At 40.9% G+C, this 121869-nt stretch overlaps 2 protein-coding genes across 2 annotated transcripts; one reads left to right on the forward strand and one right to left on the reverse strand.

The window, feature by feature from the left end:
* Positions 1-792: 792 nt before the first annotated feature.
* On the forward strand, positions 793-59857 carry Pfdn1 (prefoldin subunit 1). The gene is made up of 4 exons (XM_074076891.1): positions 793-943; positions 3353-3519; positions 27512-27596; positions 59434-59857. Exons 1-4 carry the CDS (start codon positions 911-913, stop codon positions 59515-59517), a joined length of 369 nt encoding a protein of 122 aa, XP_073932992.1. The 5' UTR covers positions 793-910; the 3' UTR covers positions 59518-59857.
* A 1116-nt stretch (positions 59858-60973) lies between these two features.
* On the reverse strand, positions 60974-121372 carry Cystm1 (cysteine rich transmembrane module containing 1). The gene is made up of 5 exons (XM_074077868.1): positions 121357-121372; positions 119854-120032; positions 119256-119811; positions 103028-103231; positions 60974-61450 (listed from the first exon to the last, which is right to left on the reverse strand). Exons 1-5 carry the CDS (start codon positions 121370-121372, stop codon positions 61344-61346), a joined length of 1062 nt encoding a protein of 353 aa, XP_073933969.1. The 3' UTR covers positions 60974-61343.
* Between the last annotated feature and the right edge of the window lie 497 nt (positions 121373-121869).

Raw genomic sequence — 121869 nt, forward strand, 5'->3', positions numbered from 1 at the left:
AAGCCTTCAATCCAGATTTGGTTCCAAATTCTCTGTTCTCTCAACTTAACAGTTTTAGAATAGGTAAATTTGTTCCATTTCCAAAATCCAACTATTATCCATCCTTTTGGTTCAAATACCAGGTCTTTTTACAGAAAGTCTCAAAATGTGCTCCACAATTTGCATCTTCAGTCACTGGAGTGGGTGGTGGTGGTGGTGGTGGTGGTGGTGGCAAACTTGCACATTTCCAGGCCCTATTCTCAAAGACTCAAAGTAATTTTGTTTTTGGCCATCTTGGGGATTGAATCCAGGGACTAATACATACTAAGCATGCCCTATATCACTGAGCTACATCCCTAGCACAGAATCTTTTTTTAAACAAACTTATTCAGTCTGTCTTTCTCTCTCTCCCTTTTTTTTTTGGTTGGTACTGGGGTTTGAAGTCAGGGCCTCACAGCGGTGTCTCTTGAGAACCAGTGTCTAGAAGATCTTAGAGGAGCCTTCAGTATAAATAAGTTTTTAGGAAGAACACGCCTTCGGATACTGTTTTCCATACTGTAATGCCTGAAGCTCAGAGCTTTACTCATCCTGACAGCACAGGGATTAGTTGAAGTACTGAACGATTGATGAGACGTTGAGGTGATTTACATACAAATTTTAATTTAGCAGCACAAACTATTTGTAAAATTGCGTAAAGCCACACTCGAAATCTGCGTTGTGTCTGGAGGATGCGGAGAAGCAAGCTAGACCTGACCGGTTACATGAGGAAAACGAATTGAACTCGAATCCTGAATATTTCTAGCGTCACGCATCCCAGAAAGTCTGGTACGCAGGCGCAGAAGGAAGGGGGACTATCGACTCTCAAAGCGCGCCCTTCCCCCACCCACTTTCCGGTCCTTTCCCAACGCGCAGGCGCGGGGAGTGCACCAAGATGGCGGCCCCCGTGGATCTGGAGTTGAAGAAGGTAAAGCGGGGTTTTCAACAGGCTGCTCCTTCTCCTTGGAGGACGAGGGGCCTGTGGACAGGAATATCGAGGGAGGCCCGAGCCTTGAAGAAGGAAAGGGGCTCCTGGAGAATTGGGGATGTTTTCCTAGAGTCCTGAGGCGGGACCCGGTCTCCTTAAGCTCGGCCGGGGCGGGAGGCTCTTCCTGGGCAGGGGCTGGTTAGGCTGGGTCGGGTGAGTCCGTTGGCCTGTGGTGGGCTTTCTCCTGCCTTTGCTCACGTCCTGAGCTCCAGAGACATTTCATTGCATTTTGAGCCTTCGGGTACTCAGCTTCATAGTAAGAACCAAAAAGAGCTTTTCAAATTGATGCCTCTGCGGGCCGCTTGTCCGAACTGAGGCGTCAGTAATCCGCCGCCTCATTTGCTTTGAAAAACTCCCAAACTCAACCTTTGTTTCTAGGCCACTGACTTGATACCACACTTTGAAAGGTCGCAATGTCTAATTCCTAGAAAGTCAGGCACTGTTATTGCAATTTTCATTTCAGGGACGAAGTGTTCCTCCCTGTCCTCTCTTTTTTGTCAAATTAAAAAAATATATATTCAGTAATATTTTGCAACTCAGATCGGTATCGGAGGGAATTGAATTTCCCTCCTTGTTCAGTCAGTTCTTTTTGAGTTACTCAGAAACGTTTTTGCTACCAAAGTCAGGATTCTGATACCGCCACTGACCCCAAACTGCTTCCATGGCAAGCTGGAATTGGAAAGGACCCTAGAATTCATCTAGTTTAAATCTACTTTTCTAGAAGTTTCAAAGATTGGAACTGGAATCCCGTGTTCTCTGTCTTAACTATTTTTTGATTGTTAGTTTAGGTTCTTCAGGTGAGCAACATCTGAAGTGACTGCCTGTAGTTAACCTTTGCCTAAGAAATAGGACAGTGAATCAGGGGTGGTAGCACATTCCTGTAATCCCAACACTGGAAAGCTGAGGCAAGAGGATCTCAAATTTGAGGCCAGCCTGAGATACATAGTGAGCGAAAAGGACAGCTGATATAGCTGTTGCTTTTAATAAATGAAACTGCTTTTATTGCTCTGAGGCTATGTTAGGTATTTGTGTCTTGTTTTTTGTCATCCTTGTCTTAAAGCTTGCAAATTTAATTGTTGGTGATACTTGGTTTTGAATTCAGGGTGTCTTGCTTGCTAAGTATGTGCTCTATCACTTGAGCCATGTCCCAGCTCAAGATTTACCTTTTTTTCTGTGAAAAGTTAAAATTTAAGTCATGGCTTAGTTAGAACTAACAGGAGTACAACAGGTAGTGAGTGGCCCTATCTCCCAGTACTGTTTGAATTTTGTTGCTAAGAAACATGAACAATGAATGCAAACAGAAAATAATTACAGATTTAAGTGGAATAGTTTTGACAACCAATTAAATTTAAAAAAAAAACTTGTTTAAAGGTTCTGTCTTCTAATGTCTTTGCAAGGTCTTTTTTTGGCGAAGACTAGTAAGAAATTTTAAGCATCTCTCCTCCCTTAAAGTAAATCTTTTGAGGCTTTATGAGTAGGTGAGAACAAAGTCAATAAAAATTTAGTAGCTTTGTCATTCTATTGCAGTCACCAAATGCTATTAAGGCATAAATTTAACAGCAAGTAAAAGTCATTCCAAGCACTTTAACAAGAGTATCCAAGAACTGTTTATCTTCCAGTTAAGTTAGCATAAACAAGAGTCAGATTTGGCATGTTATGTGTAGAAAATGATGATGCAATTCTACTGCTTACCATTTTCTCTCTCTTTTGTTTTGTCTTTTCTCTTACAAATATTTGTGTTTTGAGCATTATTGTAGACAGTCGAGTGGAAAGATTCCTGAACTAAGGGTGAGAAGAAGTGGGTTTAAGGACCTGCCTTTCCTCCTAATTGTTCAACCCTCTGCAAGCCACCTTTATTGCTTAACTCATTTAGTTACTTAATTTGTACCTTGAAGATGATGAAACTGCCACCCCATACTCAGTATTTTTTTAGAGGAGTAAATGATACGTATTATTAGATCCCATGTTAATATTTTGAACTAATGTAGGCAAGTGCTTTGAAATTTAGTTGTGTAATACAGATGTAGTGAATTGTTACTTTTATGATTATTGTTTTGAATCTCTGGGCTTCTTCCTTTATTGCATTTATTGCTTTTTTTTTTTGGTCTGCATTTATTGCTTTTATTACTCTTATGGTTATTAATGTGCATTTATTTTGCTTCAAATTGATTGCATCTCATGAAATAAGGGTAAATTCAATATTTAGCATACCATTACGATTATATTGACTCATTAATATTTGGTTTGGTATATTTCAGTTTTGTCTCTGGTTAGCATGTTCTGTTTTAATAAGCTAAATGTTTTCTTTAAAATATTTTACTTACTGAATCAAGGATTTGTTTTTATTAGGCCTTCACAGAACTTCAAGCCAAAGTTATTGACACTCAACAGAAGGTGAAGCTTGCAGACATACAGATTGAACAGCTAAACAGAACAAAAAAGCATGCGCATCTTACAGATACAGAGATTATGACTTTGGTAGATGAAACTAACATGTATGAAGGTGTAGGAAGAATGTAAGTAAATTATATTCTTAATGGTTTTACCTTGGCGCTTTTGTCTGAATTAGGTCATAGAAATTGTTCATTTTAAACCTTGTTTTAAAGTGTCATAGAGATGACTTGCAAAATCATCTAGTCAGCTGGGAGCTGGTAGCTCATGTCTTTAATCCTAGCTACTTAAGCAACAGAGATCAGGAAGATCCAGGTTTAAAGCCATCCTCAGGCAAATGGTTTGTGAGACCCTATCTTGAAAATACCCAATGTAAAAAAAGGCTGGTAAAGTGACTCAAGTGTTAGAGTGCCTGCCTAGCAAGCACAAGGCCCTGAGATCAAACCTTAGTCCCACCAAAAAAAAAAAAAAATCGTCTAAACACCTTTTAAAACAAAATGAGGATTGAATGCCAGATATTAAGTAGTTTAAATTTATACTTTGAAGTACATTTGGTAAATTCTCTTCTCTAGATGAGTGGGTAACTACACTGATAAAAGTATGATTTGTTATGGGAACATATTTATGATAATTTTGTATGTGAAGATTTACTTTGGTTGGTGTAATTGTAATCTCCTCCCTATAGCATTTATTAGGAATCATACAAAAATCATAGATCTTTTAGATGTCTGACCAGAGTTGCAAAATAAAAATAAAGATTTGTTTGCTATGTAAGTACCCTCATTCTAAGTGTCATGCACTATTCTAATAGGAGGACAACTCCCATGTAAGAAATCTAGTAAACAAATTTACTCTTTGTCTAATTATTATATAATTAACCACTTATATTTCAATTTTGTTTTTCATGTCAAAAAATCATATCCTTATGAGAGAAATTAGGTTTTATTTCATTACAGGTCACATTCATTATAGTGAGCTAAAAGGAGATGACTGATTTTCTGGGTGAGATAGGAGAAGATGGTTTTTCTGGAATTTTGTCTTTGAATATTATGTAGTACGTGAACCATTACTTTAAGTGTGGAAGTCTTTTAGTTACGGTGGAATTTGACCTTAGTCTTGGAATGACTTGTTTTGTGATTGATTTGAAGGAAGTATAATGTGTAAAATTTAGTAATGGCTTTAGAATGACATCATGAGAAGTAGACCCTGGTCATGACTAAATGAATCTTTTTCTGGATAAGAGATAGATTATGGTAAATTGCTTATCTCATTTGCATTTTGAAAATATGTATCACATACAAATTTTATCTGAGTTCATATTTTTCATTTTGGCATATTTTAGGAGAATGAGATCCCATTTTGTAAGTTTGTTAATGGTATGAAAGAATTAGGATGAGAACAAAGTAGAATCCTTGATTATGTGTCTGTATCATATGAAGTGTGCTGTTGACATTCACTCCAGGGTAATTTTATTCTTAATGTGAATATCGTTAGGTCTTAAAACAGTAATGCTAGCTTTTCTAGCATGCCTATTAACGTGTCGTGCTTGGATTTCACATCATTACACCAGCCTTTGTTTTTAACAGCTAAAGAATCCCTTTTTCAAAATAGAAAGATCCTTTCACTATTTTTGGTCTTTTGAGCTACAGTGATGTTTTTCTTTTTAATTAGAATAATTTCCTTTATTAAACATTCTGCAGAAGTAATAAGAGAGTTGCTTTTTTAACATACTGTCTAAAGCAGTACAGATAGGTTGTATTCCATGTAAAGAATTTTAGAACTTAAAGGCTCAGATAGAATGGCATTATTTCTAGGAGATTTCTTTCATATAAATTATGTTTCTTTCTTTCTTTTTTTTTTTTTTTTTTTAATGGTACTGGGGCTTGAACCCAGGGCCTTCACCTTGAGCCACTCCACCAGCCCTATTTTTGTGAAGAGATTTTTGAAAAGGGTCTTGCAGAACTATTTGCCTGGGCTGGCTTTTAACCTCGGTCCTCCCCATCTCTGCCTCCTGAGTAGCTAGGATTACAGGTGTGAGCCACCGATGCCCTGCTAAATTATGTTTCTTAAAAGAAATACGTGGTTTTAACTGTTTGGGTATGTTTTGGTTGACTTTTGTGGTTTCTACATCTCACTGGGAGTATGAGTTTGACCCTGCATTGTAAGGGCATGTAAGGTGAATAACATTTGTTATTTGGCTAGAGTATTAGTGCTCTGCAAAGAAGAAAAGACTTGCTGAGTATTAGTCTGGTCATGAGGCTGTTCTCTCTTTCTTGATGCTAAACCTGAAATATCTATTTCTGAATTTATGGTCTTGATTAATCTTGGGTATCATTGTGATTCAGTTCTTTAATTCTAGTCTTTACCTTAAATTGTCTTCCTTTTTGAGTATTCTTTGGGAATTCTGATTACAATATTAATTTTTTCCAAATTTTTGTTTTGAAACCATAGATTATAAAATCTAAATCTAAATTTTTGTTTTAGAACTTGGAATAGATTCCCATTGCTAAAATTTAGGCCTTATTTCTTGTTTAACTATTGCAATAGCATTTTAATTGTTCTTTTTACCTTCTGTCTGTCCATACCCATTCTTCACACATGCCAGAATTCGTCATGTCAATATTCTTCATAAAACTTTTTTTATTTGTTTATTTATTTATTTATTTATTTCTACACTGGGGTTTGAACTTAGAGCCTTGTGCTTGCCTAGTCACTCGAGCCACGCCTGCAGCCCCTTTTGTCTTTTAGGTAATTTTTAAGTAGAATCTTAGGTTTTTGCTCTAGCCAGCTCAGACCAGGGTCCATCTCCCTCGGCCTCCCAGGTAGATAGGACCACAGACACCCATTACAACATCTGGCTTATTTGTTGAGATGGGGTCAAAGTAATCTTTTGCCCAGGCTGGCTTTGAACTGAGATGCTCATGATCTCCCATCTTCTGAGAAATTGGGATTATATAGAGCTACCACACTCTTCATTTTCTGTTGATTACAGGGTAAAATTGAAACTTGTTAGCCTAACGTTTGTGGTCATTCATAATTTGTTCTTAATTTACCTACCTAGCCTCAGGTCCTACCACTTTCTATTCCCAGGCTTAGATAGCAACATGCAGTTCATCTCATGGATTTACTTTCTTCTAGTTTTATTGTACCTGTTGAAAAGGATTTTGAGGCTTTATGTGGGTTTGAAACACTGCACTCTAATTAATTTGTGATGTCTGTAATGGGATTAGGGTAAAAGTATTAGCACATGTACCGCAAATTGTTATCCCTACACTTGCCACATGGTTTTTCTCAAACATGCCATGTTCTTGTGCTTTTTTGCTTTTGCTTATTCTGTCCTTGGCCTACAATATTCCTCTTTCCAATGAAAAATTCTCATCTTTAGGATATAGCTCAAATCTTAAAATGCCTCTGAAGATTTGTCTAGCTTCTAGTCTCTGGGGCAGCCTCTTTCTTTGGTGATTTCAGGACTTTTGTCCTATAGCCAGTAGAGTACATTGAATGTCTCCAGATCAACTCTCTGAGACCATTTGCATATATTGTCTTTGTTTCATCTTTTCTCAGTATAATGTCTGACATAAAAGAGATGTTAAATAAATATGTATCAATTTGAATTGAATCTGATTCTTTCTCAGCTAAAATAACTCGTTTGACTCTTTAGAAAAAAGAAATGTTTAGAAAGTATCAGACTTAAAAATTAGAATTTATCATTCTATTTTAATATATGACTTAATCAAAATGCAATTATTTCCACTAAGATCAAAGGAATTGTTTCTGACCAAAATTGTCCTTTGATCTGATAGGATTAATCTGACAGGGTTAGTTCTTTATTAGATCTGTTGAGAAGGTTGATTAATACTAAATGCCTGCCAGTTGCAGAGATAGTCAAAATTGATAATGTAGAAATACCCAACCTCTGGAGATATGACAAAGGTAGTATAATTTTGGCGAGTAAAATCTATTCTATGCAGAATCATTTCAATTATTTTATCTATTTTACTTTTCCTCAACTTTACATAGGATGGAAGTCAGATTTTTCTTTTTAGGGTATATATTTAGCTTAATATCATTGCAAGCTCACATGCCCTACATTGTGTAAGTAGGGAGAAATTTGGTAGTGTTAAATACCTCTTATACATGGCTATTTTTGGTTTAAAATAAAGTCAAGCCACAGGGTCAGACAAGATGAATCGTTATATACTGTAAACTCTTAGTATTCATTGCTCAAAGCTATAGTCCATGCAGTCTTTTGGCAAGTTGCCAGCACATTTTAGTTCTCTTACTTCATATTCTTTGGAGAGGCTGTTATGTAGCCTGATACTACTACCACCAATTTCTAGTTTTGCTACTTAAGCTGTTTATGAGCTGACCTCACCATACTGCTTTGAGAACTATGATGAAAGTTACAACTGTGGGATGATCTGTCTGAATATTTGGAAGTGTTTGTCTTTGCATCTTTTTTCTAGCATGTAAGAAGGGAATACAGACTCAAATGTAATATGAATATTTTTTGTATCTTTTCATGAATAAGAATCAATTTGTAATTGCTCATGTTGTTTCTTCCTTTTTAATTTGTACAGTGCAGGATAAGTTTTTAAAAATTATTGTATTTTTGCAAGAATTACATTAGAAAGTGCACATAAATGATACTTAACTCTGCTAGTACTTCAAAGGACCATCAGAATAAATGTCAAACTTATTTTTATTAACAGTAAGCGTGATCCTGATTCCTGATTTGATGTGAGGACTGTTATTCTAATATCCTTTTTGAGCATTACATAAATTTCCACAAGAGACAAATTAGCCTTTTATTTTTTTTTAATATAGAAGGAACTTGAGTAGTTTAGCCTTTGAGAAGAACGAGTGCCTTTTTAAAAGTTGAACCTAACTAAAAATAACTTTGTGCTATATTTAAACTAATTTAGAGGTATGCTACCATTCTGTGGGTATTTTTTACAGTTAAGGAACTAAGAATGAACAGTGGTATAAATCTACCAACTAGATAAGTGTCTAGCAATGCAGAAATTGCTGTTTGGGAACAGTGTTGCTATTTCTACATGTTGAAGTAATTTAATGGTTGATTTCAGATGGTTGAAAGATCCAGAAGTATAAACTTAAGATAAATGCTGCACAGGTAGAAAATAAAACAGTAGGTGTATTTCTGATAGGTAAGAAATTTAAAATCTCAACAGTTGGCAAAACAAATTAGGATATAAAAATTGGAAGTTTTCGTGATAGTGAGGTGGAACTGCCCTTTGTTTAAAATTTTATGTTGGTTTTGTGGTGATTTTGTTAATTTGAGTTATGACATTCAGTAAAAGGCAAGGTGAATACTTTGTGTGTTTTTTTTTTAAGTTTAGTTATGTTAAATACTAATAGAGATATGGCCATGCTACCTTAGGTTTTGCAGTCCTTTTATAATTTCATGTAGCTATAGAGTAGGTCTTCTAGTCAATTTGAGATAATTTTCTTTTTTTTTCTGTACTGTAGTTTTGATTCAAGACCTTGTGCTTGCTAGGCAGGCACTTTACCACTTGAGCCATGTCTCCAACCCAATTTGAGATAATCTTCAAGTTGAGGAAGTAGTCATATTTTATGCCTAAGAGACTAGGAAATAAAACTTAAAAATCCTGGTGTAGTAAATATTGTTGCTACTGTTGATAGTGTATTAAAAATTGTTATATTGTTGCTGTCACCAGAATAGAGTTTAGATATTTTATTTAGTGCTTACTATAGAAGGAAAATAAATGTGTAGATTGCTTTTGGTGTGAGTTGCATTCCAAATGCAAATTTAAAATTTCTTTTATACTTTCTTTAAAGATGTTAATCTGTATTTTAGAGTAGAGAAAGCAAAAATAAATTAATTTTCAAAGATAATTAGATTTTTTTAGTTTTTACATTTTAAAAGAAGTTTTTGGTGTTCAGCTGCTTTTACTAATAGAACATGACTCGCCCTTTTTATGTCATGGCTTTCATTGCTCAGAGTTCTAAGGGGAAAAAAACTTTTCCTGTTGTGCAGAGAAAAATGACTTCAGTTTGTTGACATTGAATATGTATATAGCCCCAGATGGGCAACTGTCCTCTTCCACAGATGTAGTACTTTGAGGAGAGGAGATTTTTGAGTAATATTCTTAATTTCATTAAGTTGTCAGTGATTTAAAACTTGATGTTCATTACACCCCTGTTCTGCTGTCTGCAATGACATCACTGTTTTTAGGCCATGAGAGAAGCTAGCAAACGTTTGTGTAAAACTTACAGTCATGTTTCTTTTGCAGAAGAGTACTTTAATAATTCTTTCCTTCTTCCCCTCCCATGGCCCCTGGAATCTAAACATTCTCACCAAAACGCAGGAAATTAATTTTGCAGATGTGCTGATTGGAGCCTATTTTTAATGAAAAAGAGGTCTGTTACCTTAAAGAGTACAAGCGTATAAAAGTAACTTTTTAAATTTAATGTGTCCTTGTTACGGGATTGCTTATTTTGGAAAGCATAAATGTTATCCATTCATTCAGTTACCTGGAAGACTTTACTTCTGTATTCCTGTTATCAAAAGACCTGTTTTGTGTTTGTTTGTTGTTGTTTTAAACAGTAGAATTAACAAAATCTGCCTTTTTTGCATGAAAGTAGCAGTTATTCAACAACACAGATTACTACAGTGTGTCCCAGTTGGTGATAAATAAGAATCAATGTAGTTAACTGAGAGGAGAGTGAAAGTTCCATTTACTTGCTGTTCCTATGTAAACAACAATAAAGGTATCATCAGTCTTGAACTGTATTACTTTGTCACTGAGGAATTATGTATTAAAACTGACTTAATTCTAGCTAAATATCTCTGAAAAGAAAGCAGTCAATTTTAAGCTGTACCAAGAATTTTCTGATTTTAGCTGCTACTTATAGTGGCAAATTTAGGAACACTTTGCTATTTAATGTGAGTAAGTTGACTGAAATTTCATGTCAAGGGCCATAATCTGTTTAATGAGGTATCTAGAAAGGACCTTAGAAAAATAGTGATTTAGATGGTGAGAGGCAGTCCCTATATAAAACACATCATTGGTAAATTAGTTGTTAGTATTCTTTTCTTACTACTTGTATCAAGAATTGTTAGGTCTTCATGGTGGGGTACTTCCATAATCCCAGCACTTGGGGGGATGGGAGCTAAGGCAGGAGGATAGAGAGTTTGAGGCCAGCATGGGCCATATAGAGAGAGACTCTGTCTCAGGACAAAGAATGAAAGAAACAAAATCCCAGCATGTGAGAGGCTAAGACAGGAAGAACATGATTTTGAGATTAGCCTGGGCTACATAGTTGAGATCTTGCCTCAAAAAAACCAACCAGCAAACCAGCCAAACAAATAAAATACACCCCAAATAATTGCTGGGAACTGCAAGTAATCTTTACCCTGATGGAATCCTTAGAGTTATAGTTTGTTGCACATACCAGTCATGCCTGTCCTTTGTGAAGCATGTATGCTCATTTTATTTTTAGAACTCAAGTTTGAATGGGCCTAATCTGGGAGAATATCTCCTTGTCCTGGCCAGGAACTTTTACCAGCTCTGAGGAAGATCAGTTACCTTAAAATGGACCAGATTATTTGGAAGACAAATAATCTGGAAGAGGATCTAAAATGTTCTGATATCAAGATTTGCACAACAGGAGTTCTAGTATTAAAATTTTATTTTTAAATAGGTAAGAATATGACTAGCCAGGCACCAGTGGCTCACGCTTGTAATCCTAGCTACTCAGGAGGTAGAGATCAGGAGGATCACTGTTCGAAGCCAGCCCAGGAAAATAGTTCTTGAGACCCTATCTCAAAAATACCTAACACAAAAAAAGAGCTGGTGGAGTGGCTCAAGGTGTGGGCCCTGAGTTCAAGTACCAGTACCACAAACAAAACAAAACAAAAAACATGACCACCTTAAGCTCAGCCTTTTATATTGGCTGAGAGTAAAAGGATTTGGGCCAGAATATGCATCCTGTAAAAATATTTAGCACAAATACGCATTTGTGCTAACGTATATTTGTATTTCTCTGTGAGTTTCTGCTTTTCTATTAGGACTTGTCTGTTCTGTATGTGTCCTTCAGTACTCATTGGATAGTAGTTTTTTACTATTCAGTGATTATATTTTATCCAGTGTTATATTGTAACCTACTAATAAAGTAAAGATCACCTCCTGAAAAAAAGTTGTAGAATCTTGCAGGGCTTAGTGTAGAAATATTTGGGGTTCGTTGAGGCCAAAATAAAAGTGGTAAACATCAGAGGTGATTGTTTTCCAAATACTTAGAATACCAAATAGTAGCCCAAAATAGATGTTTAAAATAGATTAAGATACTACTGCTTCTATTTCAGGAATAATAGTTTTGATTTAAAAATACTCGACAGTGATTTTTAATCAGTACAGGTTGAACCTAGCAGTATATGACACTTTTGGAGCAGTTTTAGATTTACAGAAAAATTGAACAGAAAAAGCAGAGCATTCACGTACCTCTTTTTTTTTTATCCCCCAGTCCCTTCCCACTGTCCCTCTGTCATTAATATTAGTGTGGTACATTTGTTAAAACTGGAATATTGATAAATTATTGTTGACTAAGATTGTTAGATTGCATTAAGAATCATTCTTGTTTTCAGTCCTGTGTTTTGGTTAATGTATAGTGCTTTATATTAATCATTACACTGTCATATAGAATAGACTTACTGTCCCCAAATCCCCTGTGCTCCATCTTTTCATTCTTCTCTTCCCCTTCTCCATCTTTCCTTCTTGCTTCTCCTCCTCCCTGGTGACCACTGATCTTTCTGTTGTTTCTGTAGTTTTGCCTTTTCTAGAATGTAAAGTAGTCAGAATCATATAGTGTGTAGCTTTTTCATACTGGCTTCTTTTACTTAGCAATATGTGTTTTAAGATTTCCTCCATGTCTTTTGTGGCTTGAGAGCTCATTTCTTTTTATTGTTGAATAATAATCCACTGTATGGATATACAACAGTTTACTTATCCATTCACCTACTGAAGGATTGCTGCTTTTTTTTCTTTTTTTGGTGGTACTGGGTTTTGAACTCAGGGCCTTCATCTTGAGTCACTCCGCCACACTTTTGTTTGTTTGTTTGTTTGTTTTGTTTTGTTTTTTAATTTTATTATTCATATGTGCATATAAGGCTTGGGTCATTTCTCCCCCCTGCCCCCACCCCCTCCCTTACCACCCCCTCAATACCCAGCAGAAACTGTTTTGCCCTTATCTCTAATTTTGTTGAAGAGAGAGTATAGGCAATAATAGGAAGGAACAAGTGTTCCTGGTTGAGATAAGGATAGCTATACAGGGAGTTGACTCACATTAATTTCCTGTGTGTGTGTGTTACTTCTAGATTAATTCTTTTTGATCTAACCTTTTCTCTAGTTCTGGTTCCCTTTTCCTATTGGCCTCAGTTGCTTTTAAGGTATCTGCTTTAGTTTCTCTGCATTAAGGGCAACAAATGCTATCTAATTTTTTAGGTGTCTTACCTATCCTCACCCCTCCCTTGTGTGCTCTCACTTTTATCATGTGCTCAAAGTCCAATCCCCTTGTTGTGTTTGCCCTTGATCTAATGTCCACAATATGAGAGAGAACATACGATTTTTGGTCTTTTGGGCCAGGCTAACCTCACTTAAAATGATGTTCTCCAATTCCATCCATTTACCAGCGAATGATAACATTTCATTCTTCTTCATGGCTGCATAAAATTCCATTGTGTATAGAATCACGTTTTTTAATCCACTCAACAGTGGTGGGGCATCTTGGCTGTTTCCATAACTTGGCTATTGTGAATAGTGCTGCAATAAACATGGGTGTGCAGGTGCCTCTGAGAGGGAGAATCCTGTGTCACAGTCTTTTGGGTATATCCCCAAGAGTGGTATTGCTGGATCAAATGGTAGATCAATGTTTAGTGTTTTGAGTAGCCTCCAAATTTTTTTCCAGAGTGGATGTACTAGTTTACATTCCCACCAACAGTGTATGAGGGTTCCTTTTTCCCTGCATCCTCGCGAACACCTGTTGGTGGTGGTGTTGCTAATGATGGCTATTCTAACAGGGGTGAGGTGGAATCTTAGTGTGGTTTTAATTTGCATTTCCTTTATTGCTAGAGATGGTGAGCATTTTTTCATGTGTTTTTTGGCCATTTGAATTTCTTCTTTTGAGAAAGTTCTGTTTAGTTCACTTGCCCATTTCTTTTTTTTTTTTTCAATTTTTCTTTTATTATTCATATGTGCATACAAGGCTTGGTTCATTTCTCCCCCCTGCCCCCACCCCCTCCCTTACCATCCACTCCTCCCCCTCCCTCTCCCCACTTGCCCATTTCTTTATTGGTTCATTAGTTTTGGGAGAATTTAGTTTTTTAAGTTCCCTATATATTCTGGTTATCAGTCCTTTGTCTGATGTGTAGCTGGCAAATATTTTCTCCCACTCTGTGGGTGTTCTCTTCAGTGTAGAGACCACTTCTTTTGATGAACAGAAGCTTTTTAGTTTTATGAGGTCCCATTTATCTATGCTATCTCTTAGTTGCTGTGCTGCTGGGGTTTCGTTGAGAAAGTTCTTGCCTATATCTACTAACTCCAGAGTATTTCCTACTCTTTCCTGTATCAACTTTAGAGTTTGGGGTCTGATACTAAGATCCTTGATCCATTTTGAGTTAATACTGGTATAGGGTGATACACATGGATCTAGTTTCAGTTTTTTGCAGACTGCTAACCAGTTTTCCCAGCAGTTTTTGTTGATGAGGCTGTCTTTTCTCTATCGTATATTTTTAGCTCCTTTGTCAAAGACAAGTTGGTTATAGTTGTGTGGCTTCATATCTGGGTCCTGTATTCTGTTCCACTGGTCTTCATGTCTGTTTTTGTGCTAGTACCATGCTGTTTTTATTGTTACTGCTTTGTAATATAGTTTGAAGTCAGGTATTGTGATACCTCCTGCATTGTTCTTTTGACTGAGTATTGCCTTGGCTATTTGTGGCCTCTTGTGTTTCCATATAAATTTCACCGTAGATTTTTCGATCTCTTTAATGAATGTCATTGGAATTTTAATGGGAATTGCATTAAACATGTAGATTACTTTTGGAAGTATAGACATTTTTACTATGTTGATTCTACCAATCCATGAGCATGGGAGATCTCTCCACTTTCTATAGTCTTCCTCAATCTCTTTCTTCAGAAGTTTATAGTTTTCCTTGTAGAGGTCATTCACATCTTTTGTTAGGTTTACACCTAGGTATTTGATTTTTTTTGAGGCTATTGTAAATGGAATTGTTTTCATACATTCTTTTTCAGTTTGCTCAATGTTAGTGTATAGAAATGCTAATGATTTTTCTATGTTGATTTTATATCCTGCTACCGTGCTGTAGCTATTGATGATGTCTAGACGCTTCTGAGTAGAGTTTTTTGGGTCTTTAAGGTATAGGATCATGTCGTCTGCAAATAGGGATATTTTGACAGTTTCTTTACCTATTTGTATACCTTTTATTCCTTCTTCATGCCTAATTGCTCTGGCTAGGAATTCCAGTACTATGTTGAATAGGAGTGGAGATAGTGGGCATCCTTGTCTGGTTCCTGATCTTAGAGGGAATGGTTTTAGTTTTTCTCCATTGAGTATAATGCTGGCTGTAGGTTTGTCATATATAGCTTTTATAATGTTGAGGTACTTTCCTTCTATTCCTAGTTTTCTTAGAGCTTTTATCATGAAATGGTGTTGGATCTTATCAAAGGCTTTTTCTGTATCTATTGAGATGATCAAGTGGTTTTTGTCTTTACTTCTGTTAATGTAGTTTATTACGTTTATTGATTTTCGTATGTTGAACCACCCATGCATCCCTGGGATAAAGCCTACTTGGTCATGGTGAATAATCTTTTTGATGTGTTGTTGAATTCGGTTTGCCATTATTTTGTTGAGGATTTTTGCATCAATGTTCATTAAGAAGATTGGCCTATAGTTCTCCTTTTTGGAGGTGTCTTTGCCTGGTTTTGGGATAAGTGTAATACTGGCTTCATAAAATGTGTTTGGCAATTTTCCTTCCCTTTCTATTTTGTGGAACAGTTTAAAGAGGGTTGGTATCAGTTCTTTAAAGGTCTGATAGAATTCAGCAGAGAATCCATCAGGTCCTGGACTTTTCTTTTTGGGGAGACTCTTGATTGCTGCTTCAATTTCATTTTGTGTTATAGATCTATTCAGGTGATTAATTTCCTCTTGGTTCAGTTTTGGATGCTCATATGTATCTAGAAATCTGTCCATTTCTTTAAGATTTTCAAATTTATTTGAATATAGGTTCTCAAAGTAGTCTCTGATGATTTCCTGGACTTCCATGGTGTTTGTTATTATCTCCCCTTTTGCATTTCTGATTCTACCAATTTGGGTTTTTTCTCTCCTCATTTTAGTCAGGTTTGCCAGCGGTCTGTCGATCTTGTTTATTTTTTCAAAGAACCAACTTTGTGTTTCATTAATTCTTTGTATGGTTTTTTTGGTTTCTATTTAGTTGATTTCAACTCTTATTTTTATTATTTCTCTCCTTCTATTTGTTTTGGGATTTGCTTGTTCTTGTTTTTCTAGGAGCTTGAGATGTATCATTAAGTCATTGATTTGGGATCTCTCAGTCTTTTTAATATATGTATTCATGGTTATAAACTTTCCTCTCAGGACTGCCTTTGCTGTGTCCCATAGGTTCTGGTAGGTTGTGTTTTCATTTTCATTGACTTCCAGGAACTTTTTAATTTCCTCTTTTATTTCATCGATGATCCATTGTTCATTAAGTAATGAGTTATTTAGTTTCCAGCTGTTTGCATGTTTTTTGTCTTGACTTTTGTTGTTGAGTTCTCCTTTTACTGAATTGTGATCAGATAGTATGCATGGTATAATTTCTATTTTCTTATATTTGCTGAAGCTTGCATTGTGCCCTAGGATATGATCTTTTTGGAGAAGGTTCCATGGGCTGCTGAGAAGAATGTATATTGTGTAGAAGTTGGATGAAATGTTCAGTAGATATCAAGTAGGTCCATTTGATCTATTGTATATTTTAGATCTAGGATTTCTTTATTGATTTTTTGTTTGGATCACCTATCTATTGATGATAATGGGGGTGTTAAAGTCTCCCACAACCACTGTGTTGGCGTTAATATATGCTTTTAGGTCTTTCAGGGTATGTTTGATGAAATTGGGTGCGTTGACATTGGGTGCATACAGATTGATGATTATTATTTCCTTTTGGTCTATTTTCCCTTTTATTAGTATGGAATGTCCTTCTTTATCTCGATTGATCAATGTAGTTTTGAAGTCTACTTTGTCAGAGATAAGTATTGCTACTCCTGTCTGTTTTTGGGGGCCATTGGCTTGGTAAATCTTCTTCCAGTCTTTCATCCTAAGCCTATGCTTATTTCTTTCGGTGAGATGGGTCTCCTGTAAGCAACAAATTGTTGGATCTTCCTTTTTAATCCATTTCGTGAAACAGTGCCTTTTGATGGGTGAATTAAATCCGTTAACATTAAGTGTTAGTACTGATAGGTATGTGGTGATTCCTGTCATTTAGTTGTCTTAGTTGTTAGAAGGTTTGATTGTGTGTACCTAAATTGAGGTTACTCTCTACTTTCTTGCTTTTTCTTTTCCTGTGGTTTGGTGCTGCCTGTCTTTTCATGGTCAAGTTGGGTTTCACTTTCTGTGTGCAGAATCCCTTGAAGAATCCGCCACCCTTTTTTGGTGAAGGTTTTTTTCCGAGATAGGGTCTTGAGAACTAATTGCCTGGGCTGGCTTCAAACCAAGATCCTCCTGATCTCTTATCTCCTGAGAAGCTAGGATTACAAGTGTGAGCCACTGACTCCCGGCTGCTTTTGCTTTAGATCAGGGATTGGCAAGCAGTTTTTTAAAAAAATAGACCAGATAATAGTTATTTTTGGCTTTGCTGGTCATATGATCTCTGTCAAACTGTCTTAATTCTGCCTTTTGTAGTAAGAAAGTGGCTCAGTGGCATCACATATACAAGTGAGCATGACTGGATTGGTCTGTGAACCATAGTCTGCCAACCATTTTGTTTTTTTAAAGGAACTAAGGAAGTAGTTTATTCTGAGCCAAATATGAGTGATAGTGACCCAGAAACATGGATTTAAATTACCCCAATGACATGTTCCCACCATTTTTTAATGATATTTTTTATTATCATTGTGGGACAAGTATATCAGTTATATTCATCTTTATACTATTTCCACTGTTTTTCATTTCTTTGTAAGTTGCCATATGTTATACCCTATTTAAAAAATGTAAATAAAAATTTTAACACATTATTAATTGTACATATTAATTGGGTTCTGTGTGGTATTTTCATACATGTATATATTGTGTACTGGCGAAGTCTAATCACTTTTTTCCTAACATCCCTCCTCTACACACTTTCATTCTCTAGTGATCACATACTTTCAGATTGATGTTTTTTTAGCGTCCACATGTGAGAAAGAATATGTTGTACTTGTTTTTCTGTGTTTGGGCTTATTTCACTTAATGACCCCTAGATCCATCTATTTTGCTATAAATGATAGTATTTAATTCTCCTTTGTGGCTTATACTCCATTGTATATATGTATTACATTTTCTTTATCCATGCATCTGTTGATGGGTGTAGAGGCTGATTTCATATCTTAGCTATTATGACCAGTGCCACATTAATAACAATAACAGGTATGCAGATAATATATCCTTTGGATATATACCAGGAAGTGGGATAGCTGAATGACATGATCTATTTATATTCTTTTTATTTTTTTGGTGATGTTAGGAATTGAACTCAGGGCCTCATGCTTGCTAGGCAAGTGCTCTACCACTTGAGGTACGCCCCAGTCCTTTTTTTTTTGTGGGGGCTGAGGTTTGAACTCAGGGCTTCACATTGGCAAAGCAGGTACTCTACTGCTTGAGCCACCCTTGCAGTCCATTTTGCTCTGGTTATTTTAGAAATGGTGTCTGTCGAATTACTTCCCTGGGCTGGCCTCAACTGTGATTCTCCTGATCTCAGCCTACCAAATAGCTAGGATTACAGGTGTGAGCCGCTGGTGCCCGGCTGACCCTAGTCCTTTTGCTCTTTAATTTTTTGGGGTTTCATGCTTTTGCCCAGGCTGATCTCAGACTACAGTCCTCCTACTTACACCTCCCAAGTTGCTGGGCTTACTGCATGTGCCACCTCACCCAGCTATTTTCTCTTTCTCTCTCTCTTTCTCTCTCTATTTCTTGAGACAAGGTCTGCCATGTATCCCAGGCTGACTTTGAACTTGAGATTTCCCCTGCCTCAGACTCACAAATGCTGGTACTACAGGCATGTACCACTGTGGCTAGCTTATTTTTAATGTTTTGGATACCTCCATAATTGCTGTACTAATTTACATTCCTACTTACAGTGAATAAGAGCTCTTTTTTTCCCTCCACATCCTCACTGGTATTTATTATTTTTTGTTTTTGTGATAATAGCCATTCTGTGTCGTGATGAGATGATTTGCATTTCTGTGATGGCTAATTACATTAAGCATGTTTTTCATGTATTTATTGGCTATTTGTACTTCTTCTTTTGAAAAGTGTCAATTCAGGTCACTAGTCCTTTTTTTTTTCTTTTTATTTAGTAGTATATTGTAATACTTTCTTTTTTTTTTTTTGACAGTACTAGGGTTTGAACTCAGAACTTCACACTTAATAGGCAGGCATTCTTAACGCTTGAGCCATGCCTCCCCAGGTCTTTCTGCTTTTAGTTTTTTTGGGGGATAGGGTTTCTATTTCCAGTGTAGCTGGAATCATAGATATGAGCAAACATGCCCAGCTATTTGGCCAGATGGGATCTCAAGAACTTTTTGCATGGTCTGGACTCCAACTGTGATCTTCTTCTGAGTAGCTAGGATTATAGGCATGAGCCACCATGCCCGACAAATTTGTTCATTTTTTTTTCAATTTTTTTTTTTATCGTTTTTACATTTACTTACATGTGTATACATTGTTTGGGACACTTCTCTCTCCCACATTTGTTCACTTTTAAATTGTGTTTCTTGCTTTTTTTCTTGTTGAAGCTTTTTGAGTTCCTTATATACTATCAGGAACTGTCAGATGAGTTAGCAGTTATTTTCTCCATTCTGTAGTATGTCTCTTTACTTTGTTGATTGTTTCCTTTGCTATAGAAATGCTTTTAATTTTATGTAATCCCATTTGTCAATTTTTGCTTTTGTTTTCTCTGCTTTTGGGGTCCTATCCAGAAAGTCATCTTCTGTAACAATGTCTTGTAGATCTTTGATCCACTTTGAGTTGATTTTTGTAGCAGGTGAGAGATAAGGGTCAGGTTTCAGTATTCAGCATGTGGATATTCAGTTTTTCCAGACCCATTTATTGAAGAGGCTATCCTTTCTCTAATGTATGTTTTTAGCGCCTTAGCTAATTATAGATAGATGAGTTTATTTCTGGAATCTGTATTCTGTTCCATTGTTCTATAAGTCTTTTTTTATGCCAATACCATGCTGTCCTGATACAGTGGTTTGTTGTGAAATCAGGAATTGCCTCCAGTTTTGTTCTTTCTGTTCAAGATCACGTTAGCTATTTGCGATGTTTTTTGCATCTGTATGAATTTTAGGGTTTTTTTTTTCTAGTTCTGTGAAGACTTACTGGCATTTTGATGGGGGTTGCATTAAACCTATGTATTGCTTTGTGTAATATGAACATTTTAACAATATTAATTCTTCCAATTCATGAATATGGGAGAGCTTTTCATTTTTTATATTTCTTCAACTTCTTGCATCAGTGTTTTGTAATTTTCATTGTAGAGAGCTTTCACTTCCTTGATTAAGTTTATTCCTAAACATTTTATTTTTGTAGCTATTGTGAGTAGGTTTACTTTCATGATTTCTTTCTCATCAAATTTGTTTTCGGTATATAAAAAAAGCTATTTTTTTTTTTTATGTGGTGGTGAATATCGAATCCAGGATCTTACTCAGGTCAAGCAAGCACTCACCACTGAGCTACAGACCCCAGTCCAAAAGCTACTGATTTTTGTATATTGATTTTGTATCCTGCTACTTTACTAAATTATCAGTTCTAGTAGCCTTTTGGTAGAGTCTTTAGGTTTTTCTATGCATAGAATCATGTAATCTACAAACAGGAATAGTTTGACTTCCTTCCTTTTAACAATTTTATTTACTTATTTATTTAGGTGGAGTGTTGCTGTGTTGCTCAGGCTAATCGCAAACTCCTCGACTCAAGTGATTTCTCTTGCCTCATCCTACTAACTAGTGGGACTGTGGCATGAGCCACCATTGTAGGCTTGACTTCCTTCCTTTCTATTTTTGTGCCTTTTATTTCTTTCTCTTGTCTGATTGCTCTAGTGAAAACTTCCAGTGTTATACTGAATGACAGTGGTGAGAGTGGATATCCTTGTGTTTTTCTTGATCTTAGAGGAAATACCTTCAGCTTTTCCCCATTTAGTATGATGCTGGCTGTGGGTTTGTCATAGATAGCCTTTTATGTTAAGGTACAACTGACCCCTCTGCATCTAATTTGTTCAGGGGTTTTATCATGAAAGAATGTTGGATTTATTGAATGCTTTTTGGTGGCACTGGGGTTTGAACTCAGGGCTTCATCCTTGCTAGGCAGTCACTCTTACCACTGGAGCCACTCTACCAGCTATTGAATACTTTAATTGCATCTGTTGAGATGACTTTGATGTGTTCATATGATTTCTAGCTTTCATTCTGTTGATGTGGTATATTACATTATTGATTTGTGTGTTATACTCCTTGATGGAAGTACTACCTTAAACATTCCTTATGGTGTATTTTTACCAAAATAAACTCAACTTTTATTTGCTTGAATTTCTTATTTATTTATTTATTTACTGACTTATTTGGTTTTTTGAGACAGAGTCTCACTATGTAGTGCAGGCTATCCTTGAACTCAAAATCCTCCTGCTTCAACCTCCAAATTTCTAGTTCAGTTAATTTTTATTAACTCATCTTCCAGTTTGTCTAAATTAATTTTTATTAACTCACCTTCCAGTTTGTCTAAATTTTGCCACCCATCTAACTAGTAACACTGTAAATTAAAATTTGAGCTTAAGATTTTCTGGACCATATAGTTGGTTGAATTTGGACTACAACCCTAAGAGACAGCTTCTGGTTATTCATTCCTTTTTTTTTTTTGAAGTACTGGGGTTTGAACTTAGTGTCTGTACCTTGAGCTGCTCCACCAGCCCTTTTTTGTGACTTTTTTCTTTTTTTCTTTCTTTCTTTTTTTTTTTTTGAGATAGGGCCTCTTGAACTATTTGCCCAGGCTGGCTTCGAACTGTGATCCTCCTGATCTCTGCCTCCTGAGTAGGTAGGAGTACAGGCGTGAGCCACCAGCATCTGGCTATTTGTACTTTTTTTAGGCAATTTCTCCCTATGTAGCCCACGGCTGGCCTCTAACTCTCAATCCTCCTACCTCAGACTTCTGAATGCTGGGATTCAGAAGGTGTGTGACATGTCTGACTTGGTTATTTATTCTCATTCTTAGGGGACATACTCCTAAGATATAAAGTTTTATTGTGCCCTTCTCAGAGGTAAATTTATTTCTTTATCACTTACAAGCTGAAGGTAGAATCCTTTGGGAGCCTTCCTTTAATAGATTTTCCTTAAAGCATCTTCACTTTATTTATTTATTTATTTATTTATTTATTTATTTTTTTGCTGGCACTGGGGTTTGAACTCAGGGCCTCACACTTGCTAGGCAGGTGCTCTACTACTTGAGCCATTCCACCAGTCCCACATCCTCACTTTTGGATGCCTCTTGGTTTTATTTCCTGTTTCTGTGCCAGTGCAGATGCTCAAGGTCTCCAGTCTTTCAGAAGAAATGTTCAGGGTAAAAGCCCATTTTATCCTTTCTTAATTCCTGCATTCCTTTTTTTTTTTTTCATTTTTCTTTTATTATTCATATGTGCATACAAGGCTTGGTTTATTTCTCCCCCCTGCCCCTACCCCCTCCCTTACCACCCACTCCACCCCCTCCCGCTCCCCCCCTCAATACCCAGCAGAAACTATTTTGCCCTTATCTCTAATTTTGTTGTAGAGAGAGTATAAGCAATAATAGGAAGGAACAAGGGGTTTTGCTGGTTGAGATAAGGATAGCTATACAGGGCATTGACTCACATTGATTTCCTGTGCGTGGGTGTTACCTTCTAGGTTAATTCTTTTTAATCTAACCTTTTCTCTAGTTCCTGGTCCCCTTTTCCTATTGGCCTCAGTTGCTTTAAGGTATCTGCTTTAGTTTCTCTGCATTAAGGGCAACAAATGCTAGCTAGTTTTTTAGGTGTCTTACCTATCCTCACCCCTCCCTTGTGTGCTCTTGCTTTTATCATGTGCTCATAGTCCAATCCCCTTGTTGTGTTTGCCCTTGATCTAATGTCCACATATGAGGGAGAACATACGATTTTTGGTCTTTTGAGCCAGGCTAACCTCACTCAGAATGATGTTCTCCAATTCCATCCATTTACCAGCGAATGATAACATTTCGTTCTTCTTCATGGCTGCATAAAATTCCATTGTGTATAGATACCACATTTTCTTAATCCATTCGTCAGTGCTGGGGCATCTTGGCTGTTTCCATAACTTGGCTATTGTGAATAGTGCCGCAATAAACATGGATGTGCAGGTGTCTCTGGAGTAACAGTCTTTTGGGTATATCCCCAAGAGTGGTATTGCTGGATCAAATGGTAGATCGATGTCCAGCTTTTTAAGTAGCCTCCAAATTTTTTTCCAGAGTGGTTGTACTAGTCTACATTCCCACCAACAGTGTAAGAGGGTTCCTTTTTCCCCGCATCCTCGCCAACACCTGTTGTTGGTGGTGTTGCTGATGATGGCTATTCTAACAGGGGTGAGGTGGAATCTTAGTGTGGTTTTAATTTGCATTTCCTTTATTGCTAGAGATGGTGAGCATTTTTTCATGTGTTTTCTGGCCATTTGAATTTCTTCTTTTGAGAAAGTTCTGTTTAGTTCACGTGCCCATTTCTTTATTGGTTCATTAGTTTTGGGAGAATTTAGTTTTTTAAGTTCCCTGTATATTCTGGTTATCAGTCCTTTGTCTGATGTATAGTTGGCAAATATTTTCTCCCACTCTGTGGGTGTTCTCTTCAGTTTAGAGACCATTTCTTTTGATGAACAGAAGCTTTTTAGTTTTATGAGGTCCCATTTATCTATGCTATCTCTTGTTGCTGTGCTGCTGGGGTTTCATTGAGAAAGTTCTTACCTATACCTACTAACTCCAGAGTATTTCCTACTCTTTCTTGTATCAACTTAAGAGTTTGTGGTCTGATATTAAGATCCTTGATCCATTTTGAGTTAATCTTGGTATAGGGTGATATACATGGATCTAGTTTCAGTTTTTTGCAGACTGCTAACCAGTTTTCCCAGCAGTTTTTGTTGAAGAGGCTGCTATTTCTCCATCGTATATTTTTAGCTCCTTTGTCAAAGATAAGTTGCTTATAGTTGTGTGGCTTCATATCTGGATCCTCTATTCTGTTCCACTGGTCTTCATGTCTGTTTTTGTGCCAGTACCATGCTGTTTTTATTATTATTGCTTTGTAATATAGTTTGAAGTCAGGTATTGTGATACCTCCTGCATTGTTCTTTTGACTGAGTATTGCCTTGGCTATTTGTGGCCTCTTGTGTTTCCATATAAATTTAACAGTAGATTTTTCAATCTCTTTGATGAATGTCATTGGAATTTTGATGGGAATTGCATTAAACATGTAGATTACTTTTGGGAGTATAGACATTTTTACTATGTTGATTCTACCAATCCATGAGCATGGGAGATCTCTCCACTTTCTATAGTCTTCCTCAATCTCTTTCTTCAGAAGTGTATAGTTTTCCTTGTAGAGGTCTTTCACATCTTTTGTTAGGTTTACACCTAGGTATTTGATTTTTTTTGAGGCTATTGTAAATGGAATTGTTTTCATACATTCTTTTTCTGTTTGCTCATTGTTAGTGTATAGAAATGCTAATGATTTTTCTATGTTGATTTTATATCCTGCTACCTTGCTATTCCTGCATTCCTTATTTCAGTGGAATTCTTCCTTTGTGTTAGCTCAGCAAAATGTTTTTTTTTTTTAATTTTTATTATTTTTTTTTTATATCCTTTCCTTTGCTTTTAATCATGAAGACTATTGGGGGTATCTGTTAAAGTTTCCCATTCAAACAAAGTATAGTCACAAGCATTTTGTTGTTTCTGAATAACATATGTCCAGGTGACAAACGTTTGGAAGTGTACCCAAAGACAACATTGCCACTAGTCCTGGATTGTGTTTTGAGCAGATGAACAACACTTTTGACTCATACTGAGTTATAAGAAAGTGGAAGTCATGTATCAGCCTGCAGGATGATATAGAACACAGTCTTCTATAAGCAAAAACAGAGAAGTATGATTTTCAGGTGGCATCATTACAAATAAATGAGGAAATAATATAGCTGAGCACAAGTCCCTGAGAGTTGACAGTATAGGGCCACAGGTCATTGATTTCCAGGTGAAAATAGAGGCTTTTTGCAAAGCACGGACTCTAATCCAGTTTATTTAATCCTGGGTATTCTAAGCACATTATAGGCCTATCATTTGTTATATGAGGATGTGTTTCCTCTTCATAGTTTATTTTTCCTTTGTGGCACATTTAGAACTCCAGAATCCTTTTTCTTCCATTTGACTTTTCCATAAACAATCAGGTAGGATCTCTGTGAGATTATCTATTTTGAGAAACTTTGTACATAATATTTTTTTATAAGACTCATATTATCATGGTCTTTTCTTTCCATATAGCATGCTTTTCAAAACAACAGATAAGGTTTGTTTGTTTTTTTTTTTTGATACTGGGGATTGAACTCAGGACCTTGCACTTGTTAGGCTAGTGCTCTACTACTTGAGCCGTGCCCCCAGCCCTATGTTAGGCTTATAGTAGTAGGTTGGCCAGCCTCTGACCTTTGAAGTTGGCACAGTCCAGTATAACTGCCTCAGGGATATGTGGTCATGGAAAAACATGTTTTTGTTGTTGAGTGTTCTTGCTTTCTAGTAATTTTATTTTTGCTCAGGGTATTTAGTATCTGTTCAGATACTTTCTTTTTAAAGGCCATGTAAGTAATGACTTGACCTCTAATCTTAGCTTTGAAATTTTCCCAGACACTAATAAAGATGATGTCTGATGATCTATTATGTGAGATTACTACTCATTGGCCAGCAATCAATGCTATTTAAAAAATGTATATATTACTTTGAAAATTACTTGAATGACTACAAGACTTTTGTTTTTGGTGGTAGTGGGGTTTGAACTCAGGGCCTCACACTTGTAAGGCAGTTACTCTAATGCTTAAGCAACTTCACGAGCTAAAAGACTTTCTTAGTAAAACTTTGCATATAATGACATAATTGGCAACTCTTGGACCAGTAGTGTCGCAAACAACTTTTCTCAAATACTAGCATGACTTAATTCTGAGATAGATATTCTGTGTATCATAGTCTTATTCAAAATAGCACCTGTCTCTTGAACCCAGTAAGAATATTTTAGATATGAAATGTTCTATAGGAAAAGACCTAAAATCAATCATTTTACATGAATGTGGGGAATTGTTCTAGTACATAATATGTATAAAGTTTTTACGAAAGTTCAAGTGACTTACTGGTGACTAAGCTCATCAGTTCAGTTATCTGGGCTGGCTACCTCAGGAGTGTGGCTTACTAGTTAGTGGAGTGAAAAGAGAAGTTCATCAGATTGTGTTAACATGTGTGACAAGGTGTATTCATAAAGAAGGAAAAAGGTTTCCTCCCGGGACTTAGCCAGTTGTCCTTTTGGTCTCTCTTTCTTTCTTTTTTAGTACTGGGGTTTGAACTAAGAGCTTTGCATTTGCAAAGCAGGTGCTTAACTGCCTGAGCCACACCTCCACTTCATTTTGCTCTGGTTATTTTGGAGGTAGAGTCTCTTGAACTCTTTGCCTGGGCTGGCCTCAAACCTTGATCCTCCCAGTCTCAAGCAGCTAAGACTATAGGTGTGAAACACTGGCACCAGGCCCTTTTGGGTTTCTTTTTACTTGTCTTGCTTATATCTATGATTGACAGACCCTCTTGTTGAGGCTACCTGGGCACAGTGTTGTTTTCTGGTGTTGGCAGAGAGAATTGCATATTGCTGCCTTGGCTTGTTGGCTTTCATGTTAAGAGGTGATATTTAGCTCTCTGTTGCTGAATTTTAAGAGTAAAGAGAAGTAATTTTCTTCTTAATTAGCTATAATCTTTAATTGAAATCTATTTTGGCCTAGTTAGCCAATCCTGAAAGAGGCCTGAATAATTAGGGTTTCCCCTTGCCGCTAGTGGAAGGCAGATACTTCAGTTCACTTACTTGCAGCAATAAAACTGTTCTTCCTTTCCCTGCAGCAAGAGTTATGAACACAAAGCAGATTCAGTGTTAAGTTTTAAAGCTTCCCCTTATTTCCACCCTAATCATTGGTAAATAATGTGCTTGATTATAAAATGGAAAACGTTGAAATTTTCCACTTGTGTATTTTGGGCTTTTCAGAGGTATTATACAATCTGGAAATAATAATAAAAGAAAACCTAGGGCTTATACAGTGCTTTTTGTGTGAGGAACTCATGTAAACACTAATGCATTGATCTTAACATAGTACTTGATTGTGGCTTTAAAAGGTCATGAGTTAACTGCTGTTACCAAAAGAGGAAAGAAAAAAAAAAAGAGGGAAGCTCCAATTTACAAATATTATTTAAAAAAATCTAGATAAAGTTAAATTAGGTAATTGAAAAAATGTTTTGAGAGATTTTTATTGTTTATATATTGACTTTTCTCTTAGTCTATGATAGATTTTTTTTTTTTAATGGCCTTGTTTCTACCTGTGAATCTACTTGAAACCTGATTCTCTGTAAGAAAGAAGAAAGTACTCATTTATTCCTTCAGCCAAGAAGACTTAAAACATGTGGTGGTCTCCTAAGTTTATCAAATTAATATAACAGTGTATTTTATTTGTCCTGAATTGAGAGATAATCTTGTTAGTTTTCTTAGTATACAATTTGTGATACTTGATTTTGGTGAATACAGAGCTCATGTAGCTTAATTTTCAACTTTCTTATGTTTTATAGGTTTATTCTTCAATCCAAGGAGGTAATTCACAGTCAGTTGTTAGAGAAACAGAAAATAGCAGAAGAAAAAATTAAAGAACTAGAGGTAAGTTTGAGTAATATTGACAATAGCAATCAACTTTTAGGAAAAAGTAATATTGACAATAGCAATCAACTTTTAGGAAAAAGTAGTAACCCTTCTGTGTCTTATTAAGTGAAAATATGTGCCTTAACAGGGTTCATGTCATCTTTTTGTTTTGTCTAATTTGTCTAATTATGTTAGAGCCATGAAGCAGTCAATATTCATGGCAATGTATAAAACAAAACAAAAACAGAAAGTCTCCTTTTTGTAATGGTGGGTAATTTTAAAAATCGGATGCTGTTAATCTGAATATATTTTCATCATTGCCTTTGAATAGTCAAGTCTGTTTCTTAAAAAATCATAAGCAAAAGAGCAATGCATATTTAAACATCACAGTAGTCATGCAGTGGTCAACTTTGTTATGTTTGGTAGGTTTATTCTTCAGTCCAAGAATTGGATTGTTAGTAGATTGTGGTGGATCAGCAGGAAAGTAAGTGATGATAATGGTTGTTAAAAGGATCTTGGTATAGGGTCTTTTTTACACGTTCTATTTCCTTTAACCTAGATTGAGTTCTAGACAAGCTGCTATAACTGTAACTGTAACTGTTTGATGGTTGGTCCTCCAATAAGGAAAAACACTTTTTTTTGGTGAGATTGGGGTTTGAACTCAGGGCTTGGTGCTTATGAAGTAGGTGCTCACAAAGTCAGGAGCTCCACTGTTGAGCCACACTCCATTTCATTTTGCTCTGGTTATTTTTGGAGATGGGGGGGGGTCTCATGAACTATTTGCCCAGGCTGGCCTTGAACCTCAATTCTCCTGATCTCAGCCTCCCAAGTAGCTAGGATTATAGACATGAGCCAGTAGCACCCAGCTCACATTTTTAAAATCTAGAGTAAAAGATGATAAGTAAAAATAAGTAGGTAGGGCTGGTGCAGTGGCTGAAGTGGTAGAGTGCCTGCCTAGCAAGTGCGAGGCCCGAAGTTCAAACTACAGTACTGCCAAAAAAATATTAATTAGTAAATCTTTAGGAAATTGGAGTTTATTATTATATTTTCCTTACACATTAAGAATCTGATAGGGTATTCTTTTTGTTTTTTGGTGAAAGGTCCGTCCTGTATATAGTAGAAGTTTGATTGGACAAAGAATTGGTTATTATTTCTTAGGGACTAAGATTTCTTAAGATGGGGGTGGATACACTATGACTTCATAGGTCACTTTATCTCATTTCTGTTAGTACTATTTGAAGCAGTGCTTTAGAGTCTGACTCAGTCCTCTATTGCATTGCATAGACACCCTTTTTAGTCTCTGGGGAGTTTTCAGGGGCACTGACTTGACATAGCCTAGAAGCATTGTAGTGTCTTGGGTTTCTTAGGCTTATTTTTGTTTGACTACTGATAACTTAAACAATCTTGATGATAGATTTGTAGCTTAGAAATATGCATTGTAAAACAAAATCTAAAAAAGTAAACAAACAAAAAACCTAGTAAGGGCAAACCTGTTATCCTGTAGTAACCAGTTGGTGGTTGTATCCTATTTTTATCCTGCCCAGCTGTTTTAGAGTAAATTTTATATTCTGTTTTGTTTTCATTCATAAGTAACAAAAGTATCTTGAAAAACCCAAATAAAACTGAAATTCTATGTAGGTAAAAAAAAAAAATGGGTTTTTACAACTAGGTAAATATATTTTAAAATTGTACTGATGAATAAGTAGCAAGGTGCAAAGTCATTTTATATAGTTCTGTTTTTATGGACACAAAAAAACAAAACCAAAGTCTGTATGGATATTAAAAATGATATGTAAGGCTATATATTAAATTGTTAATACCGATGACTAAGGAAATTAGATGGGGCATGGGGATACAGTGATTTTTTTAATAATCTCTGTGTTGATTAAATTCAACAAGTGTACGTCAACTTTTATAATTAACAAATTATCAAGGTAAAATTACTGCAGTTCATAATTTTAGCATACTACTCACTTCTGGTGAATATTAGGAAATTTATTTTCCAAAAGTTTCCTTTCATGGAATCTCTCAAATACTGCTGGAGTATTCTGATAGCTTTCATGTAATAGAAACAAATTAGTTGTCTATTGGTACTTGTTTTGAAATGCTAATTAATGCTACAAAAAACAAGTAGGGTTAAACTCTTGCCTCTATTTTAGGGAGTTATTTTGTTTATTTTCTTTTTAATTTTTAATTTTACATGTTATTTTTATTATAAAAACAAATGCTCTAAAAAAAGAAAAAGTCAAACAAAAAGTAAACAATGAAAATAGGACCTTTTCTCTGTGTACTTTCACATGTCAGCTATACAGTTTGGTGTGTATCATTCCAAACTTTCTTCATATTAAGTACTTTCATGTTTACATATATACAGCTCTTTTAAGTAAAGAGAAATGATGCCATATATACTTTTTTTTTTTAAACATTTGACAGTTATCTTTTGGGTTTAGTGATAGAAATCTAGTTTATATTGGATTTCTTTCTTTTTTTTTTCTGTGGAACTGAAGTTTGAACTCAGGGCTTCACTCTTGCAAAGTAGTCTCTATATTGCTTTGTGTGTTCTTAAAGCCACACCTCCAGTCCATTTTGCTCTGGTTATTTTGGAAATGGGATTTCATAACTGTTTGGGCTGGTCTTGAATGTTGATCCTCCTGACCTCAGCCTCCCAAGTGGTTAGAATTACAGGCATGAGCCACTCCACTGGCACTTGGCTCATACTGGATTTCTTGTTTTCCATTTCTCCCACCATCGTGGCTCCTCCTACCTCAGCATTCAGTTATTACATGACCCATATCTCTGCATTTAGAATACAAGGGTGCTGTGGAGATAATGCAGATTTGGATCATAATAGAGTGAATGTCTTGAAAAGGATAAAAAATTTTTTTTGGTTTCTAAGTGTGCATGAAAGCTGTGCTTACACTGTTAAGTGTGCAGTAAGTAACATTGTACTTTTAAAATTTATATACCTTAATTTAAAAATACTTTATTGCTAGAATATGCTAATGTAATCTTTTTTTCTGATGGAGGTGGGTCTTAGTATCGATGGCTGATTATTGGTCAGCCTCGTGATTTCTTAAGGTTGAGGTGGCTGTGGCAGTTTGTTAATAAAGTTTGCTGCATCAATTGACTCTTCCTTTTATGAAAGATTTCTCTGTAGCATGTGATGCTGTTTGATAACATTTTATCCACAGAAGAACTTCTTTGAGAATTAGATTCAATCTTCTCAAACCCTGCCACTTTATCGAGTAAATTTTTATATATTATCCTAAGTTATCCTTTGTTGTCGGTGTAACAGTTTCCACAGGATCTTTACTAGAAATAGATTTCATCTCACGGAGCAACTTTGCTTAGCCATAAGAAGCAAGTCATTTGTTAAAGTGTTGTCTGTAGATTGCAGCAGTTCAGTCACATCTTCAAGCTCCACTTCTAATTCTGGTTCTCTTGATATTTCCTCCATGTCTGCAGTTACTTCCACTGCTGAATCTTGAATCCTAAAAAGTCATCCAAGAGGGTTGGAATCAACTCCTTCCAAACTTCTGATAATGTTAATGTTTGACCTCCTCTTACAACTTATGAGTGGTTTTTGTTGTTGTCTGTATGTGTTTTGGTGGTGCTGGGGTTTTATTGACTGTGAAAGCAGGAAAGTATACTTCTCAAGGAAAGTGGGGAGGCGCAGGCTCTGACCAACGTGGCTTAAGAGCAGTACCTATACCTATACATCAAGAGCCAGAACCGTGACTATTGCTTTTTATTTTTGGCAATGGTGGAGTTTAAACTTAGGGTCTCTTGTTTTCTAGGCTGATGCTCTACCACTCGAGCCACTTTGCCAGCCATGAATGTTTTTTTTTTTTAGCTGAGTGCATGTTTTTATTTCTTTTTTTTTTTTTATTATTCATATGTGCATACAAGGCTTGGGTCATTTCTCCCCCCTGCCCCCACCCCCTCCCTTACCACCCACTCTGCCCCCTTCCTCTCCCCCTTACCCCCTCAACCATGAATGTTCTTAATGGCACCTAGAATGGTAAATCTTTTCCACGTTTTCAGTTTACTTTGCCATACTATCTGACAGCTGTAGCATTATGAATGTATTTATTTAATTTAATATTAATTTTATTTATTTTTACAAAGATTTGTTTTGTTTTGTTTTGTAGTGCTGAGACTTGAATTCAGTGCCTTCACCTTGAGCCACTCCACCAGCCCTATTTTTGTGAAGAGTTTTTTGAGATAGGGTCTTGTAGAACTATTTGCCTGGGCGGGCTTTTAACCTCAGTCCTCCCAATGTCTGTCTCCTGAGTAGCTAGGATTACAGGTGTAAGCCACAGCGCCCAGCTTGACAGAGATTCTTGATGTAACCCAGGGTAGCATCGAACTCATGATCCTCCTGCTTTTACCTCACCAGTGTTAGGATTACAGTTGTGTGCCACCACTTGAAATGTATTTCTTAAACAAGACTTTAAAATCAGAATTTCTCTTTGATCCATGGACTACAGAATAGATACTGTTAGCAGACATGAAAACAAAATTAAATTTGTACATCTTCATCAGAGTTCTTGGGTACCAGATGTCGTCAGTAAGCAGTACTATTTTGAAAGGAACCTTCTTTTCCTGAGCCCCTGGTCTCAGTAGTGGACTTAACTTCTTCAGTGAAGCATGTTGTAAACAGATGTGCTGCCATCAGGCTTTCTTGCCCCATAGAGCAGGGACAGAGTAGGTCTAGTATGATTCTCAAGGGTCCAAGTCAGTAGCAGCATTAGCCTCTCATAAGACAGTCAGCCTGTTCTTTGAAGCTTTGAAGTTAAACATTGACTTCTGTAACTGTGGATGTCCTAAATGGCATCTTTTTCCAGTGTAAGGTTATTTTGTCTACACTGAAAATCTGTTGTTTAGTGTAGCCATCTTCATCAGTTATCTCAGCTAGATCTTCTGGATAACCTGTTGCAGTTTCTACATCAGCATCCACTGCTTCACCTTGCACTTTTATATAATGGAGATGGCTTCATTCCTTAAACCTTATGAACTAAACTCTGGCCAGATTGAAACTTCTGCAACTTTTTCACCTCTTCTAGTCTTCATAAAATTGAAGAGAGTTATGGGCTTGCTGCTCTGGATTATGCTTTGGTTTAAGTCTGGTTCAGTCTTCTGTCTAGACCACTAAAGTGTCCTCCACATTAGTATTTAATACTGCTTTGGTTTCTATTATTCATGTACCCATGAGTAGTATTTTTCATTTCCTTTAAAAACTTTTCTTTGGCAGGGGGAGAGAAAGAAAGAAGAAAGAAAAAAAAAAACTGCATTCACGTGGTTTGATGCAAGAGGCCTAGCATTTGACCTTTTTCAGCTTTCACTGTCCATCTTTACTAAGCTGAATGATGTGTAGCTGTTTGTCTGTCTCTGTATCTATGAAGTACTGGAGTTTGAACTCAGGGCCTTGTGCTGCTTGAGGCACTCCACCAGCCTATGTCTAGCTTTTGATGTAACGTGGGAGATGTTGTGCTCTTCCTTTCACTTGAACACTAGAGACCACCATGGAGCCAATTACAGTATTGTGTCTTACTGTGGAGTAAGGAGGCTTGAGGAGAAGGAGAGAAATGGGAGAGTGGTCAGTTCAGTGGAACAGTCTCAAAACACATGTGTGTATCCATCAAATTTGCCATCTTGATTTTGTGGTGCCCAAAACAATTGTAATAGTAGCATCTAAGATCACTGATGGTAGATGATTATCACAGCTACAATAATAATAAAAAAGTTTGAAATATTGTGAAATATTTCTATGTGACACAGACATGGAGTAAGCACAAGTTTTTGGAAAAATGGTGCCAGTATACTTGCTTGACACTGGGTTGTGACAAGTCTTCAATTTACAGAAAATGCAGTATCTGCAAAGCATAATGAAATGAAGTATGTCTATACTTTCTAATACTGCTGTAACCTGTATTCTCAACACTGTCAGCTACCACATACCCCTTTCTCTTCCGTGAAACAATTCTTTTTCCACTACTACACTACTGCTTCAGCCTGAAACCCACTGTGCACTCATACTTGTACACACATATTAATTGTGTTCATAGTTTCTGTTTATAACTGATTTTTCTTTCGCTTATTCAGTTAGTTGATGAGAAATGTTGTATAGCTCATCTAAAAGGACTAGAAGGGGCCTGTATTTGTATTTATAAATTCCTCCTTTGTCAGTTTAGTGGGAAATGGTATTTAGAGACTACTGTCTGGAATATAAATGTTCATTAATACTGTATACACAGCTCAGAGTGTATGTTTTAATTTTCTTTGAAAGATGGCATTCCACTGACCTGGCTTCCATTGTTGCTGTGAGAAGTCATCTGTTAATCTAATTGTCGTTAATTTGTTTTTTCTCTTTTGCTGCTTTTAATATTTTCTCTTGTTCATGCTTTGTGGTTTCTCTGGAATGTGTTAAGGCATGGATTTATTCTTTTTTTTTTTTTCTTGTTTCTGTAGTACTGTAGGGTTCAAACCTAGGCCTCATATATGCTAGGCAAGTACTCTGTCATTGAGCTACACCCAGCCCTTCATTTTTTCTTAATCCTCTTGGAATTTGTTTGGTTTCTTAAATCCATTGATATTGTATTTCATCAGTTCTGGAAAATTCTTACTATTTCTGAATATTACTTCCTTGTTTTATTAGTGGTATTTCCTTCTCAAATATTTTCCCACCTTTAAACTGGCTGCCATCACCATCTACAGGATCATTTTAACTGGTTTTGTTATCTCCAGCCTTTCCCCATCTAATCCTTGTATTTTACATTATAAATATAATAAAATTATGTTTTCTAATATAATTGTAAAATAATAATTATTATTACTAAATAATTACTATTGTTTTTGGCAGTACTGGAGTTTGAACTCTGGGCCTCATGCTCGCTAGGCAGGTGCTGTACCACTTGAGCCATTCTGCCAGCCCTTTTTTGCTTGAGTTATTTTTCAGATAAGTTCTTAATGCTTTTTGCCTAACGATGGTTCTCAGATCACTGTCCAGTCTATGGCTTCCTAAGTAGCTAGGATCACAGGCATGGGCCGCCACATGCAACTTAGTAATTGAGATGGGGTCTTGCTAAGTTTTAGCCCAGGCTGGCCTCAAACCATGATCCTCCCAATCTTTGTCTTTTGAGTAGCTGGCATTATTGGTATGAGCCACTGCACCCAGCCTCTTCTAATCCTTTTAGCACATTTAAATTAGAATAACCTTTCTAAAATGTTAAATATGGTCATGTAATTCCTTTATATAAATCCATCTTTTTTTCCTCCATCATTGTTAGGATAAAGTTCAATTTTTTAGCATATTTTCAAGCTATTTATGAAATGACTCCTGTTCATTTCTCTTTCATTTCTTCTGCCTTCTCTTCTACTGTATGTTTCAGCCACGTGGAAATACTTTGAGTTGTTTTTGAACTTGTGCTTTGTTTCTATTAGATCTTTGAAAAGTATTTTCCTCCACTTGGGAACTTTTAACCAGCTCCATCTATTAATCCGTTAGCTCTTCCTGAGAAGCATTTTCTGATTTCTTAGTTAAATTATTTGCTGCTTTTGTGCTTCCTGAATACTCTATTAGGTCCTTAGCACAATGAGGGAATTAAACTACCATTAGTTGAAGTAAATCACACTTAAGGTTTTCTATTACTTGGGAAGCTTGGTACAGATTCAGAACTCTATCTGGGTTTCCTAAGACCTCTCAGATCCTCAGTCTCTTTTAGACATGCATATTTCTTGCCATTCCAGCTTCTATGATTATCATCTTCATCAGTTTCTATCTTCATATTTACAATTAAATGGGAGAAAGAGGCACAACTTATACAAAATTCTGTAGACAAAAGATAGGCCATTTCCTTTTTGCATGTTTTCATCTCTGAAAAAGTAAGTTTCTTCAGGGTTGTAGGCCTATTTTTGTATTAAAGCTGTTAACTTGCTTTTCTAATTTGACCTACCTTGTATGCCTCCTCACCCCCTACCAACTGTCTATGTGGGTCCCACTGTGGACAGACCTTCTCTGTGACACAGGTGCTAGTCTGACTCAGGTTCTCTGACCTGAGACTTCATCTTTATTGCATTTCTTATATTCCCTTTTACTTAGCCCTGTTGTTACTGTTTCTTCATGTTTGTTCTCTCCAGGTTTTTTCCCCTGCTCTTGATGAGTACATAGCTTACTAGAATTGTTTAGCTTTTGGTAGGTCCATCATATCTTGCCTACATTGTTAGTCAATCTAGTGGCCTTGGTTCCTGTCCCTATTCTCTTATAGGGAGGGGGTGCAGTTGCTCTAGAAGGGTAAAAAAGTAGTATCTCAACAGTAGGGGTTTAGAATTACTGTCCTTTTCTTCTTAAAACTCTGTATTTGCATTTTATTTACTTATTTGTGGTGCTAGGGATCAAACCTAGGGTCTTACATATGCTAGACGAGTACTCTATTACTGAGCTACATCTTAAGTCCTTTGTATTTATATTTTAATAAATGAAAATGGGCTATATTTCATACTACAATCATTTTAATGTCATTAATTGGGAAGTATTTTCACAACAGGCTCACAATATGATAATGTTTCATAGATTTTTATCTTTCTTTTATATAAAGATGATACATCAAGTTCTGGGAAGGAATACCACCATTTTATCCAAATGGTTGTTAGTACACCAATGATGCTGGTCTTGTTCATGAGGACATATGAAACAGTGGCTTTGGGATGAATGAGTAACCGTGTTATTTGTGTCATTATTTGAGGAAATTCTCTTATTTTTAAAAATACTGATAGTAACTTTTTTTTCCCCCATTGGTATATGGGTTTGAACACATTTGGTAGGTTTGAGCCCTTTTTACTTTTGTTAGTTTTGGGGATAAGGTCTTACATTTATGCCTGGGCCAGCCTGGGCTACGAACCTCCTACTTATGGCCTCCCACCACACCCTGTTCTTACTAGTGAAGAGAGCTCAATAATCCATCCTCCCTTCTTCCCTCTTTCCCCCTCCTCTCTTTCTTCTGCACTGGGGTTTGAATTCAGGGCTTTGTGCTTGCTAGGCAGGTGCACTACCACTTAAGCCACTCCACCAGCCTAGAGCCCAATTCTTGACTTTACAAATTTCAACTGTGGGAGATAGTTGAATGTTTTCAGTGATATGTTTAAACACATTTTGGCCATCATTCCCTATGTTTCTTTGTTTCGGGTGGGGCCAAACAATTATTGCTTCAGGCTCATCTGCCTGAAGCAACCTAAAGTCTCTATTATATGTTAGGCACATACATATACTGATTAACCACCTTCCTTTCCTTCTGTCTTCTGTAGTTATCATGAGCCACTCCACCAGCCCTATTTTTGTGAAGGGCTGGCTTCAAAATGCAGTCCTTCTGATCTTTGTCTTTTAAGTAGCTAGGATTACAGGTATGAGCCACCGGTACCCATCTGAGTACTACTTTTGATGGTTAGTGTTTCAATATCAGGGTTGTTGAAATTGCTCTCCCAACCCAGGCTTTAAGTAAAATCTAAAGAATTGTGTAAAGTCCTGACTCTCAATGTCCTAACTCTTCCACAAAATGAAGAGTTTTGCTTAGACAAAACTAAAATAAATAGGAAGAAAATTATTTTTGCTTCCTAAAATAAATAGGAAGAAAATGAGAGAACTGGATGGGAGGTGCCTGTGACACAGTAGTTGGCTTGGTTCTGAAACCCTATGAGAACACATTTTGGAGGAATTCCTATGATTGAGGAAATTTTACCCTACGTTTATTGAGGGTGATTTTTTCCATAGCATGGGTGGCAGTTGGATAGATGTTTAATTTTGCCCTTAGTAATTCATTTTTGAGCTGGTGCTGTTATATATGGGGACCCTTTGGAGGTGACTGTGTCAGGTGGACTCTGCTATATGATAGATACTGATTCTTACCTGTGTTTTTATTTTTGTTGGTTTGTTTTTGGTGGGACTGGAATTTGAACTCAGGGCTTCACACTTGCAAAGCAGGCACAGTACCACCTGAGTCACACCTCCAGTCCATTTTGCTCTTGTTATTCTGCAGATGGGGGTCTCATGAACCATTTGCCTGGGTTGGCCTGTTACCAAAATCCTCCCTGTCTCAGTCTCTCAAGTAGCTAGGATTATAAGCGAGAGCCACTGGCACCCAACTTTATCTGTGTATTCAGTGAAGAGATGAGGGCAGGTGAGAGCAGAGCCAGTGATACAATGTTTTGGTTTTTGTTTGTTTGATTTGTTTTGAGACAGGATGTCACTGTGTAGCCCAGTCTGGTATTTCTGCCTCAACCTCTTGAGTGCTGGGATTATAGGCATACATCACTAGAATGTTTTTTTTTATTTTTATTTTTATTTATTTTTTTCACAGATGTTTGCAGTTTATTTTATTTATTTTATTTTAATTTTATTTATATGTGTAGAATGTTTTTAAAATATTTGACAAAAGAGGTATGCCCAGTGGTTCAACTGCTTGCATAGTTTCAGTTTAGAATACATGAAAATTTTAGTTAATTAATTATTTTGTAGTGAGATATCATTTGTAGAAATGTGTATTAAATAATATCTATAATTATATAATTATATATAAATAATTATGTATGTATATATAATATATACATATATTAGGATTTCAGATGTAAATAGTTATCTCTTTATAGAGTTTATTTGCATTTTCAACATTTGTAAGGATCAATGTTTGTTTTAAAATAGTTTTCAGTTATTTAAAACTTCAGTCTGAAAGAGCTTGGTGGTTGGAAATCCCAGAGTTTATAGTGAACTATATATAATTTCTATGTCCTAATGTCTTAGGGCTTAATGTAACTACAGAAGCCTCCTTTGTGGCTTCCATGGTGGAATAGCCATAGGTCTCTAAGAGCCTATTTATGCTCCTTTTCTGATTGAGTATTCCTTATTGTCAGTATCATCAGTGCCTTGGTTAGTTGTACATCTGTTATGATTTGAGTGCTAACATTTTCTGTATTTCATTTCTCAGTAAATCTGAGAAGAACCTAGAGGTAAACAGTTCAAATAGAGCAGTCTTTTTAATCTTAAATAAATAAGAAAAGCTTATTTATCTGTAAGATACATATTACTTATATTTTACATGTACACATACACACACCTTTGATTTGATCTGTTCCTTGATCTTTATTTGATGATTAAAGTAACAGACTTGAGGTAATTGGGTTTGCTTTCCAATTAGCTCAAAGTTCAGCTTTTTGCATTTTTTTTGTTTTTCTGGTGGCACTGGGGCTTGAACTCATGGCCTCAGGCTTGCTAGGCAAGTTCTCTACCACTTGAACCATTCCATCAGCCCTAGCTTTTTGTATCTTAATTCTGTTATACTTTTCTTCTTAGATACATTCCTAAAGTTTCTGTATCCCTCCTTGGAATACTTATCCATGCCCACACCAGATTATCCCTTTAAATGCTTCAGAGTTATTGACCTTAATCTTTACTGTTATATGCTTTACATAGCGTATACTTTTTTCTCTGTCAGCCATAAATATGTGTCATTAGCCTTCTCCTTTCCATGCCTGAGAGTTTTGTCAAGGCTTTCTAGCAAATAATTTCTGTTGATGAGTTAGACTTTGAATTTTCTTTCATGTTAATGAATACCTCCCTGCTTTTGATAAGGAGAAATTAATTAGTGTACGTTTACCTACCTAGGACTTTTACTCTGATCAGATGCTGTTTTCATATTACAGGTGTAATAGTTACTGGCCAGAAAAAGCAAGGATGTTTAATACTAAATGTGGGAAAGGCCACACTGGTATTAATGAGTATGGTAAGCATTTCATTTCAGAAGAACAAATGGAGATCTCCACATTTATTAAATTCACAGCAGAACATTTATTCCTTCAATTTTTAATTTAAAAATCTTACTTTGATTTATGAGTTCTAGATTCTAATTCTTGCTGTACTCTTAAGTCTTAGCTCCCTCATCTGTAAAATTAGAGAATTGGATTAAAAGCTCTTGAGGTCACTCCAGGTCACTTCTGTTATTCTTGTAACCTTGGTCTTTTTTCTGAATTGCCTCTTTGGGACCAAAAATGCCCCTTAAAATGAAAAGATGGAAAGAAGCAAAATAATAAGTATTCTCCCATGTCTAGATCATTACCTTACTTTATAAAATTAATTGAAACCCTATTTTTTTAAACTAAAGTAAAGCTAGTTACGTACCTACAGTTTTGCCATCCAAAATGTGATACAAGATGATAGCATCTCCTTTGATGTATTTGTAGTAGTCACTTAAGTCACAGATACGTGTATATGATGGCTTTTATGTTAGGTGTCATCTGTTTTTGAGATGATTACTTTTAGATAGAGCTGTGTTGGTAGTATTTAACTCCACATATATAAATTAATATACCCCAAAAGACATCATTTTATTAATTGGTAGTGTTTTATCCTGTACTGTCTTATGAAACAATTGATACTTAGAATATTGGCATGCATGTTCCCCATGTTCAGAAAATGTTGATAAATGGTTAGATTCCTTGTATGTACCTTTTATAAATTGTATCTTGTATAAAATGTGTTTTTGTAAGTTTCAGTTAATTTTCTTATGAGGGGACATTGCTTCTTAGAGCTTTACCAGTTCTATTTTATTTTTATTCATTTTTCAAAGAATTTTTGCTATATTTCATTTATACATAGAGTATCTAGGGATGATGCTGTGTTGCTAACTCATTAATTAGAAGAGGCTCTCCAGTCTCACTTTGTCTTTCAAACAAATTTCTCACCTGCAATTAGCATAATAAAAATAGTGGAATTCCATCACCATTCATGAAGCCATTCTTTAGGGTATGTAATAACCTTGAGGGAATTTTTTGAGAATGGGCACAGATGCATTGTACTCCTAAGTTTTGTGTAAAACAGTTTAGCTCATTTGCTTCTGCTTTTGTTTTTAAGAAAACACATGTAAGGGTGGAACAATACTCCAGAGCAGGAAACCTTATCAGTTTCTACTGGTGTTTTATATGCACTGTTTGTATGTGACTCTAAAGACTCAAACTGTGTGATGCTGTAAAGACATGGAAAATGATTCTTTCTTAGGGCTGGAGGAAGTAATGACTAGTGGTTTTTTTTTTTTTTTTGCTGATAGTATCTGATAATCCCCCCTCCCTTTAGCTATTCTAGGCATGTTTAGTTGTCAGGCGTTGTCGGGCTAAATTGCTAAAAATAACAAATAAGGGGGAGGCTGTTCTAAGGCCAGCTTTTGCCACTGTCTGTAATCTGTTTAATTTAGTTCCTAGGAAGAAAGGGCAAAAGGAACATGGTGCCATTCTCAATTGAATGGATTTTTTTGTTTATAGTGCTGACAAGAACATTGTTTGAGCTCTTCCTTTCCCCAAACCCCATAGGGCGCTCATACCCACATCCACTTATTGTGGGGAGCCAGGGCCTGGGTACTCAAAGAGCATGCTCTGATTCCGTGGTTGTACTAGAGATTAACTAGGCAATTGTGGTCTTGGCAATTTGCTTGTCTAATGTGGCTTTTGGCAATGGGAATGTGCATTTAACTTGTAAGAAAGAGAGAGGGTGGGTGGTGGTTAGAATTGAGGGAGTTAGTGTGTTTTTATTTAGTATTCTTCCCTAACTCGGTACTTTGAATCAGGTTGTTTGATAAAATTGACCACACATATGACTCAACTCCAATACACCTGCATTTGATTTTAACTCTTACTACTAGCATAAAAGCTCTGCTTTGATTTGACTCTGAACCCTCTTTGTCCTTAACATCTCTTCTAAAAATAGAAATAACTCTCTATAGAGATAGCAATCTAGTACTTGTTTGTGAAGCTGTAGAAGATCACTGCTTTAAATGCCTTTCCTATCCCTTGCTGTGTGTATTAGGTAGATCATGTGAAAACCAGGTGTATTTCTGGTGTTGTATATTCATTGTTGACTCCCTGGAGGGCTTTATTTTTTGGTGTTATGAGGGTTTGAACTCAGCGCTTTGCACTTGCTAGGCAAGCACTCTACTTCTTGAGCCACACCTCCAGCCCTTTTGGCTCAGGTTATTTTGGAGATAGAGTCTCACTTTTTGCTCAGGCTGGCCTGGACCACGATACTATTTTGTTTTTCCCCTGGAGCTGGGTTGACATGCATGTACTACCATGTACAGCTTTTTTATGTTGAGATTGGGTCTCACAAACTTTTTTCCTCCCAGTTTGACCTGGAAAGGTGATTCTCCTGATCTCAACCTCCCAAGTAGTTAGGTTTACAGGTGCGTGGCACCCGTGTTTGGCATGGGCTTATTGATTTTTATATTCTTAAGTTACTTACTGATTTTAATATACTGAAGTCTCATCTGAAATCCTTTTCTTTGTGCAGTTTTTTTTTTTGAGGGAAGGTGTGTGTCTGTGTCCGAACTTGGCCCCTTTAACACTAAAGGGGGAAAAAATGGATTGTTTTAATTAGAGATTCCTAGAAGGGGAGGGCATGGAAATGTCTTGGATCCTGGTATTCTAAAGCTTTGGAATCTGAGCATTTAGACCCTATAGGCTTTGAGAATGCTTACTTTTAGATGTTTCTTAAGTCACCAACCTGTCTTACTCCCTAGTTTCATGAAAGGCTGGTGCATTATCCAGGTGAGAGATACTGGTAGCTTTGACTAGACTGGTGGCAGTGGAGGTGGTTGGACTCTGGACAGAGAGACAAGATGATTGGGCGTAGGGGTGAAAGAGAAAAGTCAATAAAGACTGAAGTTTTGGGCCTGTGATTAAGAAATTATAATCACTTCCTCCTGCATATAACATTCACTTTCCTATTGGAGAGTTCTGGGATGGTTCACCAAAAAGGGGACATTTCACTAGGGCTTTGAAGGTCTGTTGGAATTTTGCTGGTTGGGGCTGAGAGGCATTGGAAAGAGCATTTCAAATCAAAGAGAGTGTGGTCAAAAGTATGTAATAGAATGGTGGTTGGTGTGCAGAATTGGAGTGAGAAATGAGGCTGGAAATGTCTAAGGAAAAGGAGTGTAAGCTAAAATGAATGAAACAGCATTGTTTCTACTCACTTTATTGAAGTACTACTTATTCTGGGCAATTAGCTGTTCCCAGTGACAATGTGATTCACTTGTGGCTTGTACACAGCATTCCATGGGTACTGGGCTCCACAGAGATTATCCTCCTGCAGACATTCCAGAAGTTTATAGGAACAGATGTGCTATTGAGAATTCATAAATCAGTGTTTCCTAGTCAATTTTTAAGTTTCAAAATTAATTTTAAAAGTAAATTGAGGCAGGAGGATTGGAATTTGAGGCTAGGTTGGTGTACATAGTGAGACTGTCTCAAAAAAAAAAAAAAGCAAATTGAACGTTGGTTTGGGCTATGTTATATCTGAAATACTATTAGACACCCAAGGAAAAATATTGACTAGACAATTGGATGTATGGATCTAGAACTCTAGGTTACTGAAATAAAGTTAAGCATTGTCTCAAGGGGCTAAGGGTATAGTTCACTTAGCATGTGCGGAGCAAGCCCCATTGCACAAATATGTACCAAAACAAAACAACAACAAAGGGATTGCTTGTAAATTGTCAATTTATAGATAGTATTTAAAGGCTTAGGGGTGGGGGCAGGGGGGAGAAATGAACCAAGCCTTGTATGCACATATGAATAATAAAAGAAAAATGAAAAAAAAAATAAAATAAAATTACTCTAGATTACTTACAATGCAAAAAAAAAAAATAAATAAAGGCTTAGACTAGAATAGATTGGTTAACTAAGAGAAAAGGATAGCTATACAAGTCAGTGTTCATGCGCCAAGCCCTGAAAAGTGCTTTACAGAGGTGTGTGCAGTATGAGTGCAGAGAACTCAGTAACTACCATGTGGGCAAACCTCTGCTAAGAAGGGTCCAGGATGGAGGGTTGGGACCAGCTCTCTTTGTGGTTAGGGGCTGCTTTTCCCTAAGTTGTGCAGCGCCATGACTGGTGGCAGCAGGAGCTATTAGTTCTATTTGTCCTGAGTGGCTAGTGCTTTGTGGCCTTCCTCTGCAGCACTGACCCTGGAGCTGGACAGGCCTAGCTGGCTCAGGGAAGCATTTGTTCCCCTTGGGAAGGAATGCAGAAGGTAGAAATTGACATCAGATTTGGCTCAGAGCTGAGTGCTGTGTCTCTGGGACCACACTGCAGGGAGAAAGTGGCTGAATACCTTATCAAATCCTTTAAGAACCTTTTAACCTGCAAAACTAGTTCAGGGGCTGGGGGCGTGGCTCAGGTGGTAGCTCAAGACCCTAGGTTTAGTTCCCAGTACTTTTTTTTGTTTTTTTAAGCTAGTTGAAAACTAACAGGCATATTTGCTTTTGCCCATGGATATGCCCATCTCCCTCACATTTTTACAGAAGATACCATAGAAATATGACAGGTTTTTGTTTTGAGGAAGGGTTTATATAGCCCAAGCTGATCTCAAACTTGGGATCCTTCCTACTTAAGCCTCCTGAAGTGCTAGGATTAGCGGCAGGCCCCACCGTGCCCAGTTTGGCAGAATTTCCTGTACTTTAAACAAACTAATGTGTACCTTTACTATTCTCTGTGCCCACTCACACATATGCACAACACACTTTGCTACCATCTTTGAGATCCAAATATGTACTAAGAAAAACTTCAGCCTTTGAATAACTTTGTAGTTCATCCTGAGGATTCTTAGCAAGTAATAGATACTCCTTTTCTTTGCTCTGATATACAGCTCTGATATACAGAGCATAATGCTTTGGCATAATAAGTGAGAATATGAACTCTAGAAACAGGTGAATAGAAATTTGAACTCTAACTCTTGTCACTTACTATCATCTTGGGTAAATTATTTAGTATTTCTAAGCCTAAATAAACTCTGTAAGATGACAGCAGCAATGATGTTGAAATGGAGGGACAATTAATTTTCTACACAAGAATGGAGCCAATAAAAAGGCAAGTGGATATAAAAATTTCATTTTTTTCATATGTATTTTGCCTCTGTTACTGACAAAGATTAAGTTAAAAGATATGATTTAGTGTGCAGCAATAATGGGTTTCTGATACTGACTCAGAGTTAAATGGAAGGAATGGTGGGACAACCACAGGTTTCTCTGCAGAGGTAGGCAGGGTCTGTCTGTCAGACTCACAAGGGAATTCTGTTCCTTTAAAAGCAAGCAACTCCTGGTGGAGCAGAAGAGGCTGAGCCATAGTCAGCAAAGATGCTAAAATGGGAAAGAGTTAAGCATGTCTCCCTCATAGAAAAGACCCTGTCTTGTAACTTCCTACATAAACCACAGCACTATGCCTGGCACACAGAAAGTACTCACTAAGTGCAGGATTTTGTTATTTCCATATGGTGTCTGCTCAGTATCTATATACTAATTGTGCGTATTGCTACCAAGTGCTTTTAAGATAAAAGATTTTTTATATGAATAAAAAAATACACAAATGTACAAAAGTGAAATTAATAAACACCCAAGCACTTACTGTCCAGAATTAACAAATGTTGTGCCCCTCCCCCACAACCTTGTGCTGAGGATCTAACACAGGGCCTCACACATACTAGGCAAGTGTGCTGCCACTAAGCTACACCCCCCAGCCCTAGCATTTTGTAATAATTTACTTTGTTTTTGTTTTTTACAAAAACAATACTGATGAAATTGAATTTTTGTAACATCCCTCTACTACCCCCACCCCCCAGTCTCATTGACATTAACCAGAAGTAACTACTATCAAGAGTTTGGTCAGTATCTTTCCATCCCATATTATATATGCATCTTAAATTTGGCAGATGACATCATCATCAATTGCTTTTTTCATCCAAGAGCAGGTTTTTGAACTCTTTATACTCAAAAACACAGCTCATTCATTTTAAACTGCTGTAGGGTATTCCATAAGAACAATCTATATTTTATTTGAAGAATCCACTGTTGATAGCTTCAGTATACATCATGTTAGTGTGGCCAAAGGATATAAGTGCCCGCAGGTCAGTGATACCTGCTGCTCTTATTTCCAAGTCATGGACTCTGTGGTGAACCCATCTCATAAACCTGGTGATCTCTATCCATGCTTTGGAAATAGAGATCACATGTCCTTCTCAGAATCAAAGAAAGAGGGAGATTAGAAGGAGCTCAGGATTCCAGGTTCTACACTCCAGCCACTACTTGGACTCTGAAAGAAATGTGGATTCTTATGTGATGGATGGATACTCTGTGAGTAGCTGGACCTTCTAATATTACAGTCCTTTTTAAAAAAAATAAAATTGTATTTCCCCCTCCCCCCGCAGATAGCAACTCTTTGAGTAAAGAAATTACGAGTGGTTTCTAAGTGACCTGGCATCTGGAAGTTGAAAGGGCAAAGTGAAAACCACCCCTTTGAATCATGTTTGCAAAGAGAATTGTGCCAAGGAGTTTATTACTCCAGTGTTATTACAGATTTAATTGGTATTATGTCAGCTATTTAGATCAGAGCTAATAGCATATGAAACTCCGTTCTGTTTATACCAGTTCCATAGTAACTTGGTGGGTGTGGAGTTGGGGACAAGTGACAGCTGTGACGTTTGGTCTGTCCAGTGCTTTCATCATGGTCTGAGTATCACCCTGGATAGAGAAGTGCGTGATGTGGACCTGACCTTAGTGCTCCTTAGGACATTCATCTGTGAATAAAGATGTTGGATTCCTTGTTTAACCTAGAATTTCAGCTTAGAGTCAGGGATACTTGGTACTGATAGGTATAACTGTGAGCATTCCTTTTCTCTTTCTTAATTAAAAAGAGATCCAAGGTTTTTGGAAAGCTTTATAAATAGCCCTTTGATATTAGAGCACATTTGTAGTTCTCCAATTCTGCCCTTTGGTGACCCACACGAATCAGCCTAGGCGGAGCCTATGACTCATGCATCTGTGCTTGCTGTGGCTTTGAGCTCTTGCTTGTTTTTACTGTCTCCAGGTCCTTTTATGGGTTTCCGGTTACCATATCTCTATTTTTTTAGTTACGTAAATGTTACTCGATTGGAAAGTGGTAATGAAACATAGAAGTTTCTCTGCCCTTGTTTGTCCGTTGGCTCTCCCAGATTACTTTACTAACTCATTAATCTAAATGCATAGTGCTTCTGCTTACAACATTAATTTTCAGAAATTAATATGTCAGTTTGTTTTACCCTGTCCAGTTTGTATATGTATTACTGTTAAGTCTTTGGGTGGAGTACAGACTAATTTGCTGGTGAGAATAATTTGTGAGAAACTTGCTTTGCAATCTTGTTTTCATACACAGAGCCTTACTGACTTGTCTTTGCCCCTTGTAGTGCAACATTTTGACAGTTCTTTAAAAAAAAAAAAAAGGATAAAATTCATTGTGTTGCATAACTGTCACCCACTGATTCCAGAACATTTTTATTACCCCAAAAAGAACCCCATTATGTTTACCCAGTAAGCAGTTACTTCCCGTTCCACCTTCGCCCAACATATGCCTACTGTTAATCTATTTTCTGTCTCTGTAGATTGTCTGTTGTTGATGCTTATATACTATGTAGCCTTTTGTGTCTGGCTTCTTTCACTTAGCTTAATTGTTTTCAGGGTTCTTCCATGTTGTAGCATGTATCTGTGCTTTATTCCTTCTCTTGTCTGATTAATATCTCATGGTATGAACACACCACAGTTTCTTCATCTGTTCATCAGTTGATAGACATCTGCATTGCTTCTACTTAATATGAATAAGGTTGCAGTGAACATTCACAAGTTTTTGTTTGAATACCTGTTTTCATTTCTCTTGGGTGTACACCTCAGAGTGGAGTTGCTTGCTGGGTCATATCATAATTTTATATTTTAACTTTTTGATTAACTGCCAAACTTTCCCATGGCAGCTGTACCATTTTACATTCCCATTAGCAGTATCCTTGCCAATGCTTGCTGTTTTCTGTTTTTGATTATAGCCCTCCTTTTGGATATACGGTAATAGTATCTTGTGGATTTTATTTGCATCTTCTGCAGTAAGTAATGGCGTTGAACATCTTTTCATGTGCTTATTGGCCATGGATATATCTTCTTTGGAGAAATGTCTAAGTACTTTGCTTATTTTCTGATTGGGTTGTTTGTCCTTTGTTGTTGTATTTTAAGAAAACAGTAGTTCTGCATTTGCTTGGAATAGAGAGCAAGGGAGAGACTGGTTCCAGGTTTCTGCCACACATACCTGTTTGGTAGTCCTGCCCTCAATTCAGTTGAGTCAGTCCCACCTTCACTTCTAAGAATGCCAGGTGTTGCCCTTACTTCCTTTCCAGCAGCAGCCACTCCCTAACTCCCTTCCCCTTTACTATGCCCACGGGCCAAACTTTACTGGGAACACCATGGATTTCATTCATCTTGCTTTTCTTTTAAGAATAAGACAGACTAATGACAAGCTGAAATTGTGTGGCTTTTTATATTATTATTTGTTCACTTAGTGAAGTTTTTAGTATTCCTTCTAGTCCTTATTGATGAATACTTGACTTTTCTATCCTGGAAAAACAACAAAAATAATGGCTATTAAGAAACTTCTTGATTTTGTAAAATTTATTTTAATTTTTCTTTATCATGTACTGGGTACATTAGTTTTTCTCATGATGGTTCTTAACAGCCTGTTCTGTGTAAGTTGCAATGTATTTAGTTAGGGAAAGAAGCCAAAGATCAATATCAGGGTTGGGTTTTGGGTAGTGATATTAGTAGTGCTCTCTGTGTTTCTCTTTATCTTTTTGTTTACTTCCTGAGACACAAATGTGTGTCATGTTTAGTATACATTTAGTATATTTGTACTGCTCAAAATTCTCAATTGTGGCATTGTGCTGTCTTCAAAGGATGTTCTCATGGCTGCTTTATTTTCTGAACAAAGCATGCCAGCCCTTCTCAGCATTTCCTTGGCATAATTATACTGATGCTTGTACAACCATTGTGTTGGGCCTGCACAAAGGCGGCCCAGTGTCTCATTGGAGATAGGAAGCAAAGTTATTTGTCCTGAAACTGCATTGCAGTGCATGACTCTTGAGGCTCATTTGTGACAGTTAAAATATCAGCTAATTTTTCTTCATGGAACTTTAGGGCAGGTCTTAAGTTGGAAGATATCTGAGAGGCCACTTCATGTAGCACTCTCCTCTCCAGTCCCCAGCCATCTTTCTCTCTTTCTCTTTTTTTCTTTTTCCTTTCCTTTTTTGAGACAGGGTCTTACTATATAGCTCAAGGTGGTCTAGAATTCTCTATGCTCCTGCCTTGGTCTCTGGAGCGCTGGGATTACAGGTGTGTGTTACCACATCTGGTTCTCCCCCCCCCCCCAGGCATTTCTGATATGTTGTTACTGTTCCAGTTTGAACACATCTAGTGATTTCTGGTGATCTCATCGTCTTTTCTTGGTTTTTATGACACACAGTTTCCCTCTTAGTTTATTTGTTGGTTCCTCATCTTCCTGCCAGTGTTAAATGTTGAATTTCCTTAAGGCTGTCTTCTTACTCTCTGTTCTTTCTAGGAATTTCATCCATTCTTATATCTTCAGGTCACACTCATACACAAAATTATATCCCTAATGCAGCTTGATTCCATAAACTTCAGACCCAGTCTAGTTTTCTTTTCAGGTCTCTCTTAGATGCCTTAAACTTAGTATGTCCAAAACTGGTTTTTATTCTGTATTTATCTCATTGAAACCCAACACCATCCAGCCAGTGCGCAAACCCAGGCTAGGCATATTGGGAAGTCATTTTTGATCCCAACTCCACTTCTGATCCCTAATGAAAGTTATGGTGAAGAACTTGTTGAAGTCCTGTTGTTGATTTTCTTCCTGATTATTTCTTAAATCTCTGCTTTCTCCATCTCCATTATCACTACTAATATGTTATCATCTATCATCTGTTTCCAAGACTATTGCAATGACCTCCTAATAGGTTTGATAGGTTTCCAACACTTGATTCTCTAATCCTGTACTTCTCGATCTGATTTTTGTCACATTACCCAGAAAATTGTATTTACATGATTCACTGAGGTAACTGGACAAGGGTGCTTAGAGTTGGTGGCATCTGCTCAGCGGGCTTTGACTGCCCTGGACTTGCCCTGCCCAGCCACTCTAGGGGCCATAGGGATCAGTATCTTGGGTACATCTGTTACCTGTTCATGACTCATAAGGCATTCTGTGGGAAACTGTTTTCTAATTCATTCTCTACACGTCAGCCAGACTGTTTTCAATGGAGATCTGGCTTTTTTGTCACTCCTGTTTAAAATCTAGTGGCTTTATATTACCTTCAAGGTAAAAACAAAAACTTTAAACATTTAGGAACCTGCATAATTTCAGTCTCCCTAGTGCCATCTTTCTGTATTCTCCCTTCCTCTCTTCTCCCTCCACCTCCCTCTCAAATTTTACTGGCAGTCACTCAGTTCCCCAAACACAGTGTGCTGTTTGACCTTTGCACATGCTGCTCCATTAATTTGCCTTGGAAATGTTCTCTCACCTACTTGAATCTGCCACTTAGTTAATGCCTGCTCATCCTTCAGACCTAAGTTCAGAAGTGCCTGCTTTCTTTGATTACATCAGGTGTTTGCTCCATTAGACTGTTTTCCTTCAGAACCCTTATTACAATAGTAACTCAATGTCTGTATGCACTGTGATAGTGAGTAAATGTGTGACTTGTTCACTGTTCTAATCCTAGTCCTCTTTGGGCCTAAAATATACTGGGTGCTCAATAAATGTTGGCTAAATGAGTTGTGTGCCAGTTCTTGGTATTAGGGTAAAGCATTCATCAGATCAGACAAGTTCCCTGCTCTCGGGAACCTTACTCTGAGATGCAGACAATAAAGAAATTATTGTATAGAAAGCTGATATTTTAGAGTTTCTGAAGACCACCTTTAGTTGAGTGCTTAGGAAGGCCACTCTGTAAAGGTGAAATTGCACCAAGATCTGGAAAAAAGAAAAAAAAAAGAAATAGCTAGCCTCTTATAAGTATCAAAGAAGAAGAATACTACAGGTAGAAGGCACACATAGTCAACTCTCTTAAGATAGAAGTAATTTTGGTGGCATGTATACAAGCATGGCGGGGGGGGCAAGTGGCAATGGGTTGGCAGGGGCATCATGTCGGATCACCTTGTCCAGGTTTAGGAGTTTGGATTTTATTCTATGATAGGACCAGCAGAGAGTTGTGAGCAGAGAATAAGCCAGGAGAGAGTTGGATTTTTTTTCCCCTCTGTAGCAAAGGGTTTTTGAACAGAGATTTATGTGTTAGGGTCTCCTTTATAGACTTCCAGACAAAAGATGTCTTGGACTAGGATGGTAAAGTGGAGCTAGACAGAAGGAAGAGTTTGGTTTAAGAATGTATTTGGAAGTAAGTTAGTAATATTTGCTGATGGAGGAGGTGGTCTTTGAGGAAAATAAAAGAGTCAGATAGCTCCTGTATTTTTTGTTTTGTTTTTGTATCTTTTTGATGAGTGCCATTCCTGAGATTGGGATGACTGGGAGGGGTGATAGTATAGATCAGTTGCATTTATTTTAAACATGTTAACTGAGTTTAACATCCAAGAGGATATGTTTTGTAAAGAACTGCATATGTAAGTCTGGAATTAAAGGGAGGTCAGGGTCGAATATACAGATTTAAACATACATAGTATGTTTAAAGGTCTGAGACAGCTGTGAGTATCTTAAGAGATGGCGCCCATGAGAAGGAGAAGAGGAGTTCAGGACAGCTTCATGGAGATTGCCAGGTCAGCCAGAACTGAAAGTGAACAGACAAGGGCCATCAGCAAGGGGGACTGAAAAAGAGTAGCTGGTGATGTTGGAGGAAGGGAGGGTGTGGTGCCATAAAAGCTAGGAGAGGAAGGTATTTTAAGAATTGTGCTGAATGCTGCTGAGAGATTGAGTAAGAAGATAATAGAGAACCAGTGCTTTGGAGAATGTAGCTCATCAGTGACCTGAATCACAGTTACTTAGAGCAGATGGAAAGGTGATTGTAGAGGGCTGAGAGGGTGATTGGAGCTACTAAAAACAATTAGTTCAAGAAATTTTGCGAAGAAGAGGAGGTGAAGGAAGGGGATGGTATCTATAGGAGCCTGTAGCTCAAGCAAGGGTTGTTCCCCGCCCCCCCCCCCCTTCAATGATTTGCCTCACCCAAGAAGGATCTTAGAAGATTACGAAGAAGAAGGATAATTGTGGAAGTGAAGTTTCTGAGAAGGCACAGGGAATGCTGTTCTTTTCAACAATAGGAAAAGAAGAGGTTGGTTAGTAGATTTGGTAATGGAAAGAGGAGTGACCATCAGATTGCTTTTATTTTCTCAGTGAGCTGAGGAGGAGAGAAAGGAGGGGACAGAGTATGAAGTTGGTTTGGAGAGCAGGCAAATAAACATATTAAGGAAAATTTCCATATAATGTTGAGTGCCCATTTGAGCTTCATGGCCCTGAATTTCAAGTGAGAATATTCAGTACAGTTAAGGGTTTTTCCTCCAGCAACATTCAGCTGTTGGGTACAGAAATGTAGTAGGTAGATAGTTTGATTTAGCTTGGGTTGGCATTTTGCCAGGTAAGTGCAGCAGAGGGACAGGGCAGAAGAGAAGAGTGTGTACATAGGGAATACATGTGAGTGGTGAGCTGTGGCAGCTAAGATGAATCAGGGGGAGAGGGCAGTGCAAGAATAGTGGACAGTGAAAGTGATAAGGTTGAAGAGTATCAGACATGACCTGGAAGAATATGAGGCAATAGTGTGAAATTGAAAATTTGAAGGTATTGAGAAGATCTAGGATAGGACACATGGGCAGGGTGGCTGGTGTGGGGTAAAGTAAAAATTGTGAGGGAAGTAGGAGGTCATGGTTTGAGATGGATTACCCTCATTGTAGTGGAAGTCACCTTGCATGGTATAGCAGTGATGTGAAGGAACACAGTGCCACCAGTGAATAAGGGCTTGTATCCAGGCTGTTGGAGGGGAAATTGGCTGGGAAAGCATGGTGCTGTAGATTTTAAGAACCAGGGTTGTTGAAGGAAAAAGTAGAAATGGTTCAGCAGTGAGCCAAATGAATGAATGGAAACATACTTTTATTAAACAACTTTCATTAAAAGTTAAAAATCTCTGAAATCTCTGCCCTTTAAACTTCATCTTTTTTAAGGAAAGAGACTGGCAAACTAGACTTCTGGCCAGATCCAGCCTGCTAGTTACACCACATCTCTGCTTCCCAGATTGTCTATAGCTGTTTGTGCTACAGCGGCAGAGCTGAGTAGTTGTAACAGAGGCAGCCCATAAAGCCTAAAATACTTATTATCTGGCTCTTTATAGACAAAGTTTACTGATTCCCGATTTAGAACAGTGGGTCTCACACTTCAGTATGCCTCAGAATCACCCGGAGGACTGTAAAAACACAGATTGCTGTACTCCACCCCAGAGTTTCTGATTCAGCAGGTCTGGTTGGGGCCCAAGAATGTACATTCTGATAAATTTCTGGTTAATGCTTCTGGGGTAAGAGTCACACTTAAAAAGCCGTTGCTTTAGATATTTTGGGTAGTGATAAGGATCCTTTTCCCGTGTAGTATTTGTTGAACCAAATGTCCCAACCTACTTTAGCACCTGTTGACATGATTTACCAGCTTGTCATCACTGCTTTTAAGCTTAGCGTGCCCAAATGGGAAAGATTTTTTGCATGAAACCTGGTCACTGCCATTTTCTTTGGACCAGTTGCCCCTCCTGGCTCTGCACTTAGCTCTGAGCTTTCTTTCTTCTTGTCTTTCCCAGGATATTTGATAGCCTGGACTTTCCCTGGGGCTTAAATGGAGCTGATGTGTTAGGAGGATAGCAAAAGGTAGAGGCCACCTAACAGCCCATCTCCCCCCAGTGTATCTCTGCTATAAGGTGCTTGAGTAGTGTAGAGGCTTGTCATGGCAGATTGAGTTGGGGTGGTGACCAGCAGGTGGTCAGGAGGGTTTTGGAAGGCTGACCCCCATGGCAACAATGTCAGTCCCTCAGCAGGTAAACCACACCTGGGAGAAAAGCAAAGTCTGTGCCTAGCCGACTCAAATCATTTGTCTCCTTCAGCAGAAAGATGTCCAAAGGCTGTTTCTAAGTTTCTTCAGTAATCCCTTCAGAGTCTTATCTTTAGTTTCCTGCTTTATGTCTAATGTTGCTTTCTCTTTCTTTGACCTTGTCTACCAGCACTGAAGGTCAGCAGGTACTATAGAGCCTAGTGTGTCTTCATTACTCACCCAGGTGAGTTCATGAGTGGTCATGTACTTAGGTGGCCACTACTCTTAACTCTTAGCTTTAAATCCCTGGTCAGGTTTTTCCTATCTTTCCTGTCACTTCTGAGCCTTCTTACCTGTTCACGTCAAGGAGCCTTGCTCTCTCAGAGCTCCCGCAACTCCTGCTGGCCACAGCCCCCTCTGTCTCATTTCCGTTTCTCACTTCCCTGCCTGTGCCCTCTCACTGCCTTTTTTTTTCTTCTTTCATTCCCACGCCTTCCACTCTTTGCTTCCTGTCTGCCAGCATAGCCTCCTTAGCCTTCAGTGAATTTTTGACCTCTTGTTAAACTTCCCCATGGTGGGTAGGCAGTACCCTCTGACTTGCTGTAGTTCTGTAGACTGAGAGAAAATGAGAATCAGTGAGGCTCTTGGGCTGTTAATTTGGACACCATTAAAGAGACAGTGTGAAGGTAGCTTTTGTCTTCAGCTTAAAGTTGGCAGGAGTCTACAGAAGCTGGAAGTGTAGGTCCAACACAAGGGAGAAATATAGGGTCAGACACAGAGCAGAGGGTCTCTTGAGGACACAAATCTCATAGAACATTAGGAATAGAAGAAAGCCTAAGATGGCCTTGTCTGTTGCCTCCACAGTCTGGATTGGAGGTAGGTCCAGCCAGAAGGGCTGCTTGATCCATCATGTCTTTCCTCTCCCTTGAGCTCCACTTTATCTCTTATTTGTTAGAGGAGAGTTCAGTTGAAGAAGGGATTCTGTGGCTAAAGAAGAATTTAGAGGTGTAGTGGGAAGACACACTGGTATTGTTCAAATCCTCATTTTACAAATGGAAAATTAGAAGATCAGAGAGGGGAAAACTCTTCTAATAACTGAGCATGGTGGCACACATTTGTAATCCCATCTCTGGAGGCTGAGGCAGGAGGCTTGTGAATTCAAGGCCAGGCTGAGCTGCATATCAAGACTCATATTTCAAAACAACTGATTAACAACAAAAACCCTCTTTTCTGTACCCCAAGATGTGACAAACAGGAAGAAGAAGAAAAAAGAACTTAATTTAGAGAAGGAGACTTGGAGTCAGAGTTCCTAAGGAAAAAAAAAGTCTGTAGGGGTAGTGTCACAAGATGAATTACCTCAGGAGTCTATTTGAGAGGTTGTGTCCTGTCAAGAAAGTTTTAGGCACTTGAGTGTCTTCCCTTCAGTGTGAATGGAAGGCCAGCCCCTCAGTCTACCTCCCAGAAAAAGAACCTTGAGCTGATGAGCAATGACTATGGCAATGTCACTTCCCTGGCCACACTAAGACCCACAGGAAGTACCAGAATTTCTCTGAACAGGGCCTCATAAGAATGTTGCTGCACCCAGAGCTTTGTGGTTTCATGCCAGTAGAGAATTTCCTAGAGAAAGGGTTCTGGGAGAAATTGCACTGCAAGACACAAAGAGGCTTCAGTGAGGACAGCACATGGCTTCTCAGGAGTGCTGGTGGAAGGTGGAAGGTGTGGGTTCCATGAGCCCCTGGAGCTTACAGGGCAGTCACTGAGTTGTGCAATTAACAGAAGCCTTGAGGTTGACTTCAGATGGAACAGTTTCTTAAGGAGTTCAGAGTCCAGGGCTCTTTTGTTTGAACTCAGGGCTTCACACTAGGCTTGGGAAATTGAGATGGTTTATTTTGTAGTCGTACAAGTTAACCTGCTGACCCTTTGGACCTGTTTGGGTTGTGGGAACCAAGCTTTAATGTCCCCATCAGATCTGGGAGGTCTGAGTTTTAAATCGATGTCTAGCCAGGGGCAAGAGATTAAAGAGCATTGCCCATACTGGAAACTACTGTGAAGAATGGTCACTTTCTGCCTTTGCTTTCCTTGGTGCATGTCCTCATTTATTCAAGTTAGGAGGAAAACTAAAAAGGAGCAGTATATACACAAGTAAATCCATATGGTATCATTCCCATAACGTACTGTATTTAACAAGGATGAGTTCCTGTTTGTGTACTGGCTAGTCTAGACACTAGGACTGTATCCTGGGACAGAACAAAGTCCTGCCTTTGTGGACACTTCCTTCTCATAAGGAAGCCAGGTAGAGAGTTACAGTTTTGGGAGGTGATGAGTGCTGCTAAGAGAAATCTGAGTGAAGAGAACAGGGAGTGTGGGGGTAAAAAGGCCTTTCAGATAAGGTGACACTTGAGAAAGGCTTGAAGGAGCAAGGCTTGGAAGATGACTAGGTCACGGGGGTGGAGCCCTTTGAGTGGGATTAGTGTCCTTGTAAGAGACCAAGGGCTTATTTGCCCTTCTACCATGTGGGGAGTCAGTGAGAAGACACTATCTGTAAACCAGATAGCACCTCACCAGATATTGATCTGCTTTGATCTTGGACTTTCCAGCCTCCAGAACTGTGAGCAATAAATACCTGCTTTTAAAAGTCACACAGTCTATAGGTTTTTTTTTTTTTTTTTTAATTAATTGGTTTTGCTGGGACCTAGGCTTTGAACTTTGAAATTTGTGCTTGCAAAGCAGTTGTTCCATCACTTGAGCCATTTTGTTCTAGTTAGTTTTTGAGATGGGCTCTGGTGAACTGTTTGTCCTGGCTGGTCTCAAACCACAAGCCTCCCAAGTAGCTAGGATTACAGGTGTGAGCCACTGGCAGCTGGCTGATACTTTGTTTCAGTAGCTGAAAGACAAATAGGCTTTTCTGCCTTTTACTCAGGGCGAGATGGAAAGCCACCAGAGGGCTTTAAGTATAAAAGATGACTCTGGCCACTGTGGGGAAAAGGAACTGAAGGGTCAGAGCAGAAGAAAGGAGACTTTCCAGGAGGCTCTTCATTAAGTCAGATTCTGAATACATTTTGAGACAGAACTAACAGGGTTTATTGCTTGTTTAGATTTGAGTATGAAAGAAAGAAGGTTCAAGAACAGTATAAAATGTTTTTGTCTAAAGTGGTTATAAGAATGGAGCTGTCAATTACAGCAATAGGGGAAGATGGGGATCCACAGAATTTCTGACTTTACTGATAGTTTTAGGAACAAGCTATGGAGATTCAAGGGAGGAAAGTGTAACTTAATCATTGGTTGCCTATTTGTCTTCCTCTCTGACAGCCTCACTTGTATTTGAGTCAGTTCTACCACAATTATTTTCGGGATAAGTGTGATCCCAGCATTTAAATTTTTAGGAACATTTATCTAGTCCTCTGCAATTCATTGTGGTCAGAGATGTGACAGGATAGGGTCCTTTGGGTCCAGAAGGGACACTCCTTATTTCAAGAACTATGCTGGTTTCCTGGCTGCATAACAAGTTATTACAGACTGGTGTTTTAAAACATTACAGAAATGTCGTCTTTCAGAGTTCTGGAAACTAGGACTTCAAAAACCAGGGTGTTACCAGGCCATGTTCTGTCTGAAGGGCCTAAGAATACTTCCTTGCCTCTTCCAGCTTATACCCTCCAATTTCTGCTTCCATCGTCATACAGCATCCCCTCTCTCCGTGTGTCTGTCTTCCTATGGTGTTCTTGTAAGGACATCAAACATTAGATTTACCACCCTCAGTCTGGTATGACCTCATCCTAACAGGGTTACATCTTTCCAAATAAGGTCATGTTCACAGGTAACAGAGATTCAAACTTTAGCATGTGTTTTTGTGACAGAAGTTCATTTCATGGCAGGTCCCTTGGTCTGGATTTGATGGTGAGGGTCGTCTGGGCTTAGATGTGCTTGGGGATGAGACAGGACCAAGTTTGAAACTTGGTCCCACTATGGTATGGATGTCTCATCTTTTAGAATCAGTTAATTAATTTTGGCAGTACTGGAATTTGAACTCAAAGGTAAGTCATTTACACTGTTTTTCTGAAACTTGAAGACTTTAGGATATACAAGTAGCACAATTCATTAAACATAGGAAGAAGAAGATTATAGGGAAAAAGAATTTGGCCATAGGCCTGCCTGGGCAGTATGGCAGAGAGGCCTGTGCTGATGTTCTAGGCTTATGGTTTCACCAGCTATGACAACAAGTTGGCAGAAATTTAATACAAAAGACCTGGTTCCCTGGGCACTGGCTGTAGCAGGGGAGAACCCTGCTTCCTCTACCAGCTGAGCACTTTGTTTCTTTCCCATGGGGCTGGGCCCAAAGATACCTAATGGTGCGTGGCACTCTGTGACTGTTGTTCCCTCTGTGCATGTACATTCCTCAGTGGTGTGTCAGGAGTTATTAGTATGTGCCTCTTTTTAACTCACAAGTAAACTCTAAGGGTTGTTTATCAAAGGAAGTTCAAGTTCCCACTCTGCTATCACAATGATAACCCTGTACCAGGGTTAGCAGTGGTGTAATTAAACAAAATTCCTTAGCAACAGTATACATTTGTGACCACTGAATTGTTACCATGGTCATGGTAAGTTTTAAGGAGCTCCTGTTGTGTTGTAAGGAAGTTGGCAGGTGGGTGATGAGTAAAAACTGAGCTCTCTCTAGCCAAAAGGGAAGTTGAAGTGAGAAAGGACAGACAGGAATCAGAGGTTTCTACCAGAACTCATAAAGATTTGTGTCTTGCCTGTAGAAGCATTTGGCTCCTGCAGAGAAGAGCCTCAGAATCAGTTAATATCTGACCAGAGAGAAGGTAAAGGCAGACATGCATGGGGTGGTAGAGAGGCTTGGTGCAAGTGAATGCCCTCAAATGTCATGTCCACTTTTCCATCTCAGCAACTGCCTGAAGCCTGTCAAGCAGGTGTGGTGCCACTTGAACATAATGTGAACTGTAATGTGTGGCCCACCAGCCCTCTCCCTTTGCTTCCCTGGGTCATGTGGGTATTTGGGTGAAGAGGGGAGGGCTGAGAAAAGGACCCTGGTGGCTCCTGGGCTGTCTGGACCAGGCTTCATGTTATCGGCTCCAGCCTGACTCCCAGACACATGCACCCTGGGAGGGGATGATTCTGAATATTCCTTTAGGACGTGTGTACTGTCCCTCCAAAAGGCAGCCTGCATTTTATGTCTGACTATTGGGTGGAAAGACAGTCACGATACATCCTCAGGGCAGGGACCTGTGGTTAAATCCACCATATTTGAGGGGTGAGCACAGGGCAAATAATGTACAGACATAATTTCCTTTGACTAATCTTTTATAATCCTGGTCCAGATGTACTTTCTGAAAGCAGTTAAATTTCTTTGTCTAAGTTGAGATTTTAATTTAGGATCCAGATGAGGCAGGAGGTAAGCTTCCAGAAGGTCTCCTTTACTTGGTGTGTCACTGTCCTGGATTCCTGGCAGCAGCAATTTCATTAGGAAAGCAGATTCCACCCTGACTCATCTGCCTTAGTGAGATGTGTGGTCTGCGCGCAGCAGCAGTGCCACACAGCACTCAGGGCCGCCATCAGGCTCACTGGACAAAGCAGTGCACTCTCTATAGCACTGTGGGCACCTGGCCTGGGCCATGGGAACCTTGAGACGGTCTGGTCTGTTATGAGGCAGGAGTACTGTCCTGGAATTTCCTGCCCTTTGGTCTGACTTCATGTACCCAGACACCTGTTTTTTAGCTGTCTTCTGGGAAAGTGTTACTGCCTGCCTTCCACAGAGCACTTCTGCTTCCCAGCATTTCCCAGGCCACTTCCTCTGCACCTCCACCCCTGTGGCAGATGGGGAGCACTGTGGGCTGGCATGCTCCTAGAACTGCTCATCAGAGATGCTATAGAGCTGCTGTAACCTTTGGCCACAAAAGCTGCATCTGGTAACCTGACCTGTTCACCCTGGTCCTAACCCTTCTTTCTTATATTGCAGCAGAAAAAGTCCTACCTGGAGCGGAGCGTTAAGGAAGCTGAGGACAACATCCGGGAGATGCTGATGGCACGAAGGGCACAATAGGAGCTTCTAGGTGAAGCTCTTCTTTCCTCCTGACTTCTCTCATCCTTGCAAAAGCTGAGGGGCCTGCGCAGGGTAACAGCCCCTCAGCCAAGCCAGATGGACGTTTTACCTGGATGGTCTCACAACCCCACATTCTGTATGTTGCCCTGAGCCCCTTTCAGGCCCCAACCTTGTGTATTTTTCCCTGCCTCTTTCTGTCAGCTGTGCTCCAGGACACTCTGTGCTTGGGGAGAGCTAGGAACTCCAGGGAGAAGGAGGACTGGGCCAGGGCAGATAGGAAGTTTTGCCTGAGCTTGCTGCTAGGCAAGCTGTCAAACCAATAAAAGGCTACGTCCTACTCTCCAAGTCTGCTTTTCTTGAGCCAAGGGATGAGAAGAGAGAGGAAGAGAGGCAGTGGCATCTCTCAGTTCCTGCTCCCTCCTTTCTTTTCTGGTGCTTGACCTCTGACTTCTGGGCCTTTTTGTAGTACAGAGGACGATGACTTAAATTCATAGCTGAAGTGAACAGAGTGGTAGTCGGCCTCAAGATTCTTTTCACTGCTTCCTCCCAAACATTGCAAAATAAAGTTCAATAGCAGATAGCACCTCCAGGGCAGTCTCCCTTTGGCCAGTGTCAAAGATGGATGCTACAGGCCTGAGGCCTCCAAGGGGCTCAGGGGCAACAGTGTGCTGGTGCTGGCTTGCCCCTGCTCAGGAGAGCCAGTTATTCACTTTTTAGGAATTTTGTTGCAAGTCAGCTGTTTAGCAGAGCTATTATTAGCAACTAAATTGTGTAAACTTAGAAGTTAATATTAATGACAGGGAAAATAAATAAAAATTCAAAAACTCATCCCTTTCTGCTTATTTTCCTGTACTTGACCATTGTGTGGGTTCTTAAGGTGCCCGCTGTAGGTGGGAGCACTACTCAGTGGTACACTCGGCTCCACACCACAGACATGAGATGGTATAAAATCATGGCCTTTAAAAAAGCAAAACTGGTATTTAACTGTGTAACAGCACAGCGCTACTCCACAGGGCAAAAACAGGCAGGCAGAGGTAGGGAGTTGTGATCTTCATTGCCATGGGACCAGGAGAATCTGACTTGCTCTTTGGCAGCTCAGCACCACCCCGTGGCCAAAGGTGGGATGAGTAGCTTGGCTTTCTGTGGGGAGCAAGCAGGAAAAAGGAAGTCTTGGGTCTGTCTTGGTGTGACTGCGGGCTCCTGGGCTTCCAGAGAGGAGATGCAGAGCAATCTAGTCTCCAAGAAGCCCCTTTCTTAGGCCATGGGCCAAAATGAGTCTAAACTGTGATGGTAAACACTCCTCCCAAGCCCATCTTGAAGGGTCTACAGGCTGAAGGACACTCAGCCTTGGGCACCCACACCTTACAAACCTTAGCGGAAAGGTCAGGAAAGGTAACGGAATCCAGGAGACAGAAGCACAGACTCAAGGTGGCTTACCTGGAATAATTCAGACAACTGGGTTTTGGACAAATTTATTCAAACATACAGGGTGTCAGCAGAGAAATCATTCAGTGGTGTGTTACATCGTGCCACTGCCTTGAATGTATAATTTAAAAATGATAAATATATATTTCGTAACTAAGCCTTTGGCCAAAAAAATGAAAGTCGTTTAGCACATTTGTTAAAGATCAATAAGAAATGGATTTTTGAACATTAAAAAGATCAAGTCACTGAATTAAACAGCAGCAGCCCTCACTAATCTAAAATCCCATATTGAAGGTGGTATCCGCACAGAGCTAGTCACTTATTACAGCAATCAGAAGAGATGGGGCAGGCACACTATTGGAGGTGGCTGCAGAGCTGGCCGGGAAGGAGGGCTGGGTTGCTCAGGTGAGCATGTCCCAGAGACAGCAACAACAGAGAGCAGTCCAGCAGGCTGTGAGGCAGGTGGATGGGCCCAGGTCATCTCTTCTTTGGTCTTCCACCACATACACTGGAGAGAGAAAATGAAAGGACATGAGCCCATGGCCTAAGAAAGGGGCTTCTTGGAGACTAGATTGCTCTGCATCTCCTCTCTGGAAGCCCAGGAACCCGCAGTCACACCAAGACAGACCCAAGACTTCCTTTTTCCTGCTTGCTCCCCACAGAAAGCCAAGCTACTCATCACGGGGTGGTGCTGAGCTGCCACAGAGCAAGTCAGGTGCAAACCTCAGGCAAAGTTAGCCTTCCAGGACAAGGGAAGGCCAGCCTTTTTGCTCCTGCCATTGTTAAAGATGAATGGAGGAAAGGCAGCTTGGCTCATCAACTGCTTCCCCTCCTCTCGCCACTCCAGACGAAGGACGTGCTCCTCCTCTCAGGAGTGAATACTTGGCAAATTACAGAGGGCTCTGCCAAGGCAGCCAGAGTTGGTGAACACTAGTTGGTTGATAAATAGGGGGCCTTCTGTCCACCATCCTTCAGAGGGGCTGGGGCAGCATTCCTTTGGATACAGGTAAGCCATCACCTAAGAACAAGAATTAAAGTCTGCATAAAAGGGGGCTCTAAATCGTAAAGGCATAACCAGAAACCCGGGTTTTTTTATACCTGGGTGATACATAATTGTAGAACGTACTCCCAAACTCTGCATTGTGACTCAGAGGATTAAAGCAGACAGGGACAAATGGCTAGAGCTTACATGGTGTCTGACCTCTGATCTTCCTCAGAATAGAGTTGGAAATCTGAGCAATAAACAGATTCGTAAGACAAGAAGGACCCTACCATGCTCCAATTACAGGCTAACTTGTAAGGCCTGGTGGTCAACCTGTAGCCACTTTTTTAAAAACCTCGGAACTACCAACCACCATCATCAAACTTGTAAGCAATAAGGACTTCAAACTTTTGCAAAGCTGACAAGTGTATGAATCTTACAAATAAGACCAGTCCTTTGGCAGTTGTCTTTCAGTTCTGTTTTGGTGTTTTGTATCTATTTCTATGCTTCCTTCTCTTGGCAATTCCTCCCTGAAGTTGGTATTCTAGCTAGAATGTGCTGGTTTACTAAGGAGTTTTTCCAAGTCCTCCCTTGTATCACAGTGGCCCTTGCTCTGGACCCTTCCCCTCCTCTGTGGCAGAGGTTTAATCTCAGCCCACTTTTATTTAGCCCCACTCAGCAATATAAGCAAAGGGTTCTAGGTCTGGGAGATGACCCACCACCATGGAAGCTGGGTCAGAGGGAAGAGACCAGCCCTTTTTATTCTGAGACTTAGAAAGGTATGTGCCCCAGTGGAGTTCCCACAAGGAAGAACCCTGAGATGGTCAACACTGGCAGTCATTTTGCAGGAACTTGAGGCCTAGAGGTTATATCTCCTATGGCCAGTGCACAGGGCCAGGCAGGGTAGGGTTAGGCCTATATATCGCCTACCTAAAGTCTGGTATGCCAGGGCTGCTCAGGCCCAAATGAGCTAGAAAAGGGACCAGAAAGAACACAGAACGGAGGTCACAGCTTACCCCTTCCACTATGGCCAGGGCATGCCAGGTCCTGAGGTCACTGTAGCATGAAAACCCTGGGCAATGTTACCAGCATCTGCCTGGATGATCTGCCCATATTTTCGGCCCCTCCCTGGGTCCTGTACCGGCAACTCTGGACAGGGAGCAGCATAATGGGCTGCAGAGTTCCATGAGTAGCCCCTTCTCTGGATTCTCCATGCCAGGGGACTGGCTCCCCTGCCTGGGATAGCAGGCCCCTCTCCTGTCAGCTCTGGAAATAGCCTGTTAGATTCATGTGCAGGCCTTCACTGGGCCATGGGCCAGAACGCTGGCTGAGCCTGGTTGCTGAGAAAGGTTCCCCAGTCTTCAGCTACTATTTACTGGGGTGCTCACAAGTGCCAGAACACCTATCTCGCTTGCCTTTCTCCTGGCCCTCTCTCCAGCCCCAGAAACGGGGCTTTCCCTCCTGCCAGAGCTATTGAACCTTGAGCAGCTGTGCTGGGGAAACAAAATGTTCCTTGTTCTGCTTCCTTCATTGCCTTTCTCCTCCAGCTCAGCCAAGGTCATCCTCGTTGGGGTTCATTTCACGTCATATTCTCAGAAACCTGGACAACTAGAGACTTCAAGCTCATTAGTCCCAGACTGCTGACAGAGTTAGAAATAGGGGGCAGCTACTGAATCCAGACTGCAAACTGGAGGGGAAGGGAGGTGTCAACTGTGACAGGTACGAGTGCCCACACAGCCCTTAGAAACCTGAGGCACACACTTCTAGGGGTACTGAGGTTTTCAAAGCCCTCTGGCTTTTCCGCTCTTTAATCCACTTAGGACAGGCCCTCCACCTCAGAGGTTGGGCACATGGTGGGAGCAGGGCAGGGTCTGCAGATCTGCCACCTGCTGGTGTGTTTCAAGTCACCCAATGCAGGAGGTGACTGGCTCAGGAAAAAGCTCTAAAGAAGACCTCCCAGTTCCTCCTGGGATAGGCCATGGACCCCAGTGTTTTCTGGATGTCCACCTGCTCATGGAAGTAAGGTCTCCAGATGGTGTCTGTGCATGGAACTGCAAAGCCTCCCCTTTGCCTGAGGATCGCAGTCCTCCCACAGCCTCACTGTTCTTTGCCTTCTGCTCTGCCACTGTCCCTTGTCAGCCCCTAATGAGGGAATCTGAGAACTCCCACACTGCCCCCTCTGGCGCTGGCCAGCTGCACCCCATGCTGTCTGGATCCTGGGCCATGACAACCAAGAGACCGGTGCAGTGAAGCTTAGCGGGCAGTCCCAGTCACCCAACAGGAGTTGGGGCAGAGATGGCTCCAACCCAGGCCAGAAGGGCGTCCTGGCAACTGCCTCCTCCACAGCCAAGTGCAGCATAAAGGGGGGAGGACCACGGGTATGTAAGATGTTAAAACAGTACCTAAACTCTGTAGTAGTTTTTTAAGGAGGAAAAGAAGAAAGGGGATGAAAAGCGCAATGGTGGGTGTGGGAGCAGGCAGCACCTGGCCATAGAAGAGGTTCTGGTGCCTGCTCAGTTCCAGGTCCTTTTTGGAGATCAAGTGTCCCCCTGTGGCCAGTCTGGGGACAAAGGCTGGGCTCCAGCTCATGTTGGGTATAGGGGCTTAAACACTAGTTTCTATGCACATCAGCCCAAAGGCTAACCTCTCATTCACCAATGTCTCGGACCATCCTATTCAGCCAGTAGTAGGGGCCTGTGTCCTGACCCCAGGCAAGAAGGGACCAAAAGGCAAGATGCGTTGCTATTTCCAAGGGACAGCAGTTAGGGTGGGAGTCAGGCCCAGGGATTCCTTCACTGCTTGCCTCTCTTGCCTTCAGTTCACTCCTTTGAGCCAACTCAGTATCCCCAGCCCTAGCCCAGTGCAGAGCCTGCAAAGGGGCAGGTACCCAGGGAGGCCTTAGGTCTTGGGTACAGAGCAGTTTTGGAGTGAGTTGAGCTGCTTCTGGCAGGGGCTTCACCTCTTCCTGCCTTTGTGCTAGAAGCAAAAAAGAGAGGTGGAAGATGCCAGGAGGCTTGCAATGGCCACTAGTGCCACTGCACTGTGGCCACTAGACACACCAACCAGTAGCCCCTTGGTTCTGGGCAGGCAATGGGCAAGTGGGCCAGGACAGGGATGACCAGCAAGAAATCTGAACAGGAGCCTTCTCAGGTGAGGGCTCCACCGGCCTGGCATCTAAAACCTTTACTTGTGTGGCTCAGACTTTTTAAATGACTAGTCAAATGCTGTGATGTGGTAATACAGCCTTATTAGTCTCTGTATCTGTACAGTCGGACCCAAGAGAGCTCAGGAAGAGAAGCAAACAGAAAGCCTAAACTCTCCAGAGGGTTCTGATGTCTGGAGCCTTCAAGCAAAGGGCTTCAACAAGGAGTGAGGAGGCAGCACTGTGGCCCAGTGAGGGGTACCTAGAGCCCTTCTTCTGTTAAAGACCCACTGTTAAGACCACTACAGCCACAGAAAAGTGCCACCAATAAAGATGACAACTTTGCCAGAGGCAAAAGGACCTATAGTCTAAACTGCCCTTGCCCCACGCTGGGCATCTAGGCCAACAGAAAGTCACCAGCCCTCTGGGAGGTTGCAGAGGATGCCAGAGCAACCATTTTACTGTGCAGACGAAGAGGCAGGCAGGGAGGGGAATCTTTTAAGCACTTCCAGAATAAGTAAAACCTCAAGACAGTATAAGATGGCTCCTTCATGCAAGAGCACAGAGAATAGACAACTTGCTGGGCTCTGTCACCTTTCCTTGGATGTTCATGTGCAGTGAGATCGTTTGCTACTCAGCACAAAGAGGCTGCTCTGTTAAAAACAAAACATTCTCAAGTTACCTGCTCAAACCCCATGAGTACCAGGTAAATATGCAGAGGGAGGCAAGGTTGTCGAGGGCAGCCAGGAACGGAAAGGGGGCCACCCCAACTTCCATCCTCCCAGCCTCATCTAGGCAGATCAAGGCTCCAGGACACTAGGCTCTGCAGATCAGGGGCGGTCTCCTGCCCTTCTTCCCTCTTCCTCCACAGCAGGAGAATATATGGGGCTGGCAGAACTGGCGTAATCTTACCATAGGCTCCACAACAATAGCTGCCTTCACTTGCTGAGATTGTCTGTCCCTAGCCTCCCACGCCGCTGCCCTCCTACTCTGCCTGTCCTACTCCTCAAGCCGCCCTCTGCAGCTTCAGCTCTGGCTTCATAGACTCTCTGTGAAACTGAGTCAGGACAGACCCATCTCCTAAGTCCCTTCCATCTCTCTGCTTCAGTGTCCCAAGATACTCAGGATGAGGTAGAGCTGACCAGTCACTTTTCCTACTGGCCTGTACACCCACTGACCTGCTCAACCATGTGGCCTACCACTGCTGTCCACACAAGGAGTGCCAGTGGTCACATGGACTGGACTAGAAAGGGTGAGTGCCTGCTGGCCTGTGTAGGTCTCTGTTCCCAAGTCTCCAGAAGTGCAGCTGCCACCATCCTGTATGGGAGGCTGCTAGCCCAGTAAAATGACCAACTCTGAGGGGTGGAAGACACCCAGGAGAACCCCAAGTGAGTGAGTCATACAGGTGAGCCTCTGATCCGTCCAATCTCTGCTCAGGGCTCAGTCACAAAGTCAGCTTTTTCTTTAGCCTGTCCACCCCCAATCCTGTCAACAGAAGACTCAACAGCATCTTTTTATTGGTGGGACTGGGGTTTGAACTTAGGGCTTTGCACTTGCAAAGCAAGTGTTATACTGCTTGAGCCACACCTCCAGTCCACTTTGCGCTAGTTATTTTGAAAATGGGGTCTCGTGAACTATTTCCCCAGGCTGGCCTTGAACCTCAATCCTTCCGATCTCAGCCTCCCAAGTAGCTAGGATGACAAGCATGAGTCACCCACACCTAGCCGACAGCATCATTTTTGGGTAAACAACAAAAACAACTGAGAGCCATATGGTGCATGCCTATAACTACAGCACTGCTGAAGCAGGAGGACTGCAAGTTCAAGGCCAGCCTGGATTCCACGGTGAGTTTTAGGCCAGCCTGGGCCCCACAGTGAGTTTAAGGTCAGTTTATGCTACATAGTGAGACCCTGTCTTAAAAAACAAAAACAAAAACAAAACACTGATGTACTTTCCATACAAGAATGAATATAGAATTTTTAAACCTGTTGAAATCACCGTAAGAAGAGGACTAAAATAGAAAGAAAAATAAATGATGATAAACCCAGTTTGGGTTATAATACATATATACATGGAAATGTCAACAATGAAACTCCTTGCATAGCTATCTTATACAAACAAAATGTCTTTTTCAAAAACAGAGAACAGTAAGGTAAAACAGGTCCTGTCTGGGGGTAGGGACTAGGGGAGGGAAGAGGAAAGGAAAGAGTATAGGAGGGTGAATTTTGTGGAAATATTATATACTCATGTATAAAAATGGAAAAATGAGATCTCTTGAAACTTTTCCAGGAAAGGGGAGAAGGGGAGAAAGAAGAATGATGGAGGGTGGAGGAGGTGACCTCAACTATGATACATTGTAAGAACTTTGGCAAATGTCCCCAGTACAACACACACACACACACACACACACACACACACACACCCTGTAACCCTAGCTACTTGTGAGGAAGAGATGGGAGGATCATGTTTTAAGGCCAGCCTGGGCATATAGTTTGTAAGGCCCATCTCCAAAACAACAAGACCAAAATAGGCTGGAGGTGTGGCTCAACCCATACTTGCTTTGCAAGCGTGAAGCCCTGAGTTCAAACACCAGTTCCACAAAAAAAAAAAAAAAACCTGAGCACAGCAGCATAAATTGTGCCACCACCTTCTGGGCAAGGCCCTCTCCTTGGATTAGAGTTGCTGGGGCCATAAGGACAGAGATGGTTGTAGATTCTGGAACTGAGAACTACTTAAAGCCAGAGCTGCAGGTGAGAGTGCCTCTGGGTCATGCTGGCTGTCATGTTTTGATAAGAGGATGCCAAGTTCAAAGAGAGCAAGTAACCTGACTGAGGTCACAATGAATTAAAGGCACGTCCTAACCTGTCACCCCACCCTCCTAGCCTAGTGTTCTCTGCACATCAAGGTGGCTCACTTCAAACCAGACAGCAGCCTGGCTGCATGTGACCTAACCTGTGACTATCATGGAGGGGTGAGAGGCCTCTCTATCTTTCTGTACCCATTCTTCTAAAGCTATGGTCTGTGTGAGGTCAAGATCTAGAACTTGCTCTGTTCCAGAGTGTGTCCCAAAGAGCCAGGGCTTAAACATCACCTGAGCATGACCTGCTCCAGCAGTCTGCTGTGAGATAGAGTGGGTATCAAGATCCCACGTGCCGGGTGAGTGGGTGCACTGGCCCAGAACAAGGACATGGCGCCCCAGGCAGTGGACAGCTGGGGAGCTTTTCCTTGGCCACCCTGCTCCTCTGCTTGCTTGATGCTCTAAGGAAAATGGCTGTGTACATGGGCTCAAGTTCCAGTCCCGACTGCCACTGCCAGGCGATGTACTGTGGAACAAGTCATAGTTTCCCTGTACTCCAGGCTTCTCACAAAGTGGGGGGTGATATGCAAGAGAGAGTGAGGTAAAGTGCTAGGCAGGACCTGGCAGGGGTCAAGAGGACAACTTCATGGAACAGTGATGCAATGATGGGATGATGTCCCACAGAGGAGATCAGGAAAAGCAGAGGTTTTCTTGGTCTGTATGATGGGAGGCATCCTGTAATCAATCCATAGTTAGACTGGTGTTTCTCCAAATCATTACAGGATGACCAAGGTAAACAAACTGGCAGTCCAGGTGAGCCGCAGCTGCTCCCAGAGAAAGGGAAGAAGGAGGGAGACCAGTGAGGAGGCAAAGGCAGGGAGGGTGCTAGTAAGACCCTTCAAATACTGGAGAAGGTGACATATTTACACATATCCATTTCCTTACACAAGAGAAAGGAGAAGCTCACACAAATGCATGTGAGCATTTCCCCAGGAGCCTATAACTACTATTAAGACAACAGACACTAAAAGGTCCACAGAAGAAGAAAACATGAAACCAGAGAAGAGTTAAGTTAAAAGACATTTAAGACTGCAATAAACTAAAGGGCAAGGTTTTTCTCCTTATACTTAAAAAAAAAAAAGGCTAATAAAATGTGATTAGTCCACTTCTGATAGTCAAAAATTTCAGCAAGACTAGTTTTGTTCACTGAATCAGGAAAAGGGACTAAAAAAGCATTTTCTGACACAGTTCTGAAATATTAAGGTAAAAGAAAGGTCAGGTTCTCTCACCTCCCTGATGGAGATGTTGGAGGAGAGATGAGGGCGCTGAGGAGCCTTAAACAAGGCGCAGCTGACAATGCATGCATCCGCCCAGCTTTCCTCAGGAGAGATTAGCTGTAGTGCTGGAAGCTGACTATTCTGGTGCAAGTGGCTAGAGATTCAGGAGTGCTATGTTACTTTCCAGTAAGGACCATGTTATTCTATAAACAGGTACCACCCCATTTAAATTAGAGAAAATAAGGGCTTTTATTTATTTATTTATTTTACAGATTGACCAATGAAGAGGTTAAAACCAGGGCCAATACCCATTGCGTCCTTACTAACTTGGGAGTTGGAAAGACCTGGGCTGAGGTCCTAGCTACTAGCACTGCGGTCTCAGAGATGGGTCATCTCAGGTAAGTCACCTGAGCTCTTTGGGAAGCTACTACCTGGGATAACACTCAAGATGCTGTGAGGAAGAGAAGGGTTAGAAATGTTAAGACAGGTCAAAAATGAAAAAAGAAAGCTTTCACCACAGGATTTCTTAAGAAGTGTGCTCATTAGCACATCTTTAAAAAATTTTTTTTAAATCTTCCAAATATTTTAATGAAAACTTTAAGACAATAACCTGTCAAAAAGGAAAATTGTCAGAAAGAAAACTTATGACAAACCCATGCAATAATTTAAATATAGCAAAACAAATTCAGCAAATATAGATATAATAACCTATTAAAACAAAATAAGGTTTATTTCAGGTAAAAATATTTGTTATATTAAAAACTAATCCATGCAGAAAAGATATTTTTAATCTGATAAAGGCTATAGCAAATCTCCAGTAAACATTATGCCAACAAATGGTGAATAGTCCAAGTATTCCTTTATTTATTTATTTTTATTCACTTATTCATATGTACATACATTGTTTGGGCCATTTCTCCCCACTGCCCCCTGCCTCCAACCTCTCCCTCCAACAAAGTCTCTTTCCTAATCCACAGGCACTCTGCTGTTCATGCTGACAGCACTACTGGAGAACCAAGGGCCCCTCTAGTGCAGCACACACGTTCTTGGGCACTGGCTACCTGCACGTACAAAGCCTGGCCTTGTGAGAGGATGCAGTGAACAGGGAGCAAAGGTCAGCAAATTACCACCAGCTGACTTGGACTGGACAGTTGGGTGTGGGGCAGGTCTCTATCCAGATGAGCTATAAGATCAAAGACTTTTACTTAAATAAGACAAATAATTCAATTGACTTTTGTAAATCTGAGGAGATAACTAAGTTTCTCAAGCAGATAAGAAGGAAATAAGCCATTCAAGGGAATTTCAAATGGTTCATTAGGATAATGGCTCCATTTCCCCAGCCCAGCAGCAAGCAGTCTTACATGCCCCAAGGTAAACAGACGCCTCAGAAACTAGATGCTTCAGATTCAGTGGGGAGGTAGAAAGCCATTTTTCTTTTACTCTGAAGTCAGCAGGAGGCTTGGTGGAGCATGGAGGGCAATAATGGCAAAGAGCACACAGGACAGGGGAGAACACAGCAATTCCTCAGCAGCCCACTATTCCTCTACAAGCCTTTTTGCACCACTGCCTCTGACACAGACCAGACCAGAGGAACCATGGGTGAGCTGGGGAAGATGGCACTGTACGGATCAAATGGGAGAAAGTAGTAGGAGAAGCCCCAAATACACTTGAGAAGAAGAAAGAATGTTTTTCTGGTGCTGAAGATCCAATGTCGTGGGTAACATGACTATAGCAAAAGGCAGGGAGGCAATTTATTATAATATATCATAAAGACACCCTTAATGCAGTTTTTGGAGAAATAATTATGAATGAGGCTACTAAGCCAGGCAGAAGGATGAAGATCAAACCTCAGGTACTGCCAGGCTTAAAAAGACATCAACGTAGTCATATGCTGAGACTTTAACTCTGTAATAGCAAAAGAAGCAGCAGTCTGCCTGTGTCATTAAAGGTTATCATATGTGAGAGCAAGCAAGCAATCCCAGTTAAATGCCCGTCAGTCCCATGATGATCTATAGATATAATGCAATTCCAATCAAAATTAGAGCAAGATTTTTTTATAGATAGAGATAAAATCTACGGAAAGGCAAGAGAACTAGAATAATTAAAATAAGATTTAATATAAGGTATAGTAGTCCAGACAGTTAATGGTACTAGCTAATGGTATCTGTGTATTCCAATACATAGATCAAAGGAACAGAATAGAGAGGCTAGTAATGGATCCCACAAACATGGCTAATTGGTTTAACAAACATGTAAAAGCAGCTCAAGGAGAAAGGATAGTCTTCAAACAGAGGATGCTGAAAACAATTGGTATGTAGAAAAAAAAAAAAACCCTAAAACACCTCAACTGTTTTAAACTTTACATTTTATAAGAAAATTAACCCCGAATGGATCATAGATCTAAATGTAAACTGTAAAGCTAAGAAACTTTTAGAAAAAATATAAGAGAACCTTTATGACCTGGGATTAGTTTAGCATGATCCATGAAAGAAAAAAATTGACAAAGTAGACTTTATCAAAATTAAAAACTTTTACTGTGTCAAAGACACCATTAAGGGGATGAAAAGATAAGTTACAGACTGGGAGTAAATATTCCAAATCACACCAACAGAGGATTTGTATTAGGATAAAGACTCACAAAAGTCCACAGCAAGACTCCAGTACTGCCAAAAAACAAAAACAACAACAAAAGAAAAACTATAAAAAAATAAGAAGTGGGCAAAAGACTTGAAGAGACATATCACCAAAGAGGATATAAGGAAAGCAAACAGGCACACGACATCATTAGCTATTAAGAAAATGCAAGTGAAAACCACCATAAGTTATCACTAACCACCCATTGGAATGGCTAAAATAAAAAATCCTGACAATATCAAGTTCTGGTGAGGACACAGAGCAGTAGTGTAACTCATTCGTTGCTTATAGGAATTCAAAATGCTGAGTCACTCTAAACAACAGCACCACTTCTTTCCTTTCCTTCCTTTTTCCCTCTTTCTTGTCTCCCTTTTCTTCCTTCTTTTCCTTCCCTCCTCTTCCTTCCTTTCCTTCCTCCCTTCCTTCTTCTCTCTTTCTCTCTCTTGCAGTACTGGAGTTTGCAGTCACAGCCTCACACTTGCTAGGCAGGCACTCTACCTCTTGAGCCACTCCACCAGCCCAAGCAGTTTCTTAAAGATAAACACACTTAGAATCATATGATCCAGAGGTTCCACTTCTGAGTATTGACATTAATGCAAAAACCTGTGCATAAGTGTTTACAGCAGCTGCATTCATAACTGCCCCAAAGTGGAAAAATCCAAATGTTCCTTTGACAGGAACATTTCCTTTGACAGGTGAATAAATTGTGGTACCTCCACACAATGGATTACTACTCGGTGGTAAAATTCTTCCGGATCCTTACAGAACATACCAGCAGTTACACATTGATGATTTTGTTTGCAAGATGTATCCCAGAATGATATTTCAGGGTGAAGCCTAACTAGCCCACATCTCCCTTGGCCAAGTACACTGGAAATTTCAAAAGACCAAATGTACTCCTCAGGTGCCTGGGTTTCATAAAAGGTAGAGGATGGTCCCTTCCTGCAACCACAGCAATTTCGTATCTATTTACCAGACTGGAGTTGTATGTAAAGTTTCTTTTGAAAGGATTATTACATTAGCAAAACTGGCATTGGTGGTAATGAAATATCTAGACCACAGTTGTTCAGAAGGGCCTCTACAGAGTGTGGATGATTATGGGGTTCATCACTGGTGTGTTGGACCCTCCAGCAGCTACCTCAAAGGACACTGATCTGTGTCCTCTGTCCAGGTTCAAAGCTGAGTGACATCAGCTTGATGTCCTTATTTGGTATTTGACCTTCTGGAACTCAGTGTTTTGTGGCACACATCTCTCCAGTGTAGCAGGGGTTCCTGGCCTTCAAACCTCAGCTAGATCTTTGCACCTCTGAGCTCTCTGTTCCACGCCTATAACAAATATCTTCCTTCTCTATGCTTGGGGAGCCCTGTTTTCTAGCAGTCTTGTCTTTTCCTCTGTTGGTGGCCTTCACTGGAGAGAACTCCTCATTGTCAACAGTATGGCTGATTTCTTACCTTACCTAACCTAACCTCTCAGTAACATCGGCTGCCAGTGATTACTTCTTTCTTAATAGACCTTCGCTCAGCTTTCTGTGGTTTCCACTTTGAATCTTTTGCAGGTTCATTATCTATAGATCCACGCTGGAATTCCTAAAAGTTCAGCCCTATGCTGCTATTTTTCCACCCTGTTTTTACCCAGCTTGATCTTTTTCACTTTCATAGTTTCAATTACCACCAATAAGCCAAGTCTGTCCCTATTTCCATCTCCAGCACAACCTCTCCTCCAGGCTGCAGGCTTATCTGACACTGCCACTTGAAAGTCTTACAGAGACCTTGACACCTCAAACTAGCCCAACAATAAACACCATGGCTCCTTTCCCTTGCTCCTATCCTCTTTAACAGCACTACCTGGTGCCCAGTTTGAATCAGAAGCCCAGAAGTCATCCCTGACTCTCACCTTCTTCCTAAACCAGCATATCCAATCCATCACCAAGTCCTGTTCATTTTACTTCCAAATATCACAACTGTATTAAGTTCTCTCCAACATCAGGTGTACTTGTGGTTTCTCTAAGCAGAAGCCAAAGGGATCTCTTAAAAATGTCAATTTAATATCATCTCTTTGCTTAAAAATCCTTCAGTGGCTTCCCACTGTTCACAGGACAAAGACCAAAATCTCTAAAACAAGGTCTGTGAGTGCACTATTTCTCATCTGTCCCCAACATCCCATTGCTCTCTGCCACACTGATTTCCTCTTCTAGTTTCTCAAATGAGCTCTGTTCTCTCCTGCCATTCAGCCTTTGGACCTGCTGCTCCTACAACATTTGTGCCTACTAATGCCTATTCATCTTTTAGATCTTAGCTTACACATGCACCTTCATGGGAAAGCCATCCCAGACTGTGCCAGATTGTCATCGCCCCCACCCCCACACTTACATATTTTCATAGTATTACATCTCTTAAGAAAGCAGAATGTCTGTTAAGGGAAAACCCTGAGTGTGAGAACTGGCCACCACAGAAGGTGCTAAAAGACCAAAAGGGAGGGGGGGCAAATCTAGAAATGCACAAAGTACAATTTATTTGGGACTTTCAGACAAAAGTGTTTCATGGATGGCAACAAAACAGGAGGATCCACCTCCCCCAGGCAGGAGAAAAAGGTTTATGTGCTAAGCTAGACAAAGGTGGCCTGCAGCCAACTGGAATATACATGGGCATTCTCAAAACAAAACAAAAATATTAATACTTCAATTATGAGTTAAGAAACAGTCCTGGTGTCAGTGGCCAGCACAATATGCAAGGCTATCTTAACAACTTTGTTTGTTCTATATGGTTTGGAATGTGTGCCAGGGTCACCTGGTGAGCAAAAATGGTTACAAGAAGAGAGCTGTAGTCATGTCAAATTGGATTATCGTGTCGTTTACCACCTGTAGGATTATTTAATATCTAGTTCCCCTCCTAGATTTTTTAAGAACCACAAGGGCAAGGATTGGTGTGTATTTTGTGTGCTCTGTCACGACTGGAGCTGTTCAGTAAGTGTCCACAGAATGAGTGACTGTCCCTGGCCAAGTCAGTGGCTCTGAAGAACTCCCCCGGCTGACGCAAGGCACTGCTGTGATAAAGACTGGGTAAAACTTCCTAATCTGTGACCACAGTGGGGTGAAATTACTTTCACCAAGTAAAAATCCAACTGCTTAAAAAAGGAATCCATTCACAATTGTAGGCATTAAATTTATAACGTGGGGCTGATGGAGTGGCTGCTTAGCAAGGGCAAGACCCTGAGTTCAAACCCCAGTACCACCAACCCCCTCAAACAAAAACAAACTTATAATGTACCTAATTTTAAAAACCAACAAAGGATATGTCAGAGTTAAAGAAAATTACAAGACTTAATTTGTGGACATAAGACAAAAACAAACTGAGATGCCCTGGGGTGTAGCTCAGCAGTAGAGTGACTGCCTAGCATGCACAAGGCCCTGGGTTCCATCCGCAGCACTGCAAAAAACAAAACCAAACAATGAACCAATGAGGGATACCTGGTTTGTGATAGGAAGTATTGTAAATATGTCAATTCTTCTCCTAGTTACTCTGTAAATTACATGCCATTCTGATCAAAGCCAAACATAGTTTTCTGTAGAAACACACACATTCTAAATCCAGAATAAAGAGTAAATGGCCAACATCAGCAAAGAAAATTAAGAAGAATATGGGGTATATGTTTATATGTGTGCTGGAAGTAGGGTGGGCACTTACCATACCATATTTCCAGATTCTAGCTCATTCTTAGATGGGAACTTGGTAGGTGACAAATCTCATTTCAAATTAATGGGAAAGGATGACTATGATATTGTGATACATATTTTAGTTTTCATTCATGGTTCCTGGCTCATTAACACCTTCCTCAAGGCAGGCCATAGAAACTGGAAGTTCTCTTCTTCGAGGTCATAGAAATTAATCTTCCAGTCTGGACCTGGCCATAATGACATCCTCTGCCCTACCTTGTCTGACAGATCATAAGAGAGGAAGGAATGCTGCACAGAAGCCAAGAAGAAGCTAAACAGACAGGCCTTGCTGGGTTTTTCCACTTCATCCATTAGCATGAACTCATACCCTCTATCCTGTTACACTTCTCTGTGGCGCTCCATGCTCCAGCTCTGCCTATGCAATGAAGTCTACATAAACTGGAAGAGGTCAGCGTTCAGAGAGCGGGACATGCAGATTCTTGCAGGGTGGTGTGCTTGGAAAGAGGGCTCAGAAGCTCAGCACCCAATAAATGGATGGAATTGGAGAACATCATTCTGAGTGAGGTTAGCCTGGCCCAAAAGACCAAAAATCGTATGTTCTCCCTCATATGCGGACATTAGATCAAGGGCAAACACAACAAGGGGATTGGACTATGAACACATGATAAAAGCGAGAGCACACAAGGGAGGGGTGAGGATAGGTAAGACACCTAAAAAATTAGCTAGCATTTGTTGCCCTTAACTCAGAGAAACTAAAACAGATACCTTAAAAGCAACTGAGGCCAATAGGAGAAGGGGACCAGGAACTAGAGAAAAGGTGAGATCAAAAAGAATTAACCTAGAAGGTAACACACATGCACAGGAAATTAATGTGAGTCAACTCCCTGTATAGCTATCCTTATCTCAGCCAGCAAAAACACTTGTTCCTTCCTATTACTGCTTATACTCTCTCTTCAACAAAATTAGAGATAAGGGCAAAATAGTTTCTGCTGGGTATTGAGGGAGTGGGGGGGAGAGGGAGGGGGCTGAGTGGGTGGTAAGGGAGGGGGTGGGGGCAGGGGGGAGAAATGACCCAAGCCTTGTATGTACATATGAATAATAAAACAATAAAAAAAAAGAAGCTCAGCACCCTTGTCCTATACCATACCTCACCCTCTCCTTCTCTTCATCTGTGTCTTACATCTGTAAACATGTTTCCCTGAGCCATTCAAGCAAATTTTGAGTGAGAAGTGGGTAAGACAGCCTGGGACTTAAGCTTAGCATGGGGGGACTTACACAGTTTTAGGGACTGAGTCCCCAACTTACGGGATCTGATGCCATCTCCCAGCAGGCAGTGTCAGAACTGAACCAAACTAGAGGACGCTTGGCTGGTGTCCTGTCTGCTGCAGAACTGAGTGCTTGCTTGGTGCCTAAGAAAATTTCCCACATGTCTGCTGTAGGAAGTGATCTGTTTTAACAGCATACAGGAGAAACTGAGCCAGAGTCTCAATGACCTAAATAATGAGTGAGGTGGGAATTATCAAAACAGAAAGTTGAGAACCATCATCAAAAATAAATTCAGGCTGGGTATGGTGGTACATATCTGTAATCCCAGCACTTGGGAGGCAGAACCAGGAAGTTGATGAGTTTGAAGCTAGCTTAGGCTACTTAGCAAAACCCTCTGTTCCATTAAAAAAAAAGAAAAAAATTCAGGTGAACTAAAGACGATCTGTGAAACTATATTTTAAGGAAAAAAAATACTGATATTAATTACCTTGGAATACAAGATAATTATTTTGAAAATGATTTTTTAAAGACTAAAACACACAAAGCATGAAGGAAAGACTGATAAACATGACATTTAAATTTTTTCAAACTAGAACCAGGCTTAGTAGCTCACATCTATAATTCTTTCTACTCGGAAGGCAGAGATCTGGAAGATCAAGGTTCTAGACAACCCAGGCAAAAAGTTCTCGAGACCCCATCTCCATCACACCAGGTGGTGCATGCCTGTCTTTGCAGCTACATGGGAAGTGTAAAGAGGACTGTGGTCCAGGTTGGCCGAGGCATAAACATGAGACCCTATTCAAAACATAACTGAAAAGGGCTGGGTGTCACTCAAGTGGTAGAGCAACTGCCTAGAAAGTAAAAGGCCCTTAGTTGAAACCCCTGCACTGCTTCCCTGCCGCCCCAGTTTTTTTTCATACTAAGGGTTGGGGCAGAGCTCAGTGGTAGAGCCCTATGCTTAAGGCTCAGCACTGTGTTTTTTTGCCTTTTTTTTTTTAAAACCACACTAAAAAAGGAAGGTTAAGAGTTTGGTAGGAAGAAGTTATCTACAAGCCTATGAAACTGATTAATATTAGTGTGCAGCATAAAGATTTTCATACAATAGGAAAAGACAAACCAATAGAAAAACAATGGCCTAAGAATATGTATAAACAATTCACAAGATATGTACAAAGAAACTGCCCCAAATTTATATTTTTATATTCAAGGTAAGGCAAATTAAGAGAGAGATACCATTTCACACCTACTGTAATTGCTAAAAAATTTAAAGTCTGCAAATTAGTTTTTTTTTTTCAAAGAAAGGAAAAACTTGAACTTGTGTAACTCTAGTTGTTTATTTCAGTAAAAGGAGGCAGCAGGGGCTGCAGGGAGCACTCAGATCTTAGCTGCTCAGTCTAACTTGTTCAGGAGCCAGCAGCAGCAAAGTGCAGCACAGCAGGTAGCAAGGGGGCTCTGACAGCAGCCATCCATGTCTGTCTTCCTCTCCTGTTCCATCACATACACTGAAGGCCAGGGAGTGGGGAAAGCATGGGGGAGAGACCCGGTCAGAGGGCAGAGGGGACTTGAACAGCAGCCATCTGGCAGCACTTACCACACTAGACTGTGAGCTCCATGAGGACAGGGCAGGGGCTGCTCCAGTGTCAGATGTACTCAGCACCGTTTCCAACCATCTCTCCTTCTTCAAACTATGAAACCCAACTCAGCACCACCTTTGATGCTATCCAGAGTGACCCAAATTGCGACCCTTGATCTATGCCCCATTCCAGCAGCCTGATGTGGCAAACACTGGCTGAAAGCTTTCCACACATTCTCATTTGATCTTTACAATAGCTTGCATTACTATCATCATGGTGTAGCGCCCAGGCACCGTTAGCTGGAGTGTGAATTGGAAGAACCTCTTTGAAGGGGGATTTGGGCAGAGGGGAGACAACTTTGACCCAGAAAATCTGTATCTAGAATTTATCAGTGTTCAGGGATCTAGATAAAGTATGATTGCTGCTACATCAAATAACTCCAACCTAGCAACAACCAATGTCTATCAACTGGAGTCCAATCAGCTAAATTAAGGCAAATCACAGAATAGAATACCAAACAGCCTTTAGAACTAGATGGTTCTTCCATGTGGCCAGTGATTTAAGCAAGAAATGAAAGAGTACAGCAGCGCGTTTATTTTATTTGTACAAAATAAAATTAGTACATAAAGGATATACACACACACACACATTTCTGAAAGAATACAAGAAACTTAAGTCAGAAATGAGAAGGGGTGGAGGTTTTCACTTTGCATTTTCCACTTTTCTCAAATCCAGGCTTGATCCCAAAGCCACATTCAAAGGTGCTCCTCTAGCAAAATAAATCCTTCCTCCCTTTACACACACACACACACAATCCTTCCCTTAAGACGATCACCACAATGCAAGCTGCTCCTCTGCAGTCCCTGCCAGGTCCCACTGGTAGGAGGGTGCCTGTGTGGTTTTGGTGTGCCTGTACTCCGCCTATGCGCTCTACAAGTGCTCGCTCTAGGGCTTGTGGGGGACAGCTGGCGATGACTGACCGTGACAGGGTCTTCTCACCCCAGTGTCACTGGGCTCCATCCTACCCTGTCTCCCAACTCACTGACACATACTTGGCCCAACTCCACCCGACCTGTTGCTCTCTCACAGCCTGACTTGGCCCCTCCTGACCCCAGTCACACTTACCAGATTGGCCTCAAATACAGTTCAGACTCCCCTCAGGCCTCACTGCCTCTGTCCACCCTGGATGAACACAAGGACTCCTGCTGGGCAAACCTGACAAGCTATCACATCACCACACCTCCTTGCAAAGAGCTCAGAACCCACAGAGCCAGTGCCCTGTGAGTACAAACACCTCCCCACAACTCATGTCAGGTCCCAAACAGCTCACCACCAAGGTTCCTTTTGCAACCCCTTCCCTCTCCAGCAACACCAGCTGGCAGCATGTCAGCCTTTACCAACCCAGTCTCAGCCACTTCTCCTCTTTGGGTTTGCGCAAGGACAAAGGAGCTCACCTAACCTGCATTCTGTGGGAAGAGGGCACCAGGAAGGTTCAGTCAGTGCCACCATGGGCATCATGCAGGATCCCATAATCCTCCAGGCTACATCCAGGTCCCTGGCTCCCCTCCCTCTCCTTTCCCCAATGAATGTGACCCCCTACTCTCTTTTTTCTCCTTTCATACCCTCAGCACAGCCCCTCCATGTTGACTCCACAGGCTGCTGCTCTCCACCACTGCCCATTACCTCCACAATGTCCTTGTCAGGAATCCCAGTGCCTACTCATCTGCCCCCCAAAAGTAGTGCCATCCCCACAGTGGCCACAAAATCCCTGGGCTCATCCTCTCTTTTGACCTGCAAATATATCCTCTGCCTGCTCCAACTCAGCAGCCCTGTAATACTACTGTTAACTCTGGGAAGGGGGTGGAAGCCTCCTGGCTGTGCTGCTCCCAGACTCAGCCTCCATCATTCTTTCCTCCATCATCACTGGGCTGCAGTCTGTACAGCCTTGTGCATTTACAGTCAGAGATACATTCGGGTCCCATTTTATGGGGGAGGAAGTTGCTTCAGAGGTTACATGGTTTGTCCAAAATCACCTATCACAGAGCATTTGCATGCCAGTCTCCTGCCTCTTCTGCAGCACACTCCCACTGAGCCATGCCTAACCACTCATCATTTCGCTCCTTTGATCAAAAGCACACAGCCTCGTACCTCCTCTCACACTTGCCCCTTGACCATGGATAGTCTGTTCAGACTCCATGGATCTTCTGGGCATGCAGAGCCTCAGATGCCTCAGTCAAAACCCCTTGCAATTGCAGGGCCTGGATCAGACCTATTTGCCCCCAAGGGCAGGCTGCTTCCTAGCACAGCACAGGCCTGACTCTGTTGGCTCACAGAATCAGGGAACCTAATTCTAGGCACATGAACAGTATGAAGGCAAGTGCTTGGCAGACGAATAATCTAAAGAGAAGAATGAATTCTATGTAGTAAAATCCCCCTCGGCTTCCTGCACTAAGGCCTATAAAGCTGAATGAGGAGGCAGGAGCCCATGTGGGGTTGACTCAGAGCAAAGGCAGAGCTGCCCTGAACACTTCGGTGAGCAAGGTGTGCATCAGCTCATCCCTCCAGTGGTATGGACAGCCTAGCACAGACCAGCTCCACAAACATGTAAGACATCAAGGTTGTCTGAGACAGTGTACCCTCTGTCCAACACTGCAACTTGGAAAGAACCTAGCTGTGCTCTCCGACCATTTCTGTCCCCATCACCCCAGCCCTGCTCCTTACACAGGTGTGTTTGAGAATATCTTCCTGGGAATCTGAAATGTAGTAGGATGGAGTGGGTGGATGCAGGTGGCAGAGGCAGTAGGTTTTCATAAGATTCTGATGATGGGAAGTTCAGAGAAAAACAGGGAAGGACTCCTTCCTTACCTGATAACTATGTGTGGGAGGAGGTGATACTGTACACTTTGGTTTTCACCCACAGTCCTTGGCTTATAACTCCCTCCCTAAGGGAGGCCACAGAAACTAGAATTTCTCTTCCCAAAGGCAGGCCCTTATGAAATTCTCTGACCAACCTTGTCCAGTAGATCGTAAGACCTTCCTCTTTCCAGAGGGGCCCTGCCCCACACCCTGGATGAAGGAATGCTGCACAGAGGGCCAAGAAAAATGCTGACGCAGACCAGCACTGCTGGGTTTCCCCACCCCATCCATTAGCATTAGATCTCACCTGTTTGTCCAATCACATTTCTATGCTTCAGTCCTGCCTATGCAATGAAGTCTCCATAAAACCCCAAAGGACAAGGTTTGGGAGTTTCCAGATAGCTGAACACGTGGAGGCTCTTGGAGGGCGATGTACCTGGAAAGGGCATGGAAATGCCATGCACTTTTCTACGAACCTTGCATTATGCACTTCTATAGCCTTTGTAATATTCTATATACAAATCAGTAAATAAGTAAAGCGTTTTCCTGAGGTCTGTGAGGCACTGAAGTAAATTAATGGAAACCAAAGGGAGTTGTGGAAACTGATTAACTAAAGGTTGGTCGGAAGTACAGGTAAAATGCCTGGGGGCTTAAGATTGGCATCTAAGGAGTGGGACAGACTGAGCTCCCAACCTATGAGATCCAATGCCATCTCCAGATAGACAGTGTCAGAACTGGATTACAGGGACACCCAGGTGTCTGATGCTGTAGAACTGCCTGACTTCTGTGACCAAAGGTCACAGAAGTCTTCTGTGTTGGCTGGTGATGAGGGAGCAGAGGAAAAACAGGCACTCTGGTTTTCCTGACACAGGAGATAGCCCCAATCCAGGTCACAATTCTCAAAGACCTCTTGCCCCAATTTAATGGGATGCACCACAATGATTTCAGAATAGGAATTTTTCAAGACATATCAAACTGGATTTACATATGGAGTCATCTTGGCACGTTATCATGACCTCTTAGTCTCAACTTCCTCTCCTGTAATATTATCTGCACCCTATAGGGTTGCTGGTGGGCAGTTAAGAGAGCATGCATGTAAAACTCTTAACAGTGCTTAGCACACTGTAAAGTTCAATAAATGTTCACTGATGTTATTAGTATTAATATCATTGATATGACTATGACCTCTAATTGAGTGAAGAGTGGGCCTTCTTGTTTTTGTGTTAGGATCTCCCTATGTAGCCCAAGCTGGCCTTGAACTTGAGAGCTTTTTGCCTCTAGAGTGCTGGGATTCCAGGCGTATACCACTACACCCACGAAGAGTGGGTTGCTTGTAGACAGACCTAGACAGGGATAAGGAAGAAGAGCAAAGCCATGGGCTATTCGAGAAGGGGCCTCCAAAATCAGCTAGCCTTTCACTCTAATTTGAAGGTACCAGAGTTCCAGTGTGAGGAAGGATGTACCTTAAGCCACTATAAGGGAAAGCAGGAATATGATCAGAGCCAGGTCTCTATCGCTAAGTAGATCTATGGCAGGGGAATATAAAAATGCCGGATGGGGGACCACCAAGAAATCACAACCCCACCTATATACCTTTCCCCAACCCAATTCAAGCACATACTCATGCAGCTGCTATCACTTTTCCTTTGGCTTCAACCAAGCACATGGCCTAAGATTCCAGGTCACATCTTTGGGCAGTCTGACTCTGGGAAGCTCAGGCAAGGCCGAGGGCAAAGCAGCTTCTAAGGTCAATAGATTGGGACCTCACATTCTGAGCCTGCAACATGGGAACAATCATGAAAGCAGCCTTTTGAGGCTCAAGGGCCACATACACACCTGTACCCTGACAGGCAGGTCCATCATAATAAAAATTCACCCCACCGACTGAAGGCCCAGACATCTTGAGCACCCCACCAGGAATCCTACCCCACTGTGAATTTCACCTGCCTAGACCATCTGCCAGGCTTCAGCTTTCCATAGATCCTGAATGGGCAAGGACACCTGTGAGCAGACACGACAGCCCACCTCCAGAAACTCGTCTGGCAGCATACGCTTTAAACAACTCTTCATTCTTCTCTCCCTGCCAGAGAAATGACTGTCAGCTTGAAACCAGCCACCCAGTTCATTAGGGGGCCCTCCCAAGGTGATGCCAAAGACTCAGCTCAAAGGTGGCTAACCCTATGAAAGGTTTCTCTTGATCTTCTAAGAGGCATCTGATATGCTATCTGGTAGCCTCTTTCCTTCATCCTCTGCATCCAGAATAAACTCAAATAGAACAACCATCAAGGTAATGACTCAAACGCCATGGCACAAAGCAAGTACTGGTTCCCTTTCTCATCTCATCCAGCTCAGATCTGATACTTCTTCCTTCCCTTCTTTCTAGTCAGCTCTGCCCCTGACTTGGCCCATCTTTGTCACCTCTCAAAATCAACAGTGGTATTTGTACTGAGGGTCCAAAGATGAAAATGAATTGGCCACAGAATATCACCTAACCTGTCCCCCTCTGTCCCAGAAGCCACATGGCAGAGCAGCAGGAAAAGGCAACAGTCAGCCCAGAGAAAAGTGGAATAGAGAAGTAGAAGAGAAGAGCCTTCCTCTGCCGCTGCCTCTACCTCCTTTGCTTTGCCCAGCTGGGTCCACCTTGGGGCCTCCAGGCAGCCCCTCTAAGGGGCCTTCCTGATCTTCCCCAGCCTATCACGGCTCTTTCTGACTTGAAACTCCTTCAGCGCACTCTAATCATAATCACTCTGGAACAGCCTTATAAAGAGAAGAGTAAAACATGGAGGCAGATGGGTCCAAGTAAGTATTTAGATGAAAAGGGTAGACTCTAGGCCAGTCCATGCTGTCCAGTGTCCAGAAAAACAGGCAGAGTTGGGGCTAAAAACAGACTGTCAATTTGTATGTCAGTGCTACCTTCCTTTTCACTTGACATCAAAATAGAACAAAGAAAACAGGACTGTCTCAGAAATGTTTCTATACGCCCTCACTAGTCTCTTAAGCAACTCCAGTGCAGGTTATGGGCTTTCTCCACTACGGTTCCTGCAGGACCTAGGACATAGGGAAGATGTGAGATGGATGGGAACAGGCACACTGTCAGTCTATATACATAGCCCCAAAAGCCTTCTGGGCAGGGACAGGTGGCTACAGCAGGCAATGGCAGGGCCCCTGAGCCACTCACAAGGGTTGCACGAACCATAGTCTAGGTCCTCACTGTGTCATAGGCTTAAAGTCTACCAGGACACTGGAATTATTATTCTTAGTGCCCTTAGCTATGCAGAAGTTTGAGTGGCTCATTTGTGGTTCTAGAGAATTTCTAATAAGAAAGTAACACAGAGAACAAGCACATGCCTATTAAGACCAAGTTTCACAACTACACATCTTTACTTCCTACTGTCTGGTGAATAGAGGGACACTGGTTCCAGAAGCTCTCCTCTATGACAGGACAGCTGCATCCATCAACTCCTACTATCCCCCACATGTGCTCTTAGCTAGTGCATGAACAACCAGTTCAGCAGCACTTTCAAATGCCAAGGTATTTCAGAAAAATATTTTACTTTCATAGGAAAAATGTACATGTAAATCCAGTAATTGTACATGTTGTGTAAGAACTGGATGAAACAAGAGCAGATTATGATAGCCACCAAAACCTAAGGGATAATGCCATGCTTGCACAAAGCTACCATGAGTGGAAGACAATTAGCCTCAGCAGGTTGGTGGTATCAGGTCCCAAGAGGAAGCCAGATCTGGACACAGGACCAAAGACTAGTCCTACTCAGGTCAGGAAAGACCAGGGTCAAAGCCAGCAGGGCCCTGCACTCCTAATGAAGCTGCTGTAGTCAGATGCACTGCCTCACTCAGTGACCACTGCTGAGTGTCAAGGCTGTCACGCTCCGCAGGCATAAGGAAGCTACCAACTGAAGTATAGTCAATGAAAGGTGAAATATAAAACTGGAATTACAGCATGTTGCAAAAGCCTATCAAATATCAAAATGTGGTGTGATACCACAGGTGACCAGTGATGGTGAAGCTGGAGTCTAAAATTAGAAGGTGAGTAAAGCTGACTTTTGGTCTGAAAGTCTAGCCCTAGCAGAGACGGGTGATTCATCAGCAGCTAATCTTTAAAAACATTTTGTTCCTTGTGCTTTAAAAGTCTTACTCAAAAGAACTAAAAGCAGGGATTGACCAGATATGTATACTCCCATGTTAACTACTGCATTATTTACAATAGTCAAAAGGTGGATACAACCCAAATATCTATCAGTGGTTGACTACATCAACAAAAGGCGGCATATACATACAATGGGATATTATTCAGCTTTAAAAAGGAAAACTCTGACACATGCTACAATGTGGATAAACCTTAAAAATATTATGTTAGATGAAATCAACTAGTAACAGAAGGACAAGTCCTATATGTTTCCACTAATATATGAAGTACCTAGAGTAGTCACATTCATAGAGACAGAAAATAGAACGGTGGTTGTCAGGTGTTTAATAGGTACAGAGTTTCAGTTTGGGAAGACAAATGTTTTAGAGACAATGGTGTTGATAGTTGCACAATAATGTGAATGTACTTAATGCCAAAGATCTATTAAAAAACGGCTAAAATGGCAAATTTTATGTTATGAATATGTTATTATACACATAAAACTCCCATTCTTTAGTCTTATGCTTATTTTAATAAAATAAAAAGTGACTCAGCGACTGCAAACCCCCAATGTTGGTGGCCCTAAATATAAGTCAAATACTGCCATGATTTTAAGAAGGCCAAAGAGAAATCAGGAAAATGATTATTTTCTTGATTTTCAGGTACTGTGTTATAGAAAAAACATGGGGAGGTTACTTTGAGGGGAGCTGAGTTTTTGGAACTTGCCCAAATGGGCAGAAATCGCCAAGGAGGAAGCTGTTGGGTTTTGCCAATTAGTGTCCAGGCACAGAAAGGCACAGGTTGCTCTGTTATCGGCAATGTCAGCCCCAGCAGTCTCATTCAAATAGTACTTGCCACATTTTCTAAGAGGGCAAACACTGCCATATCACTTTTACTGAACACAAAGCATGTTTTATCTTAGGTATACACACCACAACTGGTTTCTACCCATACCAGATTCCTGTGTTGCTGATTAACAGCTCCAGCAGAAATATTTATGTGAAACAGTTCATGTTGTTTTCTTCTTCCACTGTCAGGCTTAATTTTATGACAGTAAAAAACAGTTGTTTTCTCCTGTGTCCTCAATTTAGAGCCTGGGGCACAGTGAGTTCTGAGGCCAGGGATGGTACAGGGTGACTATTCTCAATAAACAGAGTGAGAAGGTGTCCAAGGCAGACTTCACTTGTAAGAGCAATCTCCATGCCTCCCCTCTACTTCCTGAGCACACTGGCACAATCCCAGAGAAAGAAAGATCCTTTCAGGTTTAGAAAGAATTGTGTGGGCTATCTGGGCTCTTCCAAGTTATTCAGGCTTGTTGCAACAAGCCAACAGCCACCCAATGACTAAGGGTCCTGAAAACCACCACTTTACCCACTGAGTAAATGTAGGCCAAAAACTTCTCAGTGGACAGAGAGAGACAGAAGGGATGCATGGCTTGTAGGAATGTGACTGGAACTCTGTGACTGGGGGACAGGGCCAGAGTTTAGGGAAACAGTTTCCTTCATGGCCAACTCTATCAGCCTGCCAACTTGTTACTGGAATGAAGATCAAAAAAATCTCCAACGTCAAGACCAACTACCTTTCCACCAGATCAGATAAACTGCTATCATGAAAACCCTAGGATAGAAAACATAAGTGTCTCGCCCTCGTAGGTACAGCAGGTACAAAGGGAGCCTCCTATATGCGAAGGAGGCTAGAAGGAATCTTATTTCTCCCTAGCCACTGAGCAGAGTTCAGCTACCCAAATTGGTGGGTTTATTTATAGCACCACCATTTTAGAGAAACCAGAAACAGAGCAGAAGCACTTTTAGCAAACTCTGGAAGCCCAGCATACTGCACACACAACCTGGGGCATGCTCCTGGCCACTATGTAATGCTGCCCATGTCATAGCACAAACAGACCCAATCTCAATTGGAATCCCACCAAGCCACACAGGGCAGAGGGAAGGACAGACAGCACTAGAACTGAGCACTCTGGGTCCAGCCTCAAAACCACTTTCAGGATGTGATAATCTCTTCTGTCTAGTGTTTTTCGTTTCTTCATTCGTTTTTTTCTTTTTCCAGTACTGGGGTTTGAACTCATGGCCTCACACTTTTGGGCAGGTGCTTTACCATGTGAGCCACTCTGCCAGCCCTGATAATCTCTTCTGGCTTTAGTATCCTGGCCTGTAAAATTCATGTGTTTCCTCAATGCATTCTTCAGAGATTAGCTCAGTGTCTAGCAAACAGCAAATATTCACAATATGTTAGCTGCTATTGTTACTCCCAAAACAAGGACTCAAAGGACAGAGGCAGGGCTCCAATAGCTAAGCCTTCTGGAAACAACACGGGCAATTACTAAAAGTAGATTATATAAACAACTTCATTTTACACAACAAATTGAGGTATTTTTGAAGAATGAACAAGAGACAAGGAAATGGGGTAAAAGTGGTGAGTACAACTCTCTGTGGATGGCCAAGCTACTGGGTGACAATCCAGGAAAGCTGGGTTTGCTGCCTCAGTAATATTCATAACCTCACTGCCATCCTTTATTATTTACACCCACCATACCAGCAGGCTGGAGCTGGGTAGCATCAAGAACCCTTCTAAACTGGATAAAACTGTTATGGGCTCTAATGCCACTTATTACTCTATGCCCATGGCCCAGCATAGGGTGCTCAGTAGCCCGGCATAAAGAAAACACTAAGGCTGGGCACGGTGGCTTGTATTATAATCCCAGCTACTCAGGAAACAGACATTGGGAGGAACACAGTTCAAGGCCAGCCCAGGCAAAAAGTCAGCAAGATCTTCATCTCAACTAATTAAAGGGGCATGATGGTATACACCTATCTTCCCAGTTACTCAACTACACAGTAGGATGTGGTCTGAGGGTGGCCCCAGGCAAAAAGCAATACCCTATCTGAAAATAACCTAAAGCAAAAAGGGCTGGAGGTGTGCCTCAAATGATAGAGCACCTACCTACCAAGTATAAGGACCTGAGTTCAAATCCCAATACTGCCAAAAAGAAGACATCAAATGAAGGAACGAACAATTTGCTTTGTACCTATTACCTGCATTGAAAAAGCTGTTCCAAGCTTGTCTTGTAAGCAAGCTGCACATGTGGACTTAGCTGGCTACTTGACTAACAAGAAAAAGCATGAAGACCCAATTAGCCTCAGGTGCTTTCAGAAGAGTTGCTCTACTACTACTATCACCTTTTTTTTTTTTTTTAAGACAGGGTCTCATTATGTAGCCCAGATTGACCTTTAGCTCACAATCTTCCTGCCTCTGCCTCCTGAGTGGTGGGATTACAAGTGTGCACCACCCACCATACTCAACTATCATTCTACTTATGTCAGTTCAAACACTTCAAATGAGTTCTTGGCAACCCCTGAACTTTCCAGAAAGGGCTGAGGACAATAGCTGGGATCACAGCCATCACTGTATATTATAAGGAAATCTACCTAGGAGGAGATCATGGGAGAGGGCCAAGCAAGCAAAGGGGGCTCAGAATACTTAAGTCCAGATAGGTCAAAGAGAGTAGGCCTCAGAATCAACCTTCCTACAGGGGCCTGTCTGGAACCTTTCCTTCAGATCTGGAGCTCCAGAACAAGCTGCCTACAGCCTTGGGAGTTTATGGTTATCCACAGGCAGATGGAGGGTCTTAGACTGAACTCTTTTGGAGGCTCAGGGAGAAGGAAGAGGAATATTGATCCTTCATAATACACATAATACACAACACACACATATTGTCACAAGCAAAAATCCATTTTTGACCATTAAGAATTCATAATACATTCTCACACTGTCTGAAACCCTCCAAGCTGGGCAACTGCTTGTGACCTGGTAGTGTGGCTCAGTTGTAGTGTGTGCCCAGCATGTGCAAAGTCCTGAGCTTCACCTCAAAGGTCAGAGAGAACCCAGATACTATTTTTTAGAACCCCTAATGGAGATTTCTTTTTTCCTCCATAAGGCAAATGCAAATGAAAGGCATAAAAATGTTTTCTAGGCTATTCCTATGGTCTTTAAACAGGAGTGTCCCTAGGGAAAGGGTCTGGTGCTCTTTTCTGGATTTCTCCCCAGGGAGAAACTTGGATTACAATGCCCAGAACAAGAACGGATGGGTGTGTGTGTGCGGTACGGGAGGGGCCTCCACTCCCTCTCCAGGCTTCATAAAGTGTCTACCATCTCAAAGGCCAAGGACAGGTCAGGGTAATCCTAGGAACGTGTGATCTTTACCAATCAGGAACCCAGTCTGGACAGCCACTGGTGACTCCATCTATAATCCTAGCTGTGTGGGAGGCTGAGATAAGGAGGGTCACAGTTCAAGGCCAGCCTGGGCAAATAGTTCACAAGACCCCATCTCCAAGATAACCAGAGCACAATGGATTAGAGGTGTGGCTCAAGCAGTAGAGCACCTGCTCTACAAGTGTGAAGCCCTGAGTTCAAACCCCAGTCCCACCAAAAAAAAAAAAAGGAACCCAGCATGAATATGTAAGTCACCTTTGATGAGGAAAAGGCCACTGAGCCCAGCAGGAAAAGGAGGGGAGCACTACTGGTCCTTCAAAACCAAAAGGCTAGCAAAGCACCAGTGGCTCACACCTGTAATCCTAACTACTCAGGAGGCAGAGATCAGGAGGATCAAGGTTTGAAGTCAACTAGGGCAAACAGTTTGTGAGACCCTATCTTGAAAAAACCCATCTCACACACACACACAGACACACACACATAGACACACACAGGGCTGGTAGAGTGGCTCAAGGTAGAGGCCCCGAGTTCAAACTTTAGTATCACAAAAACAACAACAATAACAAAAAACACACAAAAGGCTCGAATACAGCAGCAAGCTTCCTGGCCCAGGCTGGTAAGAATTTCCATAAGAGTTAATAGGAAAAAAACCTATTTCTTAGAGAACAGAACCATTCCCCCTATGAAGCCAAGACAAGACTGAAACAGCAGAAGAGCAGTGACTCAAATATTGCCTGGATTCACTCACTGGGTCTGTCACTCTGTGAAGCCCTGGCCCCTGCCATTGCATCAGTTCAGTTTGCAGAGCAGGAAGCTGGGTCCCCTTCAGCTTTGTGTCCCCAAGTCCAGCTTTCACTGATGTAGGCGCATTGGGTTCAGAAGTTATGGTTAATAGACCTGGCATGGCCTATTTAAGTAAAACACAAGTCCTTTCACCTCAATGCAGCTCAGTTTCCTTATCTGGAAAATGGAGACAATTAAAGCATCAACCTCTTAGAGCTGTTATAAAGATTATGAGCTGTTCTTTGAAAGTCAGTGCACAGTGCCTGGTGCAAAACAGACAGACAGTAAATTGTGGCTACTATTGTTGCTATTATTCTATAAACTAAATGGATAAAGAGCTAAAAAGAAAATCTATTGTAGAGCTTTATACTGTACTGAGATTTTAAAAAATAGTAATTTTGATTCTGGAGAAGGAAAACCACAGCATGAAGTCAGTTTGAGAGTAACGTCTGAAACAGGAACTTGGTGTAAACTGACACCCACTCCTGAAGACTCACATTCTCAGGAATTTAAAATGAAAACAAAAACAAAAACAGCAGAATACCCAATGACACTTTTATGTAGCATTATATTAGTTGCAAATATATTCTCTGGACAGAGACTAATGTACTAGATAAACTGCAAAAAAGACTGCATCATAGAAAATGCGAACTGCTACCTCTGGGTAGTAAAATTGTGGGTATTTACTTTCTGGAAGAAAGAAAAAGCATTTTTTGGTGGTGCTGGGAACTGAACCTAGAGCCTTGTATATGCTAATCACAGGCTCTACTACTGAACTATATACCCCCACCCAGCTCAGGAAGATATAGTTCTATAACTTAAAAAAAATTATATTGAATGACAGAGGAGTAAATCTCATTAAGATACATTGTAAACTTACTTGTAAATGTCACAATGAAACCCCTTGGTATAACTAACATATGCTAATAAAAATGTAAAAGAAAAACTTTAAAAAAATTTTAAAGAGTGGTCAGGTTTTTCAATATGAGAACCCAGGCATAACCAGGAGCAGAAACTCTGTGGTGTTAGCAAAGCTGAACTAAGTAGACATTTGGAAGAAACCAGCCCTTTTGGCCTGCTGAAGGTTTTGGATTTGATCCTCACACTGTCACTGTCTGCTAGCCTAAGTCCTCATCCAGTGGTACAGACACCAATCTTTGCCGTCTTCATTGTCAGCAGTCTAATTATAATCATTCTGTATCACATCCCAAACTTTTAACGCATTTCAACTCTAGGGAGCCACAAGGTAAATAGAATGCAGACTTTTAAAAAAGTTAACAATTTCTACCAGTGCCACCAGTTCTCCTGAAAATGACTTCCATGAAAACTCAGGGGAGGCTTTAGAAACTGAAAAGGCTATTAGTTGTCAAGAGATTCCTTCTCAGGTTTCCCATGTGGCTAACCACAACGACCACTGGGAAGATGGCAGTAGGTGACTGTGGGCACTGTGCCACATGGGTAGCTGGTATGTCAAGAGCCACAAAGACCTGTGCACAAGCCCTGGAACTTAGGCTCCTCCAGTACATCTAACGCCTCATTTCTATTCAGAAGGGACCCTGCCACCCTGGGTGTCCCTACAGAAATCATTGTAGCACTGGTCCTGCTCTGCAGAATGGAGCTGGCACAGTAAGGTTCCAACAGTGTGCTTGGCTCCAGTCCTTCTGAGACTGATCTACTCTATCCCACCTGCATGTTATAATTTCTTTAACTGCCCTTTTACACAAAGCAGTCTTCTTTATTGCCACCAAGTAATATCCTTATTGTTTATATCAGCCAACTAAAGAAAGCTATGCAAGAAGTGAAGGGAATGTGTATATCATGTCTTCAAGATGAGGTAAGCTGTATTTGAGCAAAAGACCCAGGCTGTACCCGGGTAGAAGGGGGCTAAGAGGAACAATGAGCAAACCAGTTTGGAAGCAGTGTAAGACTTCAAAACACTTTGTTTCCCCAGCCCAGCCAGGTATGGCCAACCCAGCCTGCTCCTAGCCAGCAGGCACTGGGCATATCCACCAGTTAGCTGAGAAAATGGGATTTGCAAAGAGCAGTTGTCTTTTCATACTCCATTACCTCTGAGTTCTGTGTAAGCCAAGACACCTGAAAAGCCAAGACAGAGTGTTCTATATAAAGTACTGGACCAAAGCAGATTGTGTCTCTATCACCAAGAAGATGGAAAAAAACAAGACCATCTTTAGGAATCCAAATCTCCTTGTACTCTCATGACCAAGTTGTCTTCACATAACATTCAGGGCCAGGAGACTTAGCGCAGTCTCATGTGCGATCATCCTTCAAGTGCTGGGCCTAGCTAAGCAGATCTGTCAAGTTAAGGATTGAAGTCACAAATATGTGGCATGAAAGCCAAAGTTGCTGAAAAGTCCCTAGTATATTTACTAAATACCATTGTTATCTGCTTTCATGAAGAGTTGCAATTGAGTGCCACCAGAGAGAATGTCTTAGGCATAGAGTCCTTCCTTACCACTGCTAACAATCTGTGCTGTGGCTGATATTGGAAAACTTGGAGGATATTCCCTGATAGAATGTAAAAGAGCATAATAATTAATACAATTTGAAACTAGACAGACCTGTGTAAGTTGGAGACTCAGCTAGCTACTATTTCAGTAGGTCTTAGGAAAGTTATTTTAACTGAATTTCAGTCTTCTCATCTCTAAAACGGACACCACCAGGACTACTGTATGGATTAAGTAAAATCAAGTACACAAAGCACTTAAGATCTGATTAGAAATGGTAACATTAATCTAGTGACTGGCACTAAATTACAGAAGGCATTTAACTGGTATTTGCTGAAGGTGTGAGTGGCGGTTCCAAGGCAAAAAGGAAGACAAGGTTATAAAATTTTTGACTGATACACTGGCGGCCATATTATACATCGAGTGTGTCAGCCTCTGGGTCAGAGACCCGGGGACCATGGGTATTAGTATTCTCTAAGCCTCTGGCTCCACGTTTGTACAATTTAGGAGAACACTACTTACCCTGAAGGACTGTTATAAAAATCAGAGGACGTGTCTCTAAAGCTCTCAGCCCATTAGCAGGGACCACAGCAGAGGCTTGGTAAGTGGTCACTGCCAAGGAGTGCAGGCTCCGGAGTCAGACTGCTAGGTCTGAATCTTGGATCCACCTCTTCCTAGCTGTGTGTACATGAACAAGCTGGGCCTTCTAAGCTTCTGTTTATCTGTACAGTGGAGATAATAACCTCGGGGGTTAGTCTTAGGACTAAATGAGTTAATATGTAAAAGTGCCCAGCACACAGTAACTACTAGGCAAATATTAGCTCTATTATTTAGCTAGTATTCATTATTTAATAAAATAATTACCTAATATTAAAAGACTTGAACTCTTTTTGTTCTGATGGTTTTAATACAAGAATTGGTATAAACCTCCAGACTCTTAGTGCCAGACTGTGGAGAGGCTCAGAAACAAAGCCTATCCAGTCTGGAGGGAATTCTTTATATAGTTTTGAATTCCTGAAACCAATTCCCTCTGCAGGCCACCAGAAAAAGTCATGTATTTTTCAATTGCTGATAGAGCTGATAAGAAAGGCCTTTTCCTTCACTGGGCTCAAAAGCAATAACCCACTTAAATTTTTAATTACTCAGACTGTATGGCAATGGTTCTCAAAGGAGGAGGTCGACCTCTAGGGATCATGTGGTAATGCCTGAAGTTATTTCAGTTACCATATCTGAGGAGATACTACTAGCATTTAGTGGCTGGAGGCTAGGGATACTGCTAAACATCCCACAATGTACAGGACAACTTTCATAACAGAAAAATTTCTGGCCCAGGTATCAATAGTGCTGAGGCTGAGAAACCCTGCCCTACAAGAAAGTTGCTTATAACAAAGTGTGTGCAAGGGTATGGGGGTGGGGGATAACTACACAATGGTATCTACACTACAGTGTCACCAAATACAAATGAAATGTGCATGCAAGTAAGAACTCCCCAGGAAAGAACATGAAAATGAGTTGAGATGATGGGGTATCTGGATTATGAGTGGAATTTTTTAAAAATTCTACAAGTGTTATTAATATGTATGAACGAGAGAAAGAATGAGGGTTGGAACTCAGTGAAGGCAAGAATGCCCCCAAACTACACCTCTCAGTTCTGACTATTTAGACTTCTCTGACTGGCAGTGTTGTAACAGTGCTCCAGGCCCCTGCTATATAAGTACTCTGCTCAAACTTCAGAGTAAGGTGAGGGAGGGAAAGTGGCACAGACTTTTCTGTAAAATCAAGCCCAGAGTTTAACAACTTGATACAGTTTGTCCAGTCTCACTCTGTCCTTTCTCCTAAACACCCCTTATATAGCTCTTAAAACTGTTCTTCTTTTCATCACTTATAGTTATTGAAGAATCCAGGGGTCAAATGAAACAAGGTCTAGCATGGAGCTTTAGACTACAGGAAACACTTATTTCGTTACCTAGAGTCAAGATTGTAAAAACTACAAATCAAGATAGTGAGGTGAAGCATTAAGAGCATCTGCTAGCAAGTGTGAGGTCCTGAATTCAAACTCCAGTGGGCCAAATATAAACAAATAAAAGAACAAACAAAAAAATAAAACATAGCACAGTGAAGGACAAAAACCTAACCCAGGCTGGGAGGTGGGAGGGTACCACTGTCACTGAAATGACACATGCCTGAAATACAAAGGATTCAGGGGTTACCAAGAGCCAAGAGAGCAGTGAAGAGTTTCACAAGCCACACAGAGGAAATGGCATTTGTAAGAGCCATGTGAGGAGGGAGCCTGGTGAGATAAAGGAACTAAAACTGAACCTGGCGGGGGAAGCAGGGCCAGACTGTAAGGGGGGTCTCAAGGCCTTTAGAACACTGATCATTATTCTAAGAATAACAGAAAACCAAAGAGGGCAGAAAAAAATATTTAAATTCTTAGGTAATAGTTCCTCTGCCTATCACATAGAAGCCTAGTAGAGTGGCAAAGCCTCCAAACTAAACAGAGGCCAACAGAACACTGTGAGAAGGAAGAGGGAACAGTGTCCCTCCAAACCCAGGACCGGTAAGTTCTACTCCCCACACACTCTCTGGGGTGGGGAAATGGAAGCCTTTGAGATAACTAGAGAAATAGCTAATGGCAGAGCCACAGACCTTTTCAAGCCACAAACTTTTATGAGCCACAAACCTGAGGAGGACCACCCCACATGATGACTGTCTTCTTCTAGTTGAGGGACCAGAGAAGGTAGTTCTGGTGGCCACCAGAGTTTTGTCCCGCCTCTTCCTAACAAAAGGTAACATGTCCAGACTCACTTGCTGGGTCAGAAACCATGAGCTTTGAATTTGAAGTGCTTCATATGCATGTATTAAAACAGAATAATGAAACCTGTTAAAATTGTTTAAAAAGGGAGAGGGGGTAAGAAAGAGTAACAGAAGGAATGAATTTGACCAAAGTACATTATATGTATATATAAAAATGTCACAATGAAGGCCCTTTGTACAATTAATATAAACTAATAAAAATGAGAAAAAGAGAGAGAGAAGGAAGAAAAGAAAGAAAGGAAGAGGGAGGGGATGGGGAGGAGAGGGAAAAGGGAGGAAAAGGGAAGGGAGGGAGGGAGGAAGGAAGGAAGGGCCTTTGACAGGTTCAGCTGAAGATGCTGGGCCCAGGCCAAAAATGTCGAGGGCACTTTTCCAAAGGATTCCACCAAAAGACAATTTGAGCATTAGAAGATTCAAATGATGTGTTAAGAGATGTGAAAGGAGGGAGGAAGGTTAAACAGATTAAACAAGGATAAGCGAGGATCAGCTATAGAAAAATGTTTTGCATAACAGGCAACTATTGCCATTAAGAAGGCTGACACTAGGAGGAATGAGGAGGCCAAGAAGGAAGGTGTGCTGGAAACACAAAGCCCACTGAGCATAGCCCTTAGCCAGATGTGAAGTAGAATGGCAGCAACAAAGCAGAGACCAAAGGAGCTAGAAGTACTGAGGGAGTAGACAGAGAACAGGCTCTCAAGCCAGACACTGCTATGAGAATGCTGCTCTGCTGCTTGCTAGCTCTGACCTGGGGCAAACTGCCTTCTTTAATAGGTTGCACTCCTAGAGGTTTAACTGTTACACCAATCAAATGATAAAGGATATATAGAGTTCGGTGCCAGTCCTGACACATGACAATAACTCAGTAGATTCTGTGTAGATGAGACAAGGAGGAAAGGAACTCAAGGGAAAGCCTGAAAGAGATGCCACACAAGATGCCTTAGAGTGGTCAAAGGATATTAAGAGAAGAGAACATTCAACCAAGCAACAAATACTTGAAATTAAGTAGTGAACATAGCATGCAAAAACCCCTTCCTTCAAGGAGTTTATATTCCAGTGCGAGTGGGGGGAGGCAGCAAAGACAGTATGTTATGTAGGGAAGAGGTGGAAGGGGCCAAACAGAAGTCTGAAGGATGGGAATAGTAAGTGTAAAGACCCTGGAGTTGGCATGTTCCTGATGAGTGGCCAGGACAGCCTGAGAAGGTAAAGCAGTGACAGAAGTTAGAGAGGTGTCAGTAGCATGCTCACATAGGGCCTTGTCAGGTACTGCAAGGACTCTGGCTTTTTCTCAGTGAAATGGTAGCTATTTGGGTGTTCTGGGCAGAAAATACACAGCAGGGGTCATAAGCAGGAGGGAGACCAGTTACATGACTAGGATCACAAATGAGAGATGAGTTTGAGCTCTCCTCTTTGCTTCAGGTCAGTGGTGTCCCTCAGGATAGATCAGGTGTGACCCTCAGCAACTGGCTTCTCCTCCTGTTCTTCCCCACTCTCACCAATCCACAAGCAAGAATTTGAAAATTTGTGGGAGTAATTACAATGCCCCTCATTGCCCACTGAGGTATCATAAACTGTGTAAGGTGTATTCCTTTATTTATTCTTTACCATGGTCCTATAATCCCAATTTTATAGATAAGCAGAACTCCAGAGAATTGGAGAAACTCTACTTAAAGTCCTAAGCCAGTGTGGCGTTTGGTGGCATTAGGCAATGTCCTTGCTGGGACATGCTGTCATCTGATACCTGGCAAAGAAAAGAGGCACAGGACTTGTCCCTCCTGGAAAGAATTCCCAGGGCAATGAAACTGCTTGATCAGAGTTTCTGATGAAAGAAGGCATAAAAAGCTCAAAAAGCAGGCTGTAACTCCACACCTCAGGCCAATTATCCAGAGATGCCAGACATTAAATGTCCTTCCCTTCTGTCCTCACAATAACTGTTCAAAAGCAGCATGCACCAAGAATAGAGTGCAAAAGGAGAAATATGCCATTCTATCACCTCCCCACAATCTCTAACTTGTGGGATAAAAGAGGCCTCTCACAACATCATCTTTCTTGCTGGCCAAAAGCCTAGAAGGGCACTCCTGAAAATGCACTCCCTTTCTGTTTCTTCAAATTACAAAGAACTGTAATAGGGTCACTGGGTACTTCCTGACTTAGAAACCTGGTTCCAAGGCCAATTGGCCTTTGGAGCTCCATGGGGGTATCCCAAAAGACTGTGCTACAGTAGAACTTGTTTTATTTTAAATCAGTATGTGTCAAGAATCTCAGTCCTGACCCAGAAGAACATGTATAAGATCCCAATCACTGGACTCACAAGAGTTACAAAGTTTTCAAAAGAAGGATCTTAAAAGGAAAGTGGTGAGAGGAGCAGACACCTAACCTGAATTCACAGACACCCTTTGAAATGATAACATTTCCAACACGTTTCTACTGAGTGTATATGCACTGGGCACTGTTCCAGGAGCCATGAAAACTGAGATGAAGGACAGAAGAAATTCTGCCTTCATGGAGTTTCCAAAGGAAAGCAGAGCACATCAAAGGTCTAAATCCAACTTTACTACAGTCTACCTTTGTCTGTCATGAAACTGGTGTCTTGCTGTAACTACTAGGTAGTTTTGTTTTGCGTGTTTGTTTGGGGGAATGATCCAGATAAGGGAGGGAAAGGGCTGGAAAAAGAAGTGTTTTCCTCTGGTGGGTGTCAAAATTTCTGCAGAATCTGTGCTGGATCATGGCAGTGCAGCCCAATGAGGAAAAATGCTTAGTTTGGAATCAGGAGCATTTTATCCTAGCCACAAGCCACTAAAGGTCTCTAGGTTTCAGTTTGAATAAAAGAGAAGGTTGGCTTAGTAAGGAATGGTAAATGGGTTCATCTTATCTAATAAGTCAAACCTATTCATAGTGGCTCAAGCATGCTTAGGTAAGGATTCTGAAGACACATTCCTGTGTAGCAGAAAGAACCATAATCAACTAGTGATGTCTGTTATGAGGCCAGAAGCATGATTAACCTAAACAGTCATCTAAAGACTCTTCCATTTCTCAGTGAAGTACCTAAGTCATCTTAATTTTTTTTGTCTGTACTGGGGCTTGAATTCAGAACCTTGAGCTGGCTATGCAGGCACTCTACCACTTGAGCCATGTCCTCAGCCCAGGTCATTTTAATTTGGTGATAGAATTAACCCCCCTGCTTCTTTCATGACCTTCTAACCAATTCATAGAACTTTCCTTAAAGACAGATGGTCTATTTTCTGATGCAAGATTACAGATGATATTGTATTCAATTTCTCACTTTTAACAGTCCTGTTACTATGGTATGTTCAAAAGAATCTAGAAATCGTTTTGTCATTTAGAATGTTTCACTGACCTCTGTGGTAGTGCTTCCAAAGATCTCCCATCCCATATGCCATTTTTTGAAATGACTCTATCAACTCCCCTATCAAGAAGTGAAGTCTACTTCTTTCCCCTAGAATCTAGACTAGAAAGAAATGTGGCTGATTTGACCAAAAGAGTAGGACAGAAATGAAGTTCTCAGACCTCTGAGTCTAGGGGGCATAAAAAAGCAGGAAGAGACCATTGTATTATGGTTCTGTAAGGTTTGGGGAATCTGAATAAAAAATATAATACATGCATCAGTGATTGCTAGGGGATAGGGTCGGTGATTATAAAGTGTTAATACAAAGGACTTTCTTTTGGTAATTGGAACGTCTTATATCCCAATATACAAAAATCTATCCACATGAGAAAATTAAAGAACTATGCAGCAGAAAACAAAACCAACCAAGGCCAGCCATTGTATGTAAAAACTGGTAGAATCCGAATAAGGTATGATTTTAAGTTAATAATATTTTACCCGTGTCAATTTCCTGGCCTGAAAGCATACCATGATGATGTAACATTGTCACCGGGAGGGGGCGGGGAGGCTTGGAGAAGCTAGGTGAAAGGGACATGGGAACTCTGTACTATTTTTGCAACTTTTTGTGGGTCTTAAACCATTTCAAAATAAAAAATTTAAAAGTAAAAAAAAAAAAAGCATACAGAATCATTTGTACTATTTTTTTTGCAATGTTTCTATAAGTGAAATTATTTCAAAATTGAAAGTCAAATAAGATTTTGCTTTTTTGTGGTTGTTTTTGCAGTACTTGGGATTGAACCCAGGTCTCGTGCAAGCTAGACAAGTGCTCTACCATGTGAGCCATGACTCCATGACTCCAGCCTGAAGGTTTTGCTTTTTTTTTTTTTAAGGAAGGCCTGACAGGTTCCACTTTGCCACTCTACAATAGAAGGGGCCCAACTATCCTGAAGCTGTACTGACGGGCCTCAGAGAGAGGGATAGAGAGATAGGAAGAAACAAAGGGAGCAATATTCCAGCCACAAGATGTTTCACTATCATTTTAGTGAGATGTTAGATATGTAATTTGTTTTTCTTTTTGAAATTGAGGTAGTTTCTTGTTAAAAGGAACCAGAAGTACAAGATTCTACCAAAACTGAAATAGCTGAAAGAATATGGTTGAACTGAATCAAATCTTTAAGGGAAGTAAGAAGGTCAAATAAAGCCATAAACGCACAGAAGCCCAAGACTGGCTAGGAGCACACATGGGGATAAGAACATTTCTATCTGGTATCTTTGCAGCCCTCCCAAAAGTCAGTCCACCATCATGCTCCATCCCTCTCTCCCTCTGAAGCAGCTGACGAACCAAATGGCTTTTCTCTCTGCACTGCAGGTGTAAGTCAACCCACAGTTGGGTACAATACAAATCCAGTGGGAAAGTCTGTGAATCTTACTGCAGGATAACCATATACTTGACCTAGTACACTGGTCCATATTCCAGCCCCATCAGATGTCATGTAGAGAAGAGATGCATTAGTCTCTCAGATTTAAGATGGTCTGTGGCATACTAATGGATTCCCATATATCTTAGAACTAGTAGAGAGTTTCCCCTTATTTTGTAGGAGGTTTTCTGGTCTCTGAAACATCTATCTACTCTCAGAGTCCCTTTTTTGGTCTATTTGGATCACTACCTTCCATCTTGGAGGCTTTCTTTACTCAGGTGTCTGGTGATTCTCTATTGCTGGTTAATAGTTAAGGCTAAGTTTATATCATTTGTAGCCTTAAAAATTTTGGCTAAAACAAATGGTGAAAGCCAACACTACCACCATAAGAGCAAGGTTGACTGAATTCAAGTATTAAGGAGCTAACCTGGGCATAAAACATAAATTAACTGAGTTTGGAGAGAGAGGAGTTACTCTGAAAGAAGTCCATGCATGGTACAGGTGAAAGACATGGAAGGAGTAAATTATACTGGAAGTGTGGTATGGCTAAAGACAAGCTTCGTGGAGGTGACATTTTACCTTGATCTCCAGGGTATGTAGGGTAGAGTGGGACAAAGTGGGACTGAAGGGTAGGGAGTGAAGGAGCAGTATGAACACAGGTAGAGTGCATGGACTAACATGACAGGTCAGAGGCTGGATCTATTATGTTCTGCTTAAATGATGAATTTTAAACTGATGTAGTTTTTGGATGAGATACCTGGTAGTCTTGGGAGTGGATATATTCTGCATAGAAGAGAGTCGAGAGAAAGGACAGAACGAGGTGATTGTCTGCATAGATGACCAATAATTCCTCTTAGCCTGTATTTACATGCCCTTCCTCTGATCAAGTAGAAGTCAATTTTATATAAATGTGGATCGTAGCCACTATTTGTTATTCATAATTACCAAAAAGAAACAGTCCAATTGCTCATGGTCTCATGAATGAATATATAAAATGTGGCTTAGCCATACAATAGGTTTCCCTCCTTCCTTCCTTCCTTCCTTCCTCCCTCCTCCTGAGGACTGAACCCAGGGCCTTGCACATGCTAGGGAAATGCTGTATCACTGACCTACATTCCCAGCCTTTGTTTTTTTGAGACAGGGTCTCACTATGTAGTCCAGGTTGGCCTCAAACTCACAATTTTCTTGCCTCAGCCTCCCCAGTGCTGGGATTATAGGTATGTACCACCATGCCTGGCTGTCTACCTTCTTTTGTTCATCAAGGCGCTATCTTGATATTTAAGCAGAAAACCCAGAAGCTGAGATTTTGGGGAAATCCCCCGAGGTCACAAACCTGAATGCAACTACTCTGGTGCCACTGGTTATATTTCTGCGCTCTTTTAAGCATGTACTATAAACACTGTTACAACGAAACAGAATCTTAGATTGTAAAAATTTTCCTTCAAGATAAACTAAATCATTTAAAAGTACTCAAATACTCTATTCAATCTCCAGAGGCTCTGATTTGACAGCATAATCTTTTCCACATTGAGTTCAAAATTCCTACTAAGCTTATTTTTCTTCCATGGAATCCACCTATTCTAAAAAATCCCTAATTCTGTTATTGCTTTAGTAGGAAAATTTCTCAACTTTTGGCTAATTTACTCAACTACCTAACCCTATTTAAGTGTTAATTTAGATGAATATGAATCAGTTCAAAAAACCTTAATGAGAGGTGCAGCAATAAATTATAGGTACAGATTTTAAACTATCAGGATTCTAATCTAGGATGTGACTTTGGTATATAATTTCGTTCTACTCTATACCTCAATTACCTCACTATAAAATGAAAATAAGCTCAAGGGGGGATTGATGCAAGGATTAAATGTTAATATACAGCAAGTTCTTAGGAGACCAGTTGGCAAATAATAAGCATATGGTAAGAATTAGCTATTTTAAAAAGCCTAAAAATAAGAATGTAACTATTCTGCAAAAAAGAAGTGTTATTAAAGTCATCAAGACATGTAGCACAGTGCTTTTCAAGATGTTTTATTTTGAATTCTACACTGGCTGATACTTTTTGTAAAAGCAAGATTATATGCTTGGATGTGTTCTGTCAAATTGCTCTAAACATTTTTAAGTGTTTACTCTTATTTTCTGTATACTCACCATAGTCCAATAAGCATTCACTATTGGTGACTGGACTGAACTTTGAGTAGCACTGCTCTAGCACACAGAAGGACTCAGAAAACAACTGAAGACTCAACTAGAAGTTTAAATGGAAACATGAAAACATTTAATAAAGAAAACCAACCCTAACAGCAAGAGGATGACTTGAAGGATCAACAAGATAACAGATAAAATAACTCCAGCAGGGTTATTTTCTGCCAAACCTGAAAAATAAAACTAGCTGCCACAACAAGACCCCAGCTGGTATTTCCCCCCACCAGTACTCTAAGAGTTGGCCCTCAGACAACATGTGGCCAGTAAGTCATCAGCCCAAGAAGGGATAAAAGGCAGAAAGGAAGAAGGCTTAACTGACCCAGACCTCTTGAGTCAGAAGCCACTCTTAGCCATTACCACCAAACATCAACCCTAAGTCATAAGGGCCAGGCAATTTCTTCTCTGCAAAAGAAAACATTTAAATATTTTCTTTGGTGATATGAGACTGTACATATACATACCCACATATTTGGACACCTACCTGTGGTCTTAGGAGGCTCCTGAGGTCCGCCCTGCCAGCCATATTGTGGATATCCTTGATAGGGGTACCCCTGAGGAGGTGGTGGGTAGGGCCCCCCCACAGGCCCCATTGGTTGTTGTGGATAAGGTGGGTATGGAGCTGTTGGGCCTGGGCCTGGATATGGTGGAGGGTTCTCTGGGTTCATCAGGGACCTGCAAAGGGCACCTAAGAAACAAAAAGAATGGAAATTATTTGCATTTAACCTATGAAAATCATTAAGGAAAAAAATTCCAACCCACGAGATCATTTACAGAATGCCTTACAAGCGTCTCAAGACTCTTGCAAATTTTTAGCTCTACCTATTTTGGTTCCTTCTCATATTATAATTGGCAACTATGTTATCTATGTGATATTTGCCTTTTGTCTGTCCCCCCTGCTAGACTGTAGACTATTAACAGGAGAGATCAAGTAAGTTTTAGACCATCACTATATCTTTAGAATCTTGCACAGTGCCTGTACAGGGCAGGCCTCTATATGAATGTGCTGAATAAATAACAAGATATTTCATCTTAAATTCCATGAAACACCCATAAACATGACTGGAAGCTTCAATCAAGGTTGCAACCACTGCCGGTCTTCTAGGCACTGGGGTGATCTGGTTCTCCCCAGATGCACCACTCTGAGCAATTGGGCAGAGTTGCCTATAGAGAATGCTGAGCATCTCCTCTGACCATCCAGGCTCCCAGGACCCTAGACAGCTAACTGGGAACCCCCACACTTATGTTTCAGGTTCCTGTCTTTGGTGGTTTGCTTCTGTGAGGGAGACTGTGGCTCCCAGCTCCCAAACCTGTTAACCATTCTCTTGATTGGACTTGAAGCTTTGAGGACCAGCATCTCGTTTCCATGTCTCTATAATCTCCACAGTGCCTGCCACAGTTACTTCCAGATTAAAATCAAACAAACCACAATTGGGTATGTATGCTAATACAAAGTATACAATACAAAGTGTACACTCCATATAAGACTCACTTAAACATGATGTCCTTGTTCATCATATGCAATCAATAAATTCATAAGTAACTTTACATGAAGGACAGAATAGTCATAAAGCAAGGTTCTGTAGAAAATGTGGATCAAAGTAACAGTGGAGTTTGCTAGTTACCCACACAACATCCATACTCTCCCTTCCGTAGTCAGATGTCCAGTTAGGCATCCTTCCTACAGCTCATGTGCTTCAGGGAAGCTCCTATCCCAGTTCCAGGGGGGTGTCTAAATTAATCCAGGTCACCATCTCCCCTTTTTTCATCACAACTGATTCAAGGATCCAGGACTAAGTCAATTGCAAATGGAATCCCTTGGCCACTGGGATTGGTTCTGAAGTAGTTTGAGCAGTAAAAAGCTCTCCTAATATTCCCACCCAAAACAGGCACACACAAAGTCTAGAAAGACAAGGCCTACAAAGCTGCTGCCAACCAATATGCACCCCTGTCAGCCTTAAGAAGAAGTAGGCACTTCAGAAAAGCAGAGCAGAAACAAAGAAAAAAATAGAATTCCAGATGACTTTGTAACAGCTCATAAATCAAAGACTGACTCCCAGACTAACCCAACCACCTCAATAGTTTCCAGTTCTGGGAACCAATGGTAAGATAAGCTAATGTTCCTTTGTAAGTTAACATCTAACCAAACATACATTTATGCAGCACTGATTCAGTGTTGGACACTGGGCTCAGTGTAGGGAATAGACATCAATGTGCCTCAAAGCCTTCCCTTGGACAAATGACTTAAAAGACAAATAAAAAAACAATAATTTTTAGAAAAGGTAGTAGACAGATTGCTAGAATAGGGGCTAACTCAGCACAAGAGGTGGGTGTGGAATCAGGATGGAATCAGGATGGCTTGAGGGTCCCTATTTGACCACATCTGCATTCTGTCCTTCAAAGACTCTATTTTTCCAGGGCCTGGAAGGGATTCAAAAAATAACTAGACTTCTTGCCCTTCTCTGATCTCTGATTAATGCCAATATGACATCACAGCTTGATGTAGCAAACCTTTACTCTTACTCCAACACAAAGGCTCATAGTGACTAATATTACAAGCATCACCTGAATCTGGACACAGATAAATGCTTGTTATTTTTACACTTTATCTTTTCTACCAGAAACACTGTGGAAAACATAGCAAGTCCTGGTTAACACAGAAATCAGTCTCATTAACCCCTAAATGGCCATTCCATTATTTACTTTTATCTTATCTTTATTTTTGCCATACTGGGGATTAAACCCAGGACCTCATACATGCTAAGCAAGTGCTCTACCACGGAGCTACAATTTCAGTCCCCATTATTTATTTTTAAATAACAGAAGTAGAGCACAGACATCATAACTACTCTGTCCTAAAACTCAGTGTTTGTAACCGAATTTCATTAAAATAGTTTAACTTGATCAATCTGGCAAGATTGTGTAGTAACGATCACTCTTCCTCTAGGCAAAGTTTGAACCTGTATTCCTCTGAAGATATTGCTCTAAGAACGATGAGGAATGAAGAATAAGAGTATAGAACTAGAACAACTTCAGACTTCCATGTTTCATAACTTTTCTTGATCCATTTGTTTGCTTTGATTCCTCATTATCCTGCATAGTTCTCTCATTGGGGCCCTCAAAACTCTTCCAAGTGTACAAGTCCTCCCCTACCCCTTATCCCTCAATGATGTTTTCTCCTCATTGTTGGTATGTACCTTTCTCCCTTTGTTTGAGGAATCATGTAATGTTTAGGGAGAAAAAGATCCTGTCTGTTATTCAGAAAGGCATTAAACCACAAGGATGCTTTAATAACCATGACCCCCTCTCACACATATACTCCTTTCCTGCATTCTAAAAACAGATGGCCATCTTAGAGGAATAAAGATCTCAATCTATTCTTAGAGGAATCTATTCTGTTTCCTCTAAGCAGGAAAAAAATCCCTGTAAGGGAAGAGCAAAAGTCACAGAAGCATCTACACAGGATCAAAGATCCTAAAGCTAGCATGTGAAAAGCAGGACTCACCCAAAGGTAATCAATTGTTCCCAAGCAGGCAAAGAAGCAAACCAAAGTAAAAAATGATTATCTAACACTGATATGGTCTGGTACAAATCACACCACATAATCAAAATACAAATGAGTTTTAAATTTAAGGTATGATACTGAACTTTGTAAGATGACTGATTTCCCTTATAAATTTGGTCAGGTAAAACATAAATCCTACTGCAGTGGAGTGGTGCACTAAGGATCAAGTGTAAACAGTGGAAATTGTAGCATTAAAGACACATGAGAGCGCTAAAAAGGACAGCTCAAACAGCACAGCAGCCACGCTCCATTAATAGACTACATTGATCACTGCTATCCCATGATCCCATTCAAAACACTCTCAAAGTCATAGGATTATCAGTCATTCAACCATACTGTAAAAAAGGCAGAAACTATTCTTTATGAAAGTGGTTCACAGATATAAGACACTATAAGACCTCATCAAAGTAGAGACCCAAGAAATAAAAATAATAACAACTTCGAAATATATTGTTAAATTATGATCTACTGGGTGGGCACACTGACATTGCCTCTACAGGAGGTACAGTAGAGAACTTTCCTCCAGAAAAATGGAACAGTCTCATTGGGAAAGAAATTACAGATAATAATACTTGAAGGGATGCCAAAGAAATGTCTCATCCAATTACCCACAGGAAATCCATGCACACAGAACTTGTAATTGACTTTTTATTGCCTCATACATAAATGAATGAACAAATATTATCAGACACTGGAAGAAAGCTCCAACATAAAAGACAGATCAAAACAAAACAGGGAAGAGGAAAAAAAAAAACCTAAATGTCCAACAAAGAAAAAAACTGAATCAATTATGGTGTGTCTATGTAATAGTTGTGGGGCACAGGGGAGTGTATTTTTCTTCTTCTTTTCTCTATTTCTGTGTGTATGTTTGTTGCTGAGTATCAAACCCAGTACCTGGTACATGCTAGGCAAGTACTCTACCACTGAGAAATACCCCTAGCCATCATTTTTATTTTGTGCTTTTGAAATACAATGTAACACTGTATAAGAAAATTTTAAAACCCATATAGTTAGCATGATCCCAACATTCTTTAAAATAAATACTGATAAGTAGATCAATGTAATAGAATGAAGAATCCTAAAATTCCACACGGTTGAGTCATCTAATTTAACTGCCACTGCAATTCATAAAGGAAAAGGTAGCATTTCCAATAAATAGTCCGGATTAATTGGCTATCCTTGTTTGTATATGAATGAGGGAATGAACTTTGATCCCTACCTTATACACAGACAAAAAAATTTAACTTGCAATATCACAGACCTATAAATAAAAACTAAAATAACCAAACTTTTAGAAAAAAGCCTATCATTTACTTGTGTGTTTGGGAGGCTTTACCTTATGAACCAGCAATTCTACTTTTAGATTAACTGCAGGGGTATGTTCTGAAAAATATGTTGTTAGGCGATTTTGCTGCTGTGCCAACATCACAGAATGTATTAACACAAACTGAGATGGCTACTACCTCATTAAGCAATATAATCTTATGGCACCATTGTTGAATATGCAGTTAGTTGTGAATCTAAATGTATTCTGGCACAATTGTACACTAAAGGGAAGTGAGTGTACAAATCCACCAAAGACACATAGAAGAATGTTCACCTAGCTATTTGGGAAGCTGAGATAGGGAGGAATGTTGTTCCAGCCCAGCCTGAGCAAAAAACGTTTGCAAGGCCCCATCTCAACAGAAAAAAGCTAGGCGTGTGGTGGTACATGCCTGTCATTCCAGGTACAAAAGAAGTATAAAACAGAAGGATCATGGTTAAGGATGGCTTGGGCAAAAAGAGAGACCCTGTCTCCAAAATCACAAGAGCAGAAAAGACTGGAGGCTTTGGTCAAGTGACTTGGAAGAGCACCTGCCTACCAAGCGTGAAGCCCTGAGTTCAAATCTTAGTACCACCCCCCCAACACACACACAATGAATATTCAAAGTAGCTTTAGTTATAATAGCCCCAAACTAGAAACTATCCAAATGTTCATCAATAGCAGTACAGATAAATTACAGTATACACATACACAGATGAATCCTAAAGAGATGAGCAAAAGCAGCCAGACTCAGTCAACTTCACTGATGCTCTGTAATTCCATTCATACGAGGTACAAGAACAGCCAAGACTAATGTAAGGACATGAGGGGAGAGATAAGGAAGCCTTCAGGGATGATGGAAATGTTCTCTATCTTGAGCTGAGTCATGTTTACACAAAAACACATAAAGCTAGTGAGTTGGGCATTAAGATTTTCATACTCTAAGTTGTATAGTAATAGCAAACAGACAATATTTAGTTATAAGGAAAAATGTCTATAGTGGCTTTCCCAGCATTCTAGGGCTATTTTTATTATTTATACTTGTCTATTTCTGAAGTTTTCAATAACAAAACCCATGTAGTCAGGGAGAAAACCCAGGTTTTTTTAATGCTTTCTGGTATTTTCATGCTGCCCACCCCTCCCAAGAAACTAATTTTCTTCCTATTACTAATCTTCTGTTAACAATCTATCTCACATCTGCTCTTTACTACGATTTTTGTAGTTGTTAATGCTTTTTTTTCATAAGATCCTTCAGTTCCTTAAGGTCTTTAAATGTTTTCTTTCTGCTTCAAATTGAGAAGTTAAATTGAGTGTAAAAAATAAAATAAAATGAAATTCTGCTTATAACAAATTTCTCTATCTTGGACCCTTTTTTATTATGAAAGCCTGAAGTTATTCTTATCCTTCTATCCTTAAATATCTTTCCTGGCAACTTAAAAAATTGTCTTTAAAGTTTAAAAACATAAGAGCAGATCTTACCCTAAAGACCTCCATCTCTTTTAGTTGACTTTTGTAAATAGATTGTTTTATATTCTAGGTCCCTCAATTTTTCTTGAATCTCACACCCATAATTTTGGGTGTAGTTTGTTGGGCTAAAAAAAAAAAGTGTTACAATTACTGGCTTTGTGCTTATCATCTATCTCTGGTTTAGAGTTTTCATTAAATTACAACATTCACATGACCTTATTCCATTCACAGAAGTCATTTATTCATTGCATGAAAACTTCCTGGAGCAGAGTCTTTAACCCAGCACCAGTGATTCCAGACAATACTGAGACAGTGGTAAGCAACAGACAGTTCCTATTCAGACTACGGACAGTAGCACCAACAATTACTAAACCAAGTTCAGCTAGAGAAAACACGGAGTACTTACTGTGAGCCGAAAGTAGACAAGTAATTAGACAGGAAAGTTAGAGAAAGCTTCTAAGAGGAAGTGATCACTCTGACAGCTAAGCTTAATTAGAAATTACTCCAAATTCATGCTTCAACCAGAGGCAACAATCTGAGAAGTCTCAGAGAAAGAACAGCATATTTGAGGAATGGAACAGGTTCTCCATAGCTGAAGCCTGCTCTATGGAATGAGGCTAAAGGTCAGCACAGCCTTGTTAAGAGTAGTCTTCCAGGATCTTTTCACCTTTCTTTTCTACAGTTATTCTTTATTTCTTTTAAAAAGATTCATGTAAGTTTATTTACATTTGTTTGTCAGATATCATTGGCAAACTTAATCATTTACTTATTCAACCATACATTGAAATAATGTCAGGCCCAGAACTGGGCATAAAAAGAACTCTAGCAGTTCAAACCCCAGTCCCACCACAGGAAAAAAAAAAGCCAGGCGTGTGGTTCACCAGGTTCCTAATTCTAGCTATTTGGGAGGATTGTGGTTCCAGGCCAGCCTGGGCAAACAATCGGCAAAACCCCATCTCCAAAAATAACCAGATGGAGAGGAGGTGTGGCTCAAATGGCAGAGCATCTGCTTAATTTGTTTAGACTTTGTGGGAAAGTTGAAAATAAAAATAAAATTATCTTTTCCATTCGTCTGTTATTGCATCAGATAGAAAATACTGGAAATGCTCCACATTTCAAGGGTATGCTAAGGGCAGTTTGGCTATGCAGACTAGATAAAACCCACTTAGGGAAGTCCACAGGGCAATCATCTCAAAGAATTATACAACGTGACTAAAACTGAGGTAGAAATAGAATGACAATCAGAGGCATTGCACACACAAGTAAATGTGCAGTAAGAGAGGTAAGAAACATGGTCTCAAATTTAAATCCCAAAGCCAAGTCCACAAGCACAAGCATTCCAGAACTGCAGGCCTTCACCTTAGAAGAACTACTCCTGACATAGACAGGTTAATGGCACAGGAAGGGGAGAGAGGGGATGACAGCAACAGCAGGGATTTCCTTTTGAAGATGGTAGTGGTGCTCCCAGCCTTAGCACACCAGCAGAGCAAGATCTTTCATTCTATGACTTGCTCACCATTTCTAACACAGCTTGCTATGTATTGCCATTTCCTGTTTCTTTTCTTTGGAGGGCAGACTGGAAGAAGACAACCTGCATTGTTATTTCCTTACTGTCCAAAAACTGTCTGGTATCAACCTCCCAGCCATCCCCTACCTCATTCACAATCTTTTGTTTGCCAGAGTTTTACCACACCCTGATCTATCCTCATATAGTCAAGGAATGAATAAATATTAGAGCATGACTTTGGTATCAATATTTTGGCTAATAACTTTAGAACAGTCTCGCAATGGAGTACACAATGACCCACAGCTCAGATATAGTATTTCACTGAACAAAGGCATCAAAGTGTACATGGAAAGCAAGAAATAATAGTAGATCATTTGCTCCAGAGGCTCCAACCTAGAGTGATAAAGAGAGAAAGAGGTTCAGAGATGGTCTTTTTATTTTCCTTTCTCACAAAGAATATTTGATCTAAAAACTGTGTTGCTTTCAGTGACACATGCCTGTAATCCCAGCACTTGGGATGTTGAGATGAGAAGACAGAGTTTGAGGCTATGTCTCAAAAACAAAACAAAACAAAATAAACCTGTTGCTTTTATAACAGTACACATGAAATTAAAATATCTACAAACTATTTAGTAACATGGTTTGCTAATGCCATTCAGGTTAGCTACCTTAAGTCACTATCCTCAACATCAAGATAACACAAAGATGTAATAAGCATTTTTAATCTGTCCTGATAGACTAGATTAGGAACAGCAAAGCCTGAAAAATCATCCCTAAATTAACTGCCCAGGAAGGGACCAAAAAAATGAAAGAAAAAAAAATAAATTAATGGCTTTATAGTAGTTCAGAATTATTTGAAAATATGGCCATAACCAACTGGTCTTGTCCAATATTAAACTCATTATGTACATTTTCAATTAAGTCCCAAATAAAGAAATAAAAACACTTTTTTGAACCAGCAGCTCTACCTTCTACATTCTAGTGCCAGAATGCAAAAAACAAACAAAAAAAAAAAACCCTTTATTCACAAATACACAGATTTATTGTAGCATATTCATAATAGCTATCTAACATGCACAATACACAGCATCCCAAAAGTCCATTTAGTCCTGGCTAAATAAACCCAGGTACTTCCAAATCATAGAACTACTGCTATATGGATCTTAAAAAGAATGAGCCAACTATGTGTGCTGAAGAAAAAAAGCTCCAACACTGTAACAAAAAACAATTTACAACACAGTGCATTTGGGTTTAAAAATAAAGTTTTGGTGGTGCATGGCTATATTCCCTGAACTTGGGGAGCTGAGGCAAGTTAAGAGGCCAGCTTGGGCTACATGGTAAGATCCTACCTCAAAAAAACAAAAATAAATTAAAAAAAAAAAAAAAAGTTCTAGACCTACATATTGTGTGTGTGAGTGTGTGTGTGTGTGTGTGTGTGTGTGTGTGTGTGTGTGTGTGTGTGTGTGTTTGGTTGGTTGTTTTGTTTGAGACAAGGTTTCACTATGTAGCTCAGGCTAGTCTTGAACTTGCAATCCTCATGCTTCAGCCTCTGAAGAGCTAGCATTAAGGACTCCACAACAGCACACAGTTATATTAAAGAATACAATTATTGACCAACTGTACATTTGTGTTATATACTTTTTATTTGTGCCATATTTAACAATAACAGTTAAAACCCTTGCTGATCACCTTTGGATAAAAGCCAGCTTTTAGGAAAAAATAACCCATTTCTAAACTTACTGAGAAGGAAAGTCATGCTTCTAGATACTTCCAACAACTATTCAACTACACTGAGAATACAATTTGTTCCAGTTATCATCTAGAAAAACCTGCTTCCAAGGCAGAATCTGTAGTTGCACATGGCTCCATGGGTTCAGCCAAACTCACCAAGGGCCCTTTTTCTAGCTTTTATTCATCATGCATGGTCTTCTACAAAAACCAGAAGACTGCCTGAATGTACGATGCCCTTCTGCCTTCAACTTTTGGAAGGAGCCTCCAAGGGTGGACCTCAGTCCCATGTGTGACAGCTCCAAGCAAAGCCAGCAAATCTGCATCCTCTCCCCACTCTGCTAGGCTCATCTGGGGTAGAGTCACGTCCAGCTTTGCCAAGCCTCACCCAGCTACTCAGCTCAGGGACTCTGGTCAGCACCTCACCAACGGTGTTATCTGAAAGCCAGTGGTTGGTTCCTCCTCAGGAAAAAAAAAGTCTGGAGGCCTCTGCATTACATCTAGTCACTGGGACATATAGGACAGCACTGTTACTCTGGAACTTCAAATAGTCAGCTCTCAAAGTGAGAATGGAGAGAAAATGAGGTGCAGCAACAGAAAGGATCAAAAGAAGGGGCAGCAGTGAAGAGAAGGCAAGGGAAAAGGGAAGAAAGCGGTTAACATAGAAAGTGAGTCGAGGAAATGAAAGGGGATGTTAGAGCATGGAGAGCTAGACAGAAGGGGACAACTCTTGCCCCCTGCCAAGTTGACAGGACACACTAGAAAGGGACAGGGGCATCCCTCCCAACAAGCTTGACAAGGCCACTTCCCAGGCCAGCTCCCCTGAAAGACAGGTTCTGCCTGCCTCCTCCTAGTGCATTAGCTTAGGCTTTGTGGGAAAGTTGAAATCTTGATGGCTTAGAAAAAGGCCCCTACAGCTTAATGCGTTAGCAATTTAACTAAGCACTCCTAGTTCCTGATGAATACAAGGGAGCAGGCGGCTTTGCTCCACCATGAAAGCCATTTTTCTGACCTTCTGAGAGCCCAGCTCAGTCAGCACTGCAGGTGGCTCTTAATGGACAACAGAGAATTTCAGCTGTACCACTCATGCCTACCATAAACTGCCCAGCACCCTAAGATCATACAACCCCAGAACAGCTCCCCCATCCCTCCTCCTTTCTTCTATTCTCATAGGATTTTTAAAGGCATAGGCTCTACGGAAAACAAAGGCTGGAAAAAAAAAATGCAACTTTAGATTTCTGTCATTAGTTATATCCACAAAGAGCTCTCTATATGTGAAAGACAAAGGGCTCAAAGTAGTTGAGGTACTGGTGAGATTAAAAAAAAAAAAAAAAGCACCTTCTAGTCCCCAAGAAAAACCTGAGTTTTTACAGGAACACAACAAAAAGAACAATAATCACATCAACAAAGTCACGCAATTTAAGATAGTATACAGCCTCACCACCTCTCAGGCCTTTTGGCAAACTCTGCATCAAACTCTGCATTACACTTCTTTTTATTTTTCCTTCTATTTTATTTTATTTGACTCAGGGTCTCATTATGTAGTTCAGGCTGGCCTCTGAGTTTCCAATCCTCCTGCCTCACCCTCCCACATGCTGGGATTACAGAGATTACAGGCATGCACCACCAGCCATTTACATTTTTTGAGCTCCTAGATTTCTTCATTCTGTGGCCTTCCTAGTATCAGACAATCATACAAGTTTTAAAGGAGGATTAAGGGGACTTTTCTGCAGTTCTGTCAACCAAACCATTCCTACCACCCACCCACTGCTGCCTGAAAAACTCATTCTTCAGTGAGTCACACCTTTGGGTGAAGACAGTCTTTCCACATGTGGAATACGTGGCATGATTTGGGGAACAGGGACACACTTTATTTTAACTTCTTATATTCACCTTCTATTTGTAGCAGATGATACAGTAGTTTTCAACTTAAGGTAACAACAGTTCCCCCTTGTAAATAAATTTAGGGTTTTAAAAAATGGGCCAGTTTAAGGAAAAGTGCTAGCTGAGTAACAGTGAGGATGACATGGAGATAAGACAAAAATCATGAAGGTAGAACACAAAAGAAATGTGAGAAACAGTGGGTTTCCATTTCCTCACTTGAAATACTTCTCACTGGAGTTTCATCTAAGCCACCATCACCAAGAATAGTCAACAAAGTTAGCAGAGCCAGAAGGATGTAGAATCTAGGATGGGAGATTAGACTGGTTTTTAGAGAGCATTATTGGGAAAACTGGTGGTGAGGGAGAAGCAGAAAGGGCAGCTGGAAGGTACAAGAGGCTAGTGGCAACAGGAAAACACCAATCCTTAGGCTTAATGATAAGGACTCAAGAGATAGAAATATTTCTACAAATGTCCCCCTTTTCACTCCTTATCTCCCCTACAGATCCTGCCTAAAGTCCTGCTATTGAGCTAGTAAACTACCATGCTCAGTACCAGAAATGAACGTGCAGAAGTTTAGCACTTTTCCCAGGTCTTCCTAAATACTTCTGTTATTCAACAATTCCCCATCTCCTATCATTTTATCATCTATCGTCCTTTTTTTTTTTGGTACTGGGCTTTAAATTCAGTGTCCTCCCACTTGCTAGGCAGGTACTCTACCACTTGAGCTACATCCTCAGCCTTTTTTCTTTTTAGTTATTTTTCAGGTGGGGATCACATGGTTTTGCCTGGGGCTGGCCTCAGACTGAAATCTTCCCTCTTGTGTACATGGGATCACAGATACACACTACCATACCTGAACTATTGATTGAGATAGGGTCTAACTTTTTGTCTGTCTGGCCTTGAATTTCAATCCTCTGGCTCTCTGCCTCCTGAGTGGCTCATCTTACAAGTATGGGCCGGTCACCTTGCCAGGCTAAGATGCTTTTTGGTGATACTTGGGTTTGAATTCAGGGCCTCTGGCTTCCTATCTTTAACAAAACTGAGCATGTCTAGATAGTTTTCAGGTATGATGTATTCTTCTGGGCCAATGCTCTTGGTACTGGTTAACAATTCTTTAGTATAAATCATCAGGGAATAAATGATATGTACCTGTGAATAAGGTATTTACTCCCTAATGAGTAAATTCAGTTACAGTACACCCTCCTCCAACCATGACTACCAACACTCCCTGAAGTCATCTAATTAAGAGCTCAGAAAAATATAAATCATCTCTTGTTTATGGCAAAGTCATATCCCAGACTTCCTGGTCAGAGGTTGGATTCAAACTACTTGTCTCTCTTGTTTTAGATGTGAGGACCCATCCAGTTGCACAGATGTAGCTTTGAGGCCTAAATCAGTACAGACACACCTCAGTTTATTCTGGGATTACACCCTGATAAAGATCTGATAAGCCATTGTAAGTTGAAAATATCATAAATAAAAACTGCAATTAATATACCAAACATCATAGCTTAGCCTAGCCTACCTTAAATGTGCTCAAAACACTTAGTCTACATTTGAGCAAAATCATCTAATATGGAGGCTATATAAAAATAATGTGTTAAATTATCTCTTGTAATTTATTGAATACTGTACTAAAAGGAAAAAAACAATGAGCCAGGTATCTATAATATCTATAATCCTATAATCCTACCAATAGGGAGGTAAAGGCTAGAGAATCAAGAGTTCAAGGCCAATCTGGGCCTTGAATTAAAAAAAACTAAAAGAGAAAAAGAACAAAAACATTAGTTGTATGAGTAAACTTTTGCACCACTGTAAAGTAGAAAAATCCTAAGTTAAATCATTGTAAATGAGAGGCCATCTACTACTGTTCCACAGTTCTCGTAAAACTACAGACATCCTCCCAGCTCACTTCCTCTTAAGAGTCCTTTGTGTGTAGTGCTCAAAATCGTGTGGACCTTTTTGGTCATGGGGCTGGTGGGTCAACTCCTGGCCAATTCTCTTGTTTCCACACTGCTGCTTTTAACTGCTGAATCCATTTTATAGCCAAGGCAATTAGTGGCCCTGGCCAAGCATGGGGAGCTTTGAGGCCTGGGATGAAACACTCAATTCAACTTGAGGAAAACAGGAAATCTCTTGTCTAAATTTCCTCAGGTGAGAAAGCTTCATCTGGTCAACAGTATCAGAAGTCTAAGAGCTGGCTGTCGTAATCTATACTCCCTGGACACAAGCAAGTACTTGAATCTCAACTAGACTTTGTAGGAGGTCTGGTGGCCTGACATAGAATAGGGAAAAATTAAAAGATAACTATTTCACTCCTCATCCAATTTAGAGAGCATTATTAACTACTTCTGCCTCCAAAGAGCTTAAGAACCAACTCCTTTTAGGGCTGAGATAATTTCCGTAGCTGTTAAAAAGATGTTGTATGCAAAGCTGCCAGTCTTGCAGCCTATATGGTGTTACTGGTTTACTGTAGGTAGGCCCTGGAAAATAGCCAAGCCGGTAACAGAGAGTAAAAAAGTAAAAGGTAATGAACAATCTGCTCTTATTTACATATGAAATCCAAACAGGCACTTAACCTTGGGCTCAGGTCGTCATTATATAGGCTGACTGCTAACCAAGTCCATGGACTCCAGAAAAAAAAAAAAAAAAAGGCAAAAGGCCTTAAGATTTGAAAGAGACTTACAAAAGTTTGTAACTTTCACCTCTTTTTAAATTTAATTACATCTCAAAATATACTATTTATTCATCCAAGAATTAAAATATTTTGCTTTAGAGGAGTTCAAATCTCACTTAGCCTCTCACTAATTCTCCTTGGTACCTCTGTAAAGGGGAACTGACTGTTACTCCCTCCAAGGCTGAGGAATGTTTCTGTGCCAAGAAAGGAGTGGCCTACCCAGTGAACAAAGGTGAAGAGTTTAAAATGTGCAGGTCCATACCCCAGCCCTGCCTCTCACCTTGCCCAGTTCCCCTTAAGGGAGACCACTTCTGTAGAAGTCCATCGCTGGTTATTACAGATCGTGTATAGGAAAGCACACTAATCCTTTTGTTCCTTAAGGATGAAGTCTTAAGTTCTGTACCAATGGGAAAACTTGTGGGGGTGGCAGGGGTGAATGAAAACGGAAAATTTCCAAAAACTCTTGGCCTACATAACTGCCCTGACAGCACATAGTTATTTTGTCTGGGGGAAGGAGGGGGTGGACAGCTTCTTCCCAAAGGATGCATAATTAGTTGGCCAGTTCAAAGAGATTTAGAAAATGGTTAACAACTTTTTAAAGACAGGGTCTCATAACTCAGATTGTCCTGGAACTTGCTTGGTAGCCCAGGCTGGTCTAGAACTTGTGATCTAGACCTTTGCCGCCCAAGTGCTGGGATTACAGACATACACCACCACACCTGGCCAAAAAGTTTTTTAATGTGGTCAATGATTTTTTTTTTTTTTTTGCTAGTACTGGGGTTTGAACTCAGGGCCTCTCACTCTTACTGCTTGAGCCACTCTGCCAGCCCCTTTTTTGTGACAGGTTTTTTTCAAGATAGGGTCTCTAGAGCTATTTGCCCAGGGCTACCTTTGACCCAGGATCCTCCCAACTTCTGCCTCCAGAGTAACTAGAGTTTTAGGTGCGAGCCACCTGCATCCAACCCAACAGTTCTTAAGAGGTCAAAGGGCTACTGTGGCCTTTTACACATTTTGAGGTTTTTTGTTTTTTTTTTAAAGCATCTATCTTGGGACTTCTTTTATAGAGAATGACTTCACTGATTTGACTGAAGTTTTCTGTTTTTTGTTTGTTTTGCAGTACTGGGGCCTGAGCCACTCTACCAGCCTTATTTTTTTTGTGAAGGGTTTTTGGAGATAGGGTCTCGTGAACTATTTATTTGCCTGGGCTGGCTTCAAACCTCGATGCTTCTGATATCTGCCTCCTGAGTAGCTAGGATTACAGGTGTGAGCCACGCTGCCCGCATGGCTGGAAGTTTACTTTCCCCCATCCCCACCACTCCCCACCCTCTCTCTCCAGTACTGCTCTGGATTCTATATTTACACACAGACCAGCTGCAGCCACCTTCCTAAGTTCTGAGCAATTCCCTAAACTGCCTTTTACTGTACAGGATCCCTGGAGGTCCAATTTTGTTTTCTGGAGTCAAACAAATACAATATAAATTAATGAGAAGGTTAAGCCACTTCCTCCCAGAACACAAAAGTTTTTTTTAAGTTTCAATATAAAATGGACACCTATGGTATCTCTGATCACAGCATCAATACATTTCAGGGCTGGAAAAAAAAAATTACAAATCACCAAGTCATTCCTCCTTACCCAACCAAAATTCCCTATTTCTCAGGAAATTAAGAGGGGTGGGAATAAAACAGCAACAACTCAGAGAGAGAAATCTTTGTTTTACACGTACAGCTTACTGGATATCCCAAAGTTTCGAAATCTGATTCTCTTTAATAAGTCCCCCAGCCCGTCAACTCTCAACCAGTCACTTGGGGTTTGGATTTCATACTAGGTGTGTTTGTAAGACACTTTGAAACCTCCAAAGGCCATTTTGCCATGCACATTGGTCTCTATGCTAACTGAGGGGAACACAGCTCTCAGCCGGTCATTTAATCCAGTCAAATGAGATACAAGAAAATGAGCTGCTGCTGGGTGTGTCCTTTCTCGCAAAAGAGGCAAAAAAAAAAAAAAAAAAAATTTTTTTTAGTCAGCTAACAATGGCTGGGGTGTTACTGGCACCTGGCTGCCTGAGCCCTCCCATATCTGTTAAAGATATTTCACAAACAGGGTTGGAGAAATCCTATCAGGCAAGAGTTCAGATGTTGTCACTTCTTTTCCTGACTACATACCAACTTCCTCAGTGTCTTCCGATTAGTGTTCCCCCGACCCACAGCACACAATTTCTCAAGGTTTTTCTAACTGATCCAACCTAATTCTCCAAACTTCCACCTCCTACCCCTCCAGACAGCCCCAGCACGCACAGTCCTTTCACTAAATCGTTGTTCTTTTACCTCCAGTGCAAGGCTCATGGTCTCCTTCCCCGGAGGTCCCCTCCTTCCCAGCCCCTACTCTTCAACCCCCACCTCTCAGAACCCCCCTCAAATTTCACCTCCTCAACAGGTCTACTCGGATCCTAATTCTGTGCTTTTTACAGCGGCTCGATTCCTTACCTCCGCAACACCTTCTCTGAACACCCGGCCACCCGAGCGCCCGGCGCTGCGTCCCACCTTCCAGCCCGCTCCGCGCAGCCCAACCCCCCCCACACACCCCGCCGTTTGCAACCCGCGGGGTTCCCGACGGGCCTCCGGCTCCCGAGCACGCAGAACAGCGCTTCAGAAACTGCAGCCCACGGCGAAGAATCCAGCAGCTCCCGCCAACCGCCGAGAACCCCGAGACGGGATGAGGCGAGCCCCGTTTCGAGCCCGCTGAGCCCCGCAGAAACCTGGAGCCCCTCAGTCCACAGCCAGGAGCTGGACGGGCGGCGATGGGAGCCCGGGGAGGCAGCCGGGCGCTTCCCCGGCTCCCGACCCCGCCTCAGGGGCCGCGCGCGCCCCGCCACAGCCCGGCCCACCCCGAGTCCCGCCGACTCTCCCCGCGCTCCCCGGGGAAGCTCAGGGACTCGCGCAGCCCGAGTGCGCCCCGCCGGCGCTTCAACCCCTCCCCGGTCCCAGCCCAGCCCGGCCCCAGCCGCAACCGTCCACCGCCCCTCACCTCTCCTCCCCAAGAGCCGGCTGGCTTCTGGTCGCGTCCGGGCGGGAGAAGACAACCAGACCGCACTAAACGCGCCGCACCTGTCGCGAGCGAGTGAGGAGCCGCGGCGCGCCTGACGTCACCGCAACCGCAAGCGCCGGGAGCCTGGAGTCACCTGATCTCCCTGGAAACCCGCGCGGGGCGGGGCGGGGCGGGGCGGGTCAGGGGGCGGTGTCACAGTACAAGCCCCGCCCCCGCCGCTGGCTCTGGGACGCGAGTGGGAGAGCTTTAGGGCAGGAGGCGTCACGCGGCCACAAAGCTGGCTTCGGGCTCCCAGCAACAGCCTCCAAGAAGCTTCAGACGCCGGAGACTCCAGCAGGCTCCGCCCCCTCGGCTTGGATCCGAGTCTGCAATCAACCTCCTCTCACCACTAATGCAGGCGTCAGAAAGGGCCAGTGTCCCTGAGGGACCCTGTTCAGTGCGTGGCACACAGGGTTGCTGTGGGCTGCTGCCTCTTCGTGTCTTCTCGGGCGGACCCTGCTAGGTTTAGGGGCTCACCCTTGATGTTGTACCTAAGAGGACTGGGGCTGAGGTTGATAACGATTGCTGTCTGACAACTTTTCCTTGTGACCCTCGCAACAGTACTTTGGCCAAGGCTTGAGGATGTAATGAGACTTTAACTGCAAGAGGCCGAAAGGGAGGGGCTGCGTTCAGGCCTCCTGTCCTGAAGGTCTAGTCCCACAGGAAATCACTAAAACGCTCAGGGGAGCAAAGCCTAGAGCAAGCTTGCAAGTCCTACTTGTAGGGTTTTTTTTGTTTTTTTTTTTTTTCATTTTTCAATTTGGAAATTGACTTTTCTGGACTGGGATGTATTTCAATGGTAGAATGCTTGGCTAGCATAAGTGGGACCTGGGTTTGATAAGAGAGGAGAGAGGAGAGGGGAAGGGAAAGGAAAGGAGGGGAGGGGAGGAAAGAAAAAAAGAAGGGAAGGAAAGGGAAGGGAAAGAAATGTTCTGTCCGTATTCCTCCTCTTGCTTGCTATAATGGTAAATTATACTTTTGTGACTCTCCAGCCTCCCCAGATACACCATGAAAATGTAAACAAAATGAAAATGAAACACCCCATGGAGGTCTCAATTTGAAAGCAGCTGCTTATCTCAGTCTTTCACTTCTCATGATTTTCATTTCCATTTTACTCTCCTACTCTCAGCACCACTATGAAGATTTCTCATATGTTGTCCTTCCCTATTAGACTATGGGATCTTAGACCAACAAGTTATTTTACCATCAACTCCTAGTGAGCACTCTTTGGTGCCAGACTGCCTGAAACATGATCCTCAAAGATCAAGAATGTGTAGGTAGCTAAGCATGGCGGTGCATGCCTGTAATTCCAGGACTGGAGGATTGTGAGTTCAAGACCAGCCTGACCCACATGTGAGACTGTCTCAAAAAAAAAAAGTGTAGGTTGTACCTCATATCCAAGTATCATTTGTGTTTATTATTTACTTAGTTGTCTTTATTGTATAAAAAGTACTTTTATACCTTTTTTAATTTTTATTTTTGGCAGTTAATAGGGTTTGAACTCAGGGTTTGGTGATTGCTAGGCAGGTTCTCTACCACTTGAGCCTGGTTTTTGTCTCTGGCTTTTGCTGGAGGGCAGGCCTCAGACCACTCCTACCTCTGGCCTCATGCATAGCCGAGATCACAGGCATGTGCCACTGCACCAGGCCTATATGTTTATTTTTAAAAGAAACTAGCATATAAATGGGAAAGAAGACAGCTGTGAAAGGTAGAGAGAATCATGGCTCCAAACAGGAAGAGCTAATAATGGAGAAAAGAGATGAAAAACATTAGCCAGTGTCCCAAGGAGCCTAAAAGAGTGGGAAGGAAGCTGGTGAGAACAGGACAGAGGCCACCAAGGCTGGGATGTTTGGCAGATCTGTGAACTCCAACTGGAGGACAGTCGGGGTAGGGAGTCGGGCTAAAATGAGGTTTGAGGGATCTACCAGGGGAGAAAATGAGAGAGTAGAGAAAAGGAGAAGTAGGCAGTGGTTTGGAAAGGGGTTGTTGAAAGAGAGGACAAGGTAAAGGTGGATGTAGCAAAGGGGTTCTAAGAGCATTGAGGGGAGGGAGGAAGAGAGGCTGCCAAAGTGAGGACTGAGAAGAAGCAGGTGGGGAGAACCTGTTGCAG

This window comes from Castor canadensis, chromosome 6 (assembly GCF_047511655.1).
Source record: "Castor canadensis chromosome 6, mCasCan1.hap1v2, whole genome shotgun sequence".
Classification (NCBI taxonomy): Eukaryota; Metazoa; Chordata; class Mammalia; order Rodentia; family Castoridae; genus Castor; species Castor canadensis.

Bases quoted from the DNA above. Each gene is read 5' to 3' on its own strand.
- Pfdn1 (XM_074076891.1), top strand. From the start codon at position 911: ATGGCGGCCCCCGTGGATCTGGAGTTGAAGAAG. The intron at 944-3,352 runs GTAAAGCGGGGT...TGTTTTTATTAG, and splicing joins TGGATCTGGAGTTGAAGAAG to GCCTTCACAGAACTTCAAGC. The intron at 3,520-27,511 runs GTAAGTAAATTA...TATGTTTTATAG, and splicing joins TATGAAGGTGTAGGAAGAAT to GTTTATTCTTCAATCCAAGG.
- Cystm1 (XM_074077868.1), bottom strand. The intron at 103,232-119,255 runs GTGTGTGGGGGG...TTTGTTTCTTAG, and splicing joins CGCGGGTTGCAAACGGCGGG to GTGCCCTTTGCAGGTCCCTG. The intron at 61,451-103,027 runs GTAGGTGTCCAA...TTCTCTCTCCAG, and splicing joins GGAGCCTCCTAAGACCACAG to TGTATGTGGTGGAAGACCAA.